General features: G+C 46.0%; 1 protein-coding gene across 1 annotated transcript; it reads right to left on the minus strand.

Annotated features, from left to right (window-relative positions):
* Nucleotides 1–18,458: 18,458 nt before the first annotated feature.
* On the minus strand, nt 18,459–65,859 carry RASGEF1B (RasGEF domain family member 1B). The gene is made up of 14 exons (XM_084855449.1): nt 65,447–65,859; nt 50,799–50,981; nt 43,714–43,836; nt 42,719–42,856; nt 35,650–35,862; nt 35,413–35,487; nt 34,255–34,350; nt 32,080–32,182; nt 30,795–30,874; nt 29,954–30,049; nt 26,182–26,277; nt 24,488–24,611; nt 22,352–22,424; nt 18,459–20,691 (listed from the first exon to the last, which is right to left on the minus strand). The coding sequence occupies exons 2-14, from the start codon at nt 50,973–50,975 to the stop codon at nt 20,667–20,669; spliced, it is 1,419 nt and encodes a 472-aa protein (XP_084711575.1). The 5' UTR covers nt 50,976–50,981; nt 65,447–65,859; the 3' UTR covers nt 18,459–20,666.
* Nucleotides 65,860–144,179: the final 78,320 nt, after the last annotated feature.

A 144,179-nucleotide genomic window follows, 5' to 3' on the forward strand; every position in this document is an offset into this window, starting at 1 on the left:
ATTGTTCATTTAAGAAGGCCTTCTTGTCTCTCCTTGCTATTCTCTGGAACTCTGCATTCAGTTGGGTATATCTTCCCCTTTCTCCCTTGCTTTTCACTTCCCTTCTTTCGTGAGCTACTTGTAAAGCCTCATCAGACAGCCACTTGGCTTTCTTGCCTTTCTTTTTCTTTGGGATGGATTGAGCTGCCGCCTCCTGAACAATGTTACGGACCTCCGTCCATAGTTCCTCAGGCACTCTATCAGGTCTAATCCCTGAAATCTATTCCTCACCTCCACTGTATATTCATAAGGGATATGATTTAGGTCATACCTGAATGGTTTAGTGGTTTTCCCTACGTTCTTCAATTTAAGCCGAAATTTTGCAACAAGCAGCTCATGATCTGAGCCACAGTCAGCTCCAGGTCTTGTTTTGACTGACTGTACAGAGCTTCTCCATCTTTGGCTGCAAAGGACATAATCAATCTGATTTCGATATTGACCATCTGGTGATGTCCATGTGTAGAGTCGTCTCTTGTGCTGTTGGAGTTTGCTATGTGTTCTCTATGTACATCATAGTGTTTTCTATGATCAGCGTGTTCTCTTGGCAATGTTCTATATTGTTTAATGTTCTATATATTTTAAATTGTTTTATTGTGTGTTGTTTGGTTTTAGTTTTTGTGAACCGCCCAGAGAGCTTCGGCTATTGGGCGGTATAGAAATGAAATAAATAAATAAATAAATTGGCAAAACTCTATTAGCTTTTGTCCTGCTTCATTTTGTACACCAAGGCCATGCCTGCCTGTTATCCCAGTGATTTCTTGACTTCCTACTTTAGCATTCCAGTCCCCTATGATGAAGAGGACATCTTTTTTTGGTGTTAGTTCTAGAAGGTGTTGTAGGTCTTCCTAGAACCGATCAACCTCAGCTTCTTCGGCCTCAGTGGTTGGGGCATAGACTTGAATTACTGTGATGGTGAATGGTTTGCCTTGGATTCGTACTGAGATCATTCTATCATTTTTAAGATTGTACCCCAGTACTGCTTTTCCCACCCTCTTGTTGACTATGAGTGCTACTCCATTTCTTCTAAGGGATTCTTGCCCACAGTAGTAGATATGATGGTCATCTGAATTAAATTCACCCATGCCTGTCCATTTTAGTTCACTGATTCCCAAGATGTCGATGTTCAATCTTGCCATCTCATGTTTGACCACCTCCAGCTTACCTTGATTCATTGATCTGACATTCCAGGTTCCTAAACAATATTGTTCTTTACAGCATCGGATTTTCTTTTCACCACCAGACACATCCACAGCTGAGTGTCCTTTCGGCTTTGGCCCAGCCGCTTCACTCTTTCTGGCGTTACTTGGAAATACCCTCTGCTCTTCCCCAGTAGTATATTGGACACCTTCCGACCTGAGGGGCTCATCTTCCAGTGTCATCTCTTTTAGCCTTGTGATACGTTCCATGGGGTTTTCTTGGCAAGAATACTGGAGTGGGTTGCCATTTCCTTCTCCAGTGGACCACATTTTGTCAGAACTCTCTGCCATGACCTGTTCGTCTTGGGTGGCCCTGCACTGCATAGCTTATGGCTTCACTGAGTTACGCAAGCCCCTTCGCCACAACAAGGCAGTGGTCCATGAAGGGGTTTGATAAAATGGTTAAGAGCAGAGACATCACACTGACAACAAAGGTCCGCATAGTTAAAGCAAGTCCAAAGGTCAACAAAAGGGAAAACAACAGAGGAAGGGAAGGGGATAATCAGAGAAACAATGTGGTTGTTTCAGTAACATGTGCTTAAGCTCAGTTACAAGCTCCGTTACAGTAGATGTGTTAGACTACAACTGCCATCATCCCCTGGCATGGCCAGCTGGAGGATGCTGGGAGTTGAAGTCCAGCACACCTAGAGGGCACCAGGTTGGGGAAGACTGGAGAAGGGTATGGGAATGTGGGGCTGTGACAAAGGCTTAATGGAAAAGGTGGGCTTTGAGAAGGGATTTCAGGGAATAATTGAAGTGGCATCAGATCATACACATCTTCTGGGAGGCAGTTCCAAGCATATGGGGTGCCAAGGGAGAAAGAGGAGTCTTTTGAGGGAGCAGGAGACCTTTGGATGGCTGAAGCTGGTGGGGCTGGAAGAGCCAGGGCCCTAGACCAACAGCCAGCAACTGGCTTGCTAGGCGAATCATGCGATCAGTGCCCCCAGCCCCGAACCCCAAGGGCAGATCTAGGCTGAGGCTTTTGGGAAACTGGGAAACATTTTGCCCCTATTTTCCATTCAATAAAGAGGCCACCCCCACCCCCCCGTCGCATCTTCAGAAGCAGAAATATTATCATTTATAATAAAACGTACCCAAAATGGTTTTGTTTTTTTACGAAGCACTCTATCAGCACAGAGGGTCTGATGGAAACAGCAAAGGAGACGAGCACAGCCGTCCTCTCTGTGAAGGAACAGAAGCCGCATCCACAGCGCCCAAGGGAGGTCCCTGGAAGAAGGGTCCCGGCTACATCCTCAGGGCGACACAGCCAACAAGGCACCGCCTGCCCCTAGGCTCAGCCCCCCGAAGGCACGGGAAGCAGCTGCTCTTGGGCAAACCCCTCCCCCCTCCCTCCAACTGGGAGCAGCAGCAGAGCAGGAGGATATCCCACATTGTCTGAGGGACGACCAGGTCCCAAAGGCGGCCAGCCGGCCTGACTTAGCCACACCATCCCCAGTCGGTCCGGTCCCTCACTCACCTCCACAGCTTCAGTCATATTCCCTCTGTATGCACACAGGAATTGAAATAATGACATCTTCATTATTTTATTTGTCTTTGTTTCTTCGAATTTGGCGCCCCACTTAACTTGGTGCCCTAGGCAACCAGCTAATTGGCCTGTATGGATGGGGCTGTCCCTGGGAGGAGCCAAGTTCATAAGCAATGCTGGACATAAGAGCAGAGAGAGCCCAGCTAGAATGTATACCACAGATTAGGAAAGATAGCACCAAGTCCAAGAGGTCAGTGGCATGGTGAACTAGCAGCGTTGAGGGAGCTACTAGAGAAAAGAGAGCTTCCTTCAGAAAATGCCCAGGTGAGGAAAACAAAAGGGAGCACAAGCTTGCACATAGGCAATGCAAGCAGACAATAAGAGATGCAAGAAAGCATTTTGAAGAGCATATCGCTAACAACATCAAGGCCAATGAGCAAACCAGCTAGGGAGGCAGTTGGACCATTGGATGACAATGGAGTTAAAGGAGTACTGAAGGAGGACAAGGAGATTGCAGAGAAGCTGAATACATTCTTCTCATCGGTCTTCACTGCAGAAAATACAGGACAGATACCTGTAACTGAACTGATGTTTTCCGGAAGGGAGTCTGAGGAACTGAGGCAAATAGTGGCGACAAAAGATGAAGTTCTCAATCTTATTGATAAATTGAAAGCAAATAAATCACCAGGGCCAGATGGTATCCATCCTAGAGTCTCAAAGAGCTCAGATATGAAGTTGCTGATCTTCTAACCAAAATATGTAACGTATCCCTAAGATCAGCCTCTATACTAGAGGATTGGAAGATGGCCAATGTAGCACCAATGTTCAAAAAAGGGATCCAGAGGGGATCCAGGAAATTACAGGCCCATTAGTTTCACATCTGCTCTGGGTAAATTGGTTGAAGGCACTATTAAAGATAAAGTTAGTAAGCATATAGAAGGACAAGCCCTGCTGAAAAAGAATCAACACAGCTTCCACAAAGGTAAGTCCTGTCTCACTAACCTTTTAGAGTTCTTTGAGAGTGTCATTAAACATGTAGACAGGTTTACTGACGTCTGGTAGACGTTGTTTACTTGGACTTCCAAAAGGCTTTTGACAAAGTCCCTCACCAAAGACTCCTGAGCAAACTTAGCAGTCATGGAATGAGAGGACAGGTCCTCTTACGGATCAGTAACTGCTTAAAGAACAGAAAGCAGAGAGTAGGAATATATGGTTAATTCTCCCAATGGAGGGAAGTAAATAGTGGGGTCCCACAGGGATCTGTATTAGGACCAATGTTTTTCAACCTGTTCATAAATGATCTGGAATTAGGAGTGAGCAGTGAAGTGGCCAAGTTTGTGGATGACACCAAATGATGTAGGGTGGTTAAAACAAAAAGGGATTGTGAAGAGCTCCAAAAGGATCTCTCCAAATTGGGAGAATGGGCATCTAAATAGCAAATGCAGTTCAATGTAAGCAAGTGTAAAGGGATGCATGTTGGGGCAAAAAATCCTAACTCCAAGTATAGCCTGATGGGATCTCAGCTAGCAGTGACCAATGAGGAAAGAGATCTTGGGGTTGTGGTGGACAGCTCAATGAAGATGTCAACCCAGTGTGCAGCCAATGTAAAAAAGGCGAACTCCATGTTAGGCATAATTAGAAAAGGAAATGAGAATAAAACTGCCAAAATCACACTGCCCCTATACAAATCTATGGTGCGGCCACACTTGGAATACTGTGTCCAGTTCTGGTCACCACACCTAAAAAAAGATGTAGAGCTGGAAAAAGTGCAGAAAAGGGCAGCTAACATGATCAAGGGGCTGGAGCATCTCTCCTTTGAGGGAAAGTTACAACAGCTGGGTTTGTTTACCTTGGAAAAAAGGAGGGGAAGGGGAGACATGATAGAGGTGTACAAAATTATGCATGGTGCGGAGAATGTGGATAGGGAGACATTTTTCTCCCTCTCTCAAAATACTAGATCCCGGGGTCATCCTATGAAGCTGATTGGTGGTAGATTCAGGACAGATCAAAGGAAGTTCTTCTTCACACAGCACATTGTTAAACTATGGGATTTGCTACCACAGGAAGTAGTGATGGTCCCCAATTTGAATGGCTTTAAAAGGGGGTTGGACAAATATATGGAGCAGAGGGCTACTGATAGCTAATAGTCCTGATGGCTATGTGCGACCTCCAGAACCAGAGGCGGTGAGCCTACGTACACCAGTTGCTGGGGAACATGTGGGGGAGGGTGCTGTTGCGCTCATGCCCTGCTTGTGGGTTTCAGGTCGGCAGCTGGTTGACCACTGTGTGAACAGAGTGCTGGGCTGGATGGACCCTTGGTCTGATCCAGCAGGGCTCTTCTTATGTTCTTATGAAAGAAGGCAGGGAGTGGGGCAAGGCCACAGAAAGAAAACAACAACAACAACACCCTCAACAGCTTGCAACTGATGCATGTTACATATGCATCCTCCTCATTGTCTGGCTAAATTAGATCAACCAGGCCAAACTGCTGCCAGCCAGAGAAGAAGATACCAGGCCAGATGGATAAATTGTCTTACATGGTATAAGGCAACTCTGCGCAAGTTGGCTTGGGCATTTGTGCAGGAAGCAAGATACCCAATGAATGCCTCCCAAAGGACACCCTTCAGAATGAAATAGCTCAGTCTCAGAGAACCACAGGCTGCCCTCTGTGATCCAAAAGGCTTTCAATATAATCTGGTGGTCCCCCAAAGGGCAACCCAGGGGCTACAAGATATATCAGAACTCCCCCTCCAAGGACAGGGAGCACCCATGACCTGGACACCATCTGTGGAGGTGAGGGAGATTCACTGTTGCTTCTCCCTGTTTGGATCAGGAGGCTTCTTTCTGGTGTGGCTGGTCCCTCTGCAGTTCTCTCAGGCAAAACAGAAAAAAGAGCTGTTTTTCAGGGACATTTGTCTGCTGTGACGTATCTTCTCTTTGAGGAAGCCCTGGTCAGTTTACGAGAAGCCCCAGAAGTCTCTGGAACAATTTGTCAGGCCCTGGCCAAACGTTGATCCAGGCCACAGTTGCAGGTCTGGTTCTGGCACAGGCACAGCAAGCTCCCTAGGACCGGAGGCAGGTGGCGTGCGTGGAGGAGGAGCAAAGAGGGGAAAGGCCTAGATATGTCTCCCTGTGGGCAGAGGCTGGTGGCTCTGATGGCAGTGGGGTGGTGAATCTGCTCTGGGTTTCAGTCAGAACCAATCGGAGCCTTTACCAATCAGAGACTTTACAGTAGTGTAGTGGCAAATTCAGAAGTGTGGGGTCCCGTCATGATAGCCACAGCCATGCCCCCATCTAAGATTACACAACTTTGTAAGATTATACAATAAAAATGATTGTCATTTTTATTGTATAATTTCAATAAACTTTCAGTCATTTTGTAGATCTGCTGAGAAGTGAATGCAAGATGAGGGCATGTCTTTTTGAGATTCAGCAAGAAGAAGGCAATAATAGCTTCCAGAAGTCCAGTTGATCACTCGCAAAATGCCAGAAACACATCTTGTTATACTCTCCCTAGAGCAGCAGTCTGGATTGCTGATCACTGTTTTGGTTTCTTTAAATATTCTGTGGCCTCAGCGACCACTGACTTCATAGTAGGGATGTCAGAGAATTCTGCCACGGATAGGGATGTCAGAGAATTCCGCCACGGATCTCAGTGAGGCCGAATGCCAGTGCATTCGGCTCCTCGAAATCTGTGGTGGAACGGCCTGCCACCCCCCTGCCACCCTGCGGATCCCCCCTGGGACAAGACTTACCTGGGGCGGATCTTCCGGGTGGTGGTGGATGCGGTGGCGGCTGTGGCGGCTGCTGGTCTTCCGACCAGCTGCCGCCACCGCCATCTTTCTTGTAAAAAAACAAACAAAAAACAACATGATAGGCTACGTAAAGATTTATGTAGCCTATCATGGCTGGGTTAAAAAAAACAAACAAAAAATGACGTGATAGGCTACATAAATCTTTATGTAGCCTATCATGGCTGGGTTAAAAAAAACAAAAAAACCCCGTGTACGCAAATGGTGGCGGCTATGGCCACCGCCATTTGCGTTCCTTATTTTTGGCCGTGTTAGTCTATGTAAATATTTACGTAGACCATGACGGCAAAAATAAAGGGGAACGCAAATAGCGTAAAAAGATTTACTTAGGCTAAAACGGTGAATCAAAAAGGGACGCAAATAGCGCCCGCTACGCTATTTGCGTTCCCCTTTATTTTTTCCGTCATAGTCTACGTAAATATTTACGTAGATTAAGACGGCCAAAAATAAGGAACGCAAATGGCGGCAGCCATAGCCGCTGCCATTTGTGTACGCAGTTTTTTTTTCCCCCCCCCCAGAGCCCTCCACGGCCGGAAATCTGGCTGCGGACGGCTCTGGGCTGGGCTGGGCCTGGCCGGCTGCTCCGCGGAGCTGCCGCGGAGCACAGCCAGCCATCGAGGATTCTGGGGGGAGGAACGGATCGCCTCCCCCCCCGTCAAGGATTCCAGGGGGAGGGACGGAACGCCTCCCCCCCACCATCAACATACTCCACGGAAAGTAAGTGACTTTCGTACATCCCTAGCCATGGACTCCAGAGCCCCCGGAATCCGTGGCAGAACGGCCTCCCCCCCTGCCACCCCGCGGAATCCCCCTGGGATGGAGCGTACCTGGCGGCAGATGTGGCGGCTCCAGCTGGTCCGGCAGCTGCAGTGGCAGTGGATGTGGCGGCGGCGGCTCCGGCTGGTCTCCTGGCTGCTGCCGGGCTGCTGTGGCCGCAAATGGCGGCCATCGTAGCGGCCGCCATTTGCGTGGCTGCCTTTCTTCGTGATAGGCTATGTTAATACTTACGTAGCCTATCATGGCAAAGAGCAGGGGCGCAAATGGTGGCCACTATGCCATTTGCGCCCCTGCTCTTTGCCGTAATAGGCTACGTAAGTATTTACGTAGCCTATCACAAAGAAAGGCAGCCACGCAAATGGCATAGCAGCAGCCATTTGCGTGGCTGCCTTTTGTCATGATAGGCTACATAAATATTTACTTAGCCTATCACGGCTTGGCAGCCACGCAAATGGCAGCTGGCGTAGTGGCCGCCATTTGCGGCCGCAGCAGCCAGGCAGCGGCCGGTATTCCTACTGTGGCTGGCCCCAGCTGGTGGCTCCGCGGAGTCACTGCGGAGCGGAGCTGGCTGGGGAGGATTCCAGGGGGAGGGACGGAGCGCCTCCCCACCACCGCGGATGCCCCGGAACGGAGCCAGGTAAGTATTTCGTACATAGGTTCTGTTTTTATTCATGAGTCCAGAATCCATAGTTCAGTCATCTCTTATGATGTTTTAGTTGGATCCAGACTTAGTCATGCTTCGAGGAGACTCACTGAAATCAGAGGACCTTAAGATAGTCATAAGTCTGGATCCAACCCTTTATGTGGCCTTCTGAGCAATGTCTCAACCTTGGGGAAATCACAGTACACAGAAGCACTCCTCTGGATCCACATTCTCTTGTTTGAGAAACAACGGCTACTGCCACTGCTAATGATGGTATCCTCAGAGCCACACAACAAGGGCCAGCTCAAGGCCATGATGGGCCTCGGAGTAGCTATCCCTAGTGAGCCTCCTATTGTGCCCCCAGTACTGAACTCACACACAACATACACACATACATACACTCAGAGAGAGAGAGAGAGAGTCAACAATGTACAATAATAATGCAAAAACATTTTTCACTACAAACTTTAGTGGAAATCATCTTCCATGCTTTCCTGGAAGCAAAAGGCTTATATCTCTTCCATGGTAATACAAATACAAACTCAAATACAAACACAAGCTTCTCCTTTTAAAAAATACAGTGCACAGACAAAGAAAACATAAACACACATTGATGCACTCTCTCATACACACACACACACTCCAGAAAGAGACATAAACTGACTCACTGCCTCTTTCAGATGCAACAGACAAACCAGCTGTTATGTTATTATAAAGAAATCAAAGAGGTCTGTCAGGAATCCAGGAGTGTTTATGCCCCATTAACTTCTCGGGGCCTGCACCTGCCTTTTTTTAATGTAACCTCCTCAAGACCATGTACAGGTGCAGTGGCACAACAGAGACTCCACCTTCCCCAGTTTCCTTGCCACTAACCACACAGGGAAAAGCAGAAGGAAAAACACAGAAAGGCTGCAGGAACTTTCTTAGATGCAGCCGCCACCTCCTCCTCTCCCCCCCCCCCCCCGCTCCCTTTCTTCCTCCTCCTGGATGGAGCTTTTGTTTTTCTTCCCGGCTCTCTATTTCCACATGGGGCGGGGGGGGGGGAGAGAAAGGCAGGATCAAGAGGAGGGAAAGGAAGGGAACGAAGGAAGGGGAGTGTACAGAGTCGGACGCGCTCTCCACGCAGACAGCCAAGACGAAGGAGGGAAACATGCCACGCAAGCCCCCAACTCCCTCTCTCCTTCCTGCAGCGATGACGGCTCCCTCGCCTCCTAGCCTCCTGCTAACCTGATGCCCACGGCCACGGGGAGCTGCTCCGGCTGCCATCGCCAGCAGCAGCAGTGCCCGCTCACAACAGCATCTCAGGCTCTTCCAGCCACCTGGCCCACAGTGGCAGGCTGGGAGTGGGAGGGACCCGGCTGAGACCCGGTTCCAAAAAAAGTCCCAGGTTTTCATCCTGGTGAGACCCCCCACCACTGCACCCCTGCTCATTTATTTATTTATTTATTGTATTTATATCCCATCTTTATTCCACTTGCAAGGAACCCAAGATGGCTTACATGATCCTCCTCCTCTCCATTTTAGCCTCACAACAACAACCCTGTGAGGTAGGTTGGGCTGAGAGTCTGCAACCAGCCCAAAGTCACCCAGTGAGTTTCCATAACCGAGTGGGGACTAGAACCCGGATCTCTGAGTGGGGACTAGAACCCGGTCCAATACTCTCGCCACTACACCACACTGGCTCTTTAGTGGTTTGACTGGTTCTGACTGAAACCCAGAGTGGATTTACCATCCCACTGACATGGGAGCCACCAGCCTCCACTGCTCTCTGCAGTTCTCTCAGGCAGAAAAGAAAACAGGGGTGAAAAAGAGTGTACTTCCTTAGTGTGTGGACCACATTTTCCCACATGGACCTGCCCAATTACTGAGATGAGATCTCCATCTACAGCTCTTCTTCATAGCTCTTCACCTTCAGAAGTTAGGTAGGTGTGGACCTAAGAGCCTTTTCAGTGGTGGCACCCTGACTTTGGAACTGTCTCTCCAGGGAGACTTTCAAGAAATTGCTAGCTGAGTGGCTGGCACAGGCTTATCTCTTACTTTCAGGACCCACCATGTGCTCTGGACACCATGAGATGGGCTTCATTATGCCAGGGGGCGGGCGGGCAGGGGGGCTTCTACCAAAAATATGCCTGTAGAGAGAACACAGCTTGCTGAAATAATGCTCCAAATATCTGCAGTGAGGGAGCCCAGTCTGCTAAGGAACCTTAGCTAGTCAGCAGCATGTTTAAATGAGTAGCTCATATGTTTCCTTCATTCTTTTAAAATACTGGTTTGTATCCAAGAGGTCAAGGTAGTCGAAGCAACAAAATCAACAACAACAACAACAACAACAACGCAGAGCAAAGCACAAAAGCAGCAGATAAAATATGCAAGTAAAAGATTTAAGATAAACAAGAAGTCCAAAATGCATGGTTGAATAAAACCAATCTTTGCCTGGTGCTTAAAGGACAATAAAGTTGGCAGCTCCGGGCAGACCTCCTTAGGGGGCAGTATTTCACAAGCGGGGGGCACCAGTGCCGAAAAAGCCCTCTTCTTTGTTGGAACATACCAGACCTCTGAAAGAGGTGGCATTTTGAGGAGGGCAATGACCACTGAGCAGTGACCATTGAGCAATGAATGACCTTAATGTGTTTTATAATTGGGGTAGGTGGGTGTCCAGGCACTGGTAATTCTGCTCAGTGCTTGCTAGTGCTCGGGTTCAAATGCATAACATTCCATTCTCATTTCGATTATTTCTGGCTCCTTGTTCATGAATCCTTTTTCCCACAAGAGGGCACCATCTGCCAATCTATGTTGAAGAATTTCCAGTTATGATTTCATGGCATGCCTGGACTGTTGAAGACAGAGTGGGATGCAAGGAAGGGATACCAAAATCTAGCAGACAAATAATCATAGAATCACAGAATTATAGAATAGTAGGGTTGGAAGGGCCTATAAAACCATCGAGTCCAACACTCTGCTCAATACAGGAATCCAAGTCAGAGCATCCCCGACAGATGGCTGTCCAGCCTCATCTCGAATGCCTCCACTATGGGAGAGCCCACTGCCTCCCTAGGTAATTGGCTCCATTGTAGCGGCCTCTTATTGATATTGCCTATCCACACAGTTGTTTTTACACGATTTAGGTTCAAACTGGACTGGATGGCTGGTTGCGCATATTTTTCACAAAGAGAGGACACGTCTGAAGATGCTAGAAAAATTGTTTTATTCTAAAGAAAGCCTGTGAAGTTTGAGGCCTACAGAGGCAAAGGGGAAAAGGTCAGGCTGAGAGGCCTGGAGTTTTCTGTTGGGGTGGTGGTGATGTAACCCTGAGAGGAGTAGTTTCATTTCTCTGATTATGTTTCTGTTTCAATTCCCCCTGTAAGTTTCACTTCTTCACGTTTGAAGCAGTACTTTCGGTTTTGAGGGAGGAGGGTATATAAAGAGAGGGAGAAAGCTAGTAAAAGAGAAAAGACCACCCAGCAGCCAGAGCAAGAGTGAGCCAGCCAGAGCCTGAAGTGAGAGCAGAGTCTGAAGAGTGAGCAGGAAGAAGCAGCCTAGAAAAGTATAAGGACAACTAGGATAAAGGAACTTGCATTTTTCAACTTTTATTTTCTTTTAATGCCTTTTGTATCACACAGCTGTACTGTGTAAATACCTTTAGTTGTAATTTGTTTGCTTTAAATCTACTAGTAAACTGCTGTGGTTAAACCCTGTGTCTAGAGTGTCAGCCACCCCACATCTACAGCCTAAACCCCATGTTACTGGGAAGGGGAAGATTAAAAGAAGGACTCTTAAGGAGGCAAGAAACCCTTAAGGAGTTGCTTAGGGAGTCCAGGTCATAAGTAGAACTGTGACAACGCCCAACATGTTTTGGCTTGGATTTTCTTTGGGGCCTTCTTCAGGGGTCTCATTCTAATAGCCTTCAGAGAACTATTAGAAAATATGTCTCATACATTCATTAACTGGCAGCTCCTGAATAAGACCCCAAAGAAAATCTGAGCTGAAATGTGTTGGCCTTTCTTTAAAATAAAACCATTTTTCTAGCATCCTGAGAGATGTTCTCTTTTCACAGATTGCTCTACACATGCACACTTTCATTACAGCATTTTGACCGTGATTGAACTGTATTAAGGATCTCTAACCAGGCATTGTCTGTCCCTTTGGATGATGGCTGGGTGGGAGAGCACCTGTACCTGAGTCCTGACCTAATCCCATCCCACAGCACATGACTCGAGCAATGACCAAACAACAACTAGCATCAGTGTGATGTATATGTGTTAGCAAGTATTACCAATCAATGCCAGTGGCTCACCACATTGTCAAAGGGTCTGTGCAGATGCAAATTGGAAGAGTCTCCCAGGTGCAGTTCATAAATCATATCTCCAGACTATGGAGATGCTAATTGCTAGGCAGACTCCTCCAACATGTCCTTCTCCTCATTGTGGAAGTACAGGCATAGCAGCGGACAAGTGCACACAGAAGGTATCTGAGAAGACTGCTCCCCCTGAGTATCCTATGTGGGCATGACCAACTATCCCTAGGCAGCCAGGGGGCTGACAAGGTTCAAAGAAGGGATGGACATTGTCCAACACCTACAGCCAATCACTGTGGCTGTTTTCCCCCCAACAATTGGCCTGTGTGTGCAGAAGATGAAGCAAACAGCCAGGACCCATGGCTATTCACTACAGTGTGGGTGGTGGAGAGGTGAGGCTCTGGCAGGCTTTTCTGCAGGCAGGAAGTGTAACCAATTTAATTAATTAATCTATTAATTAGAGAGCGTGAGTGTGATTAATGTGTCTATAGACATGCATTAGTTGGATTTTTGGTATTGTGCTGTTTTTCTTACTGCTGAGCAGAGCGTCTTCATCTATGGCTGTGTGGATTCCCCCCTTCCCAACTGTTTTGAACACAATCTTAAAATTACTTTATAAAGTTACTTGCAATTGAGGTTGCTGCTGGAACAGGAGGATGTGGCTCCAAAGGAGTACTTTTGTCTTGCTCTGTGTGTGTGCGCGTGTGTGCGAGAGAGAGAGAGAGAGAGAGAGAAAAGAGAAAGCGCGTGAGTGAGAGCGGGTGACTGTGTGAGGCCAGCTTTGCAGACATACTCTCTCAGTGTCTCCTTTTGGAATAGGTTTTTATTATTACATGCAAAGGGGTGGATTTTGGATGCTCTCAGAACTTTCTGCCCATGCTTACTCCTGAGTAATCAAGCCCTTCAATACTTCTCAGCTGACAGCTGGATATTTGTACTGTGCTTTTTCTGTTACTTCTGAACAGTGATGATGGTGATGGTGATGGTTTTGTGTACTGTTTTGCACTCGTGATCTTAAAGTCACTTCATTCAGTGAATAGGGATTGTTGCTGGAACAGTAGAATGTGAGCCCAAAGGAGTGCTTTTGTGTGACTGCATGGATTTCCTCCTGCTTTGCACCCATGATCATATGCCTCAGTTTCCCCCTTCTGTGGTATGGGCTGCTGGGGATTCAAAAGACTGCTCTGCCTCTGCTGACCCTGCCCTCTGCTCCACCAGCCCCAGTGGACACCAGCCATCACAGTCTCTAACAGGGAATTCCTAGTACCCTTACCAGACTGTAATTTGCAGAATTCTTTGGTTGAAGCCATGACAGTTAAATTGAAACAAACCAGCATCATATGCGGTGGTTATACCAGCCTTATCTAACCTGGTGCACTCCAGATGTGTTGGACTACAAATCCTATAATCCCCAGATGGATGGGATTATAGGATTTATAGTCCAACACATCTGGAGGGCAGCAGGTTGGTGAAGGCTGGGCTATACTCTTAAAAATCTTGAGATCTCCTTTCCTTTCTTTTAATGTAGCAATTCAGTGTCTTCTTTTCAAAAGCACTTGGTGGCGATAGTGTCCCAGTGAAGTGCCAGCACTTTCTTTCCCCTAGGATTTCAGCAGACCATCCCAACCCGTGTTAGTGGAAGGACCCCAAGAACCCTTGTAAATTGTTTTGCTTCTCTTGTGACATTTGCTGAATCAGCCAAAGAACGACGGAGCAATAAAACCGGAGAATGAAACAGCCTAACAACTGATAGCATCATAACAAAGCCTCTCCCCTCATCTCATCTCCAAATTTCAATTGTTAGGAATGATATCCTTTTCCTTGCCTGCTTTCAGAATATAATTTACATAACAGCTTGTCATTTTTGTGTGTGCGTGCATACATGTACGCACAGACGGTTTCAAGGTGCAAATACAAAAAACACAGCGCAATAATTATTGGCAAAAGAATCCGTGAACTAGAAACGTTTAAGTGCGTGTGTGGGGACATGAACCGGATGGTTCTCAAGGATGCAACATCCTAGTTTGTCCCAGGAGAAATTGCTACTGGATTGTGCCCCTAAGCATTTAATTCTGCACATCCCACCAGTCTTGAAACAAATGCACTGGTTCCGGATCCATTTCTGGGCACAATTCACTGTGCTGGCTTTAACCTTTAAAACCCCAAACAACTTGATATGTAGGTGCCTTCAGGACAGCTTTCACCCATGTGACTCTGTCCAAATCTCTGCAGACGCTCTTCTTTGGGTTCTTCTGCTTTTGGAGGGGAGGGTGAGCGGGGACCCTTCAAGCTGTGGTGCCCCCAATGCACCTCCCTGCTTAATACTATTAGTCCTGGAGCAGAAGATAAAATACTCCACGATTTGTACCAGATACTTGTCCTACTTCTCTCTGAAAACATGCAAGGAAGGAGATTCCACTGTTTCAAGGGCAGCTTGTTCCGCTGGATGCCTTCTGCAGTTTGGAAATGCTTTGTAATCTTTACTCTTAAATCTGCAGCCCTGCACTTTCCTTCGTGCCATGTCCTCAGTGAATGAGATCTTTTTTCAAATATTTGAAAAACACAATAATCCAAACATTCAGAGTTCCTGCAAGAGGCTTTGCATTCTCGCTTCGGGGAGGTAGTTGCATCACAGCCCTTCTGGCCATACCTTGGGCCCAGGTTTTTCATTCTAGCCCCTACCCCGTTGAGAGGAGGCCCTTTGTTCTTGGACTCAGTCAAGGGTTCTCTTGAGTAATCTTGGAAACTTCAGCAGGACAGATTGGAGACTGAGATTCAAAGCCTCTTGAGGAAACTCTGTCTACATTGGAAGCTGGGATCTAGAGACCTGCAATAATAGCATTTGCACAGTGCTTTCAAATGTTCAGAGCACTTCACATGCATTATCTAATTGTAATTCTTACAACTACAATGCTATAAAGAAAGTCAATATTATTATCCCCCATATTGCAAGTGGGGGACTGAGGCTGAGAGTGGCTTGCCTAAGCTCACTTAGGGAGCAATCCTATGCGGATCGACAGTCGCCTCCGAACCAGGGGGTGACCGCCTATCCAGTGCAGGGCAGCAGGAGCGGTGAGTCCTCTGTGCTCCCTCCACCCTGCTTTCGCAGCTAGACAGCTGATTTCGGCTGTCTATCCGCAGGACCTCGGAGCACGGGGAGGGGCAGCTGGATGACACATAAGAAGTGTTGTACTGGCACTTTGGACCTCCCCACCCTGGCCCACTCCCAGGAATGCCCCATCTCCCCTGCTCTGCACTGCTCTACCGAGCACGGAGCCGATCTGTGCTGCTTATGAGGCAGCATGGGAGGGGTTGGAGGTCGGTTCTCAGGGAACCGACCAATCCTATGGCTGTCTAGCTGCTGACTACCGGCCATAGGATTGTGCCCTTAGTGAGTTCACTGCAAAGGCAAGTTTCCAATCCGTAGCTCAGTCTCTTTATACTGAAGAGATAAGGCACCATTCAGTGTTCCACAAGGCTTGCTTCTTTCATCAATAAGAACTGCAGTAACAAAAACAACAAAGGCATTCCTTCTTCTTCTTGGATTCTGGCCTATTATTTCTTTTCCCCCCAATATATGCACCCACATCTCTTCTGTCTAGTGATGAGGGGATCAGTGGGGGATCAGTTCAATAAACATTTTAATGCGAATTTACCTAACTTTGCTCTTTTGAACCACTGTGCAATCAAAACTCAGTTATCTGTTGAAATTTGCAGTTCTCGGAATTTTGCAGTAGAGTTCTCCAATCAATAATTTGTATGAAAATGCATGCGTTAGGGAAAATAACAATGGAAAATGCATTATTTTAGGAAAACCGCTTGCTAAAATGTGTATATTAGGCAATACTGCATACAAAAATGCACATATTAGGAGAAATGTGCACAACAATGCTTATGAATGCGCATGCAAACTCTTTTCAAAAAAATTCAGGACAAACCAAATTTTAGACTGGAGAAATCCTCAAAGTTCAAGGTGAACCAAACTTAACCATGAAAAAATGGGAAGCTGAAAAAAAGCTAAATTAACAGATTCATCCCACCCTAATCATGTCTGTCCTCCTATAAATACTAGATTATCACATCCGCATAGTAGGAGAAAAGGGACCGTGCACAAGGAGGCTTCAGTTGTTGCAGTCAGAAGCCAAGCTCCTCTGCATCCAAAATAAAGAGACTCCAGCTCGCCTGGGGCAATAATGTTTGCTTCTTTTGTTCACTAGACAGTCCCACAGTGGCACATTTTGCTGCACCTGCTGCTGTAGACGTGAAGGCAGCAAGGCTCGTGTCATGCTTTAGTATGCACACTCCTTTCAAGTTATATCCCCACACTCTCTATCCCCCAAACACAAAACAGGCTGCTTTCGGCTGTCAACACTATTTCCTCTTTTGAACCCCCCTGCCCAAGGATTTATTCAAGCAACACCATAAATGACACACGTTTGTCCCAGCCAGTCCAAGAGCCAAAACTAAAGCAGTTGAACACACAGAGAAGTTATTTCCACAGATAAATAATTAGGTGACCTATTGTATCAGAGGAGGTAGGAGCGATCCCAATGTAATTCTACTTTTATGTAAGCTGCCTTGGGGATCCTTCCAGGTTAAAAGGCAGAATAGAAATCCAACAGTTAAAGATAATAAGCCTATAATTAACCCCAAACTTCTCATCACGATGTTCTCTGCAGTCAATGTGAGAGAGCTGCTGTTGTATCGTGGGTAGTGTCGGACTACGACAACCCAGATTCATAATCCTCACTTACCCATTAAGTTCACTGGGCATCTTTGGGCATCACTACCTCAGCCTAGGGCTGTTGTGAAGATAAAAATGGGGAGAAGGGAAAAGAACCATGTACATCATCTCAAGTTCCATGGAGGAACAGAGGGATATAAACATCCACCTGCTACCCCGAGTCTGATAGATATCTGTTACTGTGCATCACCATCTAGGGCTGGGGTAGGCAACCTGGTCCCTCCCAGATGTTTTGGCCTACAGCTTCCACCAGCCTCAGCCAGCATAGCCCAAGATCAGGTATAATGGAAGTTGTAGTCTAAAAATATCTGGAGGACACCATATTGCCTACCCTCTAATCTAGGGAAACTAGCTCTATGTAAAACTTGCAGCCAGAACAGAATTGGGGCCTTAGTGGGTGAGCCTACATAGAGTTCATCCATCAAGTATTTTACACACTGGCCAAGTTGGTAAAGAGGAAGGGTTTGGATGGGTTGAATGGTGATGTCACATGGACCCATTCGCTTCTCCAAGGGGTGTGTGTGGCTCAGAGGAAGGATGGGGCTCATAGGAGTAAAAATACAGACCAGGAAGGTCATGAGTGGCCATATGAACAGGGCATTAAGTCCCGTTCCCCCCTCCAACAGGAAGACAAGCCTGGAACATGAAAAGTTGTTCAGGGGTAATTTTGGAAAGTGTCAGACAATAACATTTCTCACTCCTGGTCAGCAAGTTCTATCGGGAAAGTAGAAAATGGTATTCCTGACATAACCAGTGCCTCTTCAAGTATCAGGAAGGAGTTGCCAGCAGGCTTAAAAGCTCTTGACACTGACAGCCAGTTTGGTGTAGTGGCGAGAGTGTTGGACTGGGAGCCGGGAGATCCGGGTTCTAGTCCCCACTTGGCCACGAAGCTCACTGGGTGACTTTGGGCCAGTCACAGACTCTCAGCCCAACCCACCTCACAGGGTTGTTGTTTTGAGGATAAAATGGAGAGGAGGAGGACAATGTAAGCTGTCTTGGGCTCCGTGCAAGAGGAAAAATGGCAGGATATAAATGTAACAATAACATACAAATATATCCAAGATTAAATTGCCAAAACAAACTAACGGAAGCAGCATATTTGAAAAGCATTTGTTGTTGTTAGGACATGTATAACCGCATCATGAGTATAGCAATATTGAGACAGGTTAAAACAGTCATGTTTTGCAAGTTGACATGGTAACCTTTTCAGCTGCGGAATATGTCAAGGGGTGCCCCCAAATTAAAGAAACCTGAGTTTGGGTTTGAACAGATTTGCATATGATAAAATAATTAATATGTATGTATATATACTGTGTGTGTGTGTGTGTGTGTGTGTGTGTGTTTTAAAAGATGGTGCATATATATGTCACAGCAAGTGTCACCTTAGAAGGGGCAATTATTGTGTGCATGTTTGGGGCAGGGGGAGGAGAAGAGAATGCCTGTTCTAAGATAGAGGTCACGATCTGCAGGTTTTTGAAAGTAATTATTTTTAATATAAGTAACATTTGTTCAATTAATGGGGTGACTTTTAGTTGATTACAAATGTTTTTAATAGATTAATGTAACTAATTTCTCAATTAAAATATGCAGCCCTAGAAATTTCACCCCCACTATTTTTTTTTTATATGCTGATGGAGAGCCATACATCTTCGGCAAAGAGGTGAAATCCCCACTGTGACCCAGAGGATGGGGACTGGTACATTAAAATGTACTTTGGTCCATTTAGATGCTAGTCTCCCCCTAGGACTGCACCAGCAGAGAAATTGGGAACAGTCGTCAGGATCACCTCTGTTCCCTCATCCACTTTGCCAAGGCATGTGTGCAGATACTATCAACACAGGAAAAATGAATGCTGCTTCTTAGCAGTACATTCTTGGACATTTCTCAAGGGACAGAGGTCCTGCTCCTTTTAAAATGGAGTCACATTACATATGCTGCAGTTCTGTACCCATTTACTAAGGCAGAAGTCCCATTGAGCGCAACAGGATTTACTTCTGAGTAGACATGTGATTATGGTGTTAGGAACACTTTTAAAAGAGAGACAAACCGTGAACTTCTTTTCAAATCTACAGGTATGCGGGACAATGTAAGCACATATTTTTATTTATTTTCAAGTTTTGAGCAGCAGCATGATTACATATAAGTCCCTTTGCTTGGAATATGATTTGTCAACAGCTGCCTAATGCTCAAGGGGCTCTTTCATTTGCCAGAATTTCTAGGGGATAAGTTACAGTGGCTAAGCATTCAGAGCTACTACAGACTTCATAGGATGTGTAACAAAGTGACCTGTTTCACAGTCAAAACAATGCTTATAAACTCTTGAAGCAAAAGATAGAAAGTGGCAGCTGTTTTCAATTCACAGCTTTAGCTGAAGAGAAACCTTCCTTTGTCTCTAGGATTTTCACAATTTCAATTAGCTTTACTGGATCATGTATCACCTACAGGTCTTACCTCCAAACACAGGTGTCGTTTTGTTTTTTTTAAAAAAAACCTCAATAGAAGTAAAATGTATATTATATCTAGCTACAGTCTGAGCTGTAGATTCTCAAGTAGAAAAACAAGTCAGTTTGTTCAACAGTAATGCAGAGAGAGGAGGAAAAGACACAGGAAAAAATACAAATATTCTGGGAATGTCTACATCACAAATTTAAGCCAGTTTCAAGCCAGTTCAACTGTTATGGCTCCCCAAGAAAGGAACTTTGGGAACAAATATCTCATGAACAAGCTAGATATATGTCTCTGGAGTACCCTCAAAAACTAAGTTCCCAAGAGTCTTTAGAGAAAGCCAGGAAGCTGAACGGGTTTCATACCAGTTTGTAGTGTAGATGTGCCCTCATACAAAAACAAAGACACCATAATTGTATACTGGGGTGGTGAGGAGACTTTTCTACACAGTCTAGCTACATTTGCTACATATCCTTCTAGTGTCTGCTTTTCCTATCAAAGCACTGAATGTCATTACTTTTCAATTTCAAATAATACACAACAGGAGTTTGCCAACCAGCAGCTAACTCAAAAACAACCTTAAAGAAGAAAAATAATTAACCCCATTTCCATGATAAATAGATGAAAACCTTAGCAGCCCATTTCACTCCATCTTGATTTTTTTCCCCTGCTCAAGGAGAAAAACAAAAGTTCCTAGATTCATTCAGCAAAATGTCCTTTCCTCGCCTGACATGCGAAACAGTCAAAGTCGGAATTCCGATGGTTGAAGTGGAAGTTTGCTTTAGAATCTGGCACTCAAGTACACAAGTAGCAAGTTGTAACACATCAAAGGAACAGCAGGGCAAAAGTGAAAGTGGTGGTGGCAGTGGGGAAATCCCATCCCGGTGTTTCAAAATGATTAAAGAAGACTCAGATCTTCAGAGGAGCTTCCTCACTGCTGTCTTTCATCAATCACACATAACAAACTTGTGATTTAATCTGATGATCCATCAGGTTTCAGAAGTCGGTCTGTTTAGTCTTGAGTTCAGCTCACTTGCAGTTGTTCCTTAGCATAAAGTTTTGACATGTCTTAAATAACTAGCTGCATGGTTCTCATAACTTAAAATGCCGCTTGATTCAAAGGGGGGTGGGAAGAAGGGAAAATAAATAAATGGCCTCAATAAAGGCTTTCAAAAATAAGAATCCAGGCCAACACAGCAGCAGCAGCAGCAGCAGGAAGGCAGTCACATACTAAACCCTTCCGAGAAGCGTTGACCTAAAGAGAAAATCAAAAAGATGGGGGGAAACACCCATTAGGACACATAGAAACAGCTTCAGATGGTGGTTTCCTGACTTCTAGGCAGTTTATTCCCTATTCTAAAAAAGCTGAAATGCGTCTCCTAAGGCTTTGTTACTGGCAATGGGCTATAAGCTACAATGTGCTGGCATTTTGGCCCCGCCCTCTTTGCCTTTGGCCCTGCCCACCACTGGAATGAGCCCCCCGAGAATTTCCCCCAAATCAAAGAAAGCCCTCTGGCTGAAAGAGGTTCTGTAGCCTGGTCTACAGACCATCTCAAACGCTGCATTTTTTTTTTAAATTTATTTATTGCATTTATATCCCGCCTTTTTCCCTCATGCAAGGAACCCAAGGCGGCTTACATTATCCTCCTCCTGTCCGTTTTATCCTCACAACAACAACCCTGTGAGGTAGGCTGGGCTGAGAGTCTGTGACTGGCCTGAAGTCACCCAGTGGGCTTCCATGGCCAAGTGGGGACTAGAACCCGGCTCTCCCGGCTCCCAGTCCGTCACTCTCACCTATACTGCATTTGGTATCCCTCTGAGCCAGCTTTCCCCAACCTGGTGCCGATGTTTTGGACGACAACTCCCAGTGTTCCTGAGCGGGCTAGGGCTGATGGGAGTTGAAGTCCAAAACATCTTGAGGGCACCAGGTTGGGGAAGGCTGCTCTGAACTTGCATGTATTTGTAAGACTGAGGGCCTAATAACTAACGATTTGCTACCCTTTCATGACACCCCCACATCTTCTACATGAGGCACATGCCTCACTCTGCCTAATGGCAGGGCTGGCTCTGGTTGGCAGATAATCTTAAATAGCCAGGATAGGCTTGAGCTGCAGGGTGAGCAGATTTATTTATTTATTTATTTCATTTCTATACCGCCCAATAGCTGAAGTTCTCTGGCTGGTTCACAAAAATTAAATCTTGTCTTATGCCTTTGAAATCATGTATGGCGGAGAGTTGTTTGGCAAGCGTGGCTTCTTTTTGCCCCAGCAAACCTATGAATGGCCAAGCCATATCTGTAGACCTTTTTCCTGCATGGTGGCTCCTAGAAGAACAGGAGCCCTGTCCAAGACAGCATGTGGCAACCAACCAACGTGGTCAATACAAGACCTGTGGCTTCCCAGTTGCACAAATGATTTTTCCGGAGTGCTGGCGAAAAGCTCTAATTCCCCAATTGCCAGTGTAATGTTTACTGCCACTGGCACACACTGTGTCAGCTGCCAAAATGGGGCTTTAACCAATTTATCTGCTAACCAGTGTATCAACTCAAGTTTTAGTAGCAGAATTTAGAATCATACTTGATTAACTGGACAATACCCTCAAGCGATAAAGGGTGTGGGATAAATAGAGATCAGTCTGGGTTGGTGAAAATATGTATTTGAATTTTAAAATGGGAGACAAAAGTTCCTAATGGATTGTGGATGGGTAGAGAAGAAAAAACAAACAAAACAGAAGATGAAACAGCTTGCAGCAATTATTACGGAAAGCCCAGAAATTACAGGGACAGTTCCTTTTAAAGTTCACCCTGTGTTCATCTGATGAGGCATGCGGCAAAACCTTTGGTGCTGAAGGTGTCTAATGCTAGAGCGAGTTTGCAGTCTGCTGATTTATTGATGGCAATACCCTTTGACACTGACCTGAGCGTCTTCCATCTGTCCTTCTCAATGTGATTCTCAGGGCCTTCACTCTCATAGGAAGCCAAATAAAGTGCTGCAATCAGACGAAACAAAACGTTACCAGGACAAGCATCTTCCAATCCTCTCCCGAGAGGATTGCATCGCCTTCCCTGTGATAGTGGTGGAAGTCTGCCACGCTTCCAAGTATACAGTAATCAGGCCTAGATTGTGAAGAACCCTCTTACATGGTTAAAAAAAACCCTGCATACATTCTAAGACTGAAGAGACACAATGGGTTGGATCCAGAGTTCCCTTGAGCAGAACTCTGCTCACAGGATGTTCCCACTGGGTAATATCTAATGGTGTTCCAGCACTAGTGTGAATGACGTTACACAAGCGTAAACCAACTGCTGCATCATTTGTGCAAGGGGAAAAAATGGTGATTTGCTTTTGACATTCAGCAGAAAATTGCCACGTTTCCCTGTTGCACTAGTTACATTGCGCAAGCATTCATTTACGCTTGTGCGATGTCATTAGTACTACAACTGGAACGCCAGTGGAAGTGAGGTGTGTGGGGGGCCGAGAAACGTCTAGGTGATTCCTCCTTCCCTGAAAAAACTGCTCAGGAAGGTTGGTGTACCCTTCGGAACAGTGTGGGAGGTGGTGCTGGGGGCTGCAGGGAGAAGGGAAATCAGTGGAAATTGCCTCCCTCTTTCTTCCAGTGAGAGCCTCCACTGAGTATCTCAGTCCCTTCCACAAATAGAAGGAGCCCTGGATCCAAACCCATATCCACCCTGATCCTCTGTGGCTGCTGCTTGATTAGAAATGTTGCCTACGGATTTTGAGATTAACGTTATTAAACTATTTATATCCCACCTTTACATCTCAGATGGGACCCTCAAGGCTGCCAGCTAACCACCGTTATTTGAAACAGCACCACCAAACAGCATTAAAAAAAGAACCCACACAGTTTCTAAACTTGTATTGTTTTTAAAGGTGAATTGGTTTAATTTGTTCTTACCATAAACTGCCCTGGGAACTGTTAGGGCTAAATAATGTAAGTACACAGATTCTATTGGCTGTTTTTATTTCTATTATTGTTACGTTTTTAATTGTGTTCTTAAGTTATTACGTCAGTACTTTTTCAGCTGCACTGGCTGCCAATCCATTTCCGGGCCTGATTCAAAGTGCTGGTATTAACATTCAAAGCCCTAAATGGCTTGGGGCCAGGTTATCTGAAGGATTGCCTCCTCCCATATGTGCCTGCCAGGACCCTAAGATCATCCTCAGGGGTCCTTCTCCGAGATACCCCACCAAAGGAAGTGAGGTGGGTGGCTACCAGGAAGAGGGCCTTTTCTGTTGTGGCACCCTGGCTGTGGAATGAGCTCCCTAAAGAGGTTTGCCTGGCACGTTGTACTCGTTCTGCTACCACCTTTTTATTCTCCCTGTATTTTAGCATTTTAACTTCCTAATCTTTTAGCTCTGGTGTTCTAAAACTGTATTTTAAATCTCTGCATTGCTGCTAGGTTTTATTCTGGTTGTATGGTTATTTTGTGGGTTTAAGCTTTCATATTTTATATTGTTTTATGCTGCGCTTTGTGGTTTTAATTTTGTGAACCGCCGAGAGCACTTCGGCTATTGGGCGGTATAGAAACAAACAAACAAACAAATAAAATTGTTTTAACTACGTTTCTTTTCATCTTTGTTTTATTACTTCTGGCTGCCTCAAGCGCCATATTTTTGGTGGAAAAGCAGGGTATAAATCAAATAAATAAAGGAGGGTAAGTATAGAGTTTTTCTGTTGCAGTGAGAGCCCGGCTCAGTCTTTCTCTTCATAATGTGTACGTCAGGCAAGCATTCCAGTAAGTCAAATGCTGGGTGAGCCATCACTCTTAATTTATTGAGATTATTTATATCCTGTGCTTTCTGTCTAAAAAGAAACACGCAAGATGGCTTACATCACACAAAAGAACAACACAGACCAATAAAACCGTTAAACTAGAATTAAAAATGGAAAACAGACAGAGCAGGTGAAAAAGCTAATCCAGTTTTACTGAAATCTAACAAGCCATCAGTGGCTCAGAAGATTAAATGCTTGATAGCATGAAACAGGTCTTCAATAGGCAGCACAGTTAACCAAGCTTGCTCATCTCTTACCATCCTCACTGAAGACTGGGACAGTCAGCAAGTACTGAAGGATTTTCCGGTCCCTCTCAAAAGGGCATTCCACTTGTTTCCAGGTCATGAACTCACTCACTTGTTTAGCCAGTTCCCAAAATTTCTATCATCAAAAATGGAGGATGACAGGGAAGGGAAGGAAAAAAACCAACACATCAGCAAAAGCATGAAGCAACCAAAACAAACCCAACAATAAATTACCCGAGTTTGGTTCCAGTCAAAGGAAAGAACCCAGGACGGGTGGGGGGAACTCCAAACTGGCGCTTCCTATACTTGTGACAGAGGAGGAACACTTTGGTTTTTTTAAATTAAGAAGTGAAGACACCACTTCCCCCTTTCACCTGTCCCTCCAAGGTTTTCTTTTAGAGCAGGAGTGGGGATGCATTTCTTCATGGGTGACCTTCTGAGGCCATATGCCAAGCACACAGGGAAGGTAAGGTTAACTTTTCACATGCGCGCGCGCGCGCGCACACACACACACACAGGACTGGCTCAAGACATTTTGCTGCCTGAGGCAAAGGACAAGATGGTGCCTTCTCCCATTCCATGTACAAAAGCCGACTGGAGTGGCAATGGGACAGTGCCCTCTGTCACACCGGAAGGAAGCAGGCCAGCCACATCGCCCACAGCTCTGTCCTCCAATCCCTTGCTGCTGCCTCCCAGAATTTGCCGCCTGAGGCGACCGCCTCAGTCTGCCTAATGGTAGGCGCACACACACACACACACACACCCCACTACCCTGAGATGGAATTGGTCTTGGGGAAAAAAATGTCTTCCACTGGAACCAATGAGAAACATATTTCAAGCCCAATTGCTCTGTGTGTGTGTGTGTGTCTTGGGTGTGTGTGTGTCTTGGGTGGTTCACTGCACATGGGGAGAGGTTAACCCTTCCCTTTGCAGCTGTGACCCCCCCCAATCTCCCCCCCACTGCAATTAGGCTTGAAAAAAAGCATCTGATAGGCTTGAAAAAAGTACCCCAATTCACCCAAACCACTGCAGGAGAACAGGGCACGAGGGTGTGGGTGTGCACACAGACAGTTCTGGAAGGGAGAAGGGGTGGTAGAGAGAGAGAGGGGGGGGGTAGACAGAGGGGGGGGGAGAGAGGGGGAGAGAGAGAGAGAGAAAAGGGGTGGCAGAGAGAGAGAGCCTCTACCCCTGCTCACTTTTGGTTCTCATCCCAGCCACCACTGGCTTCGGCCCTGCCCACCACTGGCATACAGCCCCCAGTAGATTACCCCCAAGGAAATGAGGCCCTTGACAGAAAACCCCAGCCATAGAAGGAAGCTTTGCTCTTTAATTCTGTGCGCTGGGGAAGGAGACACCAGTTGGCCAGAGAGAAAGGCGTTTTGTAAGTACTGAGAGTCAGGAGATATATTTATTTATTTGTTTGTTTGTTTATTTTAAAAGAAGAGCCATGACCAAGGGAGGGGAAGGAGACAGATCAGAGCAACAGGTCTCCCCAAAGCCTTCCGTCCATGCACGCATCCTGGGCAACGGGATACTGCAGCAGGCGCTAAGCGGCTAGGCCTGTCTCTCAAGGCCCAGTCTCGCTCACAGTCAGCATTAAGAGAACAGGCAGCAGGCCCCGGGCCAGGCTTTCTGCTCACACTTTAATTAGCAACACGTGGTGGTGAAAACCACCAGGAAGCCCCGGGCACGCTCTCTCGACTTACTTCGAAATTGACGTGGCCGTTGGGCAGGCGGTTAGCACAGCCCTCGTTGAGGAAGTAAATGTCCTTGATGAGCAGGCTGAAGAAAGGGATCACAATCTAAAGGAAGCAGGAGCAACAGGATTCCAGGCTCAACATCCGATCCAGAATGGTGGCAGCACAATAGGCATGAGTCCCGGCGAACTCAAGTCGCTCCCAGTTAAAAATCCCTGAAAACAACTAACTGCACACAGCCTAGAGAGGGCAGAGCAATTTTTTCCCCCTACTTGGAGTTGAAACTAGTCTGACAGGGCTCCTAGTGTCCAAGCTAGTACCAACCGAATGCCCTCCAGGGAGGCTGATGGCTCCAATGTCAGCGTGGCTGGGGATCCGCTCCAGTTTCACTCAGAACCAGTCAGAAACACCTCCGATAGCTCCTTTAGAGTTCTCACTGGTTCTGAGTGAAACCTGGAGCAGATTCACCACCCTACTGACATCGGAGCCACCAGCCTCCACTGCCTCCAGATGTATTGGACACAATTTCCATTATTCTCATCCAGCGTGTTGCTCTACTGAATTTTCACAGTGGGTAATATGGAAAACAAACACACACAACCCCCCTTTCTCCCTGCAAACAGTTATCCTGCCTCTTCCCAGTAGCTCATTTTTATTTTGGTTGACACAACAGGCGATTTGTGCAAATGTATTGGGTTGGATTCAGACTTAGCTATGCTTAGAGTAGGCCCACTGAAATCAATGGGACTTGAGTTAAGTCATGCCAGAACTGAGTGTCCATGGGTCTACACTAAGCATGACTAGGTCTGGATCTAAACCAGAGTTTTGTATTTATTTGGCTTATCCCAGTTCATAGGTTCAGTTTCCAAATATGTCATCACCAGTTTTCCCTCAAAATATCAGATTCTCGTCTCTCCTGTCAAGTCCTAATTTTCCGCATGTATTTGACCACTGTTAATACATTCCAAACCTTTTTCTCAACCCAGACCCCTTCTGTAGGTCAGCCTTCCCCATGCTGAAGGCCTCAAAATGTGGTGGGCTACAACTCCCACCATCCCCAGCCAGCGTGGGTGACCCTGTTGGCTGAGGGCTCAACACACCCAGAGGCCCACTGGCTTGGGAAAGGCTGCTGCGGGTGTTTCAACGGATTTCGAATTTTGTGCTACTACAGCTATTAACACAATTACAGATTAATTTCTTACAGAACCATGTTATAGCTTCGTCATTTATATCACCCAAAAGCATTTTCAAAAGGGCCAAAATGTAACTTGTATTTCGTAATTGTTATAATACTAACTCACATCAGTTCCCAACACATCGGTAGCCCTGTTCAGACATTTGAGGCAACGCGTGAGGGTGCAAAGTGTGTACTGGGATGGGGTTGTGCACACTGCCCCTGCCCCTTGAATAATCCATGAGTGCTGCCCCTTCGAGTCAGACTGGCTGTGAGCCTCATGGCTTGCCCTCTGGCTCTGCCCTCTATGTCTTGCACGCTGACCCTGCACATCTCTACGTACACCGGCCCACCTCCTCAGTTCAGACTTTGCCAGTATGCAAGGAGATGTAGGGGGCGGTGTGCAGGGCTTTATCCCAGTACACACTCTGAGCCCCCATGCATTCTCTTGAATGCCTGAGGGCCAAAACAGACATTACTTTATATGTGTGTACAGCACAGGAGTGGGCAACTTGAGACCCTCCAGATGTTTTGGCCTACCACTCCGATGAAGCCTTAGCCAGCACAGCCAGTGATGAGGGATCATGGGAGTTGAAGTCCAACAACATCTGGAGGGCCACCAGTTGCCCACCCCTGGTCTAGGAAGTATGTCTCCCCCCCGCATTTTTACTCTAGAGTAGGTGCAGGACCCTGATCCAGATCTTAAAATTCACCTACTCCACCCCCCACAATGCAGGAGCCCTGATCCAGAGTGGGAGCCCTACACCTACTCTCAAGTAAAAACAAGGAACGACGTAGGAAAAACAAGGAACGATGTCTAGACGTAGCAACTAGACACACATTGGAAGTAATTCTGTTTGGGCACTGAATAGCACTTGTATTTTATATACAACAAAGCCCAGTTCGTTAGCTATATGTGTATTATACACACACACTTAATCTTAAATGAAGTAAAATATCATAAGGTTAACAAATTTTAAAAGATCTGCTGGGGTACCAGATCACATTATCTTCCAAGCCTATTCCTATTATCTCTCCCCCTCTGTTCCCCATATTTGGTCCATATGAGAACAGCTCTTAAGGGAGCCAAAACTAAAGACTGGTGTATTTTTTGGTTTAGCTGAGCCCTAGGATATACTGCTCTCCTAAAAGACATAACAAATGGTACAGAGATGTCTTTGGCCAAGGGGCAGCCCTGCAACAGCCTCGCTCCATTTGTTTTCATCATTATGCTTTTCATCCAAAGAGAAAAGCCTTTCTTTACCACCCTTTACAACTCTGCTCCATGTCTTTTACAGGCTGGGCTATTGCGGGGGGCGGGGGGGTGTTTGCAGGAGAGAAACGCACTTGGAAATCAATTCTCCCTGAAAGGCAGTGAGGGCAGAATGGGGAATCAAAACAAAATGAAAACAAATGCTTCCATCAGGATGGAAAGGGAAGGCTTGCTAAAGATGGGCTCAGAATAAGCATTCTAGCTTGATACTTCTGAATTATTATAAAGCCTTCCTTCCTCCTTGATTAAAGCTAGAGTAGTGCGTCTTATACTCCCAACAGCCTGCTGTTGATTCTCTTTCACCATTCATCCATTTCTCTAGTTTAGGCCTGAAACCCTCCATTTCCCTTTGGCCTTTTCAACAAGCAAATAAACATGCCCTCACATCCTTGCCCCTTGCCAATAAGAGCATCTCTGAGCTAGGTATGTCTGTAAGAAACCTTCAGACCAGACCAGGACCATAAATAAAACTACTCTCTTTCAACAATGCAAGTGATCGCTATCGACGAGGGCTTGGGGGGGGGGTGCGGTCTCTCTCAAAATAGAGCTCTAAAGCCAAAGTGTGCAAACTCGTGGCTTCATTTTTATTTATAATATTATTTATTCTTTGCCTTTCAGCCCCCAATACTCCACCCCCAGGAAACATATAAAACAATATCATAATAAACAACATACTGAAGAAATTAAAACATGAAGAAAAAACATCTTTAAGATGTTTGTGCAGAATTACACTTAATATCATTCAAATGCCAGGTGGAGCAAAAAGGCTTTAACGGCCCATCTAAAGCTAAACAAGAAAGAAGCCAATCTAACCTCCTTGGGGAGGGAGTTCCACGCACAGGGTGCTACCACAGAGAATGCCCTGTCTATGCTGCCACCAACTTAACCTCTCTTGGGGCTGGGACATATAATAGGCCCTCTGAAATGGACCCTAAACTACGAGCAGGCTCATAGGGGAAGAGGCATTCCTACAGATATCCTGGCCTCAAACTGTTTAGGGTTTTGTAGGTGAGCACATTGCACATTGGATTGTGCCTGGAAAAAGATTGGAAGCCAGTGCTATTAGTATAGGTTGGATGTAGTATGGTCAAAATGCACACCAAAAAGCAATCTGGCTGCTGCATTTTGCACACTCTTAAAGAGCAGCCCTTAAGTTTAAAAAATGCAAAATTTCTCTTTGGCACTAAAATGCAGGTATTGTACTCCAACAGATCTGAATGGCACCAAGTTAAGAAAAGCTGGTTCAGAGGAACAAGAGACTGTGTATCAAACAGATGGTTCACCATCAAGCTCATTTTAACCATGGTCAACTGCTAAGATATTTACAATCATACCTTCTCCCTATTGCTGTGAGCTGTCAAAGACCTTTGAGCTGCCCCACGCAGGGCTGTGCGGTAATTGTAGAAATTGCTGGAAGGGTCCATTTGATGCTAGAGAAAAAAAGCATGGAAATGCTAGATAAACGCACTTCATGCCACAGTAATCTCATTACAGGATCTGGAGAAGTCCAGCATTTATTTCAGGGGGGACCACATTAGCTATGAAGCAGAGACTGGAGTGTTTTCAGATTATGTACAGTAAAAATAGACCATAAGCAAAAGCTCATCAAATCTGCAAGATGGCCAGAGATAGATGGAGAAAGCTAGTGTAAATTTCACATTCATCTAAATCAAACTACTGATTATCTAAATTATTTGGAAGTAACAGCAAATTGGTCAAGGCATTAATGCACAGGCATCAGTGTGCAACATCTCCCATAATGCTCTGTATATTTAATGGCATCTGGGAAGTGCAGACCAGGGGTGGACAACCTGATGTTTTGAACTATAAGTCCATAACCCCTGACCATTAGCCATGCCAGCTGGAGCTGATGAGAGTTGTTGCCCAAAACATCTGAAGGGCACCATGTTGCCCATCCCCGTTGAAGATTACTAGGTTTTTCTAATGGGCTAGTAACTTTCCATCTTGCTATTACCAACGTAACAAAAAGTAATCAGCACATTTATCATATTCCCTTCACCCCCATTTTTAACAGTACTAACACTAGTGGGACCTAACATGCACAGAACAGGTAGTCTGCCTGCATAGGTTAGCCATCCTAAAGAGGAATTCTGCCCCATGTCCTTACAACTGGGAGTGGGGGAAAAGATTTTAGATGATCAAAATCAGATTTACCTCAAGAATGTCAAACTTGGCTGTCTTGACTTTTGACCATGTTTTCTTTAGCCTAGAGACAGGGCTCATGTTCATTCCAGCTTTTAGTTGAAAGGGTGGTCGTAGGGATAAGGAGAAAGAGATAAGAGAGAAATAATATATAAACATTCAAGCCTAATATATTTAAAATGAGGAAAAGATGAGTGACTGCTATGAACACAACCCACACACACCACCACCGAAGAAGTGCAGGAGTCGTCATTTTGGGTAAAAACCGTAGGAACCTATGGTCCCATTAAGTCCATCTCACCCAGTATTGTTGACAGACTGGCGATAGTTCTCCAGGGTTTCAGGCAGGAGTCCTTCCTAGCCCTAACTGGAGATGCCAGGGATCAAACCTGGAACCTTCTGCATGCAAAGCAGGTGCTCTGCCACTGAGCTACAGCCTCTCCTCCATAACTGGCTTTCCCACAGTGCTGTGAAGTCAGAGCTAAATGCTATGGGAACTGCTTGGCTGATGCTGAAAGAAGCCCTGCATCATCGCCTCCTCTCACCTGAGCATAATGGCTACGAGACTGAGCTAAGAATCAGGATGTCCCAGGTTCAAATCTTGCTTTTGCTATGAACTCACCAAGTGGCTTTAGGCAAGCCACTGTTTCTTACCCTCTGTCTCTCCCCCAACACCCATTCTGGCCTCCAACCTAGACAACTTTAGAAGGGGATTAGACAAATTCATAGCAGATAAGGTTATCAATGGCTACAGGTAGAGTGGCTGTATATTACGTCCAGTATTTCTCTGAATACCAGTTGCTGGTGAACATGGGCAGGAGGGTGCTGTTGCACTCATGTCCTACGTGTGAGCTTCCTATAGGCATCTGGTTGGCCACTGTGGGAACAGAATGCTGGATGAGATGGACCTCTGGTCTGATCCAGCAGGGCTTTTCTTATGTTCTTCTTCATCATCACCACCACCACCACCACCACCTCTACAAAACATGCGGCATCACTGCGTTGCGAGTGCCTTCACCTCTGCACACAGGAGCCAATGAAGTGAAGCGGGCCTGGGGAAACACCCAGTGATGTCTAGCACTACAGTCTTTGTGATGGGACATTACAAGGCCAGAGGGCCTGGGGAAGAGAAGGAGGAGACATGGGGGTTACCGCTGTTGGCTGCAATCATCCAGAGCCTGTCTAGTTCTGGCCTGAATCAGACTGAGGTGAGTCAACTTGCTTCCAGACCAACCATCTTCTACAAACAACAACTTTAAAAAATGTGTATCTACAAAGGACTTCTGTTTATACTCACAAATGATGGCCATTAAAGAGTTGAAGTTGCCGATGTTAAAGCACTCCCGGGCCACGTCAATGAAGTACTCTATCATTCTTACCCTGTGTTTTTTCTTCACAGGCTGCAGGAGGGAGACAAAACACCGACAAGGAAATGGAGCAGGGGTTGTCATGTGCTGTGCAAAGGCGTGTAGGTTAATGTATTTTAAAGGACACAGTAAGTCTGAAAAGTGTCGTGGCAGAGAAGACCTTGCCAGACAAAGAGAGAGCAACTTAGGGTGGTTCCACCAACACCAGTCTTAACACATTTGATTCACCCAATGCAGGATGCTTCAGCTCTCTGCACAGCTGGGGAACGGCTTCCCTCTTCTATGAAAGGGTGTCCAGATGCACTTCTAATAACCTTAGTTGGGTGCTTCAGACTCTATTTATGTATGTATGTATGTATGTATGTATGTATGTATGTATGTATTTAATTAATTAAATTTATTAATCACCCTTCTAGCCGGTCACCCAGCTACTCTGGATAATGTACAAAGTTACAATTTAACTTAGTTACAAAGTTACAATTTAGAACAATTTAAAACAATAACATTCTACAGTAAAAACACCCTATTTCTAAAAATATCCTAACCCTCCCCAAATGCCTGCCTGAACAACCACATTTTTAATGCACGGCGGAAGATCATTAAAGAGTGGGAATGGCAGAGTTCCCTAGGGAGGGAGTTCCACAGAGTGGGGGCCACCACAGAGAAGACTCAAAACACATTCCTTTGTGAGCAAGCTTAAATCCCCCCAAACAGGATTTCTTGAACCGACTGAAACAGAAGGCTGATTCACATGTACATGTTTCACAGGCCTGGCACCAGCATCTGATATGCTGGGGCATGTGCTGAGGCCCACATGCCTTGGAAGGGCCCACTGGAGCCTCGACGCCTTACCTGTCCCTGCGAGCACTTGGGTCCCCTGGTGGCAGTGGTTTTGTAGCGGGCTTACCCACTGGCAGGGGCGTGCAGTGGTTGAGGAGCCATGCGGTTGCTCAGTTCCCAACCCACCACAGTGCCACTGCTGCCACTGGGTAGGTCCAGGAGTGAGCATGAGGAGGCAGCTGGCCGTCTTGTGGCTCATTCTTGTGGGCTTACCCGGCAGCAGAACCATAAAGGGCCAGGATCTGAGCAGCTGCTCGGCTCCCTGGTCAATAAAGTGCTGCTGGAGAGTGAGTCGGCAAGTGTGCAAGGGAGCATGAGGCTGAGGCCCACTGGGGGCAGCCTGCACAGGGCCCCCCAAAATATGGAGCTGAGCCTGCATTTTCATCACTTCAGCTGATGATTTGCATGTGTGAACTGGCTGTGGAACAGGCACACAGTCCCTTCACTCATTCAGCTGCCAGTCATCCAGTTGCTCTCCCCACCATTCCATCATGTTGCAGAGCAGTGGGAGAGAAAAGAAGCAGGGCTACTCCATTCCCTCCTCTGACACCCGCTGCCTTTGGCTCTCTCCACCTGTTCCCCAGTGGCGGCCATTCCACCCAGCTACCTGAACTGTTTGCATTCTAGCTAGTCATGATAAGAACTGTCACTTTAAGAACTGGTGCCTCAGCTTGCTTTTCCCCTCCTCCTCCTTTCCCACCCCTTTCTCCTTGTGTGAAAGGAGAATCTAAACTGTCTTTTAGATTGTAAGCTACTCTGAAAGCAGGGACTGTCTTGCTACTTCTAATCTAGGAGCCTTTTGGGCTAAAGGATGGAGTAACAATGCTTGCAATCAAACATTGAGTAACTGAGTGCAGAACTGGAGGGTCTGAGTGTACCTGCCATATTTTTAATGCCCCCCCCCCATTAAAACCAAACAAAACAAACACACCACCCCTGCATGCAGTAAACTAGCACATCAGAGGAGTATTTAGCAAGAGCTTCAGCTATTGGGAGGTATAGAAACGTAATTAATGACTTAATATAAATAAATATCCGAATTGTTTTTTTAGTTTAATCCTGGCAAGGAGCTTTTTATGCGGGGGAGTAGGACTCTTCCGCAGCCCCACCTGCAGTCTGAAGTGGCACAGCGGAGAATTTTACTACCTCGTTGGGTGTCCTGAATAGAACGGCTCTTAAGCCTTCGAAGATTTCATCAGTCTGAACACACACAAAAGCACAAAAGGATAAAAACGGCAACAGGGAAGATGGACAGATTTGCTCACCATGCATATTTCAGTGGCAACCAAGTAGCTGAGCCTGTTGAACCATTCTACATACGCTTGCAGGTTCCGGGTCTTCTTCCGATCACCATAGCAGCTCTGAGAAGACAAGACTGTGCAGTGGTTTTCCAGGTCGCGCTTCTTGGGGGTGGGAAATATTCTAATCCTGCAGCCATACCATTAGCTTAACTCGGTGCTCGCTGGTATAAGCTTTTTCAAAATTATTTTTTATTATTTCATGGACTTATATCCCGCCCTTCCTCACAAGGACCCTAGGTGGCTAACAACCCGTGTAAAACAGCACAACATATAAACACTATTAACATCTGAACCCTAAAATTACAAACAAATTACAAATAAAACCATCACTAAAACAGATAGAAGCCTGCACCCCGTTCCAACGACACGCCCAAGCTGTCACTGGAATCATGTGCCACAGCGTTCAAGATACAAGCTTGACTATGTAATGTCCAGTACCCAACTAGTCCCATTATGCTGGTGTTACAACCTGTCTGCAGTCCCTGTTTCCCTGCAGTCCCAGTTTCCCTGTTTTCCCTGCAGTCCCTGCAGTCCCTGTCTGCAGTCCTGTTTCCCTCACCCCGCTGCTGTATGTCACTGTCTCCAGTGGAGGCTGGTGGCTCCGATGTCAGAGGGGCAGTGAATCCTTTCTGGGTTTCAGTCAGTCAGAACTCTAAAGGAGCTATCCAAGGTGTGATGCTCTTGACTGAAACCCGGAGTGGATTCACTGCCCCACTGACATCAGAGCCACCAGCTTCCACTCCCTCTCTCTTCTCTGTTATGGACAGACACAGCCCTATGAGAAGTCAACAGCAACCTCAGGAAACCTCCTCATCCCCTGTTCCAGTCCCTGGCTGTCCTTTAGCTCAGCATTCCCCAACCTGATGCCCTCTAGATGTTTTGGACTACAACTGCCAGCATTCCTGCCCATGGGCTATGCTGCCTAGGGTTGATGGGAGTTGAAGTCCCAAACATCCGGAGGGCACCAGGTTGGGAAAGGCTGCTTTAGGTTCCCCCTCCCCACACACCTCCTTGGCAGATGGAATCATAAGCATCACTTGAGTTGCACTGGCCCCCCGGGCTACCTGAAAAGTGCCAAGCATGTGAGCATTGCACCCTTTCCCACAAAAACCTCCTATTCACCTTGTCGTTATCCAGTGGATCCTTTTGTACAAATGCTTGGACAAATTCTTGTGGTCCAATATAATTGAGCCTCTCCTGAAGAAAGAAAGAAAGAAAAGAAAGAAAGAAAGAAAGAAAGAAAGAAAGAAAGAAAGAAAGAAAGAAAATAAATGGCATCTCCAAACTCACACACAGACACCAAAAAAAGGTGAACAAATAATCTTGGAAAGGCAAGATGGGGTGGAAGCATCAACTCACTAGCTCTATGTGAGTCAGCTGCTGGGCTAACATGTAGGGGTCACTGCAGACGGAGATGATATCACGCTGGATGGCCTGGGGTTTGGTCTTCAGGACCGTCAGTCTGTCCGTTGAGGTTGCATTGATTTTTGCAAGCACTTCCTCGTACTGGCTAAGAGAGGCCAGTTTACGAATGAGACTCTGGATGATTTGCTGTACATTTTTCCGGTACATCTGCCAAAGCAAAAGGGAATCAATCAGTATATTTATCTGTTTATTGTATTTCTATATCACCTTTCTGAAGCAAACCAAGGCAGTTTACAAACATATCAGAAAATAAAAATCATAACCACATAAAACATAATAAAACATTAAAAGCAACCCTTAAAAGCCCTAACAAGCATAGCAATTTTTTAAAAGTCAAGTTTAAAAGTTGTGTCTCGACCCCTTTCCTGAATGAAGTGGAGAATGAATATGATGATGCTTAAATTATGCTGACCTATAAAGCACTTTTGAATATTCAAAGTGCTTCACAGTATCTTGTTGTGAAACTTACAGCAGTCCTGTAAAGTATTAGTATCTCCTTATTGTGGGGGAAGGTGGAAGGAAACAAGCTTTGAAATAAGAGCTTGCCCACAGCTACCTAATGAGCTCATGGCAGAGAGATGACTTGAATCAGGGCTTCCCAATTTGTGGTTTGGTCTCTTCGCCACTATGCTACACCAGTACTCAGAAAATTCCAGAGTGTGTTAGCTAATGGCACTCAAAATTTCAATTCTTTTCTGTACACCAGATCACCAGTTCCTGGACTGTCCCAACATCAGAGCAATTTTGTGGCAGGTGCATTCAGTATATACAGGGCAAGGTGGTGACTTCCCCAAGCAGGAATCCTCCAGATGTTTTGGACTACAATTCACAGGATTCCTGACCACTGGCCATACTGACTGGGGATGATAGGAGCTGAAGCATTAAAAAAACAGAGGCTGGAGTGAGAAGGCTGGGATGGGATGGATGGTAGGCAAAATTCACACTGCTAAGGGAACTTGGGCTTGTTGGTGGGGCTGCTGCCTTTTCTACACTGCAGACTCAAGTGGGTGGGGCTTCCACCCTCAGATCTGTTAAAATTCTCTGCCATGATCCTAAAGTTATGACCTTTGCAGGTGCAGCATCCTGACTGCATAACTGTGCAATGGGCAATTCTCAAAAGAACAAATGGTTTGCAAGTGCTAATGCTGTGGAATCAGGAAGGGGAATTCCCTTGCATGCCTCCCCCCTGCCCCAATGCATTGTGCACTGCACTCCTGTCTGGGATCCAGCCTTATTTTTTTTTAAGGATACTTTAGTTTTGTTTCCTGTTGACTAAATGGCTCTTTGGGGCAGGGCGAGATGAGGCGGGGCAGGATAGCAGGGACGTAGGCCCACAGGAAATGGTGCTGTCACTGAGTAGCAGGATCCAATCTCTTGTCAAGCTTCCTTGTATTTCCATTGTGAAGAAATGTGGAATATACATTTTATTGTAAATAACAGCAGACAAAAGTTTTGGATACCTATTAGACTTCCATAAATAACAGTAACAACAAATTGAAGTTCATCAAATAAAACAGTCATCATAAAACAATGAAATACAAAATTCACAATAAGAACATCAAACAATTCAGTCAGAAAGCCTGCAGTGAAAGTAGCAGCAACAATTAAAGATTAAAAAGCTGGTGCCAACTTCAGATCATTCCATTAAAAACGACTGTCTTTAGATCTTGTTAAAAAGCAATCAACAAGAGAGCCCAATGCACTTTCCACAGAAGGGAGTTCCACAATGGTGGGGTCACCACTGAGAAGGCCCTGTTTCTTGGTCCTGCCAGTCTGAAGGATCCCCCTGGTGGGGTGTATGCCCTGGCCGTGGGCTGCTAAGGTTTGGAGGTGCCGAGATAATGATAAGCCACACCCAGGTTTGCTTACAAGGAGCCTTTATTGAGTACTTACATCACACAGGCATACCCAATGGCTGGATCAGACCGATTCTCTGAACCCAGAGCCCTGGGGTAAAATGGGTTTTATACCATACATGTCAGCACTGAGGCAGCATGACAGCAGCAAGCGTTAATTAGCGTTCATCTGCAACTTTCCCAGCTTAGGCTAACTGTGCTTGTTCCAAAGGAAAACAATCAGAACTTTCCCAGCACAGCCACTCTAACTCGGCATAAACATAGCCTCACTTCTCAGGCACATCCTAGGCCCTGATAAGATACTAGCTTTCGTTAGCATGGAATGCGTAACTAGTCTGGACCTGTGAAAATATGACGTACGGATACTATTTTTGTTGTGGTGGTTGCCTTTTAATGTTTTGATATTTTTACAATTTTAATATTGATGATTTAATTATATTTTTAACTTTTGTACACTTGTATTTATATTTCTATTTATAGGTTTTAATTGTATAAGTTTTAACGTTGTAAAGCCACCTTGAGTCCCAGTATTGGGAAAAGGGCGGGATATAAATAAATATAACAACAACAACAATGTGCTGAGGCCACACTATCGACCTTTCACTCATCTCACGTGCTCAGAGGCCCACTAGCAAGGAAACTGCACTTATAATGAACCTAAGCCAAGCATTTTGGGTCTCTAGGCCCCTCTAAAACTACAGGTGACTTGGTTACAGGCCTGGGGCCAATATATGGGGCCATGAGCAAAGCCTCTGTGGCTGACTTTAAGGGCCAGCCAGGCAGGTTCATATAGGGGCAGGCAGTCCTTCACATAACCTGGCCTTAAGCCACTTAGATCTTTAAAGGTAACAACCAACACTTTGCATTGAGCCTGAAATGTGCTGGCAGGTAGCGCAGCTGGTACAAATTTGATGTTATCTGCTCTGATTGCTTCCCTCCCCCAAGCATCAGTTTTTGGCACTAGAGGAAGCTTCCGAAGCGTCTTCAAAGGTAGTCCCGTGTTACTCCAGATTAATACTGGAGCAGACCATTTTCTAAGTTGCTAAAATTTGTAAGGAAATCTTTGCCACCTGATGTTTTGCCATGTCGTCGGAATGTATCCATGGCCAGCTGCAGCCCTGAGGCTGGATCTAGCAAGTTGCTTGACTGTAAAAATCCCTCTATCTAAATGTATAAGCCAAATGCAGAGAGGAACCCCCTGGCCTGGAATACTGACCCCATGGCAACCCATTCTGACAGCCAAGTAAGCAAAGAGGAACCTGAGTTGCCAAGTGCATTTCTGGAACATTAGTCATTGCGCAAAGTAGAAATGTAATAAATAAATAAAATACTACAAGGCTGGGCAACTCGTGGCCCTCCAGATGTTTTGGCCTAGAACTCCCACCAGCCCTAGCCAGCGTAGCCAATGCTGAGGGATCATGGGAGTTGTAGGGCAAAACATCTTCTGGGCCACAAGTTGCCCACCCCTGATTTACCACTGCACTGCAGTAAAGCAACAACAAGTGTCCCCAGCATGTGGATCCTAAGGTTGTCTGAAGAGGTCGATTTAGGCATCCACATTTTTGTGTTCCCATCGCAGACTTCTGGCCCAGTTCCCAGATCAGAAACTATTAAAGACATTGTTTGAAGACTTACTTTAAAAAAGAAAAGGAAAAAAAAGAAACGAGGGTGGAAAGTGAAACGATAAAAGTGGAATGCATCCCAGCGAGTTTGTCCGGTACAGGAAACATACACACAGCAAACACTCTTTTCCAGTAAAAACCACAAACTTAATTTGCCCTCTTCTTCTGGTTTAACCTCTTTCCCAGAGTTAATCAGCGTGAGGCTGTGTGCATAAACTGTTTTGGGCAAGTTGTGCTGCCAACACAAGTGGTTTCTGGCCATTTTTGAAGCAATGATGAACAGTGAGAATGCAAGATGTCATACAGCAGCGCTTTACAGAGAAGATAATTCATTAACTCCAAACTTATAAGTTTTAGGGCGGGGGGGTGAGGGGAGCAGAGAAATTGCAGACACCAAGTGGCAGATTGCAGGTTTCTATTATAGAAATCAAGGAATTTCTTGTATTGCTTCTTTCTTTTTTCCTTTTAAAAAAAATTAACCTCCTGGCAAAAGGGCAGGATCAAGCTGTGAAAGACAACAATGGTGTTGGTATTTATTTTTCTGAAGGGCACCAAGCAGCTTCATGACAGCCTGGGAGACTGTAACAAGAGCTGGCTTTCGGTAGTAATATATCTGTTACAAAATCCAGCCTAAAGGCAACAGGTACCTTTATCACGGAAGCCTCTCACCAACACTTTGAGGCCAACTTCACAGTTTGACATGGCAGCAAATGAAGGTCAATGCAGTGTCTGTGTGTTCATTCTTATGCTATCAATCACCAGGTAGATATAAGCAATTTTACCCTCGGACACAGGTGTGTGTGTGTGTGCATGTGTTCTAAGGGCTGATAAATCTAATTTCATTCAAGGCCACACCACACATTGCTTTTTTTAGGGTTCCACCTAAAAATGTAATGTGTGAATACAACACACATATTGCGTTATGCAGTCACGTTTGACAGGGAGCTATGGCTGACAACCACTCCCTGCAAAGTGCCACTTTACTTGGTGGCAAAGTCAACATTGCTTCTGCAAATGTGTGGAAGGATCTTCAGACAAATGGACTGGAAGTGGTGGTAGGGAAAATAATTTAAGGATATTGTACCCGCAGCTTACTACCATTTGAACAAGGAAGCTTAAACTTGTCACAGGAATTGCCTGTAATCGGGGTGGGGTGGGGGAGAGAATCCAAAATCCCAGAATTTTAAAATAGTGGAGTGTCCCTGCTTTCACAGCATGGTGGCTTTTGAATGTATTTTCAAGTTTTAGATTTGTAGGTGGGCAGGGAGAGAGAAAGAACTTCAGTATATATGAATCTGGAAGGGTTAAAAAAAAAAAAAAGTCCCTGCTTGGCAGACACAAATATTACATGTACTGGCAAACATGCATTTGCCCCAATCCTATATTACATTTTTAATGTGTACCTATATTTTTAAAAAAGTATTTATTTATTTAATTCATATTTATGCATTTAATTAATATGTATTTATTTATTTAATTAAAATATTTCTAGGCCACCTTTCAGGGCAGGGATATTTTTTTACATCTCAAGCATATTTTACATGTCAAAAAAAGAAAAGAAAAAAGAAGCAGCAAAGTGGTCCTCTGACAAAACCAAGAATGGCAGGATGCTTTTATGGGGTTTACTTGTCAAACTCTTCCACCAGGATACACTAATCTTAACCAGGGGTGGGCAACCTGTGGCCTTCCAGATGTTGTTGGACTGCAACTCCCATCAACCCTATTCAGCATAGCCAATGGCAAGGGACGATGGGAGTTGCAGTCCAACAACATCCAGAGGTCCACACATTACCCACCCTTAAACCCAGCTCTAATTACATTCTTATCCTTCAGAGGTTTTCTCAATTTCCTTGCTTTGCTGCATCACAAAATGTCTGAAGAACTTACATTTGTGGGGAGGACAAAAAGCATTAAAGAAGGGTTGCTGTTCAGAGTCACCTGGGGGACATGAACCTATGTCCATGTAAATATAGGGTAAATGGCAGACATGAACCTATGAAGGAGGACTTTATGGGCTCCCTGTTCTGAGGAGCCCCAGTGATTCTGTAATGATCTGCAATGCAGTGCAACAGAAACAAGGTCACCAGAGTCTGCATTTACCTTTCCAAGAGAATTACTAGCCAATATACCTAATAATTTATGACACCCAGCTCTGTACTGCAATGTTAGCTTTCCCGGTATTTTTTCCTTTTTAGATGGCACAGACAGAATCATCTGTTTTCTTTATTAAGGGTGGAATCCTATGCATGTTTAGATGGAAAAAAGTCCTACAACTCCCAGCATTCCCCAGCCAGCATGGTTGGGTGGGGAACGCTGGGAGTTGTAGGGCTTTTTTTAATGTCTAAACATCCATAGGATTCCACCCTTAGGAATGCTTGTAGACTGCCTATAGGATAGCTCCCATCATGGCCCTAGCTGCATATTTAGGCAGAAGAAAGTCCTACATGCTGGCTGGGGCATGCTGGGAATTGAAGGCTTTTCCTGTCTAAATAGGCATAGGATTGCGCTCTTAAAAGCACACATTCCTGATTCTTGAGGAACCTTTTCCACCACAATTTATCTACCAAGGAACTCCTGTGTGCCCAAATGGGTGAACTCGTCATGTATGCCCAGAACTTTCTACATGGGTCATTCTTGGTGGATGACGGATCTCTCGGGGCTTTACATGGGCCCCTTGCCATAGCTTTTAACTGTATTCTGTACACTTCTCCTTCCTTTAAAGTACAGAACTGACCTAAACCTTCTACTGACAATTTAAAAAAAATAGTAATTGTACGCTTCTAAATATGTAATATCCCACACGCCCCAGACACCACAGAGGAAGTGGGATATAAAATCCAAGGAAATAACACATGCATGCGCATATCTACGCATTTGTGCTCCCACATGCTAGCTGGCAGGCCCCAGCTGGTGAACAGGTGGCTTGTCAAAGGGGAAAGAGGCAGCTGGGTTGAAGCAGAGAAGGGGGTGGAGAGGGAGGGGGGAGTGGCCCAAAGAGATTTCAGAAGCAGGCCAGACGTTGAGTGGATAGATAGATGGATAGATGGGAGGTGTGGGAAGAAAGAACTAAGCCAAAGGAAAAGAGAAGTCATACAGGAGAGCTTAGGTATGTGACTTGCATCGTCAGTTCTAAGATCCTGAGCACATGGACAGATAAAAAACAGTCCTTCAAAATAATGTTGTACTGCAAGTGGCTAACAGTAGCATTTCCAAAACTTCCGTTGTCTGGGGCTCAATGTTCCCCCCTGCCCCCCCCACACACACATCCCACTCAGGTTTACAGATGTTGACAGACCAAACTCTTGCATTAAAATTGGGGCCAAATTTCTGAGGCAAACTGCAACTTGTTCTCCCTTTTTTTAAAAAAGAAAAAAATGTAGGGGTGGTGGGAGCAAAAGGGGCGGCAGTTTGCATGTTGCCCATCCCTACTTTATAAGACACTTTTAAATATCATATGTGAAAATGCACCACTTGGTAGCGAGGAATATTCTGAAACTGCAGCAGAATTACTCTCAAGAGACTCACCTCATCCCCGCTGGCTATTCGATGGGCCAGTTCCTTTAAATTCCTCATCATTCGCTCATCTCGAAAATCATATGGAAATGTCTCCGTCCACTCAGTTAACAGCTGCAGAATTTTGGGGGCAATTTTCCGCAATCGGCTCTGGAGAAAGTGGGAGAAAAGCAGCAACAGGGTTGGTCTTGTGACTCCTCATGCACTCCAGCTCACGCAGAAGGTTGGAGTTTATGCAGCACATGGATTGGGGGACACAATATTACTTCAGCTAAACCAGGGGTAGGAAGCTGCAGGCCTCTGGATGTCATTGGACTACAAGTATCATCATGTTGATTGGCCATTCTGGCTGGGGCTGATAGGAGTTGGAGTTCAACAGCCCCTGGAGAGTCACAGGTTCCCCAGTCCTGAACTAAACTAACCCTTCAGCTCCTGCCCTCAGGTGGAAACAAAAACAACCACAAGTCAAACAGTAGCCTCTTTAAAAGTGCCTCTCCTAAGGCTTAGTTACTGGCTGTAAGAGAGCTTTCAGCTACAATATGCTGGAGTTTCGGCCCATCCCCCTTTGCCCTTCCCCTTTTGCCTTTGGCCCTGCCCACCGCTAGAATGTGGCCCCTGAGAACTTCTCCAAAATGGAATGTGGCCCTTGGGCTGAAAGAGGTTCTGCACCCCTGGGTTGGAGTGTTGCATCTGGAAGACCTGGATTCAAATTTTCACTCAGCCACAAAACTCTCTGGGCGGTCTTGGTCCAGTCACCATCTCTCAGCTGTTATAACCTACCTCACAGGACTCCTGCGAGGATAATATAGGAAGAGGAGAACCACATACACCACATCGTGCTCCTTGTAGGAAAGATGCGATAGCCACATAACTAACAAAGGCAGCTGGCCGCAATGCGTCTGGCGTGGGGGGCCAAGGCGCCAGGGCAGGCTTGCGTTCCTGGCCTATCTCTCCTGTAATGAAGCAGGGTGCAACACTCAGTGACATCGATGAGGCAGGCCACCTACTTTATCAGCTGCAGGCTCCTCCAGCCTCTGCTGCTCGGTACACAGGTGGCAAACCTTTGCCATTAGCTCGTGAGGGTGCACGAAGAGGCGAGAGCTGAGCAGGAACGTAAATATGTATGTTCTCTGCAGGGGAGAGACAAACAAGAGCCACGTCTTACTTCACAGAGGAAACCCTGTGTGCTTGGGCTTTCTCAGGCAGTAGAGAACTTGTTGTGTTATCTTGGGAGAGATCCCAATACTGCAGAGGTCAGCATTTAAGCTTAATTGCACCAGATGGCACTATCTTTACAACGCACCGGGAATAAATCACACCTTGGTTAGGCAAGGCATGGCAACAGACAGGACAGGGCAGGGCATGGCATTCAGCTGAGCTGATGATCCTTGGCAACAAAATCTTGCACAGGTATGCACTTCCCGAGAATTGCTCGCGATGCAATTTCAGAACCACTCCCCTTGCTAAGCATGTGCTGTGCAGCCTAGTGGTGTAGAGCAGCCCTATGTCAATCGGGCGCCCCCAGATGTGTTGGACTACAATTCCCATCAGCCCCAGCCAACATAGGCTTTGAGGATCATGGGAGTTGGGAGTCCCAAGAATCTGGAGAGCACCAACATGGGAAGTCTGACTTACAGCACAATCCTATGGCCACTAGGCAGCAGCTGGATGGCCATAGGATTTCTTGGTTTCTGGGAACCCATCTTGGAGCCCATGCTCCGAGGTCAGTTCCCAGAAAACTGCCTCCCTGCCCCCTCCCTTGCTGCCTCATAGGCGCCGCGGATCATCCTGGGCTCCAGGCTTGGAAGAGCAGCGCGGAGCAGGAGGAGAGGGGGAATTCCTGGGGGTGGGGAATTTGGAAGGGCCGGTACGACGCTTCCTACGCATCATCCGGCCACCCCCCACTCCGAAGCACTGCAGTTAGACAGCTGAAATCGTCCGTCTAGCTGCAAACACAGGGCGGCTGGAGCGCGGAGGCAAAGATCACTTCCACTCTCCGCCCACCCTGCATTGGTTAGGCGGTCGCCTCCAAGTTCAGAGGCAGCTGCCTATCCCGATAGGATTAATCCCCTCGAGACTTGTGCCTCTACCATGAACGCACAGACGGCCTTAGATGAGCGACTTCCTCTCCCAGGAAATAATCAGACAGAACTACTATAGAGGGCTGATGTAAGGATTCCTGAGATCTGTTCCCCCCTCCCCCCAAACATGCCCCCTATGCTGTAATTAGGCTTTGAAAAGCCTCCATTGCCACCAATTGATAAACAGATATGCCAAATTAAACGTTACAATTTTAAAGCTGCTTGTGCATCCCCCCTCTCTTTAAAAATCCAGATGCAGCTCCCTGTTGCCTTCACCAATGTAAGGTCCTTAATTTAAGGCTGACTGTCCCTCTAGACAGCAGCTGCTCTCTAATATCCCACTTCTCGGTCTCTCAGATTCATGCAAGCACGTTCACCACCAGTATCCTCACTCTCAGCCTTGTAGTTAGCCATCCACCTTGTCCCCTGAGGTGAGTAAGAATGGACTCCAGGCAACCAGACAGAAAAGCACCAAAGTGCACAGCATTCAGACTGGCTTTGCACTTTATGGCGTATAGTAAAAGCAGATGCACAAATACTTATGCATCCACAGTCTGCTGCATGTTCCCATTTCCAAAAAAAAGGGGGGGAAACACAAGTCACAGGTGACTTGCTGTATGAGCTTTGCTTGGAAGTAAACTCATTTAAAGTCAGTGGGGCTTTCTTCCAAGTGACTGAGGCTGGGATTAGAGCTTTAGTTTGCAATCCCTCCACAGAGGAAATATATGTTCTGTAACATGGCTAACACCCTGTGGCCATTAAAAAGTTAAGTAGCAGCATTACAGACTACTAAGACTAGACAAATACGAAGTGGAACAAGCAATTGGCTCTTCAAAAATCTACCATCCCAAACATTTTAACAAAGCAGACACAAACAACAGCATTTTGACCTTACATTTCAATTTCACTTCTCAGTGTACAAAGTACATTGCTATTCTTATATAATTTATTCTCTGTGAAACTACTTAAGCTGGAAGGTAGTTACTTTGCTCCCAATCCAGCCAGCACCTAAGTGACCTTCACAGGTGATGCTTCCATGGCCATATCCAACATGCTCTTTGCTACAACGCACCAGCTGATCAGAGGACAACTTGATAGCCCACCCATTGGTGCCTACAACCCACAAAGGGATCCCAGCAGTCCATTTGGGAATCATTATGCCAAATGTCTTAGTCTTAATACAGGGGAGGCATTTTCACCCCCTGGATTCCCTGCAGTGCACCACTCCAGTCTGTAGGGCATCCCAGGAAAAACAACACTGGAGTTTGTTACCAAAATTCAGAGGCAAACTGCTCCATGGTGCTACAGGCAGGGCTGGCCCTCCCATGAAGCAAGGTGAAGCTCCCACCTCAGGTGGAAGAGCAGGAAGAGTGGTGAATTGCACCCACTATCCCTGTCCCCGGCAGGACAGCCTGCTGCCACCAGCTCCAGTGGGTGCTCTGGAGAGCCCCACCAGCTGCTCTACCACTGTGACATTTGCCGCATTGAGAGAGCACGCGGCGGGGCTCTGTGGAGCAGCTGTCCTCTCTCTGGAGAGCCATGCTGACCAGGGAAGCAGCCAGCATGGGTCTCCAGAGAGCCTGGCTGGCTGAAATGCCGGGCTCTGAGGAGGTCCTTCCTCAGAGCCAGGCATGGCTCTGAGGTGTCCCAGGGAATCACCTGCTTCCTCTGGCCACGTGGCTCAGCGGTAACGATAAGGGGGAAAGGGGTGGGTGGATGCAATGCAGGAAAGGGAAGGGGGCATGATAGAAGAAGGGGGACAAAATGCAGAAAGAGGGTGGGAGGGGTGCAACATGGTGATGCAGGCACTCTCTTGTCTCAGGCAGCGGGAGAGCTTGCAGCGGGGGTGGCTAGAAGGGTTACATTTAACCCTTTTACAATTCCGTAGCACCAGAGCCATCGTTTTTGTAAAAAAATTTTTTTGCCACTGCTGACAAATGCAGCAGCACAGCAGGGACCACACGGGGCCTGTGGGTTCCCTCCCCTATCTTAATGTGTCTTAGAATCTATCTTGCATCAGTTTTGTATGACAAACAAATGATACCCAGAGAATGTTCTATATCCCTTTTTGCGTCTTTCCAGTATGGAACGTGTGTTGGTCTATTGCTGTCAGCCAGTCAGTCATGGGATGGAAAATTCCATAAGGCTTGAAGAGTTAGCCCATGTGAGTATTCAGCAAGGGTGTCGCTGAGTTGATTGCACAGCTTACGCACATGGGCATGAATCAGTGAGGATTTGGAAGCCATAACAAAGCAAGCTCATTTATTTGGATAACGAACATAGGAGGAGTCAAGGATGTAATAGCCACATTAAGAAACCTATCATACTCAATTGCTCAGCACAGTCCTGAAGATCTGCATCTCAGATCAAAGTTGCAAAAAGGTGGAAATTGATTTCCACGTGCGATCTCATCTGTTGGCTCAGTACGTGAAGTATTGTGGCTGGATATAAGCAAAGTCATTGCACCGGCCTTTCCCAACCTCGCGCCCACCAGCTGTGTTAGACTACAACTCCCATCACTCCCAGCTGCAGGCTGTCTGGGGATGATGGGGTTGTACCCAACACATCTGGAGCGCACCAGAGGAAAGACTGCATTGCACAGAGCGGCACTTCACTGGCAGCTATTCTCTACATGGGTGAAACTCCTGTGCAACAAGCACACACCACCACAAGCGCACTCTGTGCACACCATCGTGTGCAATGAGTACACGGGCCTGTTTGTATATGGGTGAGTGGGAATCCAGAACCCTAGTCACCAGGGGTAAATGGCATGTGCTGTTAGGGGAGAAGGATACCCAGGAGCAGCAAACATTCTCTCCCTTGGACTCTGTCTTGATCTGTGGCTTACGAGAAACAACCAGAGTCCAGCACAGACGAAAGAACCCTCTGCATCTCCCTCATGCCTTCTGGGAGTGCCAGAGGACTCGCTGGGAGGGGAGTCAATTAGCGGTGGGCACAAAGAGAGGTTGGCTAGTAAGCTAAGCCCCCATCTGCAGGTAAGAAAGTGGCCGTGTGTGCACTACCCAGACAATCCGCAAGCAGCGATTCTACACAGAATTGATATCAGTAGAGTAGTGATGGCCACCAATTTGGATGGCTTTAAAAGGAGAGCGGACAAATTCATGGAGAAGGAGAAGGCTATGAATGGCTACTAATCTTGTTGGCTCTATGCTACCTTCAGTATCAGAGGCAGTCTGCCCATGTACACCAGTTGCTGGGGAACATGGGCAGGAGGATGCTGTTGCACTCATGTCCTGCTTGTGGGCTTCCCACAGGCAGCTGGTTGGCCGTTGTGTGAACAGAATGCTGGACTAGCTAGACCTCGGTCTGATCCAGCATGGATCTTCTTATGTTCTTATACCCTAGTTTGGCCCCATGTGAATGCAGAGGGCTTCTGCTCTCAAGAAATTTCAAGGAAAGCTAAAGGAGCTTTGATAAAGCTGGCAAAAATTCCCGGAAGGTGCCTTCACATCCCTCGATGTCAATGCAGGAACTGGGTCGCTCATGAAGGGGCCTTTTAAAAAGCCACCTTGCCTTCTTACGTACAAGAACCATTTTCTAAACAGGGAGCTTCCAGATGAGGCTTTTATGGCACCATTACCCTGCCCCATTCATGGAATTGTTCAGACATCATCATCTTCAATTTCTAACCATCCCATGTTTTCCCACCGCTTCTTCCATCTTTTTTCTTACTGCAGATAATCCTTTACAGAAGACAAGACTGAATAGCCTTCCTATTGCTAGGAGCCCTCTGTCTGGAAGCACCCACGGTACTTCTTAATGCCAATGATATGCCACCGGTGTCGTTTAACTCCTATGCCCACAGTAGTGGTCAAAGAGCAAGAGTTCGAAGGGACCAAAGGCCTCCCCAGACTAACTGCCCCTTTCCCACACAAAAAGTAAAACTACCTACCTATTAACTGCTGGAAGGTCACACTATGTAATGTCAGCCACAGCATATTACAAGCAGAGCGCTTCAGTTAAGTGTGCTGTGGTGCACGGAAAACCATTTCTATGACGAATGGCACTCACCCACCCCACTGCTGGGAAGGAAAGAGCCCAATATATGTAGCCAAATACCAGTACCATAAGGCCATCATGAATATTATCTCCTGCAAAACAGTGTGTCCACAGTCTGGGCCTCTGATTAAAACCAGTGGTATGCTACTAACAATATTTTTGAAACGTATGCAGATCAGCTTTACCTTGTCTGACAGATACAGTCAAAGAAACATACATGACTAACGATGGGGAGAAAAAATATATACCACCAATGCTATTCCATTGTTACAAGCGACATTTGTCTGTGAATAGTACTGCCATGGTGTTGTGGAAGCTTCATATGATCCCAGTTCAGTGCATTAAAAAAAAACCCAGTAGTACCTGATTGCACAGAATTTCATGTGTGTTTCTGTCATGTAGCCAAAGTCACCGACACTGATCTGGCAAACCTGGCAATCTGCAGTGATGGATCAGAACAGGAGGTGTGTGGGATCATAGAATCATAGAATAGTAGGGTTGGAAGGCGCATGCAGGAATCCAAGTCAGAGCATCCCTGACAAATGGCTGTCCAGCCTCATCTTGAAGGCCTCCAGTGTGGGAGAGCCCACCACCTCCCCAGGTAATTGGTTCCATCGTCATATTGCTCTGACAATCAGGAAGTTTTTCCTGATGTTCAGCCGGAATCTGGCTTCCTGTAACTTGAGCCCATTATTCCGTGTCCTGCACCCTGGGATGATCGAGAAGAGATCCTGGCCTTCCTCTCTGTGACAACCTTTCAAGTACTTGAAGAGCGCTATCATATCTCCCCTCAGTCTAAGGGGATCCACCACTCCTCCTCCATTCGCTGATGTAGACATGTCTCAAAATTCAAGAACGTTACACAGGAGAAGAGAGCGCGGATGCGTCCATTTTCCCCACCTCTAATGGAAGTCGCACATGCTCCTCCCCCTAGGTGAGAGATGCTCTTGCATCTCAACATGCAGGATGGGGAGAGATGTGCAGCTCTTCTCTTTGGACGTGACCCTAGTGACACACAGAGAATCGCAACTCACTGGCACTCTTGCTCTTACCACCTGTTTTGAAATGTCCTCATTCCCAGGCCTAAAGATCATCACCTCTTTGTGGAAGGCAAGAAATACATGTATTTGCTGGTATCTGCAGCTGCTTCTGAGCTGGCCATGAGGAAATCAGACAGCCCTCATCTCAGAGGTATGCAAAACTGACTTCTGCATACCACCTTGATCCAGGGTGATGTCAATGATCCCAGTGTGTACCGAATCCCTGGTTGAAACAGCATCAAATGTAGTGGGTTGGGCAGGAAGAGTGGAGAAAAACCCAAACACACACACGGTGACCGTTTTGTGATCTTTCTTGATAAACTTTGATAGTCTGTAACATTGCTAGATACCTCGGGGATTTAGCAACTGGGGGAAAAAATACAGCAAATGGCACCCAATTCATTTTAAGAGATGCTGAACTCAGACATAACAAGAAAAAACAGCTTTAGATTGTAGCTGGCAGCTATTCACCTTCCCAAGAGGACACGCCATTCTCCATGACATGCACAACACTCCTTGCTGAGCCCCCTGTCCTCCCACTTTCGTCCTATTTAGGTGAGAGGCTGCAGCTCAATGGTAGAGCACATGTTTTGCATGCAGAAAGTCCCAGGTTTGATCCCCGGTATCTCCAGGTAGGGCTGGAAAAATTCCTGCCTGGAACCCTGGAGAGCCATTGCTGCCAGTCAGTGTCGACAATACTGGACCAGATGCACCCATAGTCTGACTCAGTAGAAGGCAACTTCCTATGTTCCTACTGTTCTAATACACATTGGTCCAGCCCTCCCCAACCTGGGGCCCTCCAGATGTGTTGGACTGCAGCTCCCATAATTGGCCATTGGCCATGCTGGATGGGAATTATGGGAGTTGCTGTCCAACACATCTGGAAAACCCCAGGTTGGTGGAAACTGCAGTGACCCAAGCTGATTTACTTTGCAAATGGAGCAGACTTACATCAGGGTAGTAATCAACAGTGGGCACTAAGTGCTGGATGAGGGCTTCCAAGGATCCTGACAGCAAGTTGTTCTCATGGTAATAGAGTCCTCCACAGCTGTCCTCTTTTGACTGATACAAGTTCCGGTTGTAGCCACTGCTGTCGAACATAGCTGTGAAGGGAGGAGTCTGTGGCATGTTGTCCTGAGAAATGAAGAGCAAGGAGAAAAGTTTATTACCTCACACTACAGTGATGCCACGTCGTCAGGTTTTCTCCAAGCCTTTATTCTGAATCAACCATTTTTGTTGACACAGGCTGGCAATCTTGAGTTATACCCACACCTCCTTGCCCTGCATCGTCAGATCACACTGTGGGCTTCCTTTTCCAATACCAATACCTACCTTTTCACACCAGAGATAAAACAACCATGCTATCCGAGAGAGAAGATGAGGTACTCCAACCCCACCACTTTTTTTCATGCTTTCAGTTTATCCCAAGGGTCAGTTGAAATCACAACTTGTGTAAGATGTCTTACACACGCATGGGCTTACATGGGCTGCGATGGTCTTGGGAGAGGCTGTAAAAACAAATTGTGGGTTCAGAATGCCCAACTATGTGAAAAAGCTCCGACGCCAACACTATTCACTTTTGGAATGCCAAATTCCATTGGTGGCACTAGTTCATGTAACTCAAGCTAGCATCACTGGTGGCGATTAGCCAAAGTAGTTTTCTAACGGTTTGCAAAACTAACAAGAAATGAAGCAGTGCCAGGTTAGTTGTTGCTGACAGTACATTAAATACGATCACACTGTGTACTTTTACATTGGCTCTCGGTACATGTTTGTTCCATATTGGAACAGCATACTGGACCCCTGGTATTGTGTTAGGATCATGGAACACATATGTAATTCAGATAAAAACACAGAACGTGTTCTTGTAACGTTTTCCTATGTATCCCTGACTACTGTGAATGCAGGCCACAGCCTCAAACTGTAAACAAAAGGAACTGTAAACAGTGCAAGTAAGATTCATCCCAAAGTGTACTGTGCGCCCTTGATTTATTACAGCACCCAGTAATTCCCATCACGTTTCATCTGGAGATCAAATGAGATGCACTGTATTAAAAATGGGAAAGGACTGTAGCTCAGAGCACATGCTTTGCATACAAATAGTCCCAGGTTCAATCCCTGGCATTTCCAGGTAGGGTTGCAAATGACCCCATCTGAAACCCTAGAGAGCTGTTGTCAGTTAGTGTAGACATACTGAGACAGATGGACCAAGGGTCTGACTCTGTGTGAGGCAGCTTCCTATGGCCTAATTCACATGTAACGAAAATCCAGAGTACTGGTTGGGTACCCAGGAAGAGTCGCCATGCTTTGTTGCCGAGTTGTGAACTCTGGGTTGTTCATGGTTAACAACCCACAGTTAAACCATAGTGTAGGGTTTGCACGTGATAACGACCCACAATGCAACAACAACACACGATTCAATGCACATTGTGGGTTGTCATTACGTGCAAAACCAGGTAATCGTTTCAATACGTTTCAATGACAACTCAGAGTAGCTTCAGCAACAGCCCAGAGCACAGGTTGAGTATGGATTGCTGCTGAATCGTGAGCTGTCACGCGCAAACCCTGCACTATAGTTTAACTATGGCTTACTAACCACAGACAACCCAGGAAGAGAACCCATGATTTGTTGTTGTGAACTTTGGATTGCTCATGGTTAACTCATAGTTAAACCATAGTGCAGGGTTCTCACATAACAGCAACCCATGATTCAATGGCAACCCATACGCCACTCATACTCTGGGTTGTCATCACATACAAAGGAAAAGGAAAGGTTCCCCCTGTGCAAGCACCGGGTCATTACTGACCCCTAGAGGGACGCCGCTTACGCTGGCATTTTCATGGCAGACTATAGCGGGGTGGTTTGCTATTGCCTTCCCCAGTCATGACTACCTTTCCCCCAGCAAGCTGGGTACTCATTTTACTGACCTCGGAAGGATGGAAGGCTCAGTCGACCTGAGCCAGCTACCCGAGACCCAGCTTCCGCTGGGATCGAACTCAGGTCGTGGGGAGAGTTTCGGTTGCAATACTGCCGCCTACCACTCTGCGCCACACGAGGCTCCTCCATTACATACAAACCAGGCCATTATCCATATAGATGGGCACATACACATCTCCTTGCTTAGACTCCTCTGGGAGATTAGACAGGGAGGAAACTGAAACTGCAACCCTACTTCATGCAGGCCAGCTGCTGCGCAAGCAGTGTTGGCACACTGCACACGACCAGGCCTACAGAATGCCTGAATACCCCCACAGGCCATTATTTAAGTGCAGATGCCATGGCTTCTCTCTCTATTGTGTGCCAAATCCTTGGGGGTGGGGGGGGGCAGCAGGGAGGGAAGCCTCTCTTAAAAAAAAAAAAGTAAATAAATACATGCGTTGGTGTGCGCCTGTCTGGGAAAACATCTGACTTTGGAGGACAAGTGGTAATGGGGCAGCTGTGGCTAAGCAGCTTCTCTCTCCTGCTCCATCTGTGCATTCTGCAACTCCCAACAAAGCACTCTGCAGAGGGAGATGAGGAGAAGCTATTAAGTTATTAGCTGGATTCCTGGGGACGAGAAGGGGAAAAAACGCATGGCACACGCACCAAGCACCAAAAGGCTTGCTTGCTTCTGGCAGCAGATTGGGATAATGAAGGCATTCAAACCCCACAGAAGACTAGAGGATTCAGGGAGTAAACAATAAAAGAAAGCAAAACGTGCTGCTTGTGGAGCGGCACGGGGGGAAGGATATCCCGGGCAGAGCGTCCCCCTCCCGGACAACATGACCCCCTTGCTAATCCCGCTTTTCAAGATGCCAAAGGAGATTTGCATCAAAATAAGGGAGAGCAGCAGGCCCAGCATCCGAAAAGTCACATTCGTCTCTCCAAGCAGCTGTTCAACCAGGGATTGGATTCCTCCCAGCACAGATAAGTCAGGAGGGGGTGAAGGGGAAGAATAAGAGCAATCCGCGTGCCACGGCAGAAGGAGGGAAAGAAGAGGTGGCTGGACTTCCACAGAACAAGGAGCCCTTATGACAGAAGCCCAGCAGGTGAAAAGCAGCAGGAGAAGGTCACATGCTGCCATTGGAAGGATCAAAACATTTGCAAAAGGAGAATGGGGGGAAAGGGTCCTTTTGTCTTCAGAGCTGATCTCCAGCAGTGGAAGAACAAGAGAGCTCCCTGGGAAGAGGCAACTGGAACTTGATCACTTTATCTTGACATGGAGGAGTGTCCTTTCCCCATTCCTTCTTCGGTTTACTGTTTTGCAAAACCCTAATCTAAGCCAAAATACACAGCAATCCTGCCCCCGCTCCCCGTCCCCGCAAAGATGCTTCCTGTCAACACTTCATCCTCATACTACACTTACAGCCAGTGGAACAACCCTAACCTCCCTTCCTTGCATCGCCAACACAAATCCTGCATATCAGATTGCGGGCAGGATGCAAATGCCTTCGAATTTAGGTGTACATCCAAAGCCTTGGACATACACAGCTGGGATTTCCAGCTTGTTTCCCTTGAACAGTAGGCCCCTATGTCACATCTCAAACTGTTTTTGAAAGTCCCCTCAAGTTTCAAGGACAGCTATGTGGAATGGGGAGGGGAAAGCCAGTGGTTAAGAACAGGGATGTACGGACTGTGTATAATCTGTTCCATCTGAGTTTCGTGGATGGTCAGGCGCCTTTAGTTCCGTTGTCCGCCCATTGCCAGAATCGTTTCTCCGAATTTGTGCAAGTGCACATTAGTGCAATTTCACAAGTGTGAAAATGCACAAATCCCCCCAAATGCACATTTTCATGCTTTAGCTAGGGGGGATATGCACATTTTTGGACGTATTCATTTTGCGTATTTTTCTATGGTGAAATTTGTGCAAAATTTGGGAAAGTCGGAAAACTGGTTTGCAGAATCTGCCCGACAGGGGAAAAACCGGTCTGCTGCAGAATCCGTGGGTCGGATTCATGAAAATCCAAACTCATGTGGTTCCATTGCAGATTTTTCTGACATCTCTAGTTGAGAAACACAAGTCTAAAGCCCCCTTGAACATGGGCAACTAGCTGTGACAGCCTCTGGATCCCAGCTAATCCATGTTCCAGCACCTTTTGTTTTTAAATTTACACCATTTCAGTTTATCCCTTACTGGCTTAGCACTAACATCTGCACATTTCCCCCCCAATCATGTGCAGGCCTCCAGTCATACAACTGTACATATGAAAGCTCTCTCCCTGCAGACAGTCATGCAATAGGTGCGGACACCAGGGGTGTGTGGCTAGTCACCCATACTATGTCTGGGGTGGGGCTAGTGGGTGTGGCCTCACTCCTCACCCCTCACATCTTAACAGAACGGGGAGGCATTCTTCTGAAGAAGGCAGCTACTACTGAGGGATCACATCTATTTTCCACAGGCAGTAACAGTCGCTGTAGCAGTGCTGACATGGCTTGGCCTGCCCCACAATTTAATTCAATAATGCACGGCTTCTGTGCCTGCCTGTACATTGGAGTGGAAGGTGAGAGGTGATGGTGCAATGTCATTAGTCTGGAACACGCCACACACTCAGGGCTGGTTGCTGAATGAGATACAGCACGTATCATCCAAATGAGAGTCAATACCGAAGTGTGAAGAGGACAGTCTGTCTGTCAATGGCTGCACTGAGGGTGGGGGTGTGCAGAGTCTTCAGTACACTCATCTTGTTAGGGACCCTTCAAAATGGCTCTGATCCAAGACTTCACTGTTGGCAAGCGACCACACCATGCAAATGCAAGAGCTGGTTTTATTGGGTGCAAAATCAAACAGCCAAAGAAACTCAGCTTTCGTTTAAAAAGCAAGTTGCTATCCTTCCAGGCAATGAAGATAGGTTTCGAAAGAGTGCAGAATTCTCAGAAGACACTGAGTGATAGGGTGTGAATATAGGAACACAGGAGGGGCCGTGCTGTATCAGACGACAGGACCATCTAAATAGTCCAGCATACTATTCACACAGTGGCCAACCAGCTGCCCATGGGAAGCCCACAAGCAGGACATGACCAAAATAGCACCCTCCCGCCCATGTTCTCCAGCAACTGGTGTAATGGCATACTGCTGGAAGCCTAGTAGCCATTGATAGCCTTTGGAGACAAAGCAGGTTTTCTGTTGGTTAATCTGTAGGGCTTCTGCGTCATGCATTTCTCTCTGCCTCACCTTTCTCCATAGCTAATGAATCCAGAATATATTTATGGAATAATATGGAAAACACATATATTCACTTGATTTTCATGGTTTTTGACACAGAATCCAGCTTTTCTTGGCTATCCCCCTCCCCCAATTCTGCAGAGATCATTGTCCGAGGATGCTAAAAAATAGCTTTAAGATAATAAACACCTAGGAAATCATGACTAGTTCCACGTCATAGTCCAAAGGCACGCATAGTACCAACTTTCCTGCTGCTAAGCAGCAGGTGTGGATCAGGTCATTATCTAGATGGGAGAACACCGATGTGGGGATACAAATAAATGATTTCATTTATAATGAAACGAGATGAAATAAATGAACTTATTAAATAAAAACAGAACAAAAATACACTCTCCGCGTTCCAGTGGTGAGTGGAGCTGAAGGCAACCGAAGGCAAGGCCCCAAATACTAGCATCTTTGAGCTTAAAGCCTTAGGAGAGGCACTTCAGTCTTTGAGAACAGGAAAAACTGTACAAATTCCAGGAAACCATCAAACAATTGGTGGTTGGGGTAAAGTCCCACGGCATGGCCTGAAGGCACATGAGGCAGCCACCTTGCTGAAGCTAAGCACGTCTGGGTCTGGTCAGTGCTTGGAGAAGAGGCCACCTGGGAACCACATATAGCACCCTTGAGTTCCACAATGGAAGAAAGGTGGGATATAAATGGGAAAAAAGTGGGTGGGACCATCTGGGGAACTCTGGAGGGCTGGATTTGTCCCCCGGGTCTGAGGTTCTCCACCCTTGGTCTACTCTAACTATGAATATGTCTGGATCCAACCCACAGTATGATTTTTTTTTTTTTTAATCACTACCTTGAAAGCTTTCCCCCCCCCTTTCTGCATGCTTTCTTCATAGAAGCCTTCTGTGCTTAAACCAACTAAATTTCCTTAAGATGCATCTATTTCCTCAGCCCTTTTTAAAGTGTCTTAAAACCATAGGATCCAGCCAGCCTGTGTCACATGGATTAGCAGGCTGATACTTGTAGAGTTGCCGACATGTTACAAGCCACCAAAGCCCTGGAAAAGTTGAGCCTGCTACCCATTCTGTTGCAGGAGAAGCTCGGGTGATTTATGGAATGAATTAATTTGAAAGGCATGCACAACAGACTTTGGCTAGAATAGTGTGCAATAAAACACTGCCCTTTCTCCATGCAGCAGGAGGCATTTGAGGCAAAAGCGACTTGTCCGAGCGATTATTTACGATCAAGCAGCTGGAAGACAGAAAGGGAGCGTTTTCAGACAATAGCCCGTGTTGAAATGTGGGTATAGGGAGGCTACGTCTCGCTAGCACACAAAGCAGGCTTCATATCTGGATTTTCTGCCTAGTATTTCTACTTTGACCCCTTCCACATCAAGTGAATTCACAAGCCGATGCTTCCCTAATCTTGGTGGTTTCAGAACCAAGTGATGAACATGCCTAACACCTCAATCCTATAAAAGTTCAATGGGGCTTCCTCCCATGAAAAAAGAGATCAGATTGAAGCCTTAGCAAGGATGCTGGCTGGCCAGCCGTGGTATCTTCGCTCAATGGTAGACCACATGCTCTGCATGCAGGAAGTTCCAGAGTCTATCTCCTACATCTCTAATTAAAAGGGCCTCCAGAAAGCAAGATGCAGAAAGACCCGCACCTGAAGCCCTTGGCCAGCCTGTATTGGCAATGGACCAATCATCTAACTCAGATACATCCTAAGAACATTTCAAATCAGATGTGAAGGTATTAAACGGTGTGGCATACAAGGATTTCACCTTTGCCCAAAGGCAATTGACTAAATATGGTTTATCCAGGACTGAAACCAACCAGCTAACGTTTTCCTGAGCACTCAGTATTATCTCAGATCAGGAATGTTCAACCTGCAGCCCTAGGCCTAATTTCATACAGGTGGGGAGAGCTGAGAGGGGGGAGGAGGATGGGAAGGAGGAAAACAGGGAATATGCCTCCAGATGTTTTAATTACAACACCCATATGCCCCAGTCAGCATAGCTAATGGTCCAGGATTAGAAGGATCGTGGCACCACACTTATCACAGGGACTCACAACCAATCCCAGCTCTGTAATGAATGTATGGTTGTGATGCTTTTGCAAACATAAAGTTTGCCCCATCTTGTTGTTCACAGCTGAGTGTACAGCGAAAACTATTTACATGTGAAAATGTAACATATGAATCATTTCCTAGGGAGGTAGTGGGCTCTCCCACCCTGGAGGCATTCAAGATGAAGCTGGACAGCCATCTGTCAAGGATGCTTTGACTCAGATTCTGCATTGAGGAGGGGGTTGGACTCGATGGTCTTATAGGCCCCTTCCAACCCTACTATTCTATGATTCTATGAATCACCCCCAATATGATCTGCAGTGAGAAAGCATGCAGGTTCAGAGAGTTCGGGAACTGTAGAAACACAAGAGACCCAAGTTTTCCTTGCCCAGAAGAATCACATATGATTATTCCAACTGTAATTTCTTCCAATGGAACTTAGCTAAAGGAAGCGGGGTGCGTGTGCGTATCTGTGTGTGGGGGGGTTAAGAAAGTAAATCAGTTACACTACCAGCTTTCAGCTGCTAGATTATTCTAGCTGCCAGCAATTCACATGTTGAACAGAAGGTGGAACCTGACTCTTAAGCCCTCAAATCAAAGTCTCAGCATTTCAAGCAATCACACCTACAAAGTCAACAGATTAAGTAGGCTATTTTAAAGGCACAGAAAAGGCACAGTGGATGCAAAGGGCTGCTCATCTCCACCGAGGCTACTCAACGACTAAAAGAGAAAAGGTGCCAGTGTTATGGGGGGGGGGGAGTCTGCTTTTAGGGTGAGTAAGAGTCTTAACTTTTAACCTCCTTAATCAGACATACTTAAGGCATGCACACCCACACGTTTCATGGCGACATTAGAAAACAGCGTTCTTTAAAACAAGGAGAGTAGATCTGAGTCATTCTGTTGTCTTGCAAAATCTTTCAGGCTATTGGCTTCAATCTGCCTATTTTTATATTGGGCTAGACAGGCAGGCCCACACACACACACGCAGCAAAAGTACAGCTATCCCTTGTTGCGATTCACCTCTACATCGTGCAGCAACAATAAAAGGAATACTTTAATAATGCATTTTAATTATTTATTTATTACATTTATATCCCATCTTTTTCCCTTTGCAAGGAACCCAAGATGGCTTACGTGGTGGTCCTCCTCTCCATTTTATCCTCACAACAATCCTGTGAGGTAGGTTAGCCTGAGAGTCAGTGATTGGCCCAAAGTCACCCAATCAGCTTCATGGCCGAGTGGGGACTAGAGCTTGGATCTCCCATGTACTGGCCCAACACTCTAACCACTACTCCACACTAGCTAGACTGCAGATTTTTTTTCTTCCCAGTCCATCCAAAGCAGAGATAGCACTGCTCTAATATAAAACCGCAGTACGTTAAGCAGCCCCCTGTCCCTTTGGGATGCTTGGACTCATCTAAGAACGCTTTGGCTACTGGGCAGTAGAGAAAGGTAATAAATAAATAAAAGAGCAGACCGCAGAGCATCATGAGAGGGCCAGGCAGAAGAGTACTTTTAGCCAGCAGTGATGCAGTGATAAATTTCAAAATGCAGACGCTCAATGTGACAGTCCCAATAGCCCCAGAAGAATCCAAAAATGCAGGAAGCGGTGTTGCTCCATATCAACAAACCAGTCCTAGGGGTTTTCATCTCTACCAGGAGCATGTCTTTTTGTAAAGCAATTGGGTCGTAATCACCCATGGGAGACCAAGCCACCCCAACATACTTGGCATTATAAAAGGGACAACACAGCAACAGATATTGTTGCTAGGGAAATCCATCCCCCACCCACAATGAGGAGTGCCGCTCAGCCCAGAGGGAACAGGGAGATCAGAGGGGGGCTGGCAGATGACGTCATCATCCCTGCTGATCAAAATGTCTGGGTGCTTCACCCTGCCAGCCTTGGCTCCACCACACCACAGGCAGCTTGGATACGTCCCTAGAGTTCTGACTGGCTCTGACTGAAACCCAGAGCAGATCACCGCCCCCCCAACATCGGAGCCACTAGCCTCCACTGCGAGTCACAGGCCCTTCAACTCCAGCTGGGACTGATCATCACCTGCGTTATGTCTCTTTCAAGCTGAACCATATAGCTCTGTTTTCTGGGCTGCACTATTCTTTAAGAGCACTTGCCCTCTGTCTTATTTTCCCCCGCCCCTCTCCGTTCTTCACCCCGTGACAGGACTGGATAAAGTCAGGGGCAACGTCCAGCAACATTAATTTCTGCAGAGTTTTATGTTTGTGTTGTGGGAGGAGCGGCACTGATAGACAGCCCCCTGTCCTATAACAGCACCACAGAGATGGTTCAACAGGCATTACTGGAAGAACTGCATCAACTGAATATTTACCTCCAGTACCAGACGCAGTGAGCCTATGAACACCAGTTGCTGGGGAAGATGGGTGGGAGGGTGCTGTTGCAGTCATGCCCTGCTTGTGGGTTCCTGGTCGACAGCTGGTTAGCCACTGTGTGAAGAGGGTGCTGGGCTGGATGGACCCTTGGTCTGATCCAGCAGGGCTCATCTTATGTTCTTATGGGGGCAGGCAGGGAGGAAGTGGAAGGAGATTGGTTTTTCAAGGATACAATAAAGTTATGAGCTATACGGGGGCATTTAAATGTATTTCAGGCCATGCATAGGGAGGGGCGAACAGGGTTACACTACAACAAGATGTAGTGATGGCCGCCCATCTGGATAGCTTGAAAAGGGGGTTAGACAAATTCCTGGAGAAGGCTTCCAATGCCTTCTAGTCCTGATGGCCATATGCTACCTCCAGTACCAGAGGCAGTGAGCCTATGTACACCAGTTGCTGGGGAAGATAGGTGGGAGGGTGCTGTTGCACTCATGGCCTGATTGTGGGTTTCTCGTGGCCACCTGCTTGGCCCCTGTGTGAACAGAATTCTGGACGAGATGGACCCTTGGTCTGATCCAGCATGGCTCGTCTTATGTTCTTATCTGATATGCATCAGTCAACAGAACAGGGTACTCCCATACGGATAATGCTTCCACTCCTGAGAAAATTATTTGAAGACCACAGTGCTAAAGAATGCATAACAGGGATTAAAACCATTGGTACAGAAGAGAGATGTTGAACCACTTTTAGCCAGAAAGCCACACTCTGTTTTGGAGAAGCTCTTGGGGGCCACATTCCAGAAGTGGGCGGGGGCAAAGGAAAAAGGGGGCCAGGACAAGATACCCCCAAACCCAGCATATTTTCCCTGAACGCTCGTCCTGCCAGTAACTAAGCCTCAGGAGAGGCATTTCAACCTTTCAAAATGAGGGGAAAAATGCACAAAAGCTGGGAAGCCACCAAATGATCAGTGGCTAGGGGAAAGGGGAAAGGGGGCATGGCCATCCAAGGAACCCCAGGGAGCCAGAATGGGACCCTGGGTGGGCTGGATTTGGAAGAGGGGCCTGAGGGTCTCCACTGCTGGCACAGAAATGTACTTAGAAGTGTTTGTGTTCTTCCAGTGCCATCCTCCCTCTGGGGATTATCACAGCAGAAGGTGTGATTGAGTGACTAACAGGGAGCAGATCTGAATACCTCTGCTGCAACAGCTTCTTGAAATCTCACTGGGAGAAAGCCAAAGCAAAGTATGACACCATCAGGGCCTCCATCACACTGGCTCCAGAACAGCATTTTTATTTGTATTATTACATTTGTATCCTGCCTTTCTTCTCTAGGAAGTTCGTGTTCTCTCTCTCAAAGCAAAAAGCACTCTCACACATTCTTGTTCCCACCAACACAGATAGTTTATTTATTACTATTTTTAATGCAACCCTGACTTCAAGGAGCTCAGGGTTGCACACACGGTTCCCCCTTCCTCATTTTATCTTCACAACAACCTTGTGAGGTAGCATAGGCTGAGTGATAGCTATTGGCTGAAAGTCACTTAGATTTGAACCCAGGTCTCCCCTGAATCCTTGTCCGCTACACCACACTGGCTCTTTACATTATTAAGTTTGGGGTTAAAGGTGCTCCACTGTTAAAACACCTCAGATGTAACACGACCTTCACAGCTAAGTTATTCAGAATAACTAGATGTAAAGATTTAACCAGCATGAATTAATGAATATTTGGGATGCTCTTTCCCATGTCAAATGCATTTATCTTACATATTTCAGGAAACCAGTTTCTATGGAGGCAAATCATATCCCTATCTTAACACATCTTTTGGAAGATTACCTGTAATTTCCCACAGAATAGTAAGTGCAATGAAAGGTTCAGCCTGGTCCAATACACCGTTAACTCAGAAGTAAGTCCTGCTGAGATCAGTGGGACTTACTCCCAGCTGCATGCACACTGGATTGCAACCCACAGGCCAGTCTTCCTCAACCTGATGCCCTCCAGATATATTGGATGACAACTCCCAACATGCTGGCTAGGGGATGCTGGGAGTTGTAGTCCAACACATCTGGAGGGCACCAGGTTGGGGTGGGGGAAGGCTACCGTTGGCCAAGATCCTCCAGTAGGCTTATATGGAAGCGAATCCCATGGAAATCAATGGAATCCAGTTCCAAGAAAACATATTGCTATTGAGAGGGAAATCTATTGAAGAACTGTAGCTTTGTGTAACCTTGGAAGTCCATGTTTTCCTTGTTGTGCTTGATATCACACTGACCATGGTAGCTACTGATAACAATCTGGTAGGTCTCCCTACCCAACATGCAATAACCCCTTCTAAATACCATTCAGGGTAACCTTCATTACAGCTGATACAGCTTTGGCTGCAATCCTGCACCCACTTAACTCAGCCCCACTGAGCTCAATGAGACTTGCTTCTGAGCAGATGTGCTTAGGATGGCACTACCCCTTTCGCATCAACATTTCTCTCTCCTTAAAGCAATCCGCTTCTTTCCTGGCAGGCACTGGCAAGTGCATCACACAGCCACATATAAAGCATTGCACACTATGTTTGGGGAGGAAGGAACGAGTCACTGGTTCGTATCTGAATCTTACTTGTCAGGTCATCATCCTATGATCAAAACAAGGCAGAAGCCCAACCCCTCCTCCCTTCCTGTGAACTCCAGAGATCCACTCTCCAGCGGCGTTCTCAGTTTCGCATCTCATCCAGCCCTAAATTTAGAGGACTTAGCAACAATCACATGGCCACGCTGTGGGAGGATGAGGCTGCCCTGCCTCTGGCCTTGGCAAAGAGAGCCAAAACAAACCCATAAACACATAGCAGAGTGGAAAGGAAGAATTATTACAGGCTCAACCCACCAGAGGAGGAAACACAGCAGCCGGGCAAGACAGATCTAAACTTGCTGCCTGTGAAGTTCCATTTCTGAACAGTAAGGTTTCAATTCTCTTCGATTCCCCCAGCTCCTTGCCTGGGTCACACACAAGCAGATGGCACCTGCTTTGATTCTTCCATTAAAGAGAGGCAAAATGCTGGGGAGTCGGGAATATAGAGGATCCCAGTGGTGCCATCAGGGTAGGACTTTGGGGCAGAGGCCAAGGGTCCCACACAGACTGAGCAGGAGGGTCTGGCCCCGAACACAACAGAGCTGGTCTTATCACATTTTGAAGTAACTCACATTACCTTCCAGCTACACCATCCCCCACCATAAAACCATTAAGTCTAAAATTATTAAGTAACTGCCGCACCGGAGGATCCTGACCCTGATAAAACTGATCTACATAACTGTGCAGCTTCAGTTCTAGAATCTAAAGCCCTAGATTCACTGGTTATTTTAACCAGACTGTATGTAAGAACACAGCCTAAGACCAGCCCATCTAATCCAGCATCTCATTTCCAGAACTAGCTCCTCACATGCCTCTGGAAGCTTCAGCAGCAGAACAGGAAGGCAACAGACCTCCTCTTTCTGTGCAACTAGCATTAAGGGCGCAATCCTCTGCAAGTTTAGACAGAAAAAATTCTTACAATTCCCAGCATTCCCTGGGAGCTGCAGGACTTTTTTCCTGTTTAAACATGCACAGGATTGCACCCAAAGTGATATACTGCTACTGATCATGGAAGTTCTATTCAGCCATCCTGGCTAATTGCCATGGATACACCTATCCACCATTAATTGATTCAGCTGAGATGTCAAACAAGCCTTGACGCAAACAACAAGCAAACCTCTAAAAGCAGAGCTGCATCCAGCTGACGATAAAAGTTTCAAGCAACCCTAAGCTACATTTGCTTGCAGGAGATCAGTGGAATTCATTTCAGAGTGAACATGGCTGGGGATCGGATTGCAGATCTACTCCAGTTCTCCACAGATTGACAAGTCAACAGCTAAAACGCCTAGTAAGTGTATTTCAGCCCATGTGACTCAGGTGGAAAAGCAACTGTTTTAGTGTCTGTAATATCACCTGTAAAGAAGACCCAAGCTGAACCACTCAGTGACTCAGGCAGTGACATCAACTCTGATTCCTGCACACATTTTATTTCCCATCAACCCTCGTTTTTCAGGCTATTCAGCTTCAACAGGGACTCCCACTGAATGACACCCCTGCCCCAGAAGGTTGGATGCACATCTCAGTATGTCCTCCATCTCTCTCTCCTCTTGTAGCAGCCTTCCTCAATCTGGTGCCTGCCAGATGTGTTGGACTACAACTCCCATCAGCCCCAGCCAGTACATCTAGAAGGTGTGAGGTTAGGGAAGGCTGAGGTACCCTCACAACCCAGATCCTCTCCTCCTTCCTCACAGCAAGTTCTCTCCAGATCGCCTTGATTACCAAATCTGAAAAGGGAGTCTTCTGGAAAGAGATGAGAATTCCTTTCTTGTTTAGCGAAAACACACCGGCGCGCGCGCGCACACACACCCACATCCCCCAGAAAGCCAGCCCTAGTTAGGGAGAAACATATTCCTAGCCATTTTACACCGCTAAGCGATGAACAAGGTGGGATCCTGAACTGAAATGATGACGAAAATACTGGCCCCTGCTCCCGATGTATTTGGACTACAACTCCCATAATCTCCAGCCGGGGGTGATGGGAGTTGTAGTCCAACCGCGTCTGGAGGGCGCCGGTTGGGGGCGGCTGGAATACGCTAGTTAAGAGACCCCCCACACACACACACACACACTGCACACATTCCCGATCTCCTCTCTACCACCTCCTTCCCTCGCCGCTGTAAAACACTTCGTTCCGAGTTACACCGGTTCCGACTGCTCCATTCTCGAACTGTGCCGCCAAGAGCCCAATAAGCTCTTGCGGGTCTACTCCGGAGCAAGCGAGTGGCGGCACGCCGCCTTTGCTCCTCTTCACCTTTGCAAAATGCAAGAAGGCGGCGCCGTCGCATTCGATGGTGGTCGTCACGCGTGAGTAAAAGGCGGCACCGATCCTAAACAGGCCCTGCTAAGGAAGAGACTCGGCTGAAATCAAGGGCAGACGCGGAAGAAACACGCAGTCACCGTCACGCACGCGGGCCCTTTATTTACCTGGCTGAAATCGGATCTCCGGACAGGTTGCACGGTCCCACTTTCGTCGCCTTTGGGGCGAATCTTGGCCAAGTCAAACCAGCCTCCGTTGAGAGCTAAAGTGTCGGGGGTGATGGGTGGGAATCTCCACGGGGTACAGGAACTCCCCTTTTCGGCCAGCACGACGCCGATCCCCCTGCCCCGCCCCGCCCCCCGAGAGTAACCTGTAACGCTACTCAAGCGCAGCTCTCCAAAGGGTCCAGCCGCCTCTTGGACTCTTGAGCCAAAGTCCAAGAACCGCGCTGCACTGAAGCCGGCTCAGCGCCAACAGCGTGGCGTGGGTGCGTAAATAATAGCGCTGAAATAAGGATTCCCCGGAATCTCAAGCGATCCCCGCGCGCGCAACGCCAAGGAGCTGCGCCGGGTTCCACACTGAGCGCCTCGCTCGGTCGCGGGCACACTAGTAGCGCCCCCGCCCCCTCCATCCAGCCACCTTGGCTCCACCCCTCCAGAATCCCCCCACCAATCCCAGCTCGCAGACTCGCCCGTCGCCACCTCCAAGGGCTGGAGGCGGGGAGGACGGAGCAAAGGCGACGCCGGGGTCGTACTGCGCCTTACTTCCTACGCCTCTGCTTATTCCCCCCCACCGACCCACCCACGGAGAAAAGCAAGGGGAGAAGGGCTTTTCGGGAGGGAGAAGAAGGGGGTGTGTGTGATCGGATCTCCTGTTTTTAAAAATGGGGGTGGGGGGTTGAATTCGACTGGGTTTATACATGCAGCGGAATGAGATGGTAGACTGGATCGCATTCATTCGGCAAGAGAAGGGGAATCCAGGATTAGATTCACGTTTGAAAAATTGTTTATTAATATACGGTTCCGAATCCTATTTTAATAAACATTTTTGAAAGGTAATTGTGTTACGGTAACAGTTAACTAATCTCTTTTTTGTAATTAGGGTAAATAGCCCGGTAGATGATAAACGTATTGCATTTTTTAGTGCAGTCCTATCCAACTTAACTCAAAAGTACGCCCTGCTGAGTTCAGTGAAGCTTACTTCCCCAATAAACAGCTATAGGATCACAGCCTTAATAAACCTAATGGTTTAATATAGCGTCCCGGATGGGGCATGTTGGGAGCTGTAGTTGAGGAAGGCTGCAGTGCACACTTAGGTTACAATGTCTGGGACTTTTTAGTTGAGAAAAAATGGTGAGATGGAGAGGCATGAAAGAGGTGAATAAAATCATGCATGGTGTGGAGAAAGTAGATTGTGAGAGGTTTTTCTCTCTCGCTCATCAAAGTAGCCCCCCCCCCCCCGGATCATCCCATGAAGCTGATTGGTGGGAGATTCAGGATGGACAAAAAGAAATACTTCTTCACACAGCGCAGAGTTTAACTATGGAATTCAAGATGTGCTGGCCTCCAACTTGGATGGCTTTAAAGTAGGGATGGCAGAGAATTCTGCCATGGATTCCAGGGAGCGGAACAGAATCCATGGCAGAAAGGCCTCCTGCCCCCCCCCCACGGAATCCCCCTGGGACAGCACTTACCTGGGGCGGATGCGGCGGCGGCGGCTCCAGCAGCGGCTGGTCTCCTGGCTGGCTGCGGCAGGGCTGCTGCTGCCACCATTGCCGTCCTTGGACCATAATAGGCTATGTAAGAATTTATGTAGCCTATCACGGCTAACCTCAAAAAAACCCCAAAACACAGCGTATGCAAATGGCGGCGGCTACAGCCGCCGCCATTTGCGTTCCCTATTTTTCACTGATTTACGTAAATATTTACGCAAGATGAAACGGCAAAAAAAAAGGGGAACGCGAATAGCGTAGTGGACGCTATTTGCGTTCCTTTATTTCTCGCCGTTCTAGCCTACGTAAATATTTACGTAGGCTAGAACGGTGAAAAATAAAGGAACGCAAATAGCATCCACTACGTTATTTGCGTTCCCCTTTTTTTTGCCGTTTTATCTTACGTAAATATTTACGTAAGATAAATCGGCGAAAAATAGGGAACGCAAATGGTGGCCGCCGTAGCCGCTGCCATTTGCGTACGCCGTTTTTTTTGGGGGGGGGGTAGCCGTGATAGGCTACGTATCACGGCAGTCTGGAAGGACGCAAATGGTGGCCACAGCAGCCTGTCCGCAGCCGGAAGTCCGGCTGTGGACGGACCTGGCTGGCTGCTCCGTGGAGCCGCCGCGGAGCAGAGCCGGCTGGGCAGGATTCCGGTGCGGGGGAGGACCGGATTGCCTCCCCCCAGTCGAGGATTCCGGGGGGAGGGACGGAGCGCCTCTCCCCCCCAGCGGATGCCCCGACTGGAACAGGTAAGTGATTTGTACATCCATACTGACGGCTGTAGATTGCATCCAGTATCAGAGGCCATATGTCTATGGACAGCAGTTGCTGGGGAACATAAGCAGGAGGGTGCTATTGTGCTCATGTCCTGCCTGTAGGGATGTATGAAACACCTACCTGGCTCCGCGCCGGGCAATCCGCGGTGGGGGGGAGGTGCTCCGTCCCTCCCCCCGGAATCCTCGACGCGGGGGGGAGGCAATCTGGTCCTCCCCCCCAGAATCCTGCCTGGCCGGCTCTGCTCCGCGGCCAATCCACGGAGCCGCCAGCCGGCTCTGGCCTCCCGCAGCTGAACATCCGGCCGCTGGGCAGCCCTGCAGGGATGCAAATGGCGGCTGTTGTAGCCGCCACCATTTGTGTCCCTGTATTGAGCCGTGATAGGCTTCGTAAATACTTACGTAGCCTATCCCAGCAGGGGGAAAAAAACCCAGCGTACGCAAATGGTGGTAGCCGCCGCCATTTGTGTATGCTGGGGTATTTCCCCCCCTGACGTGATAGGCTACATAAGTATTTACGTAGCGTATCACGGCTATGAAGACGGCTGCCATTTGCAAAGCAGCGTGGACGGGAGCAGTGAAGTGCTCCGTTTTGCGTGCCTTTCGTGGGGTGGGGGCGGCGGGGACTTCGTCCCCCACGCCTTTTGTGGGTTGGGGGGGCGGGGGCTTCATTCCGAGACAGATTTCGGGGTCATTCGGCCTCACTGAGATCTGTCGCGGAATTCTCTGACATCCCTACCTGCCTGTGGGCTTCCCATTGGGGCATCTGGTTGCCCACTGTGGGAACAGAAGGCTGGACTAGATAGGATTTTGGTCTGATCCAGCATGGCTTTTCTAATGTTCTTACCTAATAAGCCCCATTAAATGCAATGCATGTTATTTCTGAGTAGACATTCATTCATTTTGGGTGCAATCCTATTGGGATAGGCGGCCACCTCCAAACTTGTCCCCTCCTTGCTTCAGCCACCCTTCAATTTTGGCTAGACAGCCGATTGTGGCTGCCTAGCCACAGGAAAGCAGAGTGGGGGAAGCGGAAGCTGGATGACACATAGGATGTGTCGTACCGGCATTTCTGCCCTCCCAGCCCCAGAACGCCCCCAGGAATGCCCCGTTTTTGCCGCTGCACACTCCTCTTCTGAGCGGGGAGCGCGGGGCTGTTCTGCGCTGCCTAGGAGGCGCTGGGCTCTGAAGTGGGTTCCCTATCCTATGGCCATCTAGCTGCTGAGTAGCAGCCATAGGATTGTGCCCTGCATTCATTTATTATATTTCTATACCGCCCTACAGCTGAAGCTCTCTGGGCGGTTCACAAAAATTAAAAAACCATTAAAATACATTATATAAAACATAAACACCATTCACATAATGACATAAAACAAATGGCACACACAACAACATATATCTAAAACAATTTAAAACAAACAGCCAGAGACAGAGACTCATTATACACTGCCAAATGCCTGAGGGAAGAGAGCAGTTTTAACCTGGCCCTGAAAAGAGGACAATGTTGGTGCCAGGCAGGGAGATTATTCGATGACTGGGGAGCCACAGGATTGCACTGTAAGGGCGCAGTCCTATCCAATCTGCCCTTGACACCCCATAGCCTCTGAATTTGGAGGCTTATGAGCATCCAGTGCAGAGTGGGAGGGGCAGCAGAGCGATCCTTGCCTCTGCCATGTGTCTCGCTCTGCAATTTAGCTAGGCGGGCCTTTTGCCTGTCTAGCTGAGACATCAGGGAGGGCGAGGGCAGGATCCTGGGGATATGGCTTAAGCCATCCCTTCCCCACCCATGCTTCTTCTTCAGACAGCACAATTGTTAATCCTGGATTGGGTCCCCCAAGGGAGCCCCTGCTTCATTAGCCGTAACCCAGGCTTTGTCATGTTTCAAAATGCACAAAGATAAATTATCTGCCCTTCCTGGCACTGCTACAGACTCAACTGGAGTAATGGAGAAAGCCCGAAGTGCAATGAAGGAACTTTTGTTCAGCAAAGAACAAAACGAAAAGGAGCTCTGGTGGGCATTAGATTTATAGAACGAGATGGTAATCCTGTGACCAGGGTCTGGTTGATTTCACCATTGTACAGCTCCCACACAGCACATTTTACCACTTGGCTGAATGAGGTGGTGATGGCATATGAGCAAAGCTTTCCAAAGTTGTGTTAGGATTGTCAGTGTTCAAATGATTTATTTCTTTGTATGTGTTCTAATCCTTACAGTGATGTGGCCATTCAGCGTAATACCCTTGACTGGAGGAAAGGGTATGAACTCATGTAAATTTCTTCTTCAAAAAGCAACTGGGGTGAGCCCAATTTGGATCAGAGCTGGGGTGAAGGGAGCTAAGCTTTCCCCCTACGCTGCAGCCCCAGTCCAAATCCTCCCCATCCTAGGATCCAGGCTGGCTCAAGACATTTTGCCACTCGAAGCAAAGGACAAGATGGTGCCCCCTCCTATTCTATGTACAAAAGCTGACTGGACTGGTAGTTGGGGTTTTCTTCAACACTGCCAATGGGAAAGCATCTTCCACCATACCTGAAAGCAGCAGGCTAGTTTAGGAGGTGCAGGGCAAGCCATGTGGCACACACAGCTGTCTCCTCCGCCTCCCAGCATCTGCTGTCTGAGGCGACCACCTCACTCTGCCTAATGGTAGGGCCAGCTGTGCTGGGATCTGCTATTAGCAGGAAAACATTTCTCCCTGCATTGCAGCTCCAGTCCTCCCCGCAATGAAAATTATGTTGGGAGTTCCCATACATGCATCTTGGGCCTAATATTTCCTTTCGACCCTAATAAGAATGTTTCATATAAGTTTTCGCTAGCCCAGGCCTCAAATCTGAATGAAGGACTTTTCCAAGTTGTCAAAGAGTAACCCATAGATTCCCCCGTAGCCTGACGTTTGCTCCTGATTCAGGATGTGAGATAGTGGCAGCTTTTTTCTCCCTCCATCCCATCTCCCTCATCCTTTCGTTCCCACTCACCCCCAGCTTGCCAGCTGTGTGTCACACCTGGCGTCCTGCTTGCTACAGCAGCCCATGTGATGGAGGTGAACCAAAGGACTGGGAGAAAACAGATAGGTAGGAGAATTTGCCGCTTCTTGATCTCCCTGCCAATGTACTGACAGGAGAAACATCAGACGCATTGATCTTTTGTTGATCCAAGCAGGGCAGGATCACCCATTGGACAATGTGGACATTTTGCCTCGGCTCAGGGCCTGTAGGTAGGAAGAATTCTGCAGCGTGTCCCTGGGCATTTCGCATGCACAGTGGCTGTACTCAGCACTTTGGCCATCCTGCTGCAGGCAGACATCTCTGAATGGTGATTCAGAGGGTAGTCTTGAGGGCTTGCTCATGTGTCCCGAGGCTCTTGTAGGTAAGGTAATTTGACTGAGCTCTCTTGGGTTAGCCTTTTCACACAGCCCAAAGTCGGCAAGGAAGTGAACTCTAGCGGAGGCAAATGAAGCAGAACCAGTTGCGACATCACCGTCTGAAGTGTCACAGCTGGTTGTGTCGCCTCCTCCGAGCTCCCATCCTGGGCAAGCAGCAAACGGATCAAAGCACCAGCCGGGGCTGATGAAACACAGACGTAGAGCTGGGAGGCCGGGAAGTATGGAGAGGGCAAAAGAAGCAAGCTGCATCTTGCATACACAAGCTGTTGAGGAAACAAGGGCAGGAAGTTCATTTTCTCCTTTAAATGCTTCCATTCCAGCTCTGGGCTCCTCACCACCAATGTGCGTGTGTAGGCCTGGGGAAAGGTTCAAGTAACTTTTCAAGATAGGAACTGGGCTCCCTTATCACCACCACTGTACTCCCAGTCTATAGGTATGGGTCTCCAACACTACAGATCCTATCGTCCTTGACCAATGGTTATGCCTGCTGGGGCCAATGGGCATTAGAGTCCAACAACATCTGGAGGGCCACAGAGTGCTGGCCCTATGGGGCGGGGGTGTGTGGAATTGCCCTGGCTGAGGAGTGCCTTTGGTGCCCCCGCCTTGTCAACTTGCTTACAGCTGCTTCTGTTATTATTTACTAGCAAATGGATCCACTGCACGCAGGCTGAATCAGCCCTTAGTTTGATACAGTGAAGCCTTCAAGCAAACTTACACAGCTATCAGAGCTGGACGCATTGTGCCTACAGCTCTGTCCCTCAACTGACTAATATCCCGAAGCTTTGAATTCTGTGGACTGCAAAGCAAGGTGCTGGTTAGGGAAGACTAGTGGACATAGATGTCACTGCAGGCTTCAACCACACGGACACCTTCAGGGTGCGATCCTATGGCCACTGGACAGCTGCTAGACGGCCATAGGATTTTTAATTTTCTGGGAACCGCCTCCCTGCCACCTCCCCCACCACCTTGTAGGTGGCGCGGTTCGTCCCCAGCTCCACGCTTGGAAAAGCAGCGTGGAGCGGGCAAAAAGGGGGCATTCCCCGAGGCAGGAAAGGGAGGAGACCACAGAAGCGTTATTACGACATTTCCTATGCATCATCCAGCCTCCCTCCCCCCCCGCCACTTCAACCCCGCCGGCTAGACAGCCAAAATCAGCTGTCTAGCCGCAAATGCAGGGCAGGCAGAATGTGGAGGAGAAGATCCCCTCTGCGCTGCGCCCACCCTGCATTGGATAATTGGTTGCCTCCGAGTTTGGAGGCAGCTGACTATCCCCATAGGATTGCACCCTTAAATTAAATTAATTAGAGAGCAATCCTAGGGTCTTGGGAGAGCGTCCCAGGGACCATAGGATTCTTTGGAGTCCCCCCACTGAGGCCATAGACACTGCTACGACCTTGGAAGGGGACTCTGTTATCTGATCCCTGCCCCCTGCTGCCCTCTTTTAGCTGCCAGGGAAAACCCTGCATCAACTGATTTCTGAGGTTTCAAAACTGGCCTCGGAGAGATCAGAAAGGGGACATGCCTGGGGGAAGGAAGAAGAGAAGCCATGATGCTTCCTATGGCCTCAGCCCCAGTCCTGCCCCTGGCAGCACTCCCTCTCTAGATGGGCTCAGAGGCCCTTCTAGAGAAAAAAGCAAAATATGGAGGACAGAGAGGTGAAAATCACTGGAGGCTTCCATTTCATGAGGGCACACCACATAGGAATGCACTCTGAATGCACTTTAAAAACAATATACCCCCCGACCCGATGCACACTACTAGGGTCCCCTGAGTCAAGAACATATAGTACAGCCTTCCCCAATCTGGTGCCCTCTAGATGTGTCAGACTACAACGTCTATACTCCCTGGGATGATGGAAATTGTAGTCCAACACATCCGGAGGGCGCCAGTTTGGGGAAGACTGAAAGTATGGCCCAAGGGAGCAAAGATGATCATGTAAATTAAAGAGGGCCTAACTAGGCATGATGCTAAGGGCATAATTAGCAATCACACCATATGATGATGATGAAGAAGAAGAAGAAGAAGAAGACCAGGCCTTGGGGCAGGGGTGGGGTGGGCAGTGTTGATAGCCATCAGCATTGCAGTGTGCAGGGTGGGAAGGTTTAAACATTCCTGCTTCAGCCATGACTTCAGAAGAAATTGCCCCTCCCTACAACACACAGCAATTACCACTAGGAGACAACCTGCATTGGTCCCAATGGGAGTTTTTTTGCCTAGTGCTAATCATTGCACGTGGAGGGGGTGATTTTTATTGAGAAGTGGCTTGGGAGGGAGGACTGAAACTTCTCCTCCCCACACACTGCAGAGCCAGTGACAATCCCCCTTCCCTGTCCCTGGTATTTAATTTTTTTAAAAAATACACAAACGCTGGTGATGTTAGCATCATGTATAGTTAGGCCCTGAGGTATAAGCACATACAAACATATTTAGGGTGCGATCCTATGCATGTTTAGGCATAAGAAAGTCCCACAACTCCCAACATTCCCCAGTCAGCCATGCTTCCTGGGGAATTCCAGGGCTATAGGATGTGTTTCTGTCTAAGCATGCATAGGATTGCACCCTTAGCCAACTGTATCTTTCCAAAATGAATGACTGGCTAAGGGGGATTTAGGAAGGAATGGGCTATGATTATTCTATGATATAAAGCGAGGGCATTGAACCTCAGACCCAGAGACCAAATCCTGTGTCCTCTTATCAGGTGGTCACGCTCTATTCCGCATGTCATCAGGCGGTTTCTGCTCCCTGCTGGCTAGTTTCCTGGTTTCTGGGTGAATTCTTTCCCATTCTAAAAAGTTGAAATGCCTCTCCTAAGGCTTATTTACTGGCAGGAAGGATTTTATGCTAAAATATGCTTAGGTACTGGAATGAAGAGCTTTAAGCTAAAATATTAGGGATGTCAGAGAATTCCGCCACGGATCTCGGTGAGGCCGAATGCCAGTGCATTCGGCCCCCCGAACTCTGTGGTGGAACGGCCTGCCCCCCTCGCCCCCCCCGCGGATCCCCCCTGGGACGAGACTTACCCGGGGCGGATGTTCCGGACGGCGGCGGCTCCAGCGGCTACGGCCGCTGCCATTTGCGTTCCTTATTTTTGGCCGTCTTAGTCTACGTAAATATTTACGTAGACTAAGACAAAGACAAGAAAGGGGAACGCAAATAGCATAGTGGACGCTATTTGCATTCCCCTTTATTTTCACCATCTTACTCTACATAAATATTTATGTAGACTAAGACGGCGAAAATAAAGGGGAACGCAAATAGCGTCTGCTACGCTATTTGCGTTCCCCTTTCTTGTCTTCGTCTTAGTCTACGTAAATATTTACGTAGACTGCGACAGCCAAAAATAAAGAACGCAAATGGCGGCGGCCGTAGCCGCCACCATTTGCATAAGTGTTTTTTTATTTTATTTTAACCCAGACGTGATAGGCTACGTAAGTCTTTACGTAGCCTATCACGGCTGAATTCAGGGACGCAAACAGCGGCGGCTATGGCCGCCGCCATTTGCATCCCTGCTACCCAGCGGCCGGATGTCTGGCTGCTGGTGGAGCCGGCCGGCAGCTCTGCGGAATCCCCAGCGGAACCCAGCGGAGCCAGGTAAGCGGGGTTTCGTACATCCCTATAAAATATGCTGGTATTTTTTGGTATTTGGGCGCATTTAGCCCTGCCCACCACTGTAATGCAGCCTCCAAAATAGAATTTGTCTGAAAGAGGTTCGGCACCTCTGATATAAAGAGATCCCACTCGAACAGCATAGAGGGAATCAGGTTTGACTTAGCTTCTGGAGAGCAAAGTTGGATGGGTGCATATTGCTCTAAGAGAGTCAGCAAACAGGTGGTTTTGCCTTTGCACCAGTGAGACAGAGAGTGAGATTCAGCTTGGTGGCCTTTTCGGTAATTTTCAGTGCTGATTCTAGGGAATTTTTAAAACAGTTTCTACAGAAAGAAAAGAACAATAAAACAGAAAAAGGGTAGTTTACAGGAATTTCCTGAAAAGGAGTCGCTTATCCCAAAATGCCTTTGGAATCGTCATAAGAAAAGTCTCTTCTATTCAAGAACTGTGACAAATTTCCTTTTTATGTTACTAGGGGCTTTTACTGCAAAAGCAGAAGAAATGAAAACGATCAGTCGCTGCCTTCTGGTTCCTTCTGCCCCCCCGCCCCCGACTAAAGAACCAAATCCTAACTCTGCAACTGTGGAGTTTCACTGTCCAAAAGGGGAAGGCATCAAGTTTCGTTCAAGGCTTGTGTTTGTCCCAGTTCCACTTTAACTGGGACTGCTGGATCATGTTGAAAATAGCTTACAAATTATTTAAGAGCCACTAAACACTTCTTGCTAGTAAGAAGTATTTCCCTAAGAAGGGACAATGGGAGCAAGCGATGAATGATATCTAGCACACCTTACGGAAGGTGTCTTCACTTAAGCAGCTTATTAAGAAGAACAAAGGTTTCAAATAAAGCTTTGTCAAATCCTATTTAAAAGAAAAGCAGCCTTTAGGGTCGGCAAATAGAGCTGGGCTAAAAAGACACAACTAAAATGAAACTTTCTAAACTTAAATGATTCACTAAGGCACAGCCGCACAACAGAACCTGGTCTTCGTCGGTACAGGCCTCAACCAGTTGGTCTGTGGGCCCAAAGTTGCGCAAGCATTCGTGAATTCCAGGTTCATTTGGATGAGACAATTGTGACGTTTTAAATTTCCACTTACACTCCTTCTTACTCCCCTTTTCTCTTGTCTAAGAGACCGGCCTAATAGATTTAGGGAGCAATCCTGGACAGTGGCTAGATGGCCATAGGATATGCTATTTTCTGGGAATCGACGTTGGAACCCATGCTCCGAGGTGGGTTCCCAGAGAACTGACCTCCCCGCACTTCCATGCTGCCTCGGAGGCAGCACGGAACAGCCCCGTCCTCTGCACTCACAAGAGGAGTGCGGAGTGGCCAAAAGGGAGCGTGTCTGGGGGCGTTCCGGGGCGGGGAGGGCAGAAATGCCTGTACGATACATCCAATGTGTCGTATAGCAGCCTCCTCCCCCGCTCTGTCCTCCCATGCCTAGACAGCTGCAATTGAGTTCGGAGGTGGCCACCCATCTGGGTAGGATTGCGCCCTTAGTTGCCAGAGGCAAGTTAGGGTGGCCATGTGTCCTCTTTTACAAAGGACAGTCCTCTATATGAAGGGCTGCCAGAGAACTGTCCTCTTTTTTTTAAGTCATCCGCTCTTTGAAAGGCTATGCAGGTCAAGTCTGGTTTAAAGATAATGAACCATCAGAAGGAAGAGTTAGGCCTTGAAACTGCCACAGCACCGACTGAGGAAGGCACACAGGTCAGCTGGTCACAGTCTTCCGCACTATGGAAATATATGCCGTATTCTATTTAAATAGTAATAATCATTTCAAAATTTGCATCTATACTTATACGTTACCTTATGCAAATTTTATGCAAATCAGTGTCACCTTTCGTTCACTTTTTGGGGGATACATTTACCCTTTTTTGGCACCTCACAAGGGGCCACCCTGTGCCCCCTATCTTCCATGTTTAGATACTAACTGGACTGACAGTTGAATCTTACTTCAACACTGGCAATGGGACTTAGAGGGACCAGGGCGGGTCACGTGGCACACACAGCTCTCTCCTCCTCCAACGCCTCACCACCCCTGCCCAGCATCTTCCGCCTGACGTGGCCACCTCACTCTGCCTAATGGTAGAACCAGCCCTAGTCAGCTATCTTGATCTCCTTGTATTTGCCAAGCCATTTCCTTCACCGTAAAGTCACCAGGCAGGTGTCAACAGCAGGTCCTCCTGGGTGTGTGGGGGAGCATGCAGTTCATTGCTTCTCCTGCTCTGCCACCAGAGACGGGAGGATTCACCCTGCCTCATGAGAGGGGGGCCCTGTGTATACCCACTAACATCTAATGTGTGTGGTAGAAGACCTGCTTTGTATGCAGAGGCTCAATCTCTGTTTTGTCCAGGCAGGGCTAGAAGTCTCCTGCCTGAAACTCTGGAGAGCCACGGCTAATGAGTGTTGACACTACTGGGCTCACTGAACCAATGGTCTGACTCAGTATCGTCCAGCTTCCTGTGTTCCTCAGCATCTGTTGACAAACGTCTTTCACGTAGGTCTTCAGGAAGAAGATAATTTATTTGTGACGTCATGCTCCCCTATTGAAAATAGTCTGTTAATTAGTGGAGGCTGGTGGCTCCAATGTCAGTGGAGCAGTGAATCCACTCCAGGTTTCAGTCAGAACCAGCCAGAACTCCAAAGGAGCTCCTTGGAAAGCTCCTTTAGAGTTCTGACTGGTTCTGACTGAAACCTGGAGAGGATTCTCTACCCCACTGACATTGGAGCCACCAGCCTCCACTGCTGTTAATATAAACTTGTTTTCAGTCTGATGGGCTGGGCTGCAGGTATCCTCTTTTGCAGAGGACAGTCCTCTATTTGAAGGGCTGCCAGAGGACCGTCCTCTATTTGAAGGCATCCTCAATTTGAAACTCTGTCCTGTCCAATTCCAGTTCAAAGAAACACTGATGAATTGCCAAAGAAGAGGAAATGCATCACCAAAAAAGTGGACAAAAGAGGGCACTGATCTGCATTAAATTGGCACATGTTAATTTATATGTACAGATGCAATGTAGAAAGAATTACCAAAATTTAAATAGAAATACAGTCCACTTCACCATAGTGTGGAAGACTGGAACAGAGGAGACCTGTGTGACTGCTTGTTCAGCCGGCTGTCCATGGGCAATGGCTCTTACAGCTCTTTAAAGGACTGTGGCCCATCAACAGTTAGTACTTTTTGGTGATGCATTTCCTCATTTTTGGCAATTCATAAGTGGCCACACTTTAGTTCTCCCTCTGCTTTTTGTGGCTTCTGCAGTTGGCCAATCATTTCAACAGCATATGTCTGCGAGAGGGAGGGGTGGGGGTGGGCTGGGGTACAACCACAAAGCAACAGCAAGGCTCTGGATCCACTATGGATGCTGTCAGTCTTAAGTAAAATATATACGTAAGAAAGACAAACAACAGAGTAACTTCAAAATATATTTAGTGCTAAATGTTTTGGCTTCCACCCTCATCGATAGCTGTGATGTCCAAGCAGTGATGAGGGTGGAAGCTGAAACGATTAGCACGAAATATATTTTGAAATTACTCTGTGTCTGTCTATCTTTGGTACAAAACAAAACTTGGAAGCATGAAGGTTAGGAAGGGTTCTCAGATTCTCTTTAGGTCTTCATTTACAGTGGATATTGCTGGAGACCTTCCTTCCTTTCAGCCTGGCCCCTCTTTTTCTAAACGCTGAAATTCTTTCTGTCTTCCCACCCTTCCCAAAATCGTTCCTTTCAGCCTGCCAACTCAGCTCAAATGCTACCTAACAGACTGCAGCCATCACTTTATGAATGGTAAGTAATTTCCTCACTGACAGCCTCCCATTTACGCTGACATCTGCCAGCACTCCCTGACACTTGAATAAGCATTAAGACATTAACAGTCTGGCACAGGTTGAAGAGCTGGAATAATAAGTTTGGTGGACTCAGAAAGGAGGCGGAGGGAAAAAAAGACACTCCTGTCCTGTGCAAGTTGCTCAAACCTTGCCATACATCTGCTTGGGGGGAATCTAAATTGGAGGGGGGGGGAGTTTCCATTGCAATATATTTGTGCAGGTGGGAATTAACTACATCACTCTCTTTAACTGAAATACACACATCCATCTGTTTTTAAAATAATTATTTTCTATAAATACATAATTTTATAAAAATGATAATTTACACACACAGACGACAAGAAATGCTCTACAGTAAAGAGAAGAAAATATATGGTTGAATATTATCCTAATATTTGCTTTCCAGAACATTGCAAATGAGGTCCACTTTTCAATAAATATATTTGTCTGTTGTCCATTAATTTTCTATAAGAAGTTAATTTTGATAAGATTGCAGTGTTCCGTATTCTACAATACCTCTCGGATATTGGTGGAGCAGCAGGGGTCCTTCCAATTTGATGCTATATACATTTTTGCTGCTGTGAGCAGGTTTGCAACAACTTCAAAGTTGGTGACATTAAACAAATATTTAAGATAGCACAATCGTTCTACCTTAGGATTTTGTGGGAGTCAGCAACCAGCGAGTTCACTAATGAAATTCAAACTCTTGGTCCAAAAGGGTTGTATAATTACAAAATCTATGCCAAAAGTCTGACCCTGCTCCCACTCCCCACACATTGCCAACAAAAATCAGGAGCTGTAATATAAATCTGACAATCTATATGGAGTCACATACCATTGATAGTGAATTTTTTTTAAAAAAGTTTCCTTCGAATTAGCTGATATTAATGTATTCGGTATATTCCTCAATATCCATTCCCACTCCTCTATTGTGATCTCATGTCTCAGATCTTTTGCCATGTTTTAAATAAAAGCAGCAGGCAACCCTCTTAAATGTAATAACAAATGTATCCAATTGGCTTATGAGACCTTCGGAATTACTAGAGCTAATCAGTAATTCAAAACTATCCTACCCTCCAACATTCCATCATATTTTCTACATAAAGATGTTGTGGCATGTTGTGCGCACATCCATCTTTTTATTACTGCTTTTAAATAGCTAATAATAATAATAATGATGATGTCTTTCCTTTTTAACAAAGTATACCAGGTAGCTCACAAAAATACCAATGTAACAGAAAACAAGATGAAAGACTGTATAAAATCACAACAAATTTGAAAAAATGCTCTTTGCTGTCAACAGCACCATCAGGGGAAATAGCACAGGGGGCTCCTTTGGCAGGAAACCAGCATGGGACTCGAATCCAGGTCAGAAGCATGGCAATAGATCAGGGCCCTGTGTGGCTGCTTTTTCTTAAAAATAAAAGTGGCAGCATTAAGCAATAAAATAAAACAATTATTATTAATAATTATTAATAATGACAACAACAATATAATTATAATAATAATAATTAAGAAAAGTGTGATGAACACAATGTATAGTTTGGCCATAAGGGTCAATGTAGAGGTGACAATGGGACCGTAATCCATGTGTCTGCCCTATTCATATATAAAGTGGAGGGTCTCTTGCACAATAAGGGGTACATGAGGAAGAGGAGTGAAACCCGCCCCCTCTCCTGCCTTACTCTGTTGTGCCCTGTTGCTTTTAAGTAGTTTTCTCCCAGCCCTGCTCTAAGACTGGAACTGAGGGAGAAAATTGTATAAAGCAACCAATTTTTATTTATTATTTATTTATTTAAGACATTTGTATCCCACCCTATATCATTAAAATTGCAGGGTGGCGTACAGATAAAATCAATTTAAACAGTATAAAACAAGAAATAATTTAAACAGCTAAAACATATTAAACCATTAAACGAACTAATACCAATTAAAATCTAAAACAATAAAACAATTAAAACAGTGTTTGGTAAAAAAACAAGTTTTTGCTTGGCGCCAAAATGAACCCAATGTAGGCACCAATTGGGCCTCCAAGGGGAGGGCATTCCACAACCAGGGTGCCACACCAGAGAAGGCCCTCTCCCATGTCCCACCATAGTGTATGTCTCGCACTGATGGGACACTGAGGAGGGCCCCTCCGGCAGATCTAAGTCCTCAGGCAGACAACAAGTAGCAGCAGTCCTACAGGGGGTGGGAAGAGTGGGAAGAAATGCGCAAATATTGTTACATTTTTATCAGTCATGAACCAAACAAAATTGTCATCCATCTGCATCAGCCAAATTCAACAGGTAAGGCTATTCCCAGCATGCATCAGCCAAATTCAACAGGTAAGGCTATTCCCAGCATGTTGTGCCTGCCTGCCATGTAGCTGTTAAAGATGAGCCTGTCGGAACAGAAGAAGTGGCAATCCACTGTGAGAGCCGGTGTGATGGCGTGGTTAGAGTGTTGGACTGGGGAGACCTGGGTTCTAGTCTGCACCCCGCCACAAAGCTCACTGGGTGACTCTCAGCCTAACCTACCTCATAGGATTGTTGTGAGGATAAAATGGAGAGGATGAGGTACATCTCCTTGTGGGGAAAAGGTGGGATATAAATGAAATAAATACATTCATTCATACATACCGGTATACATACACCTTATTTCAGCACTGCAAAAATGGCTAAATATTCAGGGATTCAAACACAGACTTTTAAGAGCTAAGCACTCAAAGCCTGAATTGGTGAATCGGTCAGTTTCTCTTTCTCCCTCATTCAATTCTTTAAAATGCCCAGGTCTTTCTGTCCCATTTATGGAGAGACTTGTGAATTCAGGTAAGTTCTTATCAAAACCCGAACCAAACACGATTCCCACCCACCACTATGTCAGTGTAGGCCTTACTGTATGGAATCCACACTTACAATGAAAGGTCTGATTCCACCCCACCCTGCCTGCCCGCCCGCCTGCCCACCCAGTGCCTCTTCTCTTACATGTTTGTGTTAACACTTTTTGGACCCTAGAAAGCATCAAGCAAGCTGCCTTTCCCACAGTTATTATGGCTGCTGCCGGCCCACACACAGCAGATCCGTTCTTGGAATTATGGTTTGCATTGCCCTTGAACACACTGTGCTCTTTGAGGGTAGAAGCGAGTGAAGTGCATCCAGAGGGCTTTTTGGAAAGCATGGAGATACTTATTAGACATCTGGGAGGAATATTAGATTTCCTGAAAGTAATGTAGAACAGAATTCTCTTGCTTCGTGCCACCTTTTGAAATTCAGCTGGGAATTTCCCCCCTTCCAGGTTCCTTTCATAACCCTCCACAGCAGTTCCAGTGTGGCTGACCCGGGTCAGAATTGCACATGCCTGGGGAATTGAACTTGGCAACCTCCCAGAACAGGTTGTTCTGGTGGCCTCAATGGTTCAGAGTTGGGTTGCCAGTACCACCACTTGGGGGGCCGTTCATGGGCCCTCTTGACCTGTAAGCCTTTCCCAACCTGCTGCCCCCCAGATGGTTTGGACTACAACTCCCATCATCCCCAACCATTGGCCATGCTGGCTGGGGCTGATGAGGGGTGTAGTCCAATACATTTGTCAGGCACGTTGAGGAACGCTACTATAAGAGGGGAGAGGGAGGCGGGGACACACAGAGAATTCTCTGATGTGCATCCAACCTTTGGGGGGGGCATTCAATGGAGACCCTGTTTGGGGAGGTGGAACTTTTGCTGGTCTTGGGGCCCTGGGGCCCAGCCATGCTGCTTCTGCAGCTGCCTACTGAGCTCTTGTCTTTGCCTTTTTGTGGCCTATTGGTGCATAGTTGACCTGACCCCAAAGGCCATTACCGTCAGTCAAATGCTGGATCTCAGAAGCTCATAAAGGGAGAAAGGTCTCAGGCAGCACAAGTCTGTCTTGTGCATTCTCTGGCTTTCCTGGGCATCCCTTGAGGACTAGTGGACTTTGGGGCTCCAAAGAAGGGGTGAAGATGGGAGTTGTCCAATATGTCTGGAGAGCTCTGGGTTCGGGATGGATTCATGATGGGAAAGGACTGTTCAGAAGGCATTTGTCACAATAGGATTCAAGCTTGTTCACTGTTCCTGCTTCCGTTTCTACTGTCTTTTTCTTGCTTGTTTGCTGAACTGGTACACTGGGCTCTTCCTTGCATGGGTCAGAGAGGTCATCTTGCTCATGAAGCAAGAGAATGGCACAAAAATCCAGACTGACGCTTGTGTTCTGGAAGTCATTCCTTTAATAAACCGATGCAACGTCGGCACATTCGAAGAAGGGAAAAGGCTGGCTTGGCACACGTCTTCCAGTGTGCAGGCAGGTAATTAAGAGGGCTTTCAGAGCCTAGAGGGAAATTCGAAGGCCATTACAGGCAGTTTTCACTCATCCACTTTTATGGCAATTTAAACTCTGTACATCTGTGCTGCAATCAAGCGAGAAGGATGCTGATCGAGCAGCCCTCCCCAAGCCATGGGACCCTCAGGTCCGACAGAAATGGTCTGCTTGCTGCATCCAGGTTTGTTTGGTTTGGGGGGGGGGGAATCCTGGCTTTGGGTACAACGGAAGAGGGGGGCTTTCCCATGTCTACATGCTAAAGAGCTCTCAACTTCCTTCCCCAAAGTTGTACATCACTGCTGGCCTCTTTGCATTTTGAAAAGCAGTATGCTATGGCTGCAAAACTGCAAATGGTGATGTACCGCTTTGGAGGAAAAAGAGATTTGAGAGCTCTTACCATGTGTTCACTCCCCTCACTGAATCTGCATATCTGGCAAAGGCTCCCCTCCTCAAGAGAAATGAGAGCGAGCTAAGCCCCTAAATTCAAAAAATAGAGAACAGCCTCACCTTCAACAACTTGGACGTAGCGATGTAAGGAACTACTTTCAGCTGGGTTTTGATCAGGATTTATGCAGTTCACACCTTCAGGACTGAACACGGACTCAAATGCAATCTGTGGTCGAAGTCTGTACATTTCCAAGCTTGAAACGTGATCTGTGGACCCCCCCCAAATGTGTTCGACAGCATGCGTACATCTGAAAAATGCGCATGAAAAATGTGTACTTATGGAAAATGCACACATCAGTGGAAGAATGCGTCCATTTCAAAGATGCACACAACTGATGTGTGCATTTGGAAGAATAAGCACAAAAGTATGCATGAATTTTCATGCAAAAAGAAAAAAACCAAAGCTCGCAATCAAGTCAGAACGAGCTTCGAGATGGAACTTGGAGAACACTGGAAAGTTCAAGGTGATCTGCACACAGAGCTTTTATCCTGCTACTGAGATTGGTTACTCACGGAAGTTTGCAGGCCCTTTCAATGATGTTGTCAACTTCCAGGGCATCTCCCATCCTTGTTGTTGTTCAGTCATTAAGTCGTGTCCGACTCTTCGTGACCCCATGGACCATAGCATGCCAGGCCTTCCTGTCCTCCGCTCTTTCCCGGAGTGTGCTCAAATTCATATTCATTGCATCGGTGATGCTATCTAGCCATCTCATCCTCTGCCATCCCCTTCTCCTTTTGCCTTCAATCTTTCCCAGCATCAGCATCTTTTCCAGAGAGTTTTCTCTTCGCATTAGGTGGCCAAAATATTTGAGCTTCAGCTTCAGTATCTGTCCTTCCAATGAGCACTCAGGGTTGATTTCCTTTAGGATGGACTGATTTGACCTCCTTGCAGTCCAGGGGACTCGTAAGAGTCTTCTCCAGCACCACAGTTCGAAGGCATCAATTCTTTGGTGCTCAGCCTTCCTTATAGTCCAGCTCTCACAGCCATACGTTGCTACTGGGAAAACCATAGCTTTGATGATACGAACCTTTGTCGGCAAGGTGATGTCTCTGCTTCTTACTATGCTGTCTAGGTTTGCCATAGCTTTCCTCCCAAGGAGCAAGCGTCTTTTACTTTCATGGCTACAGTCACCATCTGCGGTGATCTTGGAGCCCAAGAAAATAAAATCTGTCACTGCTTCCATTTCTTCACCTTCTATATGCCAGGACATGATGGGGCCAAATGCCATGATCTTAGTTTTTTTAATGTTGAGTTTCAAACCAGCTTTTGCACTCTCCTCTTTCACCCTCAACAAGAGGCTCTTTAGATCCTCTTTGCTTTCTGCCATTAGGGTGGTATCGTCTGCGTATCTGAGGTTGTTGATAATTCTCTCGGCAATCTTAATTCCGACCTGTGATTCATCCAACCTGGCGTTTCTCATGATGTATTCTGCATATAAGTTAAATAAGCAGAGTGACAATATGCAGCCTTGTCGTACTCCTTTCCCAATTTTGAACCAATCAGTTGTTCCATGTCCGGTTCTTACTGTTGCTTCTTGTCCCTCGTACAGGTTTCTCAGGAGACAGGTAAGGTGGTCTAGTACTCCCATCTTTTTAAGAATTTGCCACAGTTTGTTGTGATCCACACAATCAAAGGCTTTAGCGTAGTCAATGAAGCAGAAATAGACATTTTTCTGGAATTCTCTTGCTTTCATTATCATTTTTGAGATTGTACCCCAGTACTGCTTTTCCCACCCTTTTGTTGACTATGAGTGCTACTCCATTTCTTCTAAGGGATTCTTGCCCACAGTAATAGATATGATGGTCACCTGAATTAAATTCGCCCATGCTTGTCCATTTTAGTTTGCTGATTCCCAAGATGTCGATGTTCAGTCTTGCTATCCCATGTTTGACCACCTCCAGCTTACCTTGATTCATTGATCTTACATTCCAGGTTCCTAAACAATATTGTTCTTTACAGCATCGGACTTTCTTTTCACCACCAGACACATCCACAGCTGAGTGTCCTTTCGGCTTTGGCCCGCCCAGCCGCTTCACTCTTTCTGGCGCTACTTGGAAATTCCCTCTGCTCTCCCCAGTAGTATATTGGACACCTTCCGACCTGAGGGGCTCATCTTCTGGCGTCATCTCTTTTAGCCTTGTGATAAGTTCCATGGGGTTTTCTTGGCAAGAATACTGGAGTGGGTTGCCATTTCCTTCTCCAGTGGACCACATTTTGTCAGAAATCTCTGCCATGACCTGTCCATCTTGGGTGGCCCTGCACGGCATATCTTATGGCTTGGCTTCACTGAGTTATGCAAGCCCCTTCGCCACAACAAGGCAGTGATCCATGAAGGGGATCGCTAAATGACCTCTATTCCGTTTTTTAAAAGATTGGAGATAATGAACTATCAAATTACAGTGCTTCAGTTCCGCTTCAGATCCCTTGTGAAAAAGGAAAAGCTGCAATAAGAGCAGCTTGACCACAGTGCCATCTAGCAGCTGTATGATGAAACATATGGAAGACTCAGATAAGGGGGAAAGCGGGGAGGAAGAAAGTGCGTGTAAAGGGAGTCCATCGTGATCCTGCATTTATAATGGAAGAAGAAAGCCTTGTTTTAAATGCAGGATTTTAGGCTGGTGTAGAGATGCTCCAAGTTTTGGTGATTCACACACGCTTACTTGAAGCTGGCTACACAAAGTTTGGGTGCTTCCAGATGAGGTTTTTATTGTGCCCTGCCTCATTCACTGAATTTTACTCTGTGTCTGTGTGTGTGTTCAGATGACAACGTCTTCCATTTGTAACCGTCCCATGTTTTCCCAGCACTTCTTCCACCGTTTTTCTTACTGCAGAAAATCCATTAAGGAGAAAAAGATTGAATAGCTGCCCAATGCTTTCAGATTGGTAGCTCTAGGAACCTTCCATCCAGAAGCACCGTTGATGGTCTACACTGGTTCTGCAATCAGCCATGTGAATGAGCAAAGGAACCAGTGCAGGATGAAAGTCTTGTGAATTGTGGGGTTCAGACAAGGCATGCCCTACCATTAGGCAGAGTGAGGCAGAGAGTGCTGGTGAGGCATTGGAGGAGGACAGAGCTGTGTGTGGCATGTGGCTTGCTCTGCGCCTCCTAGGCTAGTCTGCTGGCCTCCGCTGCAGTGGAAGATGCTGACGTATCACCAAGTGTTGAAGTAAGAGACAACTGCCAGTCTGGCTAGCTTTTATGGAATGGCAGTTGAGGGGATCTTGCACTCCTCCTCTGGCAACAAAATGTCTTGGGGTGTCCCTGGAATCACTTATGGCCTCTCAGACTTCAGCAAACTTAGGTCATGGATTGAAGGACTGATTGACTAATTAATTTACAATGCAATCCTATGTTTACTTGGAAGTAAATCCCACTACATTCAATGGGGCTTACTCCAGAGCAGGTGTGCTACAATGGAAGCTTTAGAAGATTTTAGTCTTAAAACCCCGTTTCCCCAAAGCACCTTGCAATTCAATAATACAACCGAGGCATTCGTACTTCTAAAGTGAATTGCCCCTTTGGATCGCCTCATATCCTTTCTGCTGGCACATCAAGCATCCTCCTAGAGTGCAGCATTGTTACTTTTTGCGAGGCTGCTGTCGGCTTCGCTCACTTCCATCTGTCCTGCTTGTAGTGGTGCAGGGACAAAGCTCCAGGAAACCAGTCAGGGTCAGTTCCAAAGACAAAGTCAGTAGACAGTCCAAAGTCCGAACACAGGACGTGCCCGAGAAGAGCAAGGTGAGCAGGGAGAGACAAGGCAGGGATCTGGCAGCTATGCACAGATGTTGTTCCAGCACTTCATGTCTAGAACTGAAGGCTTTTAAGCCTGAGCCTTCAGAGCACCTGAGACATTAGTACCACCTGAACAATGGTCTACTTGTGAGCAGAGCCTTGCTCATTAATATACCCTTACTCATGAGGAGACGTTATTCTAGCCTGAGAGGGGGCTAACTCCATCATGAGTTGGGAGGGAGCAACTCTCTCCTACTTGCACCCTCTTCTTTGCTTCCGCTTGCAAAGATGTGAAGATAGATTCTGTATATATGAATCTATGTATATATTCTGTATATATGAATTATTCATATGTGAATAAATAAACGGCTGAGAATGTATACCTTCCCCCCACCGCCATATAGCTGACTGATTTTGTGAAACTGGCTTAGTGGACACTGCCCTCACTGCGAGGTGATCTATGGAGCCAAAGCAATTTCATAATTATTTGCATGGAAGGTTTGCTATTCTGTTAAAAAGAATATCCACCCACCTGCACCAGTTTCTGAAGGTTATAACATTTATCCATACTTCCCCAATGCCAGCTCTTGGCCAGTTTTATAGCTCAGAAACTCAGCGCAGGCAGGATGGAAGCCGTACGATGGATTGGCATTTATTTTTACTAGCTTCAGATTCCCTACAGAACGTAAAACAACAGCTAACAGCAGACGTGGCAAAAAGGGGGCTTGCTTTAGTTATGCCTGCCTGCCTGTTTAGCCCACTGGTGTTTTAACTAGCCGAATTTGGTTAAAGAATTTGCATGTGGCTGCAGTGGAATTTAAAGGTGCAATCCCACGCCTGTTTAGACAGAAAAAAGGCCTACAACTCCCAGCATGCCCCAGCCAGCATGCTGGGAGTTGTAGGCCTTTTTCTGTCTAAACAGGCATAGGATTGCACCCTAAATCATGGTGGATGGTGGGGGCTGGCTAGAGGGAGGAAGTATATCATCAACCTTTGGCATAACCTTCTATCCTTCCACCTTAGCATGCCTCTATTGCAGCCTTCCCCAACCTGACTACAACTCCCATCAGCACCATACAAGGCCAATGGTCAGGGATGATGGGGGCTGTTGTCCAAGTACATCTGGAGGGTGGCAAGCTGGGGAAGGCTGTTCTACTTTTAAGGGGTTGGGATTTGTGTACGTTCACTGGACCCACCCTTTGGAGCCCACAGTGGTGCTGCAGGTGGCTACCAGGGAAAGAGCCTTCTCTGTAGTGGCCCCCGTTTGTGGACAGTCCTTCTCAGGGATATCCACCTGGCATCCTCACTGTATACATTTAGATGCCAGGCTAAGAGCTTCCTCTTCCAACAGGCATTTAATCTTTAGTATGTTGCTCTAATTATTAATGTTACTACTGGCTCTTTAATATTTTCAATATTTCAGTATTTTCATTGCTATATTATTATTTTGGTTGTTATTTTATTGTTGTTTTGTATGTGTTTTATGATTGTAATCCACTTGGATGGTATCTGTCCACTGGCCGGCATATAAATTTAATAAATAAACCAACAGCCAATTGTGCCTAAGGGAATGAGGCATAACAAAATGGCATAACAGGCCAACCCAGGATAGGGTTTGGATTACACCATGGCTCTGGAGAAAAGGGTTAAACCCTTCTTGTTTCCCAGTGCCACAGTCCCAATCTTCCCCTGCCTGTAAGGCACCAGAGGCCATGAACCAGGGGCTCGGGCAGCAGGGCCCAAGTTCCTTACTCCTTCCACTGCCGGGTCAGTTATCAGGCAGTATCTTGGCCTCATTGTTTTATGTGCTGCAGTGGCACCCAGATAATGGCGAGAGAGGGTACTACACGTCATCAGCCCAGCCAGACCAGGTGATCTGGGGAGCCAATCCTGTTGCTTCAGCTTTAGTGCTTCAGTCGGAAGAACTTGTTGCTCAGAGTAGCCATATAGAGTGCTGTGGGGATCTTTCTCTGCTAAAGTTAATTGTGGTGTGAGGGGATGAATTTTGTAGGGATCATGGCCAGGGAGAGAAGAGTTAAGCCTCTTCTCCCTATGTGCTGTGTTCCCAATGGAAATTGCTCCCCCTGCAGCCAGTATTCCATAATAATTAAAAACAGGTGTGGGTGCTGGCCACATTAGCCATCTGAGCCATCAGATGAGTTTGGGCAATTTCTTACCACAGAGGGCATCCATGAGTCCTCTTTTACAGAGGACACTCTTATATTTGAAGGGCTGCCAGGGGACTTTCCTCTATTTTGAAGACATCCTCTATTTGAAGGGCTGTCCAGTCCAAGCAATAGAACCATAGAATAGTATCATAGAATACTAGGGGTGGAAGGGGCCAGAAGACCATCAAGTCCAACCCCCTTCAAAGTCCAGTTTGAAGATAAAGATCCATCAGAAGGAAGAGCTGGGTGTTGAAGTTGCCCATCAACAGCAGACTGAGCAAGGCATACAGGTCACCTGGTCACAGTCTTCCACACTATGGTGAGATGTACTGTATTTTGACTGAAATTATCATAATTAATTCTAAATTTGCATCTATACAAATCTGTGTCCTCTTTTGTCCTCTTTTTTGGTGATTCATACTTTGCACCCTATTAGCACAACAACGCTCAAGCAATGCAAAAGACTAACAAAGGGAATAGATGATGTCATGTCACATGAAATGGAAAATCACATGTGTAGGTGGCCTACTCAGAAGCTCTGGATTTGCCGAAGTGTGTATGATTTGGCAGGGGTGAGTGATATTCCCGGTCTTTGCAAACTGGGACTCCGGCATAATCAGGAAGAGGCAGAGGGAAGTACATCTTTTCTGGAGAACTATTCACTGCTGTGCTCATATTATTTGCTCGTTGTGAGTAATGCTGCAGCGTCTAAGATCTCTATGATAGCAATCTAATTTGCTCCTTTTTAATGCCTTGATTGATTGCATTCTAAATCTAGGCAGTGTTTTTCAGCTCAATTTGCATCTCTCAGAGGCTGGCCCAGAACACGTTCTTACGTGGTTTGGCACACAGGAACCCTCCCCCGTGACCCCATTTTTATTTTTGGTTTGCCAAGATGCCTTTCAGGAACAATTTTCCAAACCAGAGATCTCCACGTCACTGCAAAACCAAGACAAGGTCACCAGTTTACTATTAGTGGGTCTTCTATTTATTTCAGGATTTGCAGTAAAAATAACGTGCTTCCATTCCTTGTTCTTGACATATTTGAACAAGGTATCTCTAATGATTATTTCTGATGAAGCCAGGCATTTGGGGGAAACGCCAACTGCATGCAAAAACATTAACTGAGAGAACATCATGTAATGAGCTGGCAGGAAGCAGAAGAAAAACACAGCACCCAGTTCAACTTGCAGACTCATCCACAGCACCCCCCTAAAACTAATCTCTGTGTTGGGCTAATCCTCACCAATTTATTTACTTAGAGTAAACACATGAGGCCCTGATCCAGATCAGGATCACTCTGCATAGATGGGGGAGGTTTAAACCATCCCATCCAGCAACTTCCCCCCACCCCAAATTTGCCCTTCCCCATGACACCGATGGGAGTTTCCTCCTGTCAGGGTGGACACTGAGCCTATAGAATCCCAGAGTAGTTATGATTCTGAGGAAGAGCAGTCGCTCCTGGGAGAGGAGCGCGCTCCTCTTTCCCAGGACCAACAGCTGACGGAGATTCGTCCCACCAGCATTCCTAGTTTAGTTAGCAGTCCAGGGAGAGACCAAGCACAGATAGCAGACTTGGTGGATGCGCGACGCAGACGCAGAGAGCGGCGCCAGATGGAGGGCGCGGAAAGGAGGCGTAGTGCCAGGTTGGCGCGCAAACAACGGCTGCGCCCAGAGGATCCAAGGGAAAAGGGGAGGGACTCTCCCTAGTCCTTAAGTTCAGGGGTCTGCCAGTAATTCCCTTTCAAACAGGGACCAACTGTTCCAACTTAGGGCATAGGTACTGTGCTGCTCAGATCTAGTTGCAATCAGTATAGCTGTTAAGTTGTAAAAGAAGAATAAAGCTTTGAAAGGAATTCCTTTGTCTGTGTCTGGACTTGGCTACTGGATTAGACTGAGAGAGGCCTCCAAGGAGCCCTTGACACCTCCCTTTTTTTAGCTGCTCCAGGGGTGGGGTGAATTTCTGTGTGTGGGAAGGTGGCTCTGCCAGTCCCTTTGACTACAGAGGAAGCAGGCTGGGAATTTTCCTGACTCTGACGGACTCTCTACTAAGTATGCTAAGTTATTCACAGAAATCCCCTTATTTTTGTTTCATCTGCTATTGGGTTATCAACACCATGAGTTCAAAAAGTCATGATGTATTTTTTTAAATAAAAGAATGATTTCTATTAAAGATACAATCAAGGCCAGAAATATTGGAACAGGGATAACTGTTTTGGCAGTTGGCCTCTGTACACCACCACATTGAAGTTGAAAGGAAACACACCCAGATGGGAGTGAAGTCAGGACTTTCAGCTGTAATTCAAGGGGTGTGACAAAAGTGGGGCACTAACCATTCAGGAAGGACAGCCAGTGGCATACACACACACACCCATCGTTGGTGGATCATAAGTAATGGAACGAATGGCTGACAAGCAGCTGCATGGCCAGATGTGGCCTGTTTCCTGGGTACCCCATGACCAATCAAGCAGATAAAAGGCCTGGAGGCGGTTCTGAGTGTTCCATTTGCATTTGATAGCTGTTCAATGGAACTCCCAACATGAGGTCCAAAGAGGTGTCCATGCGAGTGAAGGAGGCCATCATTAGGCTGAGGAAACAAAATAAACCCATCAGAGAGAGAGCAAAAACAGTGGGAGTGGCCAATACAACAGTCTGGAACATCCTGAAAAAGAAGGAATTAATTGGCAAGCTCAGCAACAGCAAAAGGCCTGGCAGACCACGGAAGACAACTAAAGTGGATGACTGCAGAATTCTGCTCATGGTGAAGAGGAACCCTTTCACAACTTCTAGCCAGGTCAAGAACACTCTTGCGGAGGTAAGCATGTCATTGTCAACATCTACAGTCAAGAGAAGGCTTTATGAATGTAAACACAGAGGCTTCACAACAAGGTGCAAACCACTGGTAACACTCAAGAACAGAAAGGCCAGATTAGCCTTTGCCAGCAAACACCGAAAAAAGCCTGCCCAGTTCTGGAATAAGATTCTTTGGACTGATAAAACCAAGATTAACTTGTACCAGAACGACGGGAAGAGAAAAGTATGGAGAAGGAAAGGAACAGCTCATGATCCAAAGCATACCACATCAACTGTCAAACATGGTGGAGGCAGTGTTATGGCATGGGCATGTATGGCTGCCAATGGAACTGGGTCACTGGTGTTTATTGATGACCTGACTGCTGATAAAAGCAGCAGGGTGAATTCTGAAGTGTATCGGGCTATACTTTCTGCTCAGATTCAGCCGAATGCTGCCAAACTGATAGGACGCCGCTTCATATTGCAGATGGATAATGACCCAAAACATACAGCAAAAGCTACCCAAGAGTTTCTCCAGGCAAAGAAGTGGGATGTTCTTCAATGGCCAAGTCAGTCACCTGATCTCCACCCAATAGAGCATGCTTTTCACTTACTGAAGACAAGACTGAAGGCAGAAAGACCCACAAACAAGCAGCAGCTGAGGGCAGCTGCAGTAAAGGCCTGGCAAAGCATCTCGAGGGAGGAAGCTCAGCATTGGGTCATGTCCATGGGTTCCAGACTTCAGGCAGTCATTGGCTGCAAAGGATTTTCATCCAGGTATTAAAGGCGATCCTTAAGTTTGAAATGATGTTGGTTTGTTCCATTACTTATGAGCCACCAACGATGGGGGGGGGGTGTATGCCACTGGCTGTCCTTCCTGAATGGTTAGTGCCCCACTTTTGTCAAGCCCCTTGAATTACAGGTGAAAGTCCTGACTTCGCTCCCATCTGGGTGTGTTTCCTTTCAACTTCAATGCGGTGGTGTACAGAGGCCAACTGCCAAAACAGTTATCCTTGTTCCAATATTTCTGGCCCTGACTGTATAATAAACTTTGTTTTCTTCCCCCCACCCCTAACCGCTTTTGGATTTAGAATCTTTAGAAAATATTACTGTAGATCCCACAGAGGTTTGGATACATCCTTAAATTAGGAGGTTTCCAGCACTCATGAATGAGTGCCAGGAAAACAAGATCCTAAAATATTGTCTATTTTCAAACCTTATTTCTAAGCCAGTCTTTTTTTTATTATTATTATAGATAACTGAATTGTGTGTTTGAGTGTCTGGGTTAAAATTAGCTGATATCTTGGCCAGCTATTGACTGAAAGATTTAGCGGATGATTGGAACTTCGCCAGTGCAGCATTCCTCTCTGTATTGTACATGAATGTAAATGGAGATGAACATTAAAAATGGCTTTTCTGGCTGTATCATTTTGTGCAAGTTCTAAAACAGAGGCTTCTTTCTGTCTTGGCAAGGAGGGCATATTTATAGTTGAATTAAACATCTCAAGATGCCTTGATACAAGGGAAGTCAGAGGAATCCATTGAATCCACAACAGATTCAAATGAGTTCAGGTTTCTATAAATCCAACTTGTGGATTCCGTAGCAGACTGGCTTTTTCCAAGTCATGCAGATTCTGTGGTCTTGCAGACCAGTTTTTCACTTTTGGAGGCAATTTGTGCTAATGCATACTTGCACACATGTGCAAATGCACTAATCTGCATTAGTTAAATGTGAATTAGTGCACGTAGGTTGAAATTCTGGTTAAAAAAACTCTGAACCTGTCAATGAGCATATGATGGAATGAAAGACACCTGATAATCCATGAAACACAGATGGAACGGATTTAACAAAACCCTTACTTGATACTAAAGTTTTATTATAGCCCTGGAAGTGAGGGTGCGGGTGGGGGATGGCAAAACAACTTTCCAGAGAGGTAGCTACATTAGTATGTTGTAGCAAAAACAACAAAGAGACCAGCAGCATCTTAAAGGCTAACATATTTTGTTATGGCATAAGCTTTTCACACACAAAAAAATGCAGGTTTTGATTGAAAGCATATGCAGGTTTTATACAGATTTGTATCTTATGGGCCTGGGCCCCAAATCCTTTAACTGCCTTGAAACATCCCTGCAGGCAACAACAAGGGAAAAATTCAATTGGCTAGTAAGGGGCAACATTTGCTTAGATCAGGAGGGTTTTTTTGTTTGTTTTTCTTTTTGCTGTTAAGGACGTGTGCTTCTGCCTGGGAAGCAGGAATATTGGAGTATAACAAATTCAAAACTATTTGCCCATAACTCCTCTGGGCCTCCTTCATTAGTTTCTACCACTGTCGTTCCTGCAAGCTTTATTAATAGGTGAGATTGGAACCCACAGAGAGTAATTCACTCCACTTTATGCCAGCATTAAAATTCAAATAGACAGCCACCCTCAGAAAGAAAGAAAAAAGGCTAGCTATAATTATGATATTTCTGTCCCTCACTCCACTTTGTGGCACCGCTATAACAATGCCTGTTATTCCCAATACTGAGTTACCGAGCAATTATTGTGGAAATTTCCCATTTTCAAAAGTGCTTTCGGTTGCCGTAATGTACCCTTTTAGCAAAACGCTGGAATGCGATGTGGAGAAATAACAAGGTATATTGAGGGGAGGATTTGCTATTAGAGAAAAGATTTGCTATTAGAGGCACACTTTCCTTCTCATTTCTAGAGAATGCAAATGATAGTGTGGTTTTAAATTCATTGACCAAAAATTAACTGGATACCACTCTTATCTTTTTCTGAAGTTGAATAAGACGCTTCGAATGGTATAAAATGGGAATAATTGGAACGGGCTTGATGTTTTTCTTGCCCATGAAATCAAAACTATTCTGTTTTTACTTCTGCTCTCTGCCTATCCAGGGGCCTGTGTGTTCAGCCAAGGCAAAGACAGCTCTGAGTTACAGCTGGCCCTTTTGTTTCCAGAAATCTGTGTCCACCACTGCATCTTCATCTCGGAGTCCTAGGTGTAATCTGACACCCGCAACGCCTACAAGTGACTAGTTCGTGCAATCAGCAACCTACATTTTGAGCAGTGGAGGCTGGTGGCTCCAATGTCAGTGGGGTAACGTCAGTGGCGCATTCACTCCGGGTTTCAGTCAGAACCTGTCAGAACTCTAAATGAGCTATCTAAGCACCTTGGGGTAGCTCCTTTAGTGTTCTGACTGGTTCTGACTGAAACCCAGAGCGGATGCACCGCCCCACTGACAATTAAAAGGCCTTGTACAGCTGTGCCATCCTTTTGTCTTTGTTGATTTTCTGTGGTAAGACGGAAGAGGCAGTAGGAAATGACAGAAGAAGCCATACGAAAACACAAGAGGGTTATGAGTGGAACATGGAGTATAATATTATACATGGTATAATTCCATGAACTGAGGTAGGGTGATGGCACAATAAAATGCTTCATCTGGAAGCAATCACAGTTTAAGATGCAGGCCTCGTGGTCACACTCTCTTGCCTGAGCATTATACTTTGTCATCCCCCCTCATTTTTTGTACCATCCTGTTGAAGAGTTCTGGAGAACTCAAAAGCTTGCACACTCTTTTGCGGCATTTTGCTTGGCCCTTAATACAGACATTGCCAGCTGTGGATTTGGGATCTTTAGGGATGTTTCTCTTAAAATGCCTTGATATTTTCAGCTTTTGGCAACCACAAATGAATAGAAGGTTTGGCAAAACTCTGCTTTTTAGCAACCAAACCTGTGGGGCTTTATACCTGAAAGTATTATTAACATCCGAGCTCTACAGAAAGAGCTTTCCTTTTCCTGCTTTTCTGCTACATAATGTCTAGGTGGCGCTGAGATACAGCAGAATAACACAATCACACAAGTAGGACAATATGTTCTCCTTCGCTTTCACAATACTCCATTTTCCCTGTTCCAAAATATAAACACAGGAAAGTGTTCTTTAAAAACATTGAAACTGGAGGGTCACAACATTGTGTAAAGAACCCATAAACATCCATGAGCAAGGAATGATGAGTGCACAATAAATGCCTCATGTAGAAAAACTGTATAACAACTGTGTTGTAACTTTACGAATGCTGCCCGAGTTTGCTTGGTTTCCTCTTCCCTCCTGTAAGAGAGACAAGGGCACTCCCTATGGAAAAAAAGTGCCTCCATAATAATCCGACACTGCCATCACCTTCTTGATCTCCCTGGCTTTGAAGCCAGGGGCACTTCAGAGCTACAGGACTCCTTTGAGTAGGGAAGTAACATTTCTCAGCTTTGACAGTCACCACAAGCCAGATTCACGGCTGCTACGCCCACCCACTTCTCTTTACAAATGTACAGCATAGTCCCAAGCCGGTTAAATGAGTGGATGAGAAAGATTCTGAGCTGCACACCCAATCAGTCAACTGTAGGCTTCCAGCTGAGAGTACTTTTTAAAATTAAAGCCTTCAGATAAACAAATAGGGAAACAGCAACTTGCATTAAAACAGGGGTGGGCAACTTTGGGAGGTCCAGGGGCCATTTTTGCCCCCCATCCCATGCCCCCCTCCAGGGGTGCTGAAAAAATTGGCATCTGTAGCAGCTATGGAAAACCAAAAGGGTCAAAATTAGCTTGCAAACAAGCTATTTCCCCCTTTTGGTGCTCCACAGCTGCTACAGCCACTATTTTTTCCAAATTTGTTTTTTTTACCAAATTCAGATAAATTCCGAATTTGTTGCGTGTTGTGTGTGTGAGACAGGGGCTGCATGTTGCCCACCCCTGCATTAAAATAAAAGATAAGTAATATTAACTAACACTAGACCTTACCTTCAATAGAGATTCTACAATTACAATCCCTATTAAGATCCAATCAGGTAGAATTCTGGCTGAGGCAGGTGTTGCATGTATGCAGGAGGGCAACCATCTGACACCTCCCTTAACTCATGGATGTAAATTTGAAAGGTGGAGACATCACAGTTCTCTTCTGTCCGGCCTGTGTGGATCCACGGAAAATGCCGTGTCTACGTGGTTGCTTGCTTTGCGGATTATGGACAGAGAGACCCTCTTGGTAGAACTGGAGAATTTTGTAGAAAACTGCGTGGGGTGGGATAAAGCTGGCTCTTCTGTTCCACTTCCTCATTCTTTGTGTGTATTTTAGAGTGTGCTCTTGCACACAGGGACTGCCTTGTTTTTATTGCTCTTATGTAAGACACTCTTGGAGCCCTTTTTTGGCCAATGAGCTAGGTAAAAATGCTTTGAATAATAATAGTCAGTGCATTTCACTTTAAGTATAATTTCTCCCTTTTCTCTTAATTAATAATCTTGTTTTTGTATAATTACGTGGTGTTCTTCCTTGTTGTTGCCTGCATTTTCAACTTGATTTCAAAATAAAATTGCATGGGAACTCTGAACACGCCTTTAAAGAGGAAATGAAGCAGGATTGGGCAACTTGTGGCCCTCCAGATGTTTTGGCTTACAACCCCCATCAGCCCTAGCCACCATAGTCAATGGTGAAGGATAATGGGAGTTGTGGGCCAAAACATCCGGTGGGCCACCTCTGAAATCAAGTCTGACAGCTGCCGGAATAGGCAATGGATGTAGAGTAGGCCCATAATATAGATGTTAGTATAGGTCAGTGGTCTCCAGATTTTTTTTTAAATATATTTTTATTTATTTTATCTTTATAAATGAAATAAACAATACCAAAATTACCAAAAACCTGATCAATACTACAATTTCCCAACAATACAATATTCTAATGAGGACACCACAATAACAAAAAGAGAAGGAAAAAGAAAAAAAAAGGAAAAGGGAAGAGGAAGAGGAAAGGAAGTGAAGAAAAAGGAAGATTCTTTCCCCTCCCCTCCCCCTCTCCCTCTCCTTCCCCTTTAAAGAATTAAGTTTAAACTCCAGTACACCCAGGCCTTCGATGCCATTCTGTTTTAAAAACTATATCTATAACATTGACAATCTTACAATTTAATAAACAACCTTACATTTCAATATCCTATTATCCATCTTATATCAAAGAAACAGGTCTACAGTTCATTCCCAGTAGCCTATATTAATAATGATAATAATAATAAAAATATAGTGTTATATAATAATAAAACTTAAAATAAACTTTCAACGATCAATAATATATTTTACATATAAATGCATGTGCACAATTACCCTCAAGCAATAAATTTAAATACAGCATACCATATCTATTTTGAAATAAAAAATATAAAGAAAAACAAGAAACAAAGAAAGATGAAAGAGATTAAACGAATATATGAGTGGTCTCCAAACTTTTAGGATCACGCACCCCTACCAGTAAAAGTTTTTTGAGCACGCACTCCCAATATATGTATATCTATTTATAAATGATACACATGTACTACTGTGCTAATACATTAAGTACATTATAAACATACACAAAAATAGAAATTAAAGAAGGATGAGATAAAGATGAAATGAACAGTATTTTAAAAATAATTTATTTTATTTATTAATGGTATAAAAACCCTTTATGCTCTCACTAAAAAAATATTATTAATAATATTTTTTTGGTGAGAGCAATGTGATTGAATATGCTTCATTACTTTTGAAAATCTTGGTTTAACACTTCGTGATACAGTGATTAGAAGGTCTGGTTATTAGTTCTGTTTATTTCGATACTTTTTTTGGCTGAAAAAGACACCTCACAAATGGCAGCAGATCCAAATGGAAGAAGTGCATCTTTGGCTGCACTTTCTAAATCATAATACTCATTTTTCAATCCCATCCACCAATTATGCAAAGGTTTTGTTGAAATTTGGCTAGTAAACATCCATCTTCCCTGATGTCAATTAGTTGTTCTTACAAACTAATCAGAAGGTGTTGCATTTTTATATTTTTAACAAATGGGTTCACAACCTACTGAAACTCTTCATTTGGAAGATTTTTAAACAGCTTAGAAAATTCTGTTTCCAAGCTTTTTAAGTGTGCAGGGTATGGGAGTTTTTATAGGTGACACACTTGCATCATTTTCAGCAACAAAATCACATACTGATGGAACCCTTTCCAAACATCCATTTTCAAAACGCTCTCTCTATAGCACGAGTTTCTTTCGAAAAGCAGTTACTTTCTCACTCATTGTTAAAATGTCACCTTTACCTTGAATGGACAGACTATGTGTGTTTATTTTTTCAAAAATATCTTCTAGGTAGCACGCTACTGACAGCCACTTGTCATCACAGAATAGGGATGTGCGAAAGTCACTTACCTTTTCGAAGGGGGTGATTAGCGGTGTGGGGGAGGTGTGGTGCACCTCCCCTCGAAATCCTAACCTGGCCAGCTCCGCTCCGCAGCAACTCCGCGGAGCCGCTGGCTGGATACATTTGCAGGCGTGCAGAGCCTGCGGACGCAAATGGCGGTGGCTATGGCAGCTGCCATTTGCGTTCCTGTTTTTTTGCCGTGATAGGCTACCTAAATAAAAAAGGGCGCAAATGGCGTAGCAGCTGCCATTTGTGCCCCTGTCTTTTGCCGTGATAGGCTATGTAAATATTTACGTAGCCTATCACGGCCTCCGCAGGGACACAAATGGCATCCCTGCGTTAGCTGTAATAGGCTACGTAAGTATTTACGTAGCCTATCACAGCAAAAATGGGGAAGTAAATTCGTGCACAAAGCAGCACGAATGGCACCAGGTAGGTGCTCCATTTTGCACGCCTTTCGCGAGGTGGTGGGGCAGGGGGCTTCGTTCCGCCACGGATTTCGGGGGGCCGAATGCACTGGCATTCAGCCTCACTGAGATCCGTGGCGGAATACTCTGACATCCCTATCACAGAAAAGGTCAGCAAATCTGGAACACATTTGCTCCCCTTCAGCAGGGTAGCAGCTGCTCCAATGCCACGGCCGAGCAAGCAACTGCGCCTTCCTCTGTTGTGCCTGGCAGAAATTGGCACAGTTGCTCTCGGTGGCCACGGTAGAGTAGGGATGGGCGGATTCCCTACCTGCTGCTCCGGGGGGGAATCCGCCCACAGGGGGAGGAGATCCGTTCCTCCCCCCGGAATCCTTGTGGGCTGGCTCCGCTCTGCAGCGATTCTGTGGAGCTGCCGGCCGGCTCCGTATAGCCAGAAATATGGCCGCCTTTGCTGTGCCGTATTGCTGAAGAGGAAGGAATCCGGATGCAAATGGCGTAGCCATTTACGGCTGCATTTAGCTTAAACTAAGGGCTTTACAGCTGCAAGTGGCATCCACTACACCATTTGCATCTGTGGTTTTTCACGCAATAGGCGAACCATAAATGGCTCCTTCCTCCTCAGCGGTATGGCATGGCAATGGTGGCTGTATCACTGGCTATACGGAACTGGCCAAAATCGCCGTGGAGAGGAGCTGGCTTCACGCAGATTCCGGGGGGAGGCAGAGGTAAGTGCTCTGTTCTGCCGCAGACTCCGGAGGCTGGATTTTTTTTAATCCGGCCTCACTGGGGTCCGTGGCGGAATTCTCTGCCAACCCTATGGCAGAGGCAGAATAGGGCTAGAGCCGAGAGAGAAATGCCATGGAGCTTCCCTCTCGGCTCCTGTCCCATCCTGCTGCCTCCGCTGCTGCCATCATTGCACACAATGGCAGCTCGTCGGGGCAGCGGGAGGCTGCTCAATGATCAGGTGGCTAGCACACCCTAATGACTCGTCTTGCGCCCCCCCCCCGGCGTGTGCACCCCCCACTTTGGAGACAACTGGTACAGATGTGTCCATATCAGAACTCAACACATCTGAATTCTGCCCACTTTCCTAGTTTATAGGATGCATATTGGCTTGTGATCTGAACCTTTCCCAAGACCAATTCAAGTGGTACAAATCTACCAAATAAGAAAGAAAGAAAACCAATTTATTTGAATGTGAGCATATGAAAATGGTTGTGGCTGAAAGTCTATCCTGAGATTTAGTTTATATATATATATATATATATATATATATATATATATATATATATATATTTGTTGTTGTTCAGTCGTTCAGTCGTGTCCGACTCTTCGTGACCCCATGGACCATGGCACGCCAGGCCTCCCTGTCCTGCGCTCTCTCCCGGAGCATGCTCAAGTTCATATTCATTGCATCCGTGATGCTATCTAGCCATCTCATCCTCTGCTGTCCCCTTCTCCTTTAGCCTTCAGTCTTTCCCAGCATCAGGGTCTTTTCCAGGGAGTTTTCTCTTCGCATTAGGTGGCCAAAATATTGGAGCTTCAGCTTCATTATCTGTCCTTCCAATATATATATATATATATATATATATATATATATATACGCTTCTCTTCTCTTCTAGAGCAAGCCTGGTGCTTGAGCTAGGATGTCTCTTTTGCAGATGGCTACAATCTGAGTCCTCTCAAACCTTTTACTTCCTCTGTCTGAGGTTTACCACCAAATTATCAGACTTCCTTTGATGCATCTACTTCCCTTTTCACTACTGACTTTGTGCAGCTCAGCCATCTCTCAATTTTGCATGCAGACCTACAATGCCCACACGTTTCTAGATAGGAATGAACAACAACAACAAAAATCCTTCTGCCAGTTCCTGTATCAGAGACCTACTTCCAGACTACCCAGGTAGCTCTGTGCCAAAGTGTAAGTGTATCGGCACATACTACATCTTGTGGAACCAAATTCCATAGCATAACTATGTGTGAAGAACTAATTTCCTTTATGTGTCTTGAATCTCCCACCAATTCACTTCATCGGATGACGTGGGTTCTAGTATTTCTCCACAGTATGCATAATTTAATCAACCTGCATACTAGGGAAGGGCGAATTTGTCAGTTTTGGTTTCTCTCAGTTTCTCAGTTTTCCAGCCTTAAGTTTGGGTCATCTCAACCTTTGAGAATTTCTCACCTCATAACTTGGGTTTGTTCTGAACTTTGACAATTTTGTTTAAAAAGTTTGCATAAACACTTTCTCCAGGTAGGGCTAGGAAAGAATCCTGCCTGAAGCCCTGGAGCGCCATTGCTGCCAATCAGTGCAGACAATAGCAGGCTAGATGGACCGATGGTCTGGCTCAGTCTAAGGCAGCTTCCTATGGTCCCTCACAGCTGTTTCTTTCTCCTTCCAGGATTAGTTATATGGGTGATCCCACCAATTCAGGGATCCTACAGTGAATGGGACAGCAGTGCAATGCTATGTTACCAGTCAAAATTGGTTACATAATAATAGCCAGTGAGGGCAAGTGAGAGCAAAGTAAATGAATAAGTGAAGATTTTCACTTCGAGTGCTGAAAAGCAGCTGTGTAAGGGAGGCTTAAAAAAAAATAGCACACTGTCAAAAATGTTTATAAAGTTTAACACTCTATTCCAACCCCCCCAACGTGGTGCCCTTCAGATGTATTGCACTACATCTCCCAGTATCCCCCAGCCAGAGTTGGAGATATCCAGAATGTTCACAGTGCTGAAATATTGCTCAGTTAACCCTCACCCTAACAGTCTTTCCACAGAGAACATGAGGAGAATCAAGGCCCTCCCCCCCCCCCCGCTTTGGGAAACTCAACAGATCTCAGCCTTCTCTGTTGAGCCTTTGACAGCCATAACATTAAAAAAGAAAGAACCTCATAATCCCCCACTTTCTTCCCAGAGAGCAGGAGTTTGTTTTTCCTTTTCTCTGACTCAGACCACTGAATTACTCTGAGAGCAGTCTGAGCCCTTAAGAATAGCATATAATGCAAAGTTTATTAGAAAGGGTAAGGAAAACCAAATTAAGTCAAAAGCAAACAGGCCTACTGTGCACAGTCATATAATCTCCTGATACATGTGTGGGACCTGGGTTTTTCCAGTCACTCTGCCTTTTAAGGGAATGGTTCCAAGTGTCTCCTATGGAAGGTGTGGGGGAAGGGAATGAGGAGACGTTAAAATCACAGTGAAGCTGACCACCGTGCTGCATGTTAACTTGGTAAGTGCTGAAACTCATGGGGTAGAAGCTGACAAGAGCTGTTTTCCAGACCATCTTGCAATAAATGTGCAAGCCCTGTTCAAAGCTCCGACCACAAGCATGAGCATGTGTTCACCAAATGTATTCACAAATTGTCAGACACAGGCTTGCACGTGTCTCGTTCCTGATGCCCAGTTTGATTTGCGCAAATTTCACAATTTGCGCAAATTTCCCTAGCAGACTGAATCAGCCTGGCTTTGGTCTATGTTGGAAAGTTGCATAAATTGGGAAATCTGTGCAAATTTGGGGGAAATTGCACAAATTCCCCATTTGATCGCTGCTTGATTGGGGCAAGTTCCACATTTGCGCAGAGCGAACAGCAACTGCAACTGCAAACAGGGACTGGGCGCGAGACCGGTGGCGAGATGATATTTGGAGAATGCTGGTGCTCTTGAACGTTGCTCGTTCGCCCATCCCTAGCAACTATAAACCGGGAGAGCACGTCTCTTTCTTACTGTCCTTGACTCCCAGTCTTCACAGCCTAAAAACGGTCTTTATTACGATTTTCTTTCTTACGGAACTTTCAGAAATGTATTCTTGTGAGGGAAAATAGTTCTTGAGACTATTCTGACAGATACCTCGAGGATCCCCACAGAATTACTGTTCCCAGGGTTCTTTAGAGGAAAGGAAGTTTGCATCATCATCGTTATTTAAGATTCTCTGAGTGCCTATCCTAATGTAGTTAAAATGGCACCATCCATACATAAGAGGGAAGTATCAGCAAGCTTGGATGAACTTCAGGAAGTACAGAACTACCAAAAAATAAACAAACACATGTATGTGGGGGGACCTAAAGGGGGAGAACCTAAAAACAATGCAGTGAGAACTGAGCATGTTTAGTGGTCATGGAATCCTGACTGTGTCCGTGTGTGGGTGGAATGGAAAACAGAGGGGGGTATAGAATGGAGTGTCACAGAAAAGGGTATGGCTGGCTAGCTGGAAACCTGAACAGGAGCATTCCACACTGCAATACTTGTAGCAGCAGGTACCACTTGTAATTGTTATTAATTTACTAATATCCCACCTTTCTTCCATGATGGAATTTAAGCAGTATTCAGGGGGCTCCTAAGAAGTCTTCCAGCCAGGTATTGACTAGGCTTGGACCTGCTTAGCTTCAGCAAGGTGGCTGCATCAAGTGCCTTCAGGTCAGGGCCCTGGGAATATAGACATGTGCTCTGTCTATGTCTGCCCCCTTCCCTCCCTCCCTCTCACATACACACACACACACACACACACACACAGTCCTCTTAGGAAAATGGCTGTACTTCATGGGACATCATCAGACTGATTTTGTGACACATTATAGCTGCCATATGGAGGCCACTTCAAACTGCTCCACTCCACATGGCAGACACATGCTATCTCAGTTCATGTGCAGAGATTCATATGAAATGGATCAAGAGAATTTCCTCAATGCCACCACAAGCCTTTCTGTTGGGACATCTGCGCTGGTGTGGAGAAACTGGCCCAGACTGCACTGTGAAGCTCTAGCACGTGGAGTAGTGCCAGTTGCCAAGTGGAGAAATTCAAAGCTCCACATTCTCTTCATCATTTTCCACAGCACTTCCTTGCACTGCCTGCAAAACAGGGTTGCTATTACTCAGGCAAACCTACGAACCAATACCTTCGGATATCCTTAATGCTAAGAACACCTTTTCCTTAACCCTTAGTGCTACCAGTCAAAGGCACTGTGTGGCTGTTCTGTCTTTTCCTCCTCACCTTTCTGGTAAGGAAGGAGAAGGAGAAGCAGCAGCAGCGGTGGGAAAACTTTGGAGAGCTACAACTTGAAGATACTGCCGTCTGGACTCCCCATAAAATTTTGTGAATGAGGCAGAGGGATTGCATGATAAAAAAAAAAAACCTCATCTGGAAGAACCCCAAGTTTCTAATGCATTTTTTTCCTCTCTTCCCTGAAATTGTACAAATAGTTGAGAAGAAGCCATTTGCCATTTGAATGGAAGTTCCAAGGAATGTGGCTCTTTATTTTTTCATAATCTGAGGAACATGCATTTTAGGGTGAACAACAAGACTGAGGGGTAAACTACACATTACAGTGCCCTGATAGTGTTTCTTAAAAAGCAAAGGAGTGAATTTAGAGCAGAGAGGCAGCATAGGAAGGAGAAAGTACTTAATACTTTCCCACAAACTGTTTTCCCTTTCCATATATCCTCAGCCCCATGAATTCTACCCCACTCATGGTTAAAGTGCACAATCAGTAACCCCTGCCATTAAACATTACAACTGCCCCATTATCTCTCACAAAATGAGAGTATTTGGGTTATATCCAATGAGTCCTATTCATTTTAAATGGTCTACTCTTAAGTAGGACTAGCACTGGCTACAACACTATGCTGTCGCATTGCATTTTAGTTCAGTTTGGCCTTCATTATTCCAGGATCAATCTTCCATGTTCTCTTTCTATATGCACATATTTCCTGTTATTGGGATGTATGTACACATAGCAAAGTAAACACGGGGGTGTACATGATGGTGTACATGATGATACCAAATGTATCCTCCATGTTCAGAGGCTCTGAATGTCAGATGTTGGGGACAAATCTGTGGGAAAAGGCTGCTGCTGTCATGTCCTGTTTGTGGGCTTCCCACCACCATCTGGCTGCCACTGCCATTTCAGTAAAATACCCTGCATCAGGGTTGTGGACCTCTGGCCCATGGAGGTTCCGCATCCAGCCTGCAGTGTCCTTGAGTTCCTCCGGGGGGCGGGGTTTGCCTCCAATTGGGGTGGGCGTGGGCGTGGCACACAGGGGAATCCTCACTCTATCATGAGACCAGGTGTATTGGCCCCAAGAGGGTAGCCAAGTCATTTGTCGTGTTAGAGGGGCCAAGAGATCCATGTTGTTGTTGTTGTTGTTGTTCAGTCGTTCAGTCGTGTCCGACTCTTCATGACCCCATAGACCATAGCACGCCAGGCCTTCCTGTCCTCCGCTGTCTCCCGGAGTGTGCATGCTAGTAAGCCTCTGAGCATGTGCAGATGAGTCAAAAGGCCGATAACAGCCTTCTTGGTGCACTCCTTGCTAATGAGGAGAGTCTTTATCTCTGATGTGCCTGGGAAGCAAAGTGTGCTTACAGGTGGCTGTGCCTGAGAACCAAACACCGCTAGGCTATGCTGAGAATGAATGCTAGGGGCGCGTGCTGCTGTTACGCTGTTTATTGCTAAACTGTAGAGTATAAGACCCATTGTACCCAATGGCTCATGGTTCAGATAAGCTGTGTGATCCAACCATTGGGTATGCCTGTGTGCTGTAAGTTACTCAATAAAGTACTCCTTGTAAGTAAACCTTTGGGTCGGATTTATCACTATCTTGGCACTTCTAACCTAAGAGTTCAGTGCCCACGGCCGGGCAAAACACCAGGGGATGGGGAACTTGGTCAGCACTGGGATGAGCAGCCGCCCTTCCCAACACTTGTTGACTGGCTTTGCATGGCACACAGAGCTCCCATGGGGACAACACACTCTCTGTGAAGCCAGGCATTCAGAATTCCAGGACTCCATGCCTCTCCCAGTATGGAGAAAGCCTGGGAGTGGGGTGGGGTGGGTCAATGACATCAGTAGGTGTGGCCACATCCACTGACAACATCTGGCCCATGGAGAGCATGGTGGGGGACAATTCGGCCCGATACACAATATAGTTTTGTGCCCCTGTCTTTCATGGACACCCATGTAGGAAATTAGTCTGGAGTGAAACAGTCCAGAGAACATACAATTGAGATCACAACTAGTCCAAAGGGGGAGGCTTTTTTTTTTTTAAAGATCATAAAACAGTACCACTACTTGGTGCCTTCTAGCATTAATAATAGAAAACTTAACAAAGGAGAATTGTTATTGCAAAACGTTTGAGCACTATCCCACAAGCACAATCAATAACAGATTAATCTTATTAGTCTTAATAGTCTTCATAAAACAATATCAGGCTTTCATTACAGGCATCAAATGGATTTTGATAACCTCTATTGGCTGGTGTGCTCATAAAGATTGCTGCTTCATCAAAGAGCTTTGGGGGTGAGCCTCATAACTGCATAGCAAAGGCTAGATCTGTACTATGATTTGTGTAAGTATATTTTCATTATCTGTCTTGCATCTTTCCTGTAGCCATTAAAAGCATTGCAGAATCAGAGAAACGATATTACATTTCTGTTACTGTGTACTTGGGACCAAACTATACACACTGCATTGGATTCAGACTTCTTCTTCTTCTTCTTCTTCTTCTTCTTATTATTATTATTATTATTATTATTGGTGCTCCCTGGGGCTGGTGCTCCCTGGGGCTGGTGGGGTGGAAGGCAGGCAGATAATCAGTATTCTATGAGATTGTTGGAAGAGGGCAGGAGATGACCATGTGTGGCAATCGGCAACTGCATGCTGAGCCTTGGAGCAAAGGTTCCTGGTTGTGGGGGGATTTCTCTGCCACAAGTGGGTGGGGGTTGCCTCCCCATTCATCCCAAATATAGAGCTGTGTGTTGTTGTTGTTGTGTTAATAATAATAATAATAATAATAATAATAATAATAATAATAATTTTAACCCAACTTGCAGGGTGCATTGCCCTCACAAGGTGGTTCGCAATACTACAAAAATATGAACATACAATTACAATTAGACACAGACACACACTAGTAGCACAGCAGCAGTTAATGATTTTTAAGCACCAAATGCAGACTGGGACAAATGAATTTTCAGGGTTGTTGTTGTTGTTGTTTAAAGCCAGCAGTAACGAACGCAGACGTGCCTTCCTGGGGAGGGAGTTCCAAAGGTGTGGGGCCACCACTGCAAAAGCTCTATCCCTGGTACCCATTAACTTCTCCTCAAATTGAGAGATTGGATATATGGGATAGATAATAACCAGGACTTAAATCTAATTAAGCTTTCATATTTTTCTCAATGGTACTGCCTGTTTAAAATGGATCACGAAAGAGTCCAGTACCTACAAACTCTCACTTTTGCTTCTTTGAGAACCTCACTTACAGAACTACGCTTCTGAACCATGCCCACAGCACTGGTGAGGGGACAGCATCCTCCACAGCAGCTGAGGACAGCAGGGTAGCTTAGCGGGGGCAAGGCAGGCCACTTGGCACACACATCTCTGTCTCCCAACACCTTGCTACCCCCTCTACCCCCACATCTGCCACCTGAAGCATTCACCTCACTGTGCCTAATGGTAGGGCCGGCCCCGGATAGATACAACATAAATCAAATCTGTGTGGCGATCCAGGTTTGTTTCATAAATACACTGTTATTTTACAGCACAGAAGGTGCCCTGGTCTCAGCTGAAGTTTGGCTATCCGCAACAGATTGGGAGGAATCACTATGAAACAAGACCAAGCCAGGAGGTGAGGCAGAAGTATAAAGCACAATACTGAGAAGTGTAAAAAAACATCATGACACAGAAAATCCTGACAAGCTGTCAGGTCTTTTTCTGCCTTTTGCATGAACGACTGTGATAGATGTGACACAGCCATGCTCCTAGTTGAATAGGGAGGTGTTAAAACAAAAAAGGAATCGGGAATTCTTCCAAGCAGAACTAGTATCATCAAAATATGCCCTTTTGAAGATTGCCTGGGCTCATGAGTGACATGCTATGGGCAAGGGAAGAAGACTCATTTGTTAATGGAAGCAGTCTCTAAAGAAGCCTCAGGGTATGATCCTTTGACTACCATCCCAAGATCCATCCCAACCCATCTTTATCCCATGTCTGGTGATCAAGGCCAGTATTTGGCAGGTAGATATACCAACTAGGGTCCATCTAGAGCTCCACTCATCCCATATGCTAAGACCATTTTCATCTCCAACTATATCTCCCCTCCTTCATACTCAAGATCCAGCCATACTCTATTCTTCTCTTTCCCTCTTCTCCTTATCTGTTCCACACTGCTCCTTCCACAACGCAACTCCCTTTTTCCTAAGAATGGGCATTAATTGGATTTGCATTTTAATGCGAACTTACCAAATTTGCACTTCCCGAACATAAACCAGAAAGGTTTACTGTCAAAATCCATACATTTCTGATCCATGTGATATAGTTTGCAAAAGAAAGGTGCACAGAAAATGCATATATTTGGGAAAATGTACACAAAAATGCTTTATGCACTGGAAAGTCGCTTCTAAAAATGTGTGCATTTGCAAAAGTGCACATAAAAATGTGCAGCTTTTTTTTTAAGTGCATGCCAAAGAAATAGATATTTTTTAAAAATGGAAACAAAAACCTGTACAAATTTTTGTGCAGGTATTTAAAAAAAATCAAAATTCAGTGCAGAAGCAGGATGGAACAAACTTAAAAGGGAAAAAATGAGAACCGGAGCAAAATTGAGCTTGACAGATACATCCGTCCCTACTTCTTTCCTTGACTTGGCAAAATATTTGCTAGGTTCACTGCTAAATGGGGCATCATATTATGACCAGGTGCCGCAGGAACATCCGGGTTTCCTGTCTTCCATGAAAGTCTAATGTCTGAGACAAATGATCCATATGTCCAATAGATAGAATGCACATGCTGGGTGGATGCTTAGTAAGATGTATCAATGCAACCTTGGATGGCTTTAAAAGGGGGTTAGACAAATTCCTGGAGGATAAGTCTATCAATGGCTACTAGTCCTGATGGCTATATGCTACCTCCAGTACCAAAGGCGGTATGCCTATGTACACCAGTTGCTGGGGAACATGGGCAGGAGGGTGCTGTTGCACTCATGTCCTGCTTGTGGTTTCCTGGTCGACAGCTGGTTGGCCACAGTGTGAACAGAATGCTGGACTAGATGGACCCTTGGTCTGATCCAGCATGGCTCTTCTTATGTTCTTAACCTCCAAAATATGCATGCCTTGCATTCCCTGTGCAGCCCTCCTTCAACTCTTCTATAGTTCTACATCTTGTCTCTATGAAGGAGAGATGGGGAGAATGCCCTTCTGTGGAACTCTTTTGAGCTGTATGGGTATAATTGACAAGACTTTCTATTTTTAACATTTGGAGGGAAGGAATGAGGGGATGTCTCGTCAGTAGTGACATCACGGGCATCGTTCAGCAAGTCCCTGTGACATTCAAGGAACCACAACCCACAAACAGCATGTGCTGACAGTTCCTTAGAAACAAAACATTGCAGTTTAGTGCTAGGAAAAGTGAGACTTTGCTACAACAGAAGGGCTAATTTTTTCAGGAAAGGCATTTAGAACCACTGAGTAGTAACTTCCAGGTTGCTCGTGCAGATTCACACGTATTATCCTTCTCCGGTATTGATAGGTTTTTAAAGGATTTGCATGGCCCTTTAAAACTGTATGTGGAGGACTGATTATCAACAAAATATCCCCAGACCACAGACTGTGAATAGAACCAGGGAGGAACTTGGGAACCTGTGTGACTTGAGATCTACCTAGTTAAACGCTACCCATGTACAGCAGATTGTCGAAGGCTAGATAGACCTCTCATTTTTCCTGCCTGCCTAGAACAAGGAGGTTGTCAAGGTTCTGGTAGGTCATAAATACATGACTTTTTGGATGCATTCAGCTTAGTGCAGGCCTACTGTCCATGGAGTGATCTGGGAAAACCCACAATTCCTGTGCAATGTTTCCTACATACACACATGCCCAGGATCCATTCAAAAAGCACATTTGTGAGTGCAAATATTATGCTCAGGTTCACACAGAGGGCCATATGGGACCACGTTTTTCCTTTTATTTATCTGCAAGGTTGCAGCAACCAAGCCAAAAGGCAAGTGGGCAAATGGTCTTTTCTGTATTCAAGGTCAAAGGATCTACAATGGGGTCACTTTCTGCTCCCCATTGCATAAAGCATCTGCTTGTGAGCTTTTCCTTATCCTCAGCCATCTTCCAAATGAGCTTCCCTAATGCTAATGCTGTGCTCTAATAGCCAGTTCTAATCGTAGCCCCCACGCTAACGCTGCCCTTGCATACATCACAGCAGGTGGGATAGAGAAACAGAATGAATATAGAACGAAAAATTCAGTTGCACTCTGAAGTCAATGATTACTGGTCTTGAGAGTAGACAGCTGGTGCTTTCTGGTCTCTGGGGGGCAGGGGATAACCAGATAACTGTTTCATTTCCTACTGGAACATCCACTTTTGCTGTAAACTATGGAAGTTTTCATATTACACAGATCTCTACCTGGTGACAGATGCTTGTGTAGTTCTTTATCACTGGAATTTGATCCAACAGAAGATCCCATTCTGCCTATTTTGACTCTCCTGGTAGACAATAAAGATTCAGGGACACACTTATCAGGCCTGGGGTCTAGCATTGTGGCAGGCCGTTGCTTGGGTCTGATCCTGGAGGGTACATGAGGCTCAAATGGGCCGGAGGGAGGCAGAGACATAGTTGTGGACAGGCTGGAGGTCAGGCATGGAATCACGTAAAGAAGGAACAAAGCCATACTCAGAAGACAGGCAGGTGGTTCAGTATTAGGTTGGGGAGATGAGAACCAAAAGGTCAGAGGCAAAAACATAATCAAAGATGAGCCAAAGGGGCAGGGCAAAAGCAAGGCAATCTGTTACACTGTCAGACAAGTTGCTCAAACTGAGAAACACAGCTTGGAGCAAAAGTTATATACATCCAGACAGGCCCCTATTGGTCCCTCATGGTCACAAGGTGCTGGCTGGACTGAAGAGCTGCAGTTCCAGCACTGGCCACTATATGAGTAGCATTACAGCATGACGGAGATCAAGCCAGGGGCAGCTCAGTCTGAGTGCTGTCGCAGTGGTGCAGGGAGTATGGTGCTTTGCCAGGGCAATGCTGCCCGAATTCCTGGTTGGAGTCCCGTGGCACACTATAGCATTGGCAGGTAACATGATATTTTGGAATGTGGTTTAGCTAAACAGCTGATTAGCACTGACATTGCTAAACAGCTGATTCACTAAAGCAGCCACCCCTGTCACTATTCTCTTAGCCCCCACTTCACTTCAGTGCCCAAAACATACACAGACGAGAGGCTTCAATCCACAGCTTTTGATCCATTACTTCACAGGGTCATACAGATGCACATTCTCAGAGAAACTCTCTGTTTACAAGGAATGCCTTCAGGGGATCCAAATGGAATTGACAAGAGTTGCCTGCTGTTTGAAGAAGGAGGTAGTGTCGCTAGCCTAACTTAACGGGGGGAGGTCCCTCTCTTCTCATGAGGCCTCTAAGTGCAGCTTCTCATGCAAGGCCAATAGGGTACACCGTCTAAGTTCCGCCCCTGCCTCCTCTCCCTTTGCTCTGTGTCTGCGCCTGGCATCTACTGGGTCAACCTCCTGTTCGCTGCCTCTCACGGGGGTGTGTGTGAAGAGGGACCCTCATCCTCAGCCAGCTGGACGTTTGTAAACCAGGAAGCTGACCTACTCATATCTGGACTAGCCTGGGAAAACACCTCCCCCATGTCTGATGGTTCTCCTTCAGAATCTGAACTGCTATCCCACTCCCTGCACTGCGCTCAGAAACACCCCTGACACCCCAAACTGTATTGGCCTCAAGAGCGTAGCCAAGTCATTTATAATGTTAGAGGGGCCTAGAGATCCATAAAGCTTGCTTAAGTTCATTATTGGTGCAATTCCCATGCTAGTAAGCCTCTGAGCATGTGCAGATGAGTCAAAAGGTCGATAACAGCCTTCTCAGTGCATTCCTTACTAATGAGTAGAAAGCCTTATCAAGCACTCTGCCTGGAAAGCGAAGTTTGTTTACAGGGGGCTGTGCCTTGAGAACCAAACACTTATAGCCCATGCCATGTGGGGAATGAACACTAGGGGTGCTTGCTAGTGTCGTGCTGCCTCATTGCTGACATGTAGAGTATAAGACCCATTGTACCCTGTGGCTCGGGGTTCAGAGAAGCTGTCTGATCCAACCACTGGGTACGCCTGTGTGCTGTAAGTTACCCAATAAAGTACTTCTTGTAAGCAAACCTTTGAGTCTGATTTATTACTTTCTTGGCACTTCTAACCTAAGAGTTCAACGCCCACTGCAGGGGTGACACACCAACCTGGCACCTTCAAGATGTTTTTGGACTACACTGCCAAGTATTCCTGACCATTGGCTGGGGGCTGATGGGAGTTACAGGCCAACACATCTGGAGGGCACCAGGTTGGGGAAGACTGAACTAAATAAATTGGGTGTTATCTAGTACATCCAAGTTTAGTTATTCCAGCTGAGACAGAATCCAATTGTGTGCTGAATCCAAGGCTGGCCTGATTGCTCGATGCAACCCAAACAGCAGCTCAGCATGGTAATATTTAGGGATGCTAATGAAGCAATGCACAAGCAAAGAGTCATGCCCCAGAAGACATCTTCTTGATGTGCTACAGAGGATGCTGGGATGGGGCATTGTGACACTGTTTTTTCCCCTACTTTTTTTGGCCCAAGGAAGTCCCTGGAGATCCCATGTGTAATCCTGCCTTGCTGGAAGAACAGCTAGTTCACCTCATTCTCAAGTAATTAAGAAATGTAACATATGGATGTTAGTATGCTGCTGGTCCATTTCCTGGCCTCAGTCACATCTGAGCTACAAAGGTTAACATCTGAGGTCACAAGGCAGGAGGGAAGGTTATCCTTCAATATCCATATACTCCCATTACCACCAATTAAACAGGAAATAGAGTAGCAGGTCTTTGGTGGAAAGTTCACCTGCCTTTTCCTTAATTCTCAATAGCTTTGTCTGAACAGACATATTCACAATGTAAACATCACCAGGATAATATCGATTGTGTGACAGAGTCGCTAAACAATAGCCCCACTCTGGTCACATGTCACTAGATAAGGCTTGGATTGGCTCAGCATGAGGGGTACTTGGGTCAATTTCACAGGTGTCAATAACAAGCATATGGCTTTCTCTATGGCATCTGTGGTTTCCCCCCACCCCCATCATCCACAGTACTCATGCAGAGAAAACAGGTGGTTATCTTTTCACAGGGAAAATTCCATTTCACCTTCACTTAGCTTTATTTAGCCTCCTTCCCCTTTTCTTCATCCAGCTTCTTCCTGCCGGTCATCTCAACCTTTAGGCATTCACTGTCCTTATGTCCCAGCCTGCCCAAGAGCTCTCCATCTCACTCTGGCCAACAGGAAAGGTGGCTACTTATTGCCAAAAAAGAAGACAAAAGAGGGCACTGATTTGGATACATTTTGTATAGGCTAATTTATATGTATAGGTGCAAAATTAGAAATAATGATTATAATTTAAACAGAAATGCAGTACATCCCACCACAGTGTGGAAGACGGTGACCAGGTGAGCTGTGTGCCTTGCTCAGTCTGCTGTCCAGGGGCTGTTGATGGGCAGCTTCAAGGCCCAGCTCTTCCTTCTGATGGTTCTTTATCCTTAAACTGGGCATGGACAGGGCAGCCCTTCAAATACAGGATGCCTTCAAAACAGAGGCCAGCCTTTGGTAGCCCTTCAAACAGAGGACTGTCCTCTGTAAAAGAGGACACTAGGCCACCCTACTGGAGCACCTTGCCCAGGAAGAGAACGTTGGCAACTTCCTGATGCATTTCCCACCTCCTTGAGGCAGCCAGCCAGCCAGACCCTTCCTGCTTGATGTAATGAGCCCAAAGGGACAAGGGGCAAGCATAGATGTGGTGGGATGGACTTGTCCAAGCACCTTGTCAACTGGCTCAGACCTCAGCAACTGAAACTTATCCAAAAATACTGGGCCAGACAGATCTCTGGACACCTCCATAGATTGCCCTCCAATTGTAGCATCCAAGTCACATTCACATTAATGATTTTATCCTCAAAGTGCCTTGTAAATATCTCACAGCATGCTTCTAAGGTTCCTTCACATCCCCAGATGGGACAAACTGCAGCAGGCCCCTATAGCACCTGAAAAAGCTCTACTGGACTGCATTGCATGGATGCAAGTATAGCAGAGAAGAATTGCTTCTTCACTGCCATCACTACCACAGGGTAAGCTCAGTAATGAGCTCTTAGTGTTTGGTCTGACTTGCTGTGAGTTTTCCTTTTCCAGCATTTGCTTTCTAGCCATCTGCCTTCGTGTTTCATTGCCCTTCTCTCTGGGCTCTGCAGGAAAGAAGCGAATACTTGGGAGTGATCACGTCAACTGCCCAAGTCAGTTTTCTCACTAATTATCTCTCTTTAATAGTTATATTGTTTCTATGATGTTTTATTGTTATAAGTCATTCATTATGATGGAAAGGCAGCAGAAGGGGAATAAAGAAAATAATAATTAATATTAGCCAGCATCTTGCCTGGATAATTACTGGTTTTAAATGTTGCAAAATCACCACTGAGACCAGCGTTGGTCAATTTATTGTTATGCAAAAATAAGAAAAAGTTTGCAAAGTAAAATAAAATTCCAAAGGATTTCTCTGCAGCTATATACTGTCTCCTATATTATGTTATAGAAATGAACATTAGCTTCATTTTGACAGGAAAGCTCTCTCTCTTTTCAGGTTTCAAACGATTGTGTGCTATTTTTTAATTTTTAATTAACTGAATCCAGTGCCAATGTACATCCAAACAGTGAACAAAGGGTTAAATATACTCGGTATTGATAGTTTACTTTTTAATTAGTTATCAAAGAGGTGGTGTTTTTTTTTTAAAAAAGCAGGAAATATATTTTTGGTACTAATTTATGATATAGTTTCTCTCTCTCTCTCTCTCTCTCTCTCTCTGCAGATAGCTTGTGGTATTTCTGGCAATGTTTCTTTATCAGCAATGTAATCACAAAATTGTCTTCTTTCAAAAGCCTGTGAGTATATCATTTGAGTGTGAGGCCTCTAAAATACACCATGATTTGGTAGTAATGTCTACCAGCAATCAGCAATAGACAACTCCCTCTCTTTACCCCAAGTGATGAGTGAATGCTTTTAATATTGGGAATCATAAGATTTTTGTGAACGATTTCCACCCCACATTGGCAAGTGAAGTGTGGCTGTGTGAGATAAGTTGCAAGTTTGTATCTAGGTTGCACACAAGACAGCATAAGAAAATGTATGGCCATTAAGGAAAGAAAGGAAAGGTTCCTCCTGTGCAAGCACCGAGTCATTGCTGACTCCTAGAGGGATGCCACTTTCACTGGCATTTTCATGGCAGACTATAGCGGGGTGGTTTGGTGACACTAAAATGAGAGATTGATATCCTGGTTTATAAACTAGCCATAGTTAGAACAAACCACAGTTCCCTGAGGTTGGAAATCATAGGCAACTGTGGTTAGCTCAAAAATGAAAGTGGAAGGCTTTGTTCTCCTCCTAGTATATAGGAGAAGAGGGGAGAGATGTAGGAGGAGAGAGGAGAGAAGTGTAGGAGCCCAAGGCTTTGGTAGGCTTGTTCTCATAATGACAAATGAACAAACCTTTTGCCTGTGCAAACAACCCATTTTGCAGTTCAAGCAAACAAGTCTGGAAGCTTCTAATTAATTATAGTTTCCTGTTTCATTCAGACCAGGAAACCATGATTATCAGCTTTGGAAAAGGCCCAAATATTATTTATTTCTTCAAAAATTTACAACAGGGGTGGGGAACTTTTCACCCTTTGGATGTTTTCGCTTACAACTCTCACAATCCATCACCATTGGCTATGTTTCCATGCTGATGGGTGTTGTAGGCCAACAACATCTGGACGGTCACAAGTTGCCCACCCTTAATTTATACCCTGCCTTTCAGGGAGGGCACCCTGTCCTTACAATGCTGTTTACATAGTTTCCAAACATATAAAAAATAACAGCAGTTACAATTTAAACATTAATTTTAAAAACATTAATTTAAAATCAGCAGCAGCTAAAATACTTCAGCACAGCACATTAATTAATCAAACAAAGAAAGACTGGAATTAAAATGTCTTCAGAGTTTTCTACAGAACCAGGAGTGATGCAGCTACACATATTTCCCTGAGCAGGAAGTTCCAAAGGTGTGGGGGGCACCAGTGGGAAAGCCCTCTCCCAGGTACTTGCCAGTCTAAGAGCTCCTACCAATGAAACAGAGAGCAGGGCTCCAGCCACTGATTTTAATTCTCAAGTAATCTAGACATCACCAAAGCATGTGTTGCTGAGGCTGTTTCTACATGAAGCATTTATGATGCGCTTGTGACTGCCCACACATGGAAGTTTGCGGGTCCTTTACACAATGTCATAAACCTCCAGGACATCTCCTGAGGTTTTTCCTGGTTACCCTGCCTTAAAAAAGACTGGACATAAGCTGGAATAGAAAGGAAACCGCCATTTCCACAGTACGTAGTGCCGGCATACTGCAATAATTGCACCGCTAGATGGTGCTGTTCCACTGAAAAATATAGAAAGCCCCAGCAAGGCTGCTGAGAAAGGGCGTTTTCAATTCCACATCACGTTCGTCATCTAAAGGAGCCAATCCTAATTGCACCACAGAAATAGAAGCAAAATGCTCCAGTAGGGCTGCGGGACTTTCCCTTGATGTAGAGAGACTAGCTCATGATGGTTTGAAGCTGGTTTAATATCCTGGCTTGTTCTGAAGCTGGTAACCATAGTTTCCCAGTTTGGACAAAACAGAGAGCTGTGGTTAATTAGAGACTTCCTGGTTTCCTGTCAGCTCATGTGAAGGGAGAGGCAAAGAGGGTGTGAGTGGGCAAAAAGCTCATTTGTGCATCAGCTTATTTTGCCAAGATATCATAATCTAAACCAGCTCATTATGTCTGAATCCAGCCAGTTACTTGATTCCCAATATTTCAAGTGAAATTACACTGAACTTTAAAAGAAATGGGCAAGAAGAAGATAGAAAAGAAAAAAAGGAAAAAGACAAGGAAAAAGAAAAACAGGCGAAAGAAGAAGAAAAACAGAAGTCAAAGCAGCACGTGGTTTTGCGAGGCCAGGATTCAACGCAGACGTCCTGAGCTCCTCTGGTGCCCCTGGGCAAGACCATGTTCTTTGGCAATGCGTCAGCTCCACTCTGCTCTGCTGACAAGACTGACCAGCAGTGACCTTTGCCTAATAAAACTCAGTTGTCCGCAAAGTATGTACAAGTTCACTGATGAGCCCTTGGAACATTTCGATACCATGGATGGAAAAACACTGCCAAGGCTCAGCTTCTCTTGGGCTTCTTCCTTCAAGTTACCAACTACAATGAGTTCAGCCGACAACATCCACTTTTCGAGAAAACACAGAACCGTGTCGGGAGAGATCCTGGTTCCGACATCCTTTACCAAGCTTATTTAAAGCCACATTTTATACTTCAGGTTTCCAAGTCAGATAAGCTCTTGGGCAACAGACGCCTCGAGTCACTTTAAATGCAATTACCAGAATCTAATAGAGAGTACTTCCTGAGTTGACACACAGTCATTTTTTAAAAGCACTTAGGAAGCCTTCAAGCTCATTTTGTCGGTGTCATTTATACATCAGCCTTTGAGGAGATAGTAAAAATGCGGACATGCTCTTTTCCCTTCAGAGTCTCTACAGTTGTTTATCTGCAGCAAATCTCCATGGTACAGCGTTTCTCACAATTGTGGAAGTTGGACCTACCTTCTTAACTTCCTCCACCTCGGGGGCATTGCTAGGCCTGGGCCCATGGGGCCTTGCCCCTGGATCTATTGTTAGGCCCCGGATCTATTCCACAGAGCCCAGAGTGTCCTTTGGTGCCAATGGAAGGTTTTTCCCCCCTCAGCTGAATTGCCATTTAGTGGGCAAATTTCAAGAGGGATTGCAGCTGGGAAGGGAAGGGTTAATTCTCCCTTTCCCACAGGCTGTAACTCTCCCCTCCCAAAATTTCCCCCTGCATGGCAATTAAGCTTAGAAAAATGGGTTTTCCATTGGTTTGGGAAGATTTGGCTCAGGGTGCAAACTAATTGAACATTTATTTTATGCGAAATGATTTGGATGAGAAATTAATGGACTGGCTTTGCCTTCTGTGAAATTTAATATAGATATAAATTATATCTATATAATATAACTAAATATAGATATAAATTAGCATATGCAGGATGTATGCAGATTTGTGTCTTATGGTCCTGAGTCCCAAATGTTTTAAGTGCCTAGCAATGTCCCAGGGGGTGTTTCCACCAGTGATTTACTCCAAGCTGGCTGCGTGTTGAGGTCGTTAGGGATAGATGACGTCGTGACCATCCAGCAGCCACCCCAGAATTTATCAGGGAAAAACCAGATTTCCTGATACTGCTTAAAGTCCGGTTCTTTTCCTCAAGTTGGATTCTCCCCGGTATAGTTGTGTGCCCCAACCCCTGCTTTTAGAGCTGTGAGAGCTGGACTATAAGGAAGGCTGAGCACCGAAGAATTGATGCTTTCGAACTGTGGTGCTGGAGAAGACTCTTACGAGTCCCCTGGACTGCAAGGAGGTCAAATCAGTCCATCCTAAAGGAAATCAACCCTGGCTGCTCATTGGAAGGACAGATCCTGAAGCTGAAGCTCAAATATTTTGGCCACCTAATGAGAAGAGAAAACTCACTGGAAAAGACCCTGATGCTGGGAAGGACTGAAGGCGAAAGGAGAAGTGGACGGCAGAGGATGAGATGGCTAGATAGCATCACCAATGCAATGAATATGAACTTGAGCTAGGGATGTACGAAAGGGACTTACCTTGTCCTGCAGCTTGCTTCGCGGTGGGGGGGAGGTGCTTCACTTCTCCCCCCGAAGTTCAGGCGAGCGGGGGGAGGTGCCCCGCCTCGCCCGGCCGAAATTCAGGCCGGGGAGAAGCGCCCCGTCTCCCTGGCCGCGAAAGAAAAAGTGAAAAAAAAAACAACCCGTGATAGGCTACGTGACGATTTACGTAGCCTATCACGGCTAGATTTCCAAAGTCAGCCGTGATAGGCTACGTAAATTGTCACGTAGCCTATCACAGGTGACTTTGGGGGGGAAAAAAAGCGCGTACACAAATGGCGGCGGCCCATGGGCGCCGCCATTTGCGTTCCTTATTTTGGCACGTTTAGTCTACGTAAAGATTTACGTAGACTACGGCGAAAATAAGGGAACGCTTTTCACCGTAGTCTATGTAAATCTTTACGTAGACTAGACGTGCCAAAATAAGGAACGCAAATGGCAGCGCCCATGGGCTGCCGCCATTTGCGTACGCGCTTTTTTTCCCCCCAAAGTCACCCGTGATAGGCTACATGACGATTTACGTAGCCTATCATGGCTGACTTTGGAAATATAGCCGTGATAGGCTACGTAAATCATCACGTAGCCTATCACGGGTGTGTGTGTGTGTGTGTGTTTTACTTTTTTATTTTGTAATGGCGGCAGCGGCAGCCAGTCGGGAGACCAGCCGAACACCGCCGAACCGCCGCCGGGACCCACCGCCAGGAGGGACATTCGGCCACGGTAAGTCCCATCCTGGGGGGGGCAGGGGGCCGGCAGAGAATTTCCCCAACACTTTCGGGGGGCCGAATGCCTCGGCGTTCAGCCTCCCGAAGATTCGTGGAGAAATTCTCCGCCATCCCTAAGTCTTGAGCACACCCCAGGAGAGAGCGGAGGACAGGAAGGCCTGGCGTGCTATGGTCCATGGGGTCACGAAGAGTCGGACATGACTTAACGACTGAACAACAAATACTAGCCCTGCCCAGGGGGTGTGCCTTTCACCATGACCCCAGTCAAGGGGGGTTTCCTCCCATTGTGCTGAATAAGGCTTGCCCTCTGAATGCACACAGAAGTAACAGAGAAGCCCCTCAATTGACACAGCATATTTTAAAGCCCAATTCCTTAAGTGCTATTAAGTGCAATCTCCAGGCTCAGAATCACTGCCTTAGGAAGTAAGTACTTCACAGCTTCGTTATAGATATCCTGTGAGTTACAATGGGGGCTGGTTTCTGTCTTTGTGTTTACTACTCTCTTTCCCACATCAAACCCATTACTGTCTCCTCAGAAGTAACTCCCATTGTGGTCAATGAGGTCCTGCAAGTTAAAATTTATTTATTTATTTATTTATTGCCCAATAGCCGAAGCTCTCTGAGTGGTTTCCAAAAATGGGGGCTAGTTTCAGTCATTGTGTTCTCCCCCCCACCTTTCCCAGCACAAGCATATGTGTGTCTACTCAAAAGTAACTCCCATTGTGCTCAGTGAGGCTTGCTTCTGAAATTAAGGGTGCATCTGGACTTTCAAGAGAAAGAGCGGGGAGCCTCTCTTATTGGTTGAGCAACCCCTGCCAGTCAGATGACGTTCACTCCAGCCCCCACCCCCACCAGGAAGTATGCTCTGTGAAGCGATTTTTACTGGTCCGGAGAATCTGCTCGTGGAACCCTGCACACAGCAAAGCCGACTCCTTTTAAAAAATCTGGTACTCCTCCATTAGCTACTCCTTCTGTTATCGTGGAAACACGGCCCCAGCTCTGCTTCCATGGATCATGCCCCTTTGCCACACATGAAATCTACACAGGGGCATGTGGAGGTTCCCCTGTGCTGTAGCAGCATGCACTGTTACTGCATTCAAAAATCCGTGGTTTGGAGCACATGATTTAAAGATGATTTTAACCAGAGTGCAACCCCTGCTTCACAGCCTGGTCAGCTCCACCCCTGCGTTTGGCAATGAGGCCCATCTGAATGCTTTAAGCCATTGTGAATATTGTTAGACTACAGCAGCCTTCCCCAACCTCATGCCCTCCACATGTGTTGGACTACAACTCCCATAATCCCCCACCTAGGCTTGACAGGGGCTTATGGGACTGTTTGAGAAACCAAAGCCTAATCTTTGTTGGGTGCACAGAACTAGATACATATGATTCTTTGTATCCTGTGTCCATACTAATTTAAGGGTGCAATCGTATGGATGTTTACTGTTTAGACAGAAAAAAGTCTTACAACTCCCAGCATGCCCCAGCATGGCTGGCTGGGGAATGCTGGGAGTTCTAGGACTTTTTACTGTCTAAACAAGCATAGGATTGTGCTGTAAATGTGCCATATAACATTGCAATGTACAAATCAGGCCCTAAAATGAGGACCCAACTGACCACGCACTAAGTTTTATGACATGTTGGACGTCAAACATAGGTTTGGTGTCTCACCTCCCTGTTGCAATCTGTGATGGCTCAGAGGAAGAGACGGTAATAATAAGCTTCCCTTATGCTCCTATTGTTTTGTACTCAATACACACCTAGTACATTAACTGGTGGGCTTTAGAAAAAGAATGGGGCCAGATTAAAAACGATCAAGGGTGACTAAGTCAGCTATTCTTCTCAAGGATTACACATAATTTAAGAAAACACCACATTCTGGGAAAAAACACAAAAGGGGAATTCCCAGTGGTCCAGCTAGGCTGGACCTTGGGGCTAAAGTCCAGCACCCCAGCAAATGAACACCCTGATAGCAGCAGGTGTTGAGAGCATCAGGGCAGCAGAAGCCAATGCTGTTGAGAGAGCAATCCTATGTGGGGATGTACAGGCTGTGTAAAATCCGTTCTGTCTGTGTTTCGCGGGTTGTCAGGCGCCTTTCGTTCCATTGTCCGCCCATTAAAAGAATTGGATTTTTCCATTTCCAAATTTGTGCAAATGTGAAGTTGTACAAATTTGCACATGCAAAAATGCACAGATCCCAACAAAATGCACAAATCAACCCCAAATGTGCATTTCCACACTTTCGCCTATGGGGATGTGTGTATTTTTGGCCAGTTTTAAAAAAATTTTGCATATTTTTCTATGATGAAATTTGCACAATATTCCTGAAGGTTAAAAAATGGTCCACATGTCCACAGGATCCGCCCGACGGGGGAAAGATGGTCCACTGCAGAATCCGCAGGTTAGATTCATAAAAATCCAAACTGATTTGGTTCCATTGTGGTTTTCTCTGACATCCCTAATCCTATGGTTCCTTGATAAGCATCCCAGGGAACATGGGAGGGCTTGGATTCCCCCTCTGAGGACAGATACAGCTCTCCAACCTCAGAAGGGGCAGTCAGAGATCTGACTCCCACCCCCACCCCTCGCAGCTGGCACGGAGAGCACTGTGCTGGCTGTCTGGCTCTCTGAGGTTGGAAAATTGACCTCGGATAGGGGAGAAAGGGGGCATTCTGGTGGACACAGCGGGGAGGAGACTGGAGAAGCCAGGGTACAATTTATCCTGAGCCTCCTACAGCCTCCTACTCTCCCCCTTTGAAACACCCTCACCAGATGGGCTGAAAAGCCCATCTAGTAAAAAAAGCAAAGATCTGGGGACAGGGAGGCAAAGTTTACCTCTGCTGCTCCTCCTGCCCTGCCGGCTTCAGCCCAGCAGGGCATAGGAATCGCAGAAGCCTTTGAGTTCGGGGGCTTCCTAGCAGTGAGGTACAATCTTTAATTTCCTATGGATTGCACCCTTAATTTCTCTAGTCATGATGGTGCGATGTTGTTTAAAATACAAAAGTTCAGAGTATCTTTTTAATCAGGCAAAAAGTTTTTTTGTCATTCTTGTTCTAATGTATCAGGAATGTAGAAGCAGTTGTAAAGCATGGAATGGCAGTTTGGTGGTGGTATGGGCTTCACAATGGATGTAATATACATGGCCATCTAAAGCCCCCTGCACTGATAAGACTGTTAAGACCAGGGCCTAAAATTACCTAGCTACCAAACTGGGAATTTCCCTTACAACCCATGCTGAAGAAGGGGAAGCCTAGCCAGTCTTTTGAAATTGCTGCCAGATGGCTTTAAGAGAATGCCCTCTCCCATATTACCCCTGTCCCCAAATTAAGATATAGTGAATCCCTATTATAGGATCCACCATTAAGGGAGGAGAGTTTGTCATCCACTAGTTAAGACAGGAGAGGACAACTTCTGTGGGTCTGGGGGCCAATTCCCCCACCACTGCCAAAATTGCTGCCACCGTGCTGCCGAATTCCGTGCCCAAATTTGGTTGCACAGAAGCAGCAAAAAAGCCAAATTTCTCCATTAAAACAAGGTTTGGGGGAGCATATGTCTTGTCTTAAAGCAAAACTGTGCTTTACCCAGGTGATTGCTAAAGAGTTTGTGGACATCTCTCTCCTACACTACCTCTCAATTCCTGATGGTGACAATTACAGAGAATGAATGTCAGTCATCAGGAAAGCTATTCTGCTAAAGAAGCCTTTCTCTGCTTTAAGATCATTATTTGTGAAGAGAGGCTGGATAAGGGAAAAAGGAATCGTAAATAAAGTTTTGGAGAAATAGCTTCTGAAGGGGTGGGAGTAGGAAAACGTGAGTGTTCAGATTTGCTATACAGAGCCAACCGATTCTGATCTGGGGCCGCCCCATAAGTTAGCAAATCAAATGGAATCTACACGAGAGTAGGGATGTCAGAGAATTTCGCCACGAATGCCGAGGAGGCCGAATGCCAGCGCATTCGGCCCCCCGAAATCAGTGGCGAAACGGGCTGCCCCCCCCCGGGACGGGACTTACCTTGTGCGAATGTCCCTGGCGGTGGCTCCGGTGGCGGTGTGGCGGCGATTCGGCAGTGGCAGCGACCGGTCTTCTGACCGGCTGCCGCCACCGCTATTTCCAGTAAAAAAAAGAAAACAAACCAAAAAAACATGATAGGCTACGTAAACATTTATGTAGCCTATCACAGCTAGATTTTTAAAAAATACCGTGATAGGTTACATAAATGTTTATGTAGCCTATCACGGCTGAGTAAAAAAAACACACAACAACCGTGCGTATGCAAATGGCGGCGCCCATGGGCGCCGCCATTTGCGTTCCTTATTTTGGCACGTCTAGTCTACGTAAACATTTACGTAGACTACGGCGAAAATAAGGGGAACGCGAATAGCATAGACGCTACGCTATTTGCGTTCCCCTTATTTTCGCCGTAGTCTACGTAAATGTTTATGTAGACTAGATGTGCCAAAATAAGGAATGCAAATGGCGGCGCCCATGGGCGTCACCATTTGCGTACGCGCGGTTTGTTTTTTTTTTACTCAGCCGTGATAGGCTACGTAAACATTTACGTAGCCTATCACGGCTGATTGTAGGGACGCAAATGGCAGCGGCTACGGCCGCCACCATTTGCATTCCCGGCTAGCCAGGAGTCGTGGTGGGAGGGACGGGGTGCCTCCCCCCTGGCCAGAATTTCGGGGGGGAGGGATGGGGCGCCTCCCCCCCGGCCAGAATTTCAGGGGGAGGGACGGAGCACCTCCCCCCCACTGCGAAACAAATTTCAGGCAAGGTAAGTGACTTTCGTACATCCCTACCGAGAGAGCACATTATTTTACTTTCTTTAAAAAAATTTTTAGGGGGCAGCCAGATGATGAAAAGAGAAATGCAGGCATTTTTCTTTCACTTGGGGTCACCAATCCAATTGATTGGCAGTAGATTGTGGACAGACCAAAGAGAAGTACTTCTTCACACAATGCATAACTAACTTATGGAACTCACTGCCACAAGATGTTGTGATGGTCCCTGACTTAGATGGCTTGAACAGACCTTGCATGCTTTGTTGACCTCTCAATTAGACTACTGTAATGCACTCCATGCAGGGACTGCCCTTGAAGATGACTCAGATTCATTCTCCTTAGTGTCACCATCAGGAATTGAGAGGTAGTGTAGGAGAGAGATGTCCACAAACTCTTTAGCAATCACCTGGGTAAAGCACAGTTTTGCTTTAAAACAAGACATGTGCTCCCCCACACCTTGTTTTAATGTGGAAATGTGGCTTTTTTGCTGCTTCTGTGCAACCAAATTTGGGCACGATATTCGGCAGTGCGGTGGCAGCAATTTTGGCAGTGGTGGGGGAATTGGCCCCCAGACTCACAGAAGTTGTCCTCTCCTGTTTTAACTAGTGGATGACAAACTCTCCTCCCTTAATGGTGGATCCCGTAATAGGGATTCACTATATCTTAATTTGGGGACAGGGGTAATATGGGAGAGGGCATTCTCTTAGCTACCCTGAACCTAAGCCATTGAGCTGTCAATGCAACAAACTGAAAGCCAGTGGAACTCCTGCAGAATTGGTGTAATATGCTCCCCGTAAGCAGCCCTCAGGCAACAACCAGACCCTGTCTCCTGTGCTCCCCCAGGGTTTCTGGCAGTGTGATTTTGCTTTAAAAGAAAGCACATACTCCCTGCATGCTTTGTTTTAAAGGGGAAATGCTGGGGTGGGGGGGTTGCTGCCACTGCATTGCCAAATTTTGGTAGCAAATGCAGCGGTATGCTGGCGCCTTGACTCCTTTAGATCAGCAGTAATAAAACAGAATAAAAATTACTCTGCCAGGCCTTATAAGCTTTTGTGATCTCAATTCCCCATCCCACTACATTGATATGTTATGCTGCCTCCTGTTGGTGTTATCAGTTTGTTGGTATTGTTCTCATGCTGCTATCATTCCACTGACTGTATTGTTTTAGTTTACGTTGCATGGTACTTTAGGAGTGGCAGAGCTGAAAAGTAACCAATTACTTGAAGTAATAATACAATGAAACAGAAGAGTAGACCAATTCATGGAGGTTTATCAATGGCTATTAGGACTGGGCCTGGGGAAAGCAGTAGTTCCTGGAGACAGAGTATGAAATAGCTCTCTGCACAATTCTTCAGTCACCTTGAGCTGGCCTTTTCTGATTTCTCTCAATGGCTGTGATAGTTGAACCTCCATGCTCAGACACAGTATATCTTTGAATACAGATTCTGGGTTCTAACAACAGGGAAAGGGGGAACATTGAGCATGGGGTTGGACGTGATGGTCTTGTAGGCCCCTTCCAACCCTACTAGTCTATGATTCTATGAAAGGCTCTTGGATCCATGCCCTGCCCTGCATGTGATGGGATTATTTGCTATTGCTGCCTCCTGTTAGAAAGGCAGCTAGCAGAAAAACAAAAAGGCAAAACAGAATGAGCATTTACCAGTCCCACCTGCACATACACAGCTAAAAAAGAGACCACACCTTTCTTTAGCGAAGGAAGGAAAATGGCTCTGCTCACAAATATTCTTGCATAACGATGCCGATACAGTGTAGGGTTTCAAAAGGAGTTTGTTCAGTCCATTTTGTGTTCCATTATACAGGCAGGAGTGCGAAAGAGTAAGCCATGTGCTCCCAGCAATGGAGGAAGGTCGAGGCGGGGGGGGGGGAGAAGCACACACTGTAGGCTATAGAGATCCTAAGGCTAGCTAGGCCCATATTCCCATGAACTAACTGCAACACTGCCCCCTTCCTGTAACTTGCAGACAAGGTTGCAATTAGGGATGTGCGAACCCATCCCAGCTCGGGTTCTCCAGGTGCCCGCTGAAGCGACATCCCCACTCCCCCCCATGACCCGCGCTTGAGCTCCCATGAGCTCGGCGAATTGCCCACACTCACCCTGGGCTTGTCGGGCAAGTGCCCACCATTTTGCTGCCCTTTTTTTTTTTTTTTACAGAAAAAAGGGAGCTTAAAAATGCACATATTTAAATACACTCAGTTTGGGGCTGGGAAAACTTAATATGCACAATATTAGAGGTGTTATGCCTCTAATGTTGCGCATATTAATCTTTCCCGGCCCCAAATTGCACATATTTAAATAAGCACATTTTTAAGCTCCCTTTTTTTCCATAAAAAAAAAGCGTCAGAATGGTGGTTGCTTAGCAGACGGTCAGGGTGAGTCCAGAAGGGTGAGAACGTTACTCAGAGTAATGTGGTTTGTTGTAACGAAGAAGCATGCAAGCCCAAGGTTTACCATTGCTCCTCCCAGTCGCCTAAACCCACGGCCTAGGTGGTTGTCAGAACCAGGCCACAGTAACACACACAGTGCAAATCAGTGCCTGGAACGAGGGTGCAGAGCAAGCAGAAAAGACACATACTCTGGTCATGGGAAATGCCAAGATTTGGTGAGCCAGTTGGACGTGATGACTCAGCGGACGTGATCCTGCCTGCAGGATACTTATTGAGGGCCAGGGACTTAGCCTTTGGTCAGGCTGTTGCTTATGCCTTCATTTTAAAACCCACTGCTTTTTATCTTATTATCACTGAATAAGGTACATCTAGCATGCAACTTGCACATGGCAATTGCAGAATTACACACAGACACAAAGAACTGTTGACATGACTTCACAAGAAGAAAATGTTGGTCCTCCAGCTAGTCTAGTCTGATAGTAGGTCCATATCAAATATAAACATCCAGAGACCCATTTTCTGCCAGAAGTAACTTATCTAGAGTTGCTGTATTGTGAAAATCCCTCCCAGCAGCCTGTTTCCTACTTTGATTGCAATCCAGCATAGTGAAGAGTCACGAGCTTGTTACCATGAGTTTTTTCGCTTAGCATGTGTGGCCTCTTAGACTGATAGCTCTCGCACTTTCTGGGCCAGCTGGTACAGAAGAAAGAGGCTTCGCTCTTACAGATCTAACACCCTGGCGGATGAGATACGGCATGGCAGGCAGAAAGAAATCAAACTCATCTCATTTCATTTCCATCCCGGTTTCTTTCTCCTTGATGCTCACAGCCTCTGTGAAGATGTAAAGCAGCTAATTAGCCTTGTCTGAATGACACCCCACATTCTTGTCTGTCTCGTTTTCTTTCCAAAAGAACCTAAAAGGATCTCAGTTACACCATAGGATAATATCCAATATCTGGCACAAATTATCAGCAAGGTCTTTTGTGCCAGCATCACTGAAACGACTGGAGATTATTATGAAAGAGTACAGACATAAATCTTATTTATTTGAATGAGGCTGAAGAAGGAGACACTCTTGGTGGAGTATGCCCAATGTAAGGAGAACATTCCAAGCAGAACATAGCTCCATTTGCCAATATAAAATAGCCTGGTTGCAAGCTGGAGATTTGTTCTCTACCTTTGAAAGATTCTGTGTGCATATTCTGTTAAATTCGTTCCATCTGTATTTTGCATTTCATCAGGCGTCCTTCATTCCATCATCTACTCATTGACAGAATTGTTTTTTTAACCAGAATTTTGTAGTATTTGCAGAAATTCGCATGTGCAGTCACGCACTTGTGCATTTGTGCAAATAAAGTAATCCGCATTCGCTAATGCTCAATTGTGCTAATGTGTACTAACTAATGCAGATTGGCACATTAGCGCTAATGCGAATTAGTGGAAATCCCCTGCAAAAGTGGAAAAACCAGTCCGCAAGAACACAGAATTTGTGTGACTCGGAAAAAGCCGGTCTGCTCATAGAATCCGCAAGTCGGATTCATAGAAATCCAAACTCACTTGAATCCACTGCTGATTTCTCCAACATCTTTATTTGAAAATACCAGTGCAGTAGGAGAGGAAGCAGCAGCAGTTTCTCCTGTCCACTACTTCTCAGGCCGTTTGATATGTGCATTTCTTCTCCCTCCTGTGTGGATAGCTTCGGCAGATGGGAAAGTAAGGAAGGCAAACAGACTGGGAAAGGGATGGGTGGGAGAATCTGCAGTGTTCTCTCCCACTTCATCTGTAGCTTTAAAGATTCAGAGCAAATCTCCAGGCTGCAAACTGGCAACTCTGTAATTTCGGCATTTACTTATTATTTATTTAAAATTTAAACCACCCTTCATCCTTATGCATCCCTTCATCCTTATGGATACAAATATAAATTGAAATTATACACAATAAAAACACTACAGTTAGAACAACCGTCTACATTCTACAATTGGAAGAAACTGTGTAAATATACACAGCTTCATGCAAAGAGTTAATTTGCTAGCTTGTGCTTTTTCCAGAATCATACGGATGGATCAGAGCAGTTTGATAGGGTTGGTGTTTATTTTTGTCCAAGGACTTAGGGTGCTTCCAGGTGAGCCATCGTTTGAGAAGGCTTTCCCTCCATAGCATTTGGGGGCGGGGGAGAAAAAGGCTAGAGAAGCAGTGGGAAAACATGGGAGGGTTACAAGTGGAAGATGACATAATCTGGAACTAACATACAATTCTGCGAATGATGCAGATTGCAACTTTTAAAATCTTTTCCCCACTAGCAAGAGGTCCAGAAACGTGTTCATTTTTAAACGGAGCTTCTCAGGAGTCTGTATACAGCAGGGGTATGTTCATATACAGGGGTATATGAACCTCTTTCAGCCTGAGGGCTGAATTCAATTTGGGAGAAGCTCTCAGGGGCCGTATTCCAGCGGAAAGTGGGGCCAAAGACGAAAGGGTGGCACGTTTTAGCTTAAAGCGCTTATTTCCAGTAACTAAGCCTTAGGTCAGGCACTGCAACCTTTCGGAAATGGAAAAAAACTAGGCACTGAAGCCAGTAAACCTCCAAACAAGCAGTGGTCAGGGGAAAGCAGGGGAAAGGCACATGGTCTTCTAGGGAACCCTAGGGGGTGGATTGGGACCCGGGGGGTTGCATTTGGACCACAGGCCTCAAGTTCAACAGCCCTGATGGTAAGTGGCACATTTGTGAATGTGAATTAAGATGAGAAGCTTCTGCACTTCAGACTCGGCCTGGATCTACACCTTGTGTCATACCAATACAATCCCATCATGGTGATGTTATACCCCTCTTGTGTGTTTATTATACCTTGTAGTACACTTAATGACGTCTGTTGCATAATACAGAAATAATAATCTGGAAATAATGCTAGAAAAGCAGTATACAGCATGTGTAATGTGCCCCAACAGTTATCAGTGCACTTCAATACTGATAAAAAGCACTAGTGTAGAGCTAGTCCTGGTCTCTAGGTTACAGTGACTTTTCAGCACTGATGGGGCTTTAAAAGTTCTATAAATAAATACCCAGAGAGACATTTTACTTGGCACATCAGATCAAGCTACTGAGTGGCACTTTGCCTAAGGGTCACTAATTCCACAGACAGAGAACCTATCCCCTTGTTTTTGCTGAGTCAATGCAATCTTTACAAGCTGCTGCTTTCCATTCCTTGGGAGAAAGGAATTCACTGGGTGTTCTGAGGAAGAGGAAATTTGTACAAGTATACCCTTTTCCTTTCCATCACCAATGCAATTAGCAGCAGTCACTACATGCCAAGTCCTTTTTGTCCAGTCTGTACTTCCTGTTTCCCCTGCTGCAGCTTCTTACTCGCATCTTTGGCTCACATTTCAAGAGTTCTCCATGCAGGAGAGGGTGGGAACGCATCCTGTGGAGAGCATCTGACGGAGGGACGAAGGCCACAGCTGTAATAATAAAACCAGGGTGGGTTTCTCCGAATGCTGGAATTTCCAGTCTCTGCCACAGGGAAAACCAATGTGGCAATTGAGCAATGAACCTATGGCCAAGTGATCATCTGACTGTGCAATCAGCATGAAATACCAGATCGCCATAAAAGCCATCTTTGAAAGGTTATGGGTGAGCCTTTGTGGTAAGACAATCATCATCTTGAGTCCTACAGATCACTGCTATATTACACAGTGACGGTGCACTCATTAACAAGTTCTTGCAAGGCCTTTTGCTCAGCTAGCACACGCCTTCCGGGAAATTTGCATTTGCCAGCTCAATTTGCAACTTGCTGTAAAACTGTGAATTCCCTCCAGCTTCCACTTCCTTCGCAATTACATGTGTGATCTGGAATGTGATTGTACAAATGTCATGGGTGCCTATGGGGTAAGTGCCTACGAAATGACTGGTGTCCTGTGAAAGAATAGTCTCCCCACCTGCCATGCCCAAAAGCTTTTCACATGGCTTTCTATATTTTTTTTAAAAAAAATAAGTATTTTTTTCAGTGACAGCACTAACATAGATTTTTACATAAAAGCTTCCTTCCTTTTAAATTTAGCTCTGTTTTCCCAATTGTTTTGTCAATAGACAATGGTACTTTTTGAATATTCAGAGGCAATGGGTGAAGGAAAGAAATTTATTTAGCTGAAATAGGCTAATAAAGCAAGAAATTACAAGACAAGATTAACATGCTTATGCCCCTCCACCTACTGGGAGTCCCAGCAGCGGGCGTACCCTGAGAATCAACGTGGCTTGTACTCAGCACTTTTGCAGTCAGTCTGTGTCAAGACTCTGCATTGGGAGGGTCCCAGGAAATCATACACTACCCCCTTGATCCCTCCCATTCTGGGCATCGTCCGATGACCTCATACATTCTACATTCCTGTAGACTGGAAAAACAACCAGCTTCAACAGTTAGCAGGCAGGCATCCCAACACAGATAGCTCCTGTCTCTGCTCTCGGCTGGCCTTGACATCGTGCCAAAGACCTTATCTCCCAGCCTCAAGGACAGCATCAGCAGCCTTAGCCCTAGGAACAAGCATAGCTGGCCACCCCCATCAGTTCAACATATAGGCTCCACAGCACTCCAGTCATAGGCAAGAAAACTGTGATGTACCACTAGCTCTTCGATATACAATAGTCTTCCACGTTTTCACTGCAAGCTTTTGCCGACGTGGTCACCTCTTCAGAACTGGTGTACACATTTTGTAATCTTTTTGTTTTGTCCTTCTTCTACTCAGTAAGGCCCTGTACATAAGTTACAACTCCCACAATGCTGGGAGTTGTAGGACTTCCTTCTGTCTAAGCATGCACAGGATTGCACCCTAAGAATATTGTGGAGAAGCTTGTGGGAGAGTTCGAGTAAAGCAGCCTAAGGAGAAGCTCACTAACTATTCAGAGCATTTGGATGTGTACATGACATAGCCAAATCCTAGTCAGAAAAGAAACTGGAAGGTCTTCCACACAGAGATAAACAAGAAACATGGCAGCATCAGATCTCTTTAAACACTGGACTTTCTTACTTGTTGCAAGAGTTCATTTTACTACTAATAGTAAAACCTGGGGTTATTATGACATCATCTATTTGCTGAAGATGCAGCACTCCACCTTTTTAGCAACCCAGCCTTCCCACACAAAAATATTTGTGTGTGGGTCAATTTTCATGACCAAATTAGGATTCTCACTGAGGATTTGAGCTGAGTAGTTCTAAGAGGCAAAGAAGAGTTCATGGGATTGCTCCACTTTGAGTCTGGCTCATAATCCACTCCTAGGATTTGTGTTGGCCAGTCACAATGAGGGGTTATAATCTTCCCCTATCGCATTGGTCTCCATGGGTGGTGCCTTGACCCAAGGCAAGTTGTATCAGTTTCTTGCACCACTACTGTGTTTGTCCTTGGATTTCTTTTTAGAGAAGCAGAGTGTTTTTATATTTATCCTTCATAACTTCATGGAACATATATTTATAGGCATGGGGTATTCTCCCATGAATGAGGAACTGCAATTTCCTCTTCTAAGCAACTATGAAAAGTACAGGAATCCTGCCCTTCTTCACATCTGATCAAGGGAAGGAGAAAGATGGTAACAAAGCAAGCTGCCTTGTAACAAGTTCTTGTAGCTCAGTATTATTGGCTCTCCAAGGTCTCAGGTAGCGGGTCCTTCTCAGCCTTACCTAATGATGCCAGAGATTAGGGGTGCAATCCTATGCATGTTTAAACAAAAAAAAGTCCTACAACTCCCAGCATCCCCCAGCCAGCTATGCTATGCTATGCTGGCTGGGGGATGCTGGGAGTTGTAGGACTTTTTCTGTCTAAACATGCATAGGATTGCAACCTAAGAGTAAATAAAGAAAAAGAAAAAACCGAGTATACACTTTCTTTTGGTCACACATTGCAGTTTGGGATTAAATACGGGTCCTGGATTTGAAAAGGGGAAATCTCCTACTGTTACATCTAGTTTGTAGGGATGTCAAAGAATTCCGCCACGGATCTCGGTGAGGCCGAATGCCAGTGCATTCGGCCCCCTGAAATCTGTGGTGGAACGGCCTGCCACCCCCCTGCCCCCCCGCGGATCCCCCCCGGGACGAGACTTACCTGGGGCGGATCTTCCAGGTGGCGGCGGCGGCGGCTGGTCTTCCGACCGGCTGCAGCCGCCGCCATTTGTCTTGTAAAAAAAACACAACGACGTGATAGGCTACGTAAAGATTTACGTAGCCTATCATGGCTGGGTTAAAAACAAAAAACAAAAAACAACGTGATAGGCTACATAAATCTTTACATAGCCTATCATGGCTGGGTTAAACAAAAAACAAAAAACCCGCGTACGCAAATGGCGGCGGCTACGGCCACCGCCATTTGCGTTCCTTATTTTTTCTGTCTTAATCTACGTAAATATTTACGTAGACTATGACGGCGAAAATAAAGGGGAACGCAAATAGCGTAGCGGGCGCTATTTGCGTCCCTTTTTGATTCGCTGTTTTATCCTACGTAAAGATTTACGTAGGCTAAAATGGTGAATCAAAAAGGGATGCAAATAGCGCCCGCTACGCTATTTGCGTTCCCCTTTATTTTCGCTGTCATAGTCTACGTAAATATTTACTCAGATTCAGATGGCAAAAATAAGGAATGCAAATGGTGGCGGCCGTAGCCGCCGCCATTTGTGTACGCGGGTTTTTTTGTTTTTGTTTTTACCCAGAGCCCTCTGTGGCCGGAAATCCGGCTGCAGACGGCTCTGGCCTGGCTGGGCCTGGCCGGCTGCTCCACGGAGCTGCCGCGGAGCACAGCCAGCCTCGGCGGATTCTGGGGGGGAGGAACGGATGCTTCCCATCAACCTCATCCTTCATTATAGGGGTTATCATATATCCGAGGGGCATGTTGTCATCAATTCTTGGGAGGATCAAAGGCAAAAGCACAGGTATCTATCACAGACCTGGCTCCTGCAATTATGCTGATGTTTTAAAGTGGCAGTGTGCACTTTCTGTCACAGACTGTGACTGCGGACTTAATGATCAGTGTCTTTGCTCTTTTGGTTCCATCATGGAAGCCTACATTCTAACAGCATGTTTAACCATGAAGGGAAGATGTTTCCTTTGCTGCTAGCTATTCTGTTTTCTTTTTAGAAGAACCAATGAAAAATAAAAGCCAGAACACATTGTAACTTGTTTGCCTTTCATTTAACTCTTTTTGATCCTTCATTCTGACAGAGCTTCAAATCCACTCTCAGACTTACCTAGAGGATACTGTGATCAAAGGGCCCCTAATTACCAAGTATTTCCGTCTGAACTCAAGCCCCTCATGCACATGCCCCCCCTCACCCACGCTGCTGACTGGAGAGATTAAAAATCATGTTGAGAGAAAACCCAGCGCTAAATACAGACTAATCCCATTAGTGAAATATGTAATGTTGAGACTAGAGCTGTGTACAAATGGCCTCTCAAAATTCTTCACCCTTTTTGCGGGCAGAGAAGGGGGGCAATTTCACCAAATTTCTCCATGGGGGAGGAGAAATTCTCAACAGTTTCTCACATGTAGGGCTCACCATCGGCAGGGATTGTAGCACAACTTCTTTTTCGTAAGGGATTTGGGGGGGATTACAATCCCGCTGCAAGTGCCAACAACACCAAATGTGTTGGCAGGCTGGCCTCCGTTTGCATCCACCACAATGCAGGGGGCATGGTTGTGTCTCGCTCCAGAGCAGAGGTGGAGCTAGTGCTGAGCCAAAATTTCCTGAAACTTTTCTTCCCCTATGAAAGAGGCTTCCATTTTTCTGCCTCATTCTCAGGGTGTTTTTTTTAAATTATTTTGTGGTGTTTTTGAGCTCACCTCATTACTGCAAAGGTGGACAAAGGTTTATATGTTCTTTCTATTACACATCTCTCCATTGCTCTGCAGCCTCCTAGTCTGCCTGCACTTCCTCATCTGAAAAAGTTCTGTGAGAGGGATTACCTCATGGTAGCTTTCCCTGGGCTTTAATTGAAGTGTGGGAAGCTGAGCAGGCTACAGGCTGCTGGAGAGAAGACTGTAGAATGAAAAACAGGACACTTGGGCACACTGCTTGGCTACCTCCTATGTAAGGATAGCACAAGAACCCAAGCCCCAACCCAAGAGAATTTCTCCAAAATTTTCTTCACCACTGCATTTCTTTTCAGAAGCAATTTCTTTTCTATCAAATTGAATGAGAATGGTCAAAAAAAATAAATGGGATAAACTTTTGGCACAGCACTAGTTGAAACTAGTATAATGTAAGATGAATTATTGCTGTTGTTGTTGTTGTTATTGTGTTCAGAAGAAACATTTTAAGCTAGTTATTCTTGTCACTTCAACAGCTCCCCACTCACCATGCTTTTTGCTCCTGTCCCTTGGCAGAAAGAGAGAAACTTGGTCTTAATTCAAACTCTTCAGATTGAAAAGATGGCTCAATTTGGAACTGTGAGCGTTTGCACACGGCATGGCCCTGACCTGGCTCCCTGAATCCCTTCTCCACATGCTTGTTATCATTGGTGGTAAACCCTCTAGGAGTCTCTGTAGCTGCAGTGTGTTCAACACATCTGAAAGGTCTGTGCAGGGTCTCCTCTGGCAGCTAGGAAAGAGGTTTCTTTAGCCAGCCTGTTGTGTGGCTTGTCTCACAGCCTCCTATTTCAGAGCCAACAAACTGCCCCTTCCCAGGCCCTAGTCATTCTGTCAACTCCTTCTTTTCTTCTGAGGGGAATGGCTTAAACGCAGACTCAAATGTCGTGGGACATTTGCATGCGGGAAGTCTTCTGTCTGGATTACAGTGGCACCTAGACAGAGCTTCAAGGATTTAGCCAGAGTCAGTTCCAAAGATCAGTTGGCTGTCCAAAGTCCAAACACAGGACAGACCAAACACCAAGGGAAAGGGCAGGGAGCCAGTGGATAACAGAGTTCCAGCACCGAGTACCTAGAACTGAAGGTTTCTAAGCCTTCAGAGGCCCACTCAGAGCACAGTTCCAGCCATCAGTGCTAGCTGATGAATGGTCTACTCATGAGTAAAGCCTCACTCACAAGTATGCTTTTACTCAAGAGGAGTCCTTATTCCTCAGAGCTGTGTTTGGTGGCCAGGCGAGCCTGCATCCTTAGGCGTCTGCACCTCACTTGGCCTCTGCCTCTGAGTAAGTGAGGGATAACTACATCTTGAGGAGAAGGGCTGATGGCTGTCCCGCCCTGCCCTGCCCTGCCCTGCCCTGCCCTGCCCTGGATCCCATGCGCCCAGGTGCCTTGGCACAGTGGTCCTCCAAAGAAGAGTCTTCCAGAGAAGCCATGATCCTTTCCTTTCCTTCCTGCCTGGCCTCATAAATACACAGCTGAGCCAATCAGTTGGAAGTTGTATTAAAGGGGCATGGGAATGCCCCTTTAGTTAAGGAGCGTCACACAAAAAAACACATTTTGTGACATTGCACAACATCATTACTGATCACAGGGCATGTCTGTTAAGACATCAGCCTAAGCTTCCAATTTCCTGTCTTTGTGGAGCTTGAGTCAACATGAGATAGCCTTAACTCTGGTCTTAAACAGGCAAGGTCTTTTTTTAATTGAATCCTTTTATCACGGTGTTAATTTTTGGTTCATTTTAAATTTAATATATTTTTCCTACTTTTAAATATGATTGAACTGCACAATAGTGCCTAAACAGAATAAGTGGTTTAGCACAAATTTGAACATTATTTTTAAAATGTTTTTTAAAACTGTATTTTTAAAAAAGGCTGCTCCGGTGAATTTCTCTTTTGTCATGCCGACTAGTGTGGATAGAAAATAATGGCGTGCACATGTGTGCACACACACAAAGCACTATATCCCCTGGTGTGGAAAGTAATTCAGCATGTAGCTTACAGTAGATAATGAAGCATCTGGAGCCACCTGTCTGGAAGGACTTTGAAAGAAACGGGAGGCGGGGGGGGGGTTAAGAGCCAAATGTGATGTGACAGCATTCACACAATTAGCAATTATGTGATATACGTGTGTGTGTGTGTGTGTGTGTGTGTGTGTATATATATATATATATATATATAGAGAGAGAGAGAGAGAGAGAGAGAGAGGAATTAGCAGGTCACAGGAGCACTGATCTGGATCAGGGCCGGTGTTAAGGGTAGGTATGGTCGGGCACCTGCTGAGGGCCCACACCCCAGCAGAGGCCCCCTCAACTTGCTCTTCCTCTTCTTGTTCACCTGCGAAAGAGGAAAAGGAGGATAATAGCAGCTGGTGAGAAGGGTGGTGAGAAGCTAGACTCATTATGGGAGGGGACCACGGAGGGCCCTCAAGAACCTGGAGCCAGCAAGATACTGCTTGGATCCTGGTGTGGGGTGAGATAGCTGTATTTTAACTCCCCCCACCCACTGTGAGCCCAATCCAGCTTGGGACACCAGTACCTGGATTGGGTCCCTATGCCTACTATTTGCACTGGGGGAAAGTTGCCGTTGGCACCAATGGGAGTCTCTGATCCAGATCAGCCCTTCTGTCCTGCCGCCCCTCGCCTGCTATTTACTCTTAAAAAAACACCCATTCAGACAATTGCTGACTGTGTGAATGGCATCATGTCAACATTGGCCGTAAAGATGGTGTCTTGCATTAGCCTGTAATAATAAGTCCAACTTTATAATGGGAGGATTACTACACTGACGCTAGTTTACCTCCTTGTGCTTCAGTGTCCCCACGTCTCTCATGTTGCATGAAATCTCAGCCTGATTCAGTTCTTGTTCTGAATAACACAGAGAAATACAGTGTCATGCCTCCCCCACCCCACCCCCTCAGCTGATGAGTTCTCCAGTAGGCCATCTCCTCCTCGTCTACACTTGCATTTGTATGAATCAGAGAAGCTTAGAACTGAAAAGTAAGGCCAGTTCTAGCTAAGTGGATGGCCTAGCTTGGGTTCACACAGAATCATAGAATAGTAGGGTTGGAAGGGGCCTATAAGACCATGGAGTCCAGCCCCCTGCTCAGTGCAGGAATCTAAGTCAAAGCAAAGAGGGTTCAATTCCCTCTCATTCAGGAGTGCAGAACCTCTTGAAAACTGAGGGCCAAGTTCCATTTCAGAGAAGCACTCTGGGGCCACGTTCCAGTGGTGGGTGGGGCCGAAGGCAAAATGAGGGGGGGTGGACCAAAAATACTGGCTTATTTTAGCTTAAAGCTTCCACACCTTGGATAGCTACTTTAGAGTTCTGACTGAAACTCAGAGCAGATTCACTGCCCCACTGACGTTGGAGCTACCGGCCTCCATTGATTGAAGCCCTACCCTGTCTCATATAACACCTACTGCCTGCCTCCCCTCCCCCTGCAACCTTGCAGGGTGGTGTGTCTCATCACCACAGGGTGATTGTGCTGCTGTATCCCTCACCCTATTCCCAGTTTCAGGAAAGTGGTCGCAAAATAAGTTATCTTCTTGTTGTTGACTGTTTAAAATGGTTTTAGATATATGTGTGTCTCTGTGCGTGCTGTCTGTTTATATGTAAATGGTTCTTATAATGTATTTTTAAGCTTTTAAGCTTTGTAAACCACCCAGAGAGCTTCAGCTATTGGGCGGTAAGTAATGAATAGTGCTGTGCCAAAATCTTTGATTTTTCCATTTTCAGCATTTCGGGAGGAGGGGAGGACAAAATGAAAACTCTGGTGAAGGAGGCTGGGAGAGGTGAGAATTTTGGAGAATTTTCTCCTTAGGGAGGGGAACAGGGTTTCCACATACCTTTTTAACTGTAGGCAATTCTTGAGGGGCCGTCTTTCTATTTTATTTTTTATTTTTTTAAAAACACCCCCTGCATTTGCGAGAGCCCAGGACTCTTCTCCAGCCCAGCAGCTCTTTCTGAACTTCCAGGAGACCATGTGACCTCTCCCTCTCCAATAGGCGTTCAGGAAGAATTCCCAGCTGGAGAAGCGTCCTGGGCTTCTGCGAGTGCAGGGGTGTTAAAAAAAAGAAAAGAAAAAAGAAAGCAGACCCCACAAGAATTGCCTACACTTAAACAAGGTATGTGGAAACCCTGTCCCACTCCCCACGGAGAAAATTCTCCAAAATTCTCCCCCTCAATGCTTCTTTTGCAGGGAAAGAAAAAGTTCCTGAAAATAGGGGGCAGGATTCGGCACAGCACTAGTAATAAATGAAATGAAAACTCTAGGCGAAACCCTCTCATCAACTAAGCACTTCAAGGCAGCTGGGGAACTCCCCTTTGCAGTTCCTGCAATGGGCTTCTGTCTCTCTCACATGTCTTCCACTGCTGGAACCAGTGGAGGCTGATGGCTCCGATTTCAGTGGAGCTGTGAATCCATTCTGGGTTTCAGTCAGAACCAGCCAGGTCTCTAAAGCAGCTATCCAAAGTGTTGAACCCTGTCCCCAAAATAGGTTCAGCACCTTGGATAGCTCCTTTAGAGGATTGGCTGATTCTGACCAAAACCCGGAACGGATTCACAGCCCCACTGAAATCAGAGCCACCAACCTCCACTGGCTGGAACCAGCAAAATGGCCAGCTGAGAAATAAAGCACAGCAGAATAGAGGAGAGCTGGTAGAATGCCACTTCCTCAAGGCCAAGGAACTATTATAAAGAACCAATGACGATGTATCATAATTTAGAAGAAAATGCCTTACACTTAAGCTCATAGTCCTTAGAATGAAACATAGCCTAAGTCTGTGCATTTTATTATAGTCTCTCCCACTTATCGTTGCCTCACCCACTTTCCTCCCTTCCTTTCACTCCCTCTATTTAGGACCAACTGAAAATCACAAAGTAGTGAGCTGGCTTTCATGTTTCACAGAACTCTTCCTCAGGTTGGATGCTAAACAAAAAAGCAAGGGGGAAGACAGAAAAAAATTGTGGCTGAAAGGCATGGTAGAGCCCCATCTGCCACATATGACCATCACAGCCTAACTGCACAATATTACACATGTCAACCCAGAGGTAATTCCCAGTAAATTCAATTGGTTTTATTTCTAGATAAGCAGTTATAGGATTGCAGCCTAACTGGACTAGTTTGCAAAGAGCTTCCTGAACTACCATCTAAAGTTGTTGTTTATTCATTCAGTCGCTTCTGACTCTTTGTGACTTCATGAACCAGCCCATGCCAGAGCTTCCTGCCAGCTGTTGCCACCCCCAGCTCCCCCAAGGTCGAGTCCGTAACCTCCAGAATATCATCCATCCATCTTGCCCTTGGACATCTCCCCAGTAACCACATCCAATTTGCCCTGGCTCATAGATCTTACATTCCAGGTTCCTATGGTGAGTTGATCTTTAGAACATCAGATTCGTCGTTCACCACCAGCACCGTCAGCCACTAGCCGTCCTTTCGGCTTTGAGCTAGCTGTGTCATCACATCTGGGGCTAGTTGGACTTATCCTCTGTTCCTCCCCAGTAGCATTTTGACCATCTTCCGACCTGGGAGTCCCATCTTCTGATGGTATACCATCTAAAGACTGTCACATATTATTGATGATGATGATTATGCCATCAGTGTGCATGTGCTTTACAGAGCACTAGAAGGAGGAGCTCATAATCCAAAATGCAACACAGAGGAAGCTATATAGGAAGGGAAGGGAAGTGCAGGCTGGGGAAAACAGAGAAGCAATATGTAGGGATGTTGGAGGAATCCGCCATGGACTCAAATAAGGCCGGTTTCCAAAGAATCTGACCTCCAGAGTCTGTAGTGGACTGGCTACACTCACCTCTGCATCTGGAAGAGTTCCCATGGGGCGTCTCTCCAGCTTTCTAAAAAAATGTGATACGCTAATAGTGGCTGCCATTAGCTTATAGCAGGAAAATTACACCCGTAAATGGCATTTTGTACACCATTTGCAGCCATAAAGCACTTACTTTTACATAAATACAGCCATAAACAGCTGCAATTAGGTCAAAGTAAGTGCTTTATGGCCACAAACAGCGTAAAATACGCAATTTACGGCTGTAATTTTCCCACAATAGGCTAATGGCAACCACCATTAGCACATCACATTTTTTAGAAAGCTGGAGAGGCGCTCCACCAATGTGGCAGGGCTCCAGAGGAATCTGCGAGGCCCCAAGCAGACCAGATTGCCCTGCGGTGGACCCTTCCCTGGACTGGACTTTGGGAGGTTCATACATCCCTAGCAATATGTGGCCATTTCAGTTACACATACTGTACTTAGGCTCAGTTACAGTAGGGCAGCCTTCCCCAATCTAGTGCCTTCCAAATGTTTTCAGCTACAACTGCCATCATCCCTGGCCATTGACATTGCTGGCTGGTACTGATGAGAGTTGCAGTCCAAAACATCTGGAGGGCACCATGTCAGGGAAGGCTGCAGTAGGCCATGAGAACATGGGGGGTTTTGTCAAAGGCTTCATGGAAAAGGTGGCTTGAGAGAAGGGATTTGAAGGAAGTGACAGAGGTGGCATCAGAAACGTGTTCTGGGAGGGGTTCCAAGCATACAAAGCAGCAAGGGGGAGAGGATGGAGTCTTTGGGGGGATCAGGAGACCTTTAAACAGTGGTGGAACTGGAGGAGTGAAGATCACAGGCAGGGCTGTATTGGGGTCTAAGAGCAGAGAGAGAAGGGGAGGACAAGGCCATGGGAGGACAAGGAGCTTGTACTGGATCAAGAAGTGGACAGGAAGCCAGTGTAGACATTGAAGGAGGTCTGTCACTTGATTCAAGTGATGAGAGAAGCAAAGGATTTCAGCAGCTTTCACCATGGCCTTTGGCAAAAGAACAAATGAAAATTGTCCCACCCATGCCAGATTTTTTGAAAAAATATTCAGCCTGGGGATGTGTTTTGAGAAACTTGAAAACTTGCTGTGACTTTCTGTTGGTCCTAATAAAGGTATAACACTATAGCAGTAGCGGGCAACTTGTAGCTCACAGGCTGTATGTGGCCCTCAGCCTCCCTCTCTGCAGCTCATGGGACTTCCCGGGTGCCACACCCACTTTTCCCTGCTGCCCAGATGATCAGCCATCAGTTGTGTGGGCAGGGAACAGATTAAGAACGCAAGAAGACCCATGCTGAGTCAGGCCAAAGGCTGCTCTAGTCCAACATTCTGTTCACATACTGGCCAATGGCCATCCAGCTGCCTCTGGGAAGTTCACGAGTAGAACACAACTGCAATAGCACTTTCCTTTTGTGTTCCCCAGCAACTGGTATGCTGTCTCTAGTACTGGAGGTAATATATAGCCATTGATAGCTTTATCCTCTTTGAATTTGCCTAACCTCCTTTTTTATCATGAAAGTTTATTTTATTTTGAAATAAAGTTAACAAAATAAAGGCAACAAAAAGAAGAACATACATAATAATAATTCAAGATCACTAAAGAAACAAAGGAATTAACTAATTATAATTCTTACTCTATATCCAATATGCTTATGGCAAATCTACAGTAAAATGGCTTAAGATAGAGCTCAATATCTAATGAAAGAATAAAAATACAATTTATACACCATATAAAAGGAGTGTGTGCAAGTGTGTGTGGTTCTTGTGTGTATGTGTGTGTCATCCAAGTTGATGATTGCTGTTTAGCAGCGATCTTGAGCAGGATTGCTGGGAAGAAGGGCTAGGTTAAAGCTTATATTGGGGATAGGGTTTGGCACCTTGGATAGCTCCTTTAGAGTTCTGGCTTGTTCTGACTGAAACCCGGAATAGATTCAGGGCCCCACCAAAATTGGAACCACCAGCTTCCACTGGCCTCTTCACCGCACCAGCTGTCCTTATCAAGGTCACCATTTTATTTTTTTCTAATGGCCTAACATGACTGCTTGAAACTCTCTCCCTCCTGCCCCCATTCCATATCACAGGGGCTGTCTTTTTTGTTATTGCTTATGTTATTCTATACAGTACATAGGAAGCTTCCTTGTACTTAGAGCCAGTGGAGGCCGGTAGCTCTGATGTCTGTGGGGCTGTAAATCCATTCTGGGTTTCAGTCAGAATCAGCCAGAACTCTAAAGGAGCCATCCAAAGTGCTGAACCTTATCCCACTCCAAATGGGTTCAACACCTTCTACAGCTCCCTTTAGGGTTCTGGCTGGTTTTGACTAAACCCCAGAATGGATTCACAGCCCCATCGAAATCAGAGCCACCAGCCTCCACTGGTCAGACCCATTGGTCCATCTAACCTAAGACTCTGACCAGCAGCAGCTCTCCAGGGTCTTAGGCGGAAAGAGGTGTTTTCCATCACCTGGTACCAGATCCTTTTCACTGGAGATTGAAACAAAGCAGGTGCTCCACTTCTGAGTGATGGCTCTTCTACGACGCTATGCATTATGTACATCATTGGTGCTGTATGGAAACAAAAAACTCAGTGCAATCTGAACCCTTCTCATCAACAGCATGTTGTCTCATGAAAGTAATTACACGTGCTATAGCATTCTGCCTCATTCCACTTCAGTGCTCTGTTTAGACATTTCAGATAACTAAGCAGAGGCCAAGAAAAAAAACAAACGCAACTCCAGCCTCGGCCAAAATAAATCTGCCATCTAAGCCCTTGGGCTCTCCCTTCTGAGGCCAGTATTATTTTTCTGAACTTCAAAGCTTACTGTCAAGTTGAAAATAAAGGAGCCAAAATAAATCTAGAGACCTAACCTGTGAGCCAGTGAAGTTTAGCTGAACCTTCACCTTTTTTACGTAGGCCCAAATGCCATGTATCATGTCATAAGAACATGAGAAAGTGAGAAGAGCCCTGCTAGATCAGACCAAGGTCCATCTCTCTTCCCCACTGTTTCTAAAACCAATGACAGCCAGACTAGGGGGTGGGATTTTCATGTGTAACACATGTGAGCCAATTCATAACAATCTGCACACATTGTACATAGTGTTCATTTCCTGATGCTGAGATTAGGCTTTACAAATAAAACCTGATG

This window comes from Heloderma suspectum, chromosome 5, assembly GCF_057233095.1.
Source record: "Heloderma suspectum isolate Gila_16-S chromosome 5, 16-S_ref, whole genome shotgun sequence".
NCBI lineage: Eukaryota > Metazoa > Chordata > Lepidosauria > Squamata > Helodermatidae > Heloderma > Heloderma suspectum.

Excerpts from the sequence above, each read along its gene's own strand:
- RASGEF1B (XM_084855449.1), bottom strand. The coding sequence starts at position 50,975 with ATGCCACAGACTCCTCCCTTCACAGCTATGTTCGACAGCAGTGGCTAC. Across the intron at positions 43,837-50,798 it reads CTGTTGATTACTACCCTGAT|AGAACATACATATTTACGTT; the intron begins GTAAGTCTGCTC and ends TCTCCCCTGCAG. Across the intron at positions 24,612-26,181 it reads ACGGCCACGTCAATTTCGAA|AAATTTTGGGAACTGGCTAA; the intron begins GTAAGTCGAGAG and ends TTTTGATGATAG.